The following is a 144179-nucleotide window of genomic DNA, read 5'->3' on the forward strand; positions in this document are numbered from 1 at the left end:
CAGAGAGGCGAGCTAGAAGAAAGACACAAATATTCAGTGGAAAGAGTTAGGAGGGAAAAGGCGTGTAAGATTTGAAAGAAAAGCAAAAGAACTTTAATAAGACAAGTTACTGCAGTCACAGGCTCAACTTTCCCCACATGTGCAAGAAAGCAAGAAGTGTTGCTTACCTTGATCAAATGTGATACGATTTGCTAAAGCAGCAGTCCCTCAAAAAACATCTTGTATAAATTTGTGTTTTTCTATTTTAAACTACTACAATTCAGAACAGAATTCATCTTTCTGATTTAAGTCCGTCTTAATTTCTCAGATTTTCAAATAAAGACAGTGGCCATGGAACTCATACCTCAGGGTTATGAGTCTAGATTTGAGGGCACGCACTTGGTACAGTAGTTAGCCTCACAGCAACAAGGTCCTGGGCTTGAGCCATTTGGGATGCTGTGGAGTTCATGTCTTTCCCTGTGTCTGTGTGTGTTCTCTCTGGGTAATCTGGCTTCATCCTATAGTTCAAAAGCATGTGTGTTAGGTTACTGGGGAATGTAAATTGGCCATAGGTATGAATGTCAGCATGAACTCTGCAGTAAGCCTGTGAGAGAACTGACAACTGAGAACTGACAACCTGTCTTTTGCCTGTGACCGTTAGGAAAGGCTCCAGCACCCCCCACAACTGTGAATAGAGAAGAAAGGATGGATGGCGATAGGGTTCAATGCGCTGCAACTCAACAGAAAAAGAAAATGAACACAAACACTTGACTACTTTGTACTTAGGAAAAATTCCTGTAGCTGCTTCACAGCGAATGCCCCTCAGTTAATTCAGAAGATGTCAACTAAGTATCCAAAACTGGCTACTCCATGAAAGAAGCTGTACTTTATTGATTCTACACTTTGGATAACAAAACAGAACAAAAACAAAAACAAAAAACAGGAACAGTAGGAATAGGAGGAAACAGATGAAAATTTAGAGGGAGGGAGTATATTACACTACTCTCAGCAATTTCCCAAACAACTTAATTGCTCTGAGATGAGTTCCATGAGACACACACACGCACACACAGAGCATCCCATTGGCGTCGGGCTCAGTAATGAATCCATGTCTCAGGGACGTCAGGTGAGAAGCAGCACTTCCTATGGCGAACCCAAAATAACCAAGTGTTCAAGTGTTTGAAAGAGAGAGCAGACAGACGGATGAACAGACAGGCAGACAGATAGAGTACGTGTAGAGGGATAGATAAGTGAGTGCACTGTCAGCCATAAGAGAATGCCAAGCAGAGGTGGCAAGAGTACAGACATTCTTCACCTAAGCAGAAGTACATATGTAAGTGTGAAAAAGTTGAAAAAGTGAAAAAGTACAGGGCCTAAAATTTAATCCAAGCATAGAAGTAAAAAGTAACTATGTGGAGGGCACATCTTCTAGTTATTTGCTTGTAAATGAAACTGAAACTTGTGCCATATTAACATAATGAAATATTATTAATGCACACGAATGAAATCTTTATTTCAATCTAAATTCTAATACGAAGAATGAACTCAGGTTGAACATGTGTTGTATAGAACACATGCATAGAAAAGGGTAATACTATACAGTATAAAGCTAGCATAAAGGTGGGATTCAGTGAGTGGATATAACCAGTATCATCACCTTAAATTTAATTTGCTGTCTGCAAACCTTAATGTAACCTAACAGTGACCATGAACACCACAACTGCTCTGCACTAGTCCAACACAGTGCTTTACTGTAAATTCACAACAGTACAACAAACTAACCTGTTTAACCTGCACTTAACTGCTCAGTATTTTCATTCAACCTTTGAATATAATTTGTTTTACACAACATGAAAAAACAGAACTTCACCAACACATCACATATAAATACAAACTTTACTAAAAAATACAACAAGCTTTCAGTTTATCAAATGTCACTGAGCAATACCTAAAAATAACCACCTTTCTTTCTCTCCTGTTCTGTCTGTGCTGTTACTGGATACACTAATAAAATTATTTTAATGTGATATTTTTGGGAAGTTGTGCAGTGAAGGGAAATAACTAAACCTAAAGCAACAAGCATGTTTTAAAATGTAAAAGGTATAAAGTAGAGATATGCTAAAATGTAGGAAGTAAAAGTAAATAGTTTTCAGAAAAATAAATACTCAAGTATAGATACCTGAAAATTCTACTTAAGTACAGTAGCAAAGTACTTGTACTTGCCACCTCTGATGCAATGTCAAGAACATGCAGAAGTTTGTGGCAAGGCTGGAAATGTATATCTGACTAATATAGGTCTTCCAGACTTTTTCTATTTATTTATTGACCTTGACCTTGATATCATCACTCTTTCGCTCCCTCCTTCCCATTTGTCTGCCCAATGTGTCAGTAAAATGTTAGCACATTGTCGTTGTCTTCAAGAGCAGGTATAGACTTGTTAATCTTGCCCCCACTGCTTTCTGCTATTTAGATTTTGTCTTCAAGGCTAATGCATTTTCATAAGGCAGTTGCCAACACATACAGAACATTTTCCACAGTCTCGCCAAACTGTTACTTTTACTGGAGGGATTTTAAAAACTTTTTTTGTAAACTTTCCATTATTATCCACATATTATTTTCTTTCTCACCTCTCCAGCCTACCATCACCACTCAAGGTCTTTCAGCTTTTCAGGCTTTGTACTTTTGTAAAGTTTTACACAGTTGCTGTGGCATATCAGTGTGAGTTATTTTAAAAAATGTTTTAGTGGTGCATTTTCTTAATATTTAGCAATCAAAAATCAAAGTGGCAGTAACCATAAGAAGAAATCATTTCTGACAGGAATCTTAACAGAGATATGAAAAAAACAAACTCCTTAATATTCTCTTTGGTTGCATTCTATATAATTTCAGGCAGAAGCGCAGAAAAAGTTATTGTTTTTGTGTTTGTATGTCATAGTCAATGCAACAGTGTTACAATCCCTAAAATTATCAGCACAATTCTTGAGTGGGTTGGAGGTGGGGGAAGCAGTCAAACTAATTTGGTGTTTCAACTAGCCTTAAGCGTTACAAGCCCTGATGGGACACTGTAACTCTTCAGTAAGTTGTATAAAATGTGAAATAAAATATAGATGTGACTTCCAGAAAAACAAAACCAATACAGAAGTGCCTGAAAACCTAAATTCTATTACAAGGACACCAGATGGCGATAGCTGAGGTCGCAAAAAGATTTTCAGTCTATGGGAAAAAGGTTTTCTTTCTTGACCTCTGTAAACAAAACTGCTGCTGAGTTCACTGTCTTAGCCACTTATTCTCGCTCATACTAAATAAAACTTTAAATTGATTTTTTGAGTCATGGTAATACCATGTTTCAAAAAGGATTATTAGCAGTGTTTTTTTCCCACTGTGTAAAACAATATCAGCATCTGTGACACATCCTTTAGGGTCAGAATCAGATTAAGCATACACCACTATGAATGCAAAGCAGTGCCTTCTCAATAGAACGTTGTCCTTCTATCTTTTTTAATATACGCTTCTCATAGTCTCCTCTCTCTAACCTTACCTTACAGCCACCTACCGCTCCCTCCACCCTCACTCTCTTCTTGTTTAACACTCACTGTCATACGTTCTTGGCATCTGCTCCCTGCTTACTTCCCACATGTGTTCCTACCTTGTCCTACCCAAGACACTCCATATATCCTTTTACTCAGCTTTCATCTCTGTCCTTCTCCCTTTTCTGTTCTCCGTCTACATGCTGTGTCTCTGTCTCGTCTCATACCATGTGGTGTACCTGATAGGGCAGCTCACTCCTCATGGATCTTTTTGCGTTGTTGGCTGGGAATTGATTGTGGCACTTTTAGTGTTGGAGCCCATCATTGCATTTTCATCTCACAGCATGGTATCCCTCTCTGTCTGTAACCCTCTCTTTTAACTTTTCTCGGTCCTGCAACCGCCTGCATCTAGCCCTACTTTTAACGCTGGGATAATGGTAGTTTCATCTTTTTCTGTAATATAGCATGTTTGGTATAGTTTACATCAAAATAGAAATGCTTTACTTACAGACTGAAAAACATAGTTATCGCTGTCGTCTTTGCATTAAAATCAAGCATGCTGTGGTTTGAATCCGCTTTGAAACATCCAATTTTCAAGCTGGTTACTGTAATGACAGGAACATATGATGATGATATTATAGAAATGTGATGTTAGTTGGTATCTGCTCTGCTGGGACTCCACATTAATTGTCCAAAGTGTTTCAACTGTACTGAGAACAAAGTAGCTTTTAATCACAAAGAGTGATTTGTCTTGACTGCAACATTACAAGTATTACTACAGCCCACATCGGCTATGTGTGTGTCATTTGCAAAGTGGGGGATGGTAAACAGGTTTGCATTATGCATAGATCATGATGGTTTACCAGAAGATATGGCAGGAAAAGGAGTGAAAACACTTATATACTACAAGGGGATGATTAAAAATGAGGCCAAAATCATTAAAATTCACAAAAAGGATAAACAGTGAGTACAAGTCCGGATATGAGAAAGCAGGATAACGGTGAGGAAAAAAAAAAACGGAGAAGAATGTGGTGGGAGGTGAGAAAGTAGGCGAGCGGGGGGACCTGAAGAAGGGATGAGAAAGGAGAGGATGAGGAGGAAAAAGGAGTGAGGCCCTCTTCATTTATTGCTCCAGTGGAGAAGAACGTAGAGCTCTCTAATGGTGCTGCCATGGTAATAACAATAAAAACCAGGAGAACAAGAGAAAACGAGACGCAGCGAAAGAAAGGGAAGAAGACAGAGGTTAGGACAGAGCGGGAAACATAAAGTATGACTGTTTTCTTTCTACATTTCCATATTTTCCCATTTAACTCTCCCTCTCTCTCCCTCTCTCTGTATCCTCCACCCAGCACAATGGCACTTTTCCTCTCTTCTTCTTTTCTGTCTTTCCACTGTTGGCACTGTGTGTCCTTGCTCTATGCTTTGTTAGGCAGGGCAGTGGTACTGCTGTAGCTGCTGTGTCAGGGCTTTCTATTGGTGGTGATTAATGTATGGAGATGGACTGATCGTCACCAGCTACCAACAATATTCTCACCGCCGGCACAGTGGAGGTGCACGCAGGGGGTAGGGGACACAGAGACGGGCTGCACATTGGTGTCAGTAGCAGTGAATCATAAATGCTTGTTATATTTGGACACATAAGAGACTACGGCACAAATACATAGGAGAAAAAACTTTTTTGCTAAGTAATAATAAATAAAGCCAATATTTGCATAACACAGCATTTAATATATCACAGAATTATAAACTAATGGTCTTTGACATTCATATGTGGTAATGACAAAAGTCATGAACTAAAGTGATTAATCAATAAATAATAATAATAACAATTTTGATTACCATTTGAGCATTTGACTCTAAAATAGTCAAATCTGTGGTCTTCTTTAAAAAACAAACAAACAAACAAAAAAAACTTCACCTTTGGTTCAATGTAACTGAGATAAGCACTTTACAGACAAAACCAGTGCACTAACAGAAGAACATTTTTAAAACGTTGGGCACCCCTCATATTCATGTTTCTAAATCCTGAAGTCTTTAACTGATGATTGTGATAAATCATCAGTAAATTATGATTATTGTACAGCCCAATCTTGGTTTTGGTGAATTCAATACATTTGAATACGAACACATTCAGAGATTGCTGTGCGCTGCTTCCCGATCACTTTGGTTCACTGAGCATTCAGTTCAGAGTTGGACTAGTTGCTTCAATGACAAACTGAAAAACTTCTGTCTGTCTAGTAGTAGTAATCCTGTTGGATGAAGCAAGACACCAAATTAAAACATGATAAATTTCCAAAATCTTTTTCAAAATCAGTGGAAATAGCATTGAGCTTCTTATCCTTCTTGAGATATACGTGTTGATAGCACAGTTCACTCTAAACTAACATAAATTACCAGGCCAAGGTGGAATCATTACATGAGAATACATAGATCTCTACCAAGAATTTCAATATCTCTGTAGTGGTGAAGAAGAGAGCTAAGATGAAACATCCAACACTGTTGTTATTTAATGAGCATAATTAACAAGCAAAATTTGTGCAGTATACGAGTACCAAATGGTGAGCCAGCCTGGCATTTCTGCCCACACTGCATATGTGTGTGTTATGATTAGGCCAAGGAGACAGTAGATAAATTAGCTTTGGGTAGAAAATGAAAGTGGAAGATATACTGGATGGCCCTGCGAGAGTTCATGTAGTAAGTAGTGATACAAGCACGCGCGCACACACACTCACACACACACTAAACCTTTCCTCTGTCTCTTCCTCCCTATCCACCTTCCCATCCATCAGGCCATCTCAGGGAGCTGCCCGCAGTTCCACTGGCTGGTTTAATTGTTAATGCTAATTGCTATTTATTGGCTCAGATGCAAATGATAGGCTGGCCAAAGTGAAATTTTATGAGGAGTGAACTCCCCCTCTCACACAAATTGAAAAAGTGAAACAAGAGGAAGAGGGAAATGAGGCGAGAAGAGAAGAGCTTAATGGCGGCTCTTTAATAGCAGAGAGCAAAAATTAAGACTGATTTAAGACACGGAGCTAAATCCCCCCAAAATCCTCTGTGATCCCCACTCAGGGAGACACCCATTTGGCACAGGCAGAGAGGAAAGGAGAGGAAGGAAGAGGAGAGGATATTAAGGAAAAATCTGAAATTCATTTAGTCTTGAAAGCTAGTCAGTATTACATGAAATGTAACGTTGTGCCTGGCTATAAACCTTGAAACTTATTTAGAATAAAAAGAGAAAAAAACAGATAGATAGATAGATAGATAGATAGATAGATAGATAGATAGATAGATAGATAGATAGATAGATAGATAGATAGATAGATAGATAGATAGATAGATAGATAGATAGATAGATAGATAGATAGATAGATAGATAGATAGATAGATAGATAGATAGATAGAAACACCTTCTCAGTGGAATAATTGTATTAGTGGAAAGCATATGGAGAATGACAGTAGACTGAGGTCAAACTTAGCCAGCGGCAGCCTCTCATTGACTCCCTATATACCAACTGAGCGCGCACTTGAACATCTTCCACTTTCTAATACACTCTAAAAGGCAAAGCAGTATTTGGACGGCACATTATCTTAATGTAAGCCTGACAATATGTGTGTATGTGTGTGCGCGCTTTGCCACAGTCCAGGCACAGGACGAGCTTTGCGGCATTGTTTGACACAGCAGTGTCCTCTTTTTAGGTTCACTCATTTGCTTTTCTGTCCATCCATTACTGCCTTCCTCACTCCTGTCTATCCCTCGCTCCATCACTCCATCTGATTGAAGGATCTTCTATCCATCCTCAAGGTGTGATCGCCCTGCCAATTAAAGACCAATCCAATCACATCTGAGCTTCTGTGTGTGTTTGCGTGTGAGGGTGCAGTGTGTCTGCATGTATACACATATGCATGAGAATGGATGTGTGTGCATGTGTGTGTGCATCTATGTGTGTGTTAGATGTGAGATCTGGCAGCTTAATGCAGTTAGGGTTATTTCACAGTCCATTAAGAAGCTTATGTTGACCTCCTGACCCTAAAGCCAACAACACAGAAGCCATTATCATGACAATAGGACTCTGTGTGCACATTTGTGAGTGCGTGTGACTGTGGACTCTATTTGACATGATCATGCTTTGTGGAAAATCTAAATGCTTGGACTTCTGCTTTCCTGAGACTTAAGGTTTGGTCAAAAGATTTTGTGTTGTAGAATTTGTATGATTATAGTTAACAGAGTAGCAGAAAAAGGACAAATAAAAATAAAAATGCAAATAAAAGAGAAGATGCTGATGTTAGCACTTTTTGGGGGGTGCTGTAAAATTTGATTGAATTACGTAATAAGCAAAACCTGGTAGCCTCCGTAGGTGCTGGACCACATGTGTATTTGTAGGTTTATGTGGGAAGTTTATGTCGATCAAAGTCCACCTTTTTTTTTTTTTAACATTTATTATGATTATTTTTTTTCTTTTTCTCTCGTTGTCTCTTCTAATATTCATTTATCTCAATCTCTGTTGGTTGCTTTCTCATCTGTTTATCCACTTTTTCCCCTAACACTGGGCGGCTAACCCTGACCCTCACCTTGCCGCTCTGTATCCAAACCTCTAGGATGGCTATTGATCCGCACCTCCTCAGACTCGCACAAAGACCCGGCTGCTGTGTTCATGGTTAATGAGACAGACACGGCCAGTCTAGGTCTGGATGGGTTACAGTGCGAGGACCTATAAATAAACTTACAATGCCTGAGGGAACCACAAGATTGAAATTATTACATTTTTGTTCAAAGCCTGAAAAAACTGTGTAAAGAACAGGACTGACATTTAGCAGAAGGAAAGCTAGACAAATGTTTGTACACACTAGAGTGAGGACCAAAACTTAAACGAAGGATATAATATAAAACAAATGTACAAAGTAAAATAAATAAATAAAATAAAGCATCTTTTTTGTTCTTTAATCAAACACCACTGTAGATATGTGCAACAGTACAGATTGACAAAAAAAATTTCATTTCTGTGATCACACACACAAACAAACACACACACGCACACACACTCCTATCTACCTTCACCTCTGTTCTGTATACAGTGTGTGTGCTGAAATGTACCTGGAATAACAGTATGTGTTAAACTAGGCAGTGTTTGCCCACTATGTGCACCTGACAATAGTACTGTAGATCTGTGAAACAGCTAAAATCTGATAACTCTGGCCATGTCCCCAGCAATATGTTGCCTGTTTGGGGACTTTTCAAACTGATGGATTGGTGTGTGTGTGTGTGTGTGTGTGTGGAGGGGGTTTTGGTGCATGATCCCATGGGAGCCCTGCCTTAATCAACCACACTTGTACACAAACACACTCACTCGCTTCAACAATATGGCCAACTTAAGACAGCGCGATACTGCATTAATTAACAGTCACAGAACTCTGTGTGAATTTGATCTTTACACACACATCAAACACACTGTACACACACATCCTTAGACAGAAACAGAGCTTTGTGAATTATAAAGCAAGCTAGTGTGGGTTGTCTTTGACAAAAACAAGTGTTTTCTTTCTCCCTTTTTTGCAAGTGCTGTCACTTTAAATTATAGGTGAAAAATGCATATTGAAACTTAAAAAAAGCATTTTTTTTTTTTTTAGCTCTATCAACAATATAATTATCAATATTTAGTATTGTTCATGTTAACAGCAGCATTACTGGTAAAGAATTTAACAGTTAAAAAGTTAGCTAAGCAAGATGTGTGAGGTTATTTCTCTTAAAATGGAGACTAAATACTGAGTGGTCCAGTCCACATCCATTCGCAAACATAAGGTATTTAATAATATACAGTTAGTACTTTCATTATTTCACTATTATTGTACAATCCGAGTAAATCCATCCCTCAATTTAACTTGACATAAAAAATTGAATTTCAGCTGTACATTAAGGTGTGATTAATGTTGCTTTTGAAATATTTGTCTTTGGTGTCCTGTAGTTTCACCGCACTATGTCTTAGTGGGTTTATATGTGTGTGTGTGTGTGTATGTGCGCGCAAGACTGTGCCTGCACACACTAAATTTGTTTTAACGATTCCGAGAGCTGTTTATCGGTGAAGAGTATACAATGCTCTATTGTCAGTACTGTCCAAAAACACAGCAGGACAAAGAACACACACACTCATACATTCCCATATAGATGATGGCGCTCTCTAAATTGTCCTTCACACAGCTCTCCCTGTATATTGACCGTGTGTCTTTTTTCTCAAGCTGACATTATTGTCAAATTGTTTCTCAAACAGGACACAATTGAAAAGGCGGACAGTTGTTCAATGGCTCGAGTTTTACCATTGATTCCCAATAGGGCCGTCTATTCATCTGTCGACAGGAGGAGCGGAGAGAAACTCTGCTCTGCACTCGTACCATGACCGTTCTTTTAAAAAAAAAAAATCTACACCGGTACACATACATACATACGCACAAGCACAAGTGGATGTTTACATCTATTCATGTACACACACACGCACTTTCATTTAAATATTGCTCCTGTCCCAATGCATTCTGTTACTTGATACAGTGCGATACCCACAGATCAATGGAAGCCAAGGAGACACCACACACACTTGTGTAACCACACACACACACACACACTAGGCTGTGTGTTGCCCGCAGGCAGATGGTATCTGCAGTAGACGCTTGTTATTCTCAACAACTCTGATATGGACATCATTAGCACAAGGAAAACACTAAAATACGTAGAAACACCTGAAGCTGTACACAAGATAAAACTTTTTACTTTACCGATCACCATATTAAAGCAGCAGTGTGAGCGGTTTATCTCTTTAATACACTGCTGTTAAATCACTAAGTAGTCATACAACAGCCAAAAAACAACAGATATGGAGATTATTAGGAAGTAAGAAACGTGGATCGAATACAGACGGCACCTACGCCGTTATACAAAAAAATGGGAATCTGAGTTATAACAGGGAATAATTAATTATAGCTAGGGTGTACTATATGCCTTTCAGGATGAAGGATCGCTACAGAGCAGGAACCAGCTGAAGAGGTGCCCTTGTAAAAGAAATTTGAAGAGTTTTCCATAACTGATAATACACTTTAGTTTCGTGACTGCAAAAATGCTAAACAAGTCCGAGTCAATTTATTAAAACATTTTTTTAAATTTATTGTGTTTTTTTGGCTGCCTTACAACAAAATTAATTCCCTCTTGTGTGATGTCAAAGATATAAATTGAAAGAAAAAAAACATGCAATGGACAGACACAATCAATCAGACTAGTGTGCATCTATAAAAATGTAACTAATAGTTTTGAATGAATATTTAACAATCATGGCATACATTTTCATAAACACATACTTTGTAGAAGTTGGATTTGAGCAAGTAAAACTGTAGAAGAGGAGAGGAGAGAAGAGAAGAGAAGAGAAGAGGAGAGAAGAGACTGATAGAAAAAAGAAAGCATTGACAAGAACAATGAGGATGAAAAGGATGAGCATAATTTTTCTCCTTCTCTGTCCCTTTCTCCTTGGCAACACTTTTCAACAGTAAATAAATTAGAAAAAGTGTGTGTGTGTGTGTGTGTGTGTGTGTGTGTGTGTGTGTGTGTGTGTGTGTGTGTGTGTGTGTGTGTGTGTTTGTGTGACTGAGTGACAGAGAAGGAAACACAGACCGAGGGAGATAGTGCAGATACATTAGTAGGCCCATGGTGTATGTGGGTATATGTTTGTACTTGTACAAAAACCCTTACTGCTCTGCGCTGCTCCTTCCTCTCGCTGTTTGTGTGTATGTGTGTGTGTGAGAGAGAGAGAATGAGAGAGAGAGAAAGAGACAGTATCTGAGGGAGCGTGCGGCACGAGATTGATGTGTACCGCCAGCGTGGCCGTTTCTGCTGAGAACGGCCACACTCCTCTGCCTAATGATGCCACATCCATCCTGCAGCGCCAAGTGCTACGCGATTAGGAGTGTGTGTGCTGCGTGTGTCCACAAGGCGTCTATCCTGGGGGCTACAACGCAGAACCTTACACAGCCTCTGATCACTCTTTATTTGGCACTGAGCATGTGTGTCCATTTGTGTGTGTGAGTGTGAGAGTGAAGGGTCCTATGTGCCCATTAATATTAAATATAGATACCCTTGTCAGTGAATTACATCCACTGATCCCGTATTCTCCTCTCAGGGAGGAGAGGTGAGCAGGGAGGAGTCATGGGAGGTGAAAGAAGGGAGAGATAAAGCGAAAAGAAGAAAGGAAGCATACAAGCGATGAAATGGGGAGAGAGTGGAAGGTAGCAAGGGTCGAGAAGTGACGAAGGGTGAGCATGGAGAATGCGGTGTTGAAAGCGAAGGGAAAAAGGGTCCAATAGGGAAAGAGGAGTTTAAGTAGGAGGAGGAGAGTTAGAGGAGAGCATACTGGTGGAAAGGAAAGGAAAGGATAGGTATAGAAGACTAGAGAGAACTTCTTGTTAACAGTTCCTAATAAATGTTTAACATGATCAGAAAAAGAGACATAAAGGAAGACTGAGAAAGGGCAAAGATGAGGAGAGAAGGAGACAAAGAAAAGAAAAGAGTTTAATGATATGCAGGAAGCATCACATTAGAAAGGGCGGAAGTAGACAGGAACGTAGAGAGTGGGAGAGAGAAAGAGAAAGGTGAATAAATCTGTGGAAAGAGGAACCACCACAGAGGGGACTAAGGGGTTTAGGGATGGATAGATTGAGGGAGGAGGGGCCAGCTGATTGATTGTGCAGAGTGTTGGAGACTTGAGAAAAGAGGGATGACAAGAGGTGGAAAGGGAAAAGGAAAGGAGAGGACTGAATCCATCACTTCGAGGGAGAAGACGGAGGAAGGCGCAGGCACGCTTAGACAGAAAAAGAAAAAGAGACATAAGAATAAACATTAAAATGTGGAGGAGTTACAGGATAGAAAGCCAACATAAAGAAAAATAGATCAGACTGAAAGAGATTAAGAAAGACTTAGAGAGAAACAGATTTACCGGATGCTGATGTTAGAAAACAAGCAGAGATTGAGTGATGAAGGGTGGAGAAAAAACAACAGAGTGAATAGTAGCAGCTTTGACCTGTCATCTGTCTGTAATGAAAGAGAGAAGGGAGGAAGAGAGGAAAGGAGGAGTGACAGTTTGATTTTCCCAGCCTGGCGTTCATTCCCATATTCCCTGGCAAGCTCTCACCTGATGGAAAGATGGCAGAAAATCAATAGTCCATGTGCGTAATGGAGTAATGACTCTGAGTGTATGTGTATGTGTGGATAATGATAAGTGTGTGTGTGTGTCCGATCCCTAAGCAATCACACACAGCTTAAGCCAGTCCCATGGGGTGGGGGCCACTTTAACTAACAACTTCATTACTGCAGCCACACACACGCAAGCTCATGCACACACACAAACCATGCCTTCATACAAACACTGTTGATAACGGACATCTTACGAGTTTTAGAGAAAATTTTTACAGAGCAGCTTTAATTTTCATTTTGAAATAGCTTATATGTTTACTTAATTTGAACCCACACATGCCAAAATTCACCCATGAATACAGTCATGTGACACCACTGCTGTCAGTAACTTCCACATTTCCAACAGCCCTACCTATCTGCCAGTGTGATTTGGATATGCCTGAGCAGTTTGGTGGTATAAAAACTACTTTAACTGAGTTTAGTTTTCTTCAAAGGGTTAAACCAGAGTCCAAGTGTATCAGCATGGCGTCCTTAAGTGTGTTTATCCAAGCAGCTCTCAAAGTATTTTCAGCCTCTGCCAAGTTGTTCTGAAGCTGTGAAAACATTCCCAGCTCTGGGAATGCTGAGGCCCTGCCCTGGCACGCACACACACACACAAACAGAAACACACAGAGATGCACCTCAATCAACCAATTAGGTCATCAAGGGGCTCTCTCATCACAATAACAGGCTCACTGCCATGTCCAAATGATGGGGTGCTGACGTGCAAACGCACGCGTGCAGACACAAACCATTCTCTACTGACACCGACACACAGAATAAACACATGCGCACACAGTTACATACACACCGCTCCCATGTAAACACCAAGCGCACACATGCACTACTCAAACTCACACGTGGCCCCGACTCATTATGGGTCCACTGATCAAAAAGAATGATGCTCCCTGTAACTATTTACCAGAGGAGGATGGGACAAGAGGAATTTGGACTAAAGGCGGCCCATTGCGGCTTAGCGTCGGCACAGACCAGCAGCTCATGGCGGCAGCCCCCTCTGTTTACTAGTGGCTAATTAATTCGCCACATATGCTGAGAACATCTGTCGCTAGTGACCTGCCGGGAGAGCAGAGGACGCACTGCTGCGACAGCCCGCTCCCCCCAACTCTCATTAGCACACACATACAACTTCATATACACACACACACAATCATACAGCCACACTAAGAGGGAAACACACACACACACACTCAAAGACGTGTATGAATGTATGCACATGTATGTGAAGACACATCGAGTGTAACTAGGGGCATTTTGAAACAAACATACACTTCGATCTATTTATAGTTTGGGACTAATAGTTACTCTGCAACATATTAAAGCTCCAACGAGCTGAACACTTCAAACAGATGCCAGTCACATCTCTAAGAGTCTGCACTGCAGTTACTACAATCAAAAGCTCAATTACTTAACTCAACAGGCTTTTTTTTCTTATAGATATTCACCAGAAATGGCATGCTGATACTGAACACAAAATATGAACTTATTGTTCTACAATAAATTAAGTTGTACTTGAATAATGGAATTCTGCATTTATATGCAACAGCTGAAAGGTGGTCATCTTTTCAAAGCTCTGATTTGTGTAGCAAGCGCCTTTCTGAAATATTTTGGTTGTAGCTAAATAACTAATAAAGTATTAATTCATCAAGCAAAGAAAAAAACTTTCTGGTCAAAATTATCATCAGTTTTTCTTTTTGCCATTATTTGGCAATAAGTTTCTGTTTTTCTGCGTGTAATTAAAAAGTTGTATCATCACAGCAGGATGGAAACAGTGATTATTAGGAATGAGACACTCATATGAGCTATGTGAGCGTTTTGTCGTACTACTATGTTTAATGGGTTCAGTGGTTTCAATACTTTAAATCTACATTAAATATACAATGAAAATATCATGAAAGAGAATTCTACATGGGAAATTATCACTAAAATGCCATTGTGATTTCTTTTTGAAACTGCAGTATTTCATTAATAAAACAAAAAATATTGTTGTTTTTGGGGTTTTTTGCCTTTTACCTGTGCCGTAACTTTGAGCTTACTACTACCCAGGTGTGCATGCATTTTAAAATGTAAATATGAGCATCTTTAATTTTGTGCTTCAGCGATGTTAAACACAAGTTTCATCATATTCCACAGACTCAGTAAAATTTAGCACTTTTTGTTTGCCACACTGTCCTTCATGCTGCACTGTGTCTAAGTCAAACTTGGCGAAATAAAAAAGTGAAGCGAGTGTGCAAACCGCAGCACCAGCAGAAAAACTCCCACCAGCCAATCAGATTCATTAACCTCCACTATCCCACAATACCCCAGGGGGACCTACAGAGACAAAGACAAACTCTCTTCCCCTTGTGTCCTGTGTTCTCCCTCTTTCTCCCCCTCATCCCTCCACCTACACCCCATTACACCGATCCAGTCTTCCTACCCTCCCTCACATGCCACACAATTAACAAAGTGCAGGGATCTGACTTCTTGCTGCAATGAAAAAAACAAGCTCAATTTTTTTTGAGGTGTTTATTGCCACTAAAGACTGTCATTACTGCAAGGTTCACTTGCACCTACAATTAATTTTAAAGCTTTAATTAATGATTTTAACCAATGATTTTTAGTGGCTCCTGTGATTATGAAGCAAATGAAGCATACTGAGTTGTTTGTTTTTGCAGGAGTCTTCAGAACTGCACTTTTTATCTTTATGAAATTCAAGTTTTTTTGATAAAAAACTAAAGATAAACGTATAGACTGATTAGACTAATTGGCTCTTCCAAAAAATTGTAGCTGTAAGCCAGACTATCGTTGTTGTTATTGTTTTCAAATAAACCTACTGCTAAACAGTTACTATCAAGTGACCCAGTCAGCCATTTAACAATCACTCAGTCAGGCAGGCAGTGGATCACTTGGGGTCTCACCTCAACTGTCCCTGAAAATCTACTGACGGATCAATTAAAACATTAAAGAGTTTGATAAGTTCTCCTCACCTTCAGCTCAACAAAATTCACTGGTAAACTCAGTTAGTCAGTCAACTCCTCTCGTTGTAACTCAGTCAATCGACCGCCAAACAAGTCAACAAGTCAGCCACTCAGTGAAGCAGCCAACCAAGCATCCAGTCAGTCAAGCAGCCACCCAGCCAGTGAGCCCCCCACCTGTCCCCGCTAATTTGGTGAGGAATCAATTAAGGCTGTGTTTGCTGAGTTCTCCTTGCCTTCAGCTCATCTGCTCCTCTCTAATGCAATTGTCCTGTGTGCTGCGTGCAGAGCGGCATAATAAAGTGATAAGGCTAATCAGGTTGGCTGCTCCTCTCCTCTCCCCATACGCACACTACACTTATTCTATTAGATGTGTAATGAGATTCTGCACTCCATCAACACGATGCCACTATGTGTGTGCATTTGAAAAAGCGTGTCTTTAGGAGTGTGTGTCTGTGTTCGCGTGTGTGTGAAAGTATGAAGGTGTGTGTGGTTGTGTGTCTGAGCGAGAGAGCTTCTGTTCTTGCAGAGGAAATTTGCTCCATTTACATTCTATCATTAGCTTGAAACAAATGTGCCCTTGAGCTTAGCGCCCCTGTCTCTCTCAGCTGCAAACACTTTACTTTGGCTAGTGATCACAGCAACATACACACACTGACACACTCTTGAGTAAGAGACTCGGGCATGTAATCGTATGCACACATGCACAAACACACGCTTAAATGAAACTCCCAGCAAAAAAGTATTGAAACCGATGTGTAACGCTGCACGTGTGGATGAGATCATTAGCTGACGACTCATCTAACTTTTCATTATGTATAACACCCAGTAAGAAAATACACACACTCTCTCACACAAATTTCTATTTATACCCATCCACTCATCTCTTCATATATCCACCCATCCAACAATCACGTCTCACCTCTCATATACACACACAAACCTTCAACCAACCACCAACTGACACACGCAAGCACAAATGTATTACACCCCCACCCAGACAAGAGAATGATGGTCGAATAGATGTAGAGGACACGGGGCTCTATGATGTGTAGAACAGTTCTGGTCAATGGGCCAGATAATGAGTTGCCATAAACAGCAGCAGTCTTCCACTGTCCAGCTCAGCTCATTACCATAGCTAGCATATGTAATCAGTGTGTTGCTGGGGCGTGTCTTAATGTACTCTACTCTGCTGTTTCTCAAAGACAGGGTTGGGCCCACAGGGTGGGTCACGAGAAGGTAAGAATGGATCAGTGCATCATCCTCAGGAAACCTTGGTGATTAGTATTCAAAGCTGTAAAAGCCAAATAATGACACTGAAGTCTTCTTGGTTTCAATTTACGCTAAATAAGCAACTACAGAGACAATTATGTGGTACAAAATACTGTTATGTATATATCAGTATACTTATCAAATAAAATATAAACAACTACTTTGAAGTATGATGGCAATTTAATCTCAAACACTACATAAAGCAGTGAATTTCCTCTTCTGTGATTGACTTCATTAACATAAATCAGTGGGAAAACAAAACAACAGAGGGTATACAGTATATGGATACTTTGGAGGCCAGAAAGCTGTCACTGAGACGTAATTAGAAAACACGCACACACCCTCACACACATACAAACACAATATCAAGCTGTGCACATCCTCATTAACTCCATGAGTATGATAAAACACGATTCTCTCTCATCCCACCCAAGATTCCATAAAGAGGAGATAGTAATTCAAGCTGCAGACACCAAATCTCTAATTATAACTTTATTTGAAGAAAACAAGGGAGCACTTAATAAGCAAATGAGAGTGATAATAACTTGGAATATGGATTGGACCTAACAGACTAGATTATAGGGGCGAACCCCTGCCGAGAGAGAGAGGGGGAGAGAGAGAGCAAGAGAAAAAGAGAGAATTGTAAATAATGTGACAGAACGAGTAAATTATGAGGCTAAAGACTCAAAGCTGTAATTATGTCTTTCTTTGAATAGAGAGAGATGAGTGGGTGTGAGGATGATCGGATTGAAAAAAGTTAACTGCTGTCCTCATTTTTCCTTTCTTCTTCCCTCATTTGTTCACATTCACTGACAACGCAGACACTTTTAGTCTTTCTTTCTTGGTTTTCCATTGTTAAGTGCATTAAATATTTGGATGGTTAATGTTTTTGGTTTATTTAAAACCATAACAGGATCCCTGTAATAATTTCATGCATTTGATCAGTTCACAAATCAAGATGAAGTGCAACCTGGACTGTAAAAATGGTGGCACTGGAAGGACTTTAAAGTCAGAGGAAAATAACACTAGTGACACCATGATGGGTCATAATTGCTTGGAAATTGAGACATTTTTTTAGCCATAAGTTTGGAAAAGCATAGACTTAATGAAGGACTAAAACATAATGCTAAATTGTGAAATAAGAAGATGGATTACTTGTTTTTAGAGCTTGACAGGTAGAAAGGACTAGAAAACCAACTTTAGGGCCTTTATAGATCTCTTGCAATGTATGTGGATCTCTAAATTCCAGAGTATTAGATGTGATCATATAGTCCCAGGAATCAAAAACTGGCTAATGTACCCTTCAAGGTCATCTTCTTTTTCGCCTCTTCACTGCTTCTAGCACTCCAGATGTTTGTTTGTTTTTTAGATTTGTTTGTCAAGTCCCATTCAATCTCTTTGCTGGATATCCTCCAGTCTGTTAATCTGATGATCTGTCAACATGAACTTTATTTTGGCGAAGAGGCCAGAGTCAACACATCACAGTTTAGGTAGTTTCTGCCAAATGTTCTCCCCAGATCCCTCAGGAAATTGTAGCAAAACTCTTTGTTGCAAGTCTGAATTTGGCAGACTTTCTCACTGCACTACTCACGATTCAGGTTGCATTCCTTGTCTGAATGTTACTTTGAGGCCTGGACACCATTAACTGGAAACTCTTTGGTGTCTAAGTCATAGCAACCGGTTAGCTCAAAAACAGTAGTTGTAACATTTTAGCACAAAGTTTCTTAATACAACATTACAACAGTGAGAACTTTATTGTGGTAAACTTTTCACTCACATGAGAAAGGAACATAAAATACAAAGTCAGCTTTAGGTGGAGAAAGGTACAGCATTGGAGTGGGTCAAGATTTTTCACTCATGAAATTGGGTTTCTTCTGTTTTAATAATTAAAATAAAAATATTACAATTATTTTTATAGGCACGATTTAGTGTTTTTTTATTAAAATGATTTTGATTGATTTAGGCAACTGAACTACTTGATTATCTAAAATACAATGGTATAGGCACTTGACCCAAATGACTCGGACTTACATTTGTCACCTCTTAGTTGTGTGATTAAGTGCATGTAAAATCCCTGCCCATTTCAGAGAGCCAATACCACCCATAATTAAAAAAAGAAAAAAGAGGAGAAGCATAATGCTTTCCATGATCCCAGCAAATAATCTGAACTCATTACAAGTCATCATGTATTAAACGCTCTTAAAAGAATAACAGTTTCATCAGATCTGCTGAATACATCATGGACATTGCACTTGTAAATGGTAAGTTATAATTTTTCAACCCCCATTTAACCTATGATCCTGGCTCTCACCAAGGTCTCCTCTCCCTCTTTTCTTCCCTTTCTCTCTATAACCCATTTTTCCCCTCCACCCTCTGTCTGTTTCTACATCAATTTCAAATCTCTTTAGGTTTGTCTTGAGCTACAGGATATGAAATTGACTTGTAAAGAAGAGACAAGTATTCACAGAGGATTTTGCTATTCAAGGTTGATTTCATTTTATTTGCTATCAGAGCTGTCTGTCTGTTTGCATGTTAAAGATACGAGCTGAGTGTTCGTGTGTATGTGTTACTCTATGATTTGTGTCTGCCATTCAGCCAGCTGTACATATGTCACACAATCTCGCTTTCTATACATGGTTATATTTGACATATGCTTAACAGGGGCCAGGGGGATCGCTTGCAGCACTGCACACTTAGGTAGATGTGTGTGTGTGTGTGTCTCCCTGAGCAGCAGTCTGTGGTCCTGTACCAATCCAGTGAAGTTGTCTGAGAATGACAGCTTCATTATCTTCTATGAAAGTGGGACAAATTGAAACATGTCTCTCTATCACTCTGAGTGTAAGTATGAAAAGCTGAGAAAATACAAACATTAACACACATCCACATATTGACACACACATATACGCTTCGCTTTTCTTTTTTTCATCACCAACTTGTCTGCAGTTCAATCTCTCCACTAGCCCATAACTCTATTTATTTATTTATTTCTCCTGAGGAGTGTGTGTGTTGTGTGTGTGGCAGCTGGGACCAGTAAGTGATGACTGTATCTAAATGTTGATCATTGGGAGATGCTCTGTTGTTCTGAAATGAGGTGGTGGGGGATATGTGCATGCATGCATGTTTTGGGAGTTTTCTGGCAGATGTCAAACAGTTGAGGCTTCCCACAGACCTGCTGACAACTCTCTTAGTAACTGGGCACCTTAGGGGCAAGACAGGTGTGTGTCTGTGAGTGTATGTGCTCGTGTGAGAGAAAAAAGGAAACAGACGTGACCTACCCCCCTCTATTTCATCCCATCTGCAGCCTGACATCTGACAGGGACATCACACCAGGCCAATCCACCTTTCTGTGTGTGTGAGTGTGTGTAATTCCTCATATCCAGTAGAAAGGTAATAGTATGTAAATGACCCCACATATGTCATCTATGAGAAGACGGGGATGGACACACACACATACACACACACTATTATACGCACACACTTTAATGCCCTCAGGGTTGGGGGGTCTCGGCCTCTGTCTGATGTCTTTGGGTCAGTTTCTCACACTTCTGACAGGGTCACACACCTCTCCTCTCATTATTAACTTGCAGTAAAATGCCACATAGCCAAACAGAGTGCATATATAGGTGTGTGTGAAAGATTAAGTCACAGGGAGAGTATATGTGAAGAGAAAAGCTGGAAAGCTGTCCGTGTGTGGGAAGGAAAATGAAAGACAGCGACGTAAAGAAATTCAGGTACATGTAGGAGTGTTTAGAGAGACTGATAGGGAAAGGCTGATAGAAAGGGAGTCACTTTCTTGTTTGTGCGTATGTGCACGTCCTTGGGGTATTACCTATCATATTAACAATTTGACAGACTGCCCAGACTCCTCTCCAATTTCCCGTCAATCAAGCACATTCAGCCAACGATATCTCACACTAAACAGTGAAACCACCCTGGTACAGTTTAAACATGCTGCCCCTGTTTAGGACAGTTTAATGTATATATATGAGCATTCAGCGCCATTTAGTAGTTTCAACCCTCATGGCTCCCATCTGCAGCTATTTCCCTACAGACGCTTCCAGCTGCACACTGGTGGTGTTCACTTTAATTTGATTACATTATGTAAAACTGCCACAAGAGAGTAAAGAAATCATAAATATTTTATTTTATTTTAGCATTTTTTGTGTGAAAACTAATGGATGAAGTGAATATATATGTTTTTTAAAAGAGACCTAAAATGAATATACTGGAACAGCAGAATAAAAGACTGAGATGTAAAAAACACATTGCACCAAAAGACAGAGATGTGTATGTGCTTACACAGATATTCTGGACTTTACTTTTTGCTCCCATGATTCACAGTATGCTGGTAGAATTATAAAAATTAAATCCTCTCTAAATTCCATCACAGTTACTGACAGGATTATACTCCATCACTGTGTGTGTGTATGTGAGAGGGGGAGAGGAGACAGGTGATGAGACTCCCACACTCTGGTCACTGCTACACAATAGGATTAAGACCAACACATACCTGTGTGTATGTATGTGTGCTAGCTGAGCAGTGACCATTGGGGAGAGTCTCCTGAATGATAAACAGTGTGTTCTTCTGCCTTTCCTTTGTTCCCTCTTTCTTTGTCTTTATCTATCTCTACATCTATCTTTCCAACCATCTGGACCCTTAGTCTACCCCCCACCCCCTACCCATTAGCCCCAAGTGCCAATACATACAAACATACAAACACACGTAGAGTACTTCACATATGTACAAGATGTATTTTGAATATGTTATGTGTGAGTAATACAGACTTCAGGCAGCCCGGTAAAGTTTGGTGTTGTAAGCAAAAATACATGGAAAAAGCCTGACTTACAGAGCCTGTATTTCTTACTTTCGCTATACGTAAGTGCTTGTGTGCTTATATCTATCAATCCTCTTTGTATTTTTGATATAAATAGCTGCTGCATGTAATGGACCTGATGAGTAAAGATAGCTGCTTTGGTGTCAGTGGAGGTCTTTGTACTTTTAACTCAACCACATCTTTTTTGTTGTGTGTGCTAATGACCTTTGCTCTAAATTTACTGAGTTTACAAACTGTTACTTTTTCCCACTAAAGATTTTTATTGGGGTGGATTACATTTCAGTGACGCTCCGATGTGCATAGTGGAAAAGTCAGGGAACAATTAGGGGAGAACGCAGTTGCAATTGATTAAACTGGGTTTTGTCTTTGGTGTCGTTTTCATTGACAAGCATAATACCTTGTGATGCAAAAAGCATTTTTTATGTGCAGTTGAATCCCTGGGTAATGTCTTCATCCACTGGGTAAAACTGTAAGAGAAAATAATGTAATAAGATATTACATTTATTTAAAAAGGTGTCATGAGCACACATGAATTTATTATCTTTACAAAAGCAGAGCATATGCACTTTTCTACCTTTGTGCATGCACACAATTTTACTTACAGCCATTATATCTAAAAAAGTTTAATGTAACAGACTGTGTTGGGTGGGTAATATAAAGTAAAACCATGAGTGCACATATTGAGTTGAAGAAAATACAGTTGTAAATTGTATATGCATATAGACATAATCCCTCCTACTGCTACAGTTTCCTGCATACTGCCTACTATATTATATACTGTAACGTAAAATAAAAGCAAATATGTCACAACCCCCCTAAAGCATGTGTGATGACTCTGTGTAACCATGAATGCATGGCCTTTAAGACTAATAATCTGGCATGTTTCCAAGGCATACACATAAAATAAGTTCAGTTGGGTCTCCTTATATTTTTAAGGAAAAAAAGATATACGTATGTGAAGTGTAGTGCTGTGCATGTGAGTTTGTGAGTGGGTGTGTGTCTGCGCCTCCCCACTCCCCCCAGGCTTACTCCATCAACCTCCCTTCACTAACAGCTGTCTCCCCTCATTTACATGCTCTCTCCACCCACTAATGGAATTAGCCACAAGTTTCCTGAGGTGAGGCAACACGCACAGACACAAAGACATATAGACACAACTGTGTGCACTGTATTTGTATCCATATACAAGATGTTTTTGCTTGTTCTATTTTTGTGTGTATGTTAGAGATGGACTGCAAAGGTCAAACAGAAGACACAGCTAAATTCAAAACTACTCTGTCAATATTCTGAAGAAAAATAAAAAAAACAGGGGTTTCTTCCGCATCAAAGGCCAGCCACCAGAAAGTTAAGCAGCAAAAAGAATAACCTAGGACAAAAGAGGAATGTCTAACAGAAACTGGTGAAGTCACCTCACCTGTTGTTTAGCCCATGCTTGATTTAGTGGCTCACACTCACATTTCTATGAATTTCATTACATTACATGTAGTGTCTCAGCTACAATCTGAGGTGGTGGCATTTAGGACAGTAAGTAATAGTAATGGCCACTTTCCATTCAATTATACAGCAAGTTAAAAGTAAAGAAAACTAGTGAGAACTAGTGGTTACTAGTGGCGTTGCTGGTGTCTGGGTACTATGCACTGTATAACTGCAGTGATGTCTCATGATAGAGTTAAAGGTGAACTGATCCAGATCCAAAACTTTTCCTTCCTATTCTTACCATAACCTTCAAAAAGTTTCAAAGCTCCTGCTAGTGTACACCTTTTTTTCCCTCTTTTTTTTTAACTGTCTCCTCTGGCCCTCTCCACCAATAGGGCTCTGTTTCCTATTGTTTCGTCCTTCATCTCTCTGTCAGCAGATCCCGTCCATCAATAGAGAACTGTCACTCACTAGAGCGACAATTGGCAGCTGTCGATAGTTTAGAGGGTCGCCAGTCTGTATATAGGCTTCAGCTCCTAAAATGCTATCAGCTGCCAATACAAACTCACACATGCACATGCACAGTGTGACATGCACAAGAGAGCAAAGACTCACACACGCGCGTACATGCCTTTTTCTCTTTGCATCCTCATCTCGCTTGATCATCGCTGACACAGGAAAATTTGGTTTGGTAGTAACGATATCAGATCAGATGAGGAAACAAAGAGCCACCTTCTGACTATTCAGTGTTTAGCAGTGTGTATGTATGCGTGCGCGCACACACACACACACACACACACACACACACACACACACACACACACACACACACACTTTATTGCACTGATAAAGGTCTTTGACACAGACAAGAGTCACTGACACATGGCTCCCCCTTCTGGAGACCTATAAGACCCTTGGCAATGACATTGCAATCCCCAGTTACACTGTAGCACATTAACATTCATTAATTGATTCCATCATCCATCTATTAATTTAATCACTCCTCCCTCTTTCTGCTATCCATTTCCCCTCACTTTATCATAATCTTTTTTCTTTTAGTTCCCCAGTCCTTTTCCCCCCACATAGTTTCTAAACTTGTATTGTTCCATCACACCATTTCCATCTTTGTATTTCTGTTAGATTTGAAAATCAACCAACAGAAGGTGGCAGATGATTACCGGTTGAGTTTTTCACTGATTTGGCTTCATTTTGATTTATTATGATATTATCCTCATTCAATACAGATATTTGGTGAGAGTCAAAATGCTACAAGTCACACATACAATGTGTCATAAAAATTCAGAATGTAAGACACTGCAGTTATTTAGACCATGTAGTATTTATGTAGTATATCCTAGTACCGTATTATCTCGACAGAGCACTTCAATCTCAGACTGCAGGCTTACTTGTGGTTCTTAGAGCTTCCAAAAGTAGGATAGGAGGCAGCACCTCAGCTATCAGGTCTTTCCTTTTTGGAATGTGCTCTCTTTTGATTCAGGACACTGACACTCTCTTATTTTACAGTTTTTCTGAATTGCTAAAACACATTTCCTAAAATATCATCTCTTTGTCTCAAAACACTAAACACAAACTGTAAAAATCAAGCTACACACACAAAACCTTCAACTTGTCTTGCAAAACCAAACATTTGACCCAAAACTACTTTAACTTTACTCAAAATCAACCACTACTGTCAAAAGCCACACAAAACCAGCCAATGTGCAAACACAACTTAGCAACTATTACACACTACAGAAATAAATACAAAACACTGTGAGATAGCGGGAAAATAATATTCATCTATTCATTCATTTATTCTTGTACTCACATTTTAACAAAAAAGAACTGCAAGAAAAAAGTTACATATACATAAAAAAAAATTACATATTTTTACAGCATATTCAGATAATTTAATCTGCCTCAGCATCAAGCCTCTGTGCTGGGTCAGGCCACAGGACTTCATCCACATTATATGTTATGGTCTCCCTTGCAATGCAATGAGATGCCAAATCCAGCCCTAGCAAGATTCCAGTCCCATCTCACCATGCCCCAGTCATTGCTTGAAGTAGATTTGCCTGTGTGTAAGGGTTTCGGTTTATACTTTCCATCTCCATGCTGAGAAAAACTCCTCGATAGGGTTCATAAGGAAGAGTATGGTGGAAGAAACACACTGATAAAATGCTGCTCATTGTGAAACCAGTTGCATATTTTTGGACCATGGTGAAAGCTTACATTGTCCTAAATGACATGGGATGGATGCTCTGCCTTCTCACGATCTCTCTACTCAAGCAAAGCATCCCGTAGACCATCCAGGAATGTTGCTAGAAGTTCGGTGTTGTATGGCCCAACAGTAACATGACTGTGGAGAACCCCATAGCTGCTGATGGCAGCACAGATAGTTACATTTCCACTACGCTGGCCAGGCAGTTCATTAATAGCACGTTGACCTATGACATTGCAACCTTTTTTCCTCCTTTTTGCTAGATTCAATATGTATGTTGTCTTCTATAATCCACTGCTGTATTTCATGCAGTCGAATTGCATTATTCTGATGGACCATATCCACAATAAGTGTCTCCTGGTGTTGTGAGCGCATGCGTGTTCTCCCACACTCATGCGGCTATCCTTCAATTCTAAACAAAATACCATTTAGTTATAAGTATACTTGTATACATAGCACATGTATACATCATACTATTCATTCTTTTAGAGAACTAAAATTAGTTTGTTGTGTACAGAGAATCTTTGAGCTTGACTCAATGGTTAGGTCTCATGAATACATCTTCGTGGATGAAGCTGTATTCAATCTAGCAAAAAGCAGAAGAAGAGGTTGTAACATGTGTTTTCAATTTTGAGTGGTAGTGTGTTAATGATGAAAACAGTGTGTTTTGTGTAAATGTGTTTGAGAATGTGTTTAGAGTTTTGGTAAATGGGTGATTCAGATTTGCAAATGAATAGTGTTTAAGATTTTGGCAACTGTGAAATTGATTTGATGAAAGAGTTTTCATAGTTGATGGTTTCGTTTTTACAATGGGATTTGGTGTTTTAGCAATTCAGAAAAACTGTAAGACTAGACTTAAAACTTTCCTGTTTAATAATGGATGTAGTTAGGACTGGATTTCATGTAAAAGATGGACTTAGCAACCATGATGTCATCCATTGCCTATATAGTAAAGGTCCATTGTGATGTGTGAAGACTGTTTTCACCTTTGTCATTTTGGTGTTTTCAAATCAGATGTGAGGCAGATCAAACCGAGAAATATATGGACAATGCACCTTAATAGGCTAGATACTTGCCAGTGACACAGTAAAGAAAACTCTTCATTACTGTTCTTTTTAACTTGAATCTTAATCTAAAATATGAGCTGCTATATTCAATAAGACTAGACAGATTTCTGAAGCCATAAACCCCTCAGGAGAGTGAGGTCACAACAGAGTTGAAGCTTTTTTTCTACTTCTTTACTATCTCAGTGTTTTGCAACCACAGTAGTTGATCCCTTCTACCCATCAGAGAAAAAAAATGTAGTCAATTCCACATTACTTTTAAGACACGGACATTAAGTCCATCTTGTACAATTTGTGTCACCTCTCACAAGACTATGGCATATATTAGAGCCTAATCAATAAGCGTACCAGTATTATTGTTCCAAAAACATCTTTTATATTTCTTAGACTCTCCCAATCAATGACAGACTAATTGTGATAGTAAAGAAATGCAAATATACACAAGTTTAGTTTAAAAAGGAACTACAGTTAGGTCAAAATTAGACCAGGTTGCACCATAAGCTCATGCCAGTTTATAGAATAATACTGTTTTGTTTATCTTCTGACTGCACATTCCTTGGATTTTGATTATTTTTTACGACCTCCTGCTTTTTTCAAAATGTTAAAGTTTCCTTTTTAAGAACACAGAAAAGGAAAAGTGACAGTGATGTGCCTGTCTGCTGTTCTTTACGCACATGGCGTCCATCCGTATGAGAAATGTGATTACAAATGAGAGCGTGAGTGAGAAAGCGGAGTGTCACAGCTGGCATGGCATCTGGCTTGGCATATCGTTGCCCGGCCTCGCTCGCTGCCTGTGCGTTCTAATGTGGCTGTCGACAAGCCCATTAAGAAGCTATTACTAAATGCTCTGTCTCTGCTCCTCTTCCACGCCTTACAGCACAGGCCCGAGGGAATGCCAGCAACATGAAGGAGAGAAAAAGGGGAAGAGAGACAGAAAGAAAGGGAAAAACAGGTTGGGGACAGACAATGGTGCCACATCAATACGGACAACGTACGTGTGACAATACGGTTTCTGACTTAATAACTTTATTTAAAGATAAAACTTGTGTTATATTGTTATGCTACTGTCTATAATAGATAGTAAAGGCTCTTAAATAATGTTATAGGAATTTATCCATAGGAAGAAGTGTTGTGAAGTCATGTAAACCCTGTAGGATTAAACTAAACAATCCAGAAAAATGTGTTTCTCAAAGCAGCTGATGCAACAAACAAGCCAATAATAGCCTCAAAGATGAAGTTCATGGATCCTGTGGACACATACCATTAAAATAGGTCATTACATTAGAATCTTTTATATCACACATTCCCACCTAGTGACCTAATTTACTGGAGAAAAGCTACCTCTTGGCCTGCTAGAAGACACACTTATGGTGTCATTTGATAAATCCTATGTCGCCTCGTGCTGAAGTTATTGCATTCACAGGATTTTCACTAAACTTACTCTGATCTTGAGGTCAAGGTCACTGACAGTCATTCAAGGTATTTTGTAGATGCACCTGCGCTATTAAATTGAAGCCCCTATGCCACCTTGTTCTCGAGTTATCGCATTCACAAGATTTTCAGAAAACTTGACCTCCATTGACCTTTAGTTTGAGGTCACTGAGATTCAAACTTGTCTGAGATTTTTTTCGTGCTTAAAAAAACCATTCATGGATAGAGCCTAATCTGTGCTCTTCATATAGTTTATTTAATGAGTCAAAAATACACAGCTGTGGTAGTACAGATTAAATTTTACACTTTCACAACTGTTTATGTTCAGTACCATCATCTTGGATTGCTAACTAGGTATGTCGGTCTGCTATGACTTTCCACTTGAAACTCCTGGTTGAGGAGTTTTTCAAAATTAAAATCTGTTGGTCTGTTTCAGACTTTCCTTTTTTTATTGTGACTACTTTGGCATGCAAGAGAATCGAGCAAGTTGATTTTAACTAAAACTGACAGATGAATTGTAACTTTACAAGTGATTTTAACCTCCTAGAGCCTGGTGTCCACATATGTGGACATCACATTTTAGGTTGTCTAGATCAAAATACAAAATTAAAGACCTGTAAAGACCTGATATCCACTTACGGGACATTATACTGCCACTGTTCTATCGAAATTTAAAGAGAATATCCTCATATGTGGATCTCATCTTCTCAGAAACAAAAATCAGGTTAAAAAAACCCCAACAACACATAATCCTTTGTTTTTACATTCGTCAGGTCCCAATCAGCCCAAATAGCAAAGAGAAATTAAAAATGCATGCCATGAAAGAGTTCGGGTCTTAGGAGGTTAAGTTTTGAAGACCTGCTCTCACAAAAAAGTTTTAAAAATATAGCATCTTATTCATGTTGTTATTATTATTATTAATGTTATTCCCATTTCCTGGATTTTGCAAGGTGTACATATCCCATTATGATTCCAATACTCACAAGAGACTGTGTGCAATTTCCTGCTCTGTGTGTGTGTGTGTGTGTGTGTGTGTGTGTGTGTGTGTGTGTGTGTGTGTGTAAGAGAGGGAGAAAGTGTGTTTGGAGCGATGAACTGCTCTTTTCATGAGTGACTGTGACAGGTTTCTCATCAGGCCCTGAAGCCTCCTCGCAGTTAGAGACCATGTACAGCTCAGTCCCCAAACAACAAGCACACATGAACACATACTGAAACGGGTGATGATTTGAAAGACTTTTCCCATTAAAAAAACAGCATATCGGAGCAGTAGTTGGTACCACGTGTGTGTGTGTGTGTGTGTGTGTGTGTGTGTGTGTGTGTGTGTGTGTGTGTGTGTGTGTGTTTGTGCATCTGAGCCGACTACTGGAACTAAGCGGGGCTCTTAATCATGGCTGTAACGGGCAACATTACCAGCAGCGGCAGCAGGCTAATGATGAATGCCCGAGTCTCTGTGCAAACCCTGACCTCCTTTTCTGCTGTGATGCACAAAAAGCTCTAGTCCTCTCATCAAAAATTACACACACACACACACACACACACACACACACACACACACACACACACACACACACACACACACACACACACACAGGTATTAGATTACACCAACGCATACATCTTAAACAACCGAAGCAAACAACCATGTGTTGAACAAAAAATTGCTTGTGCACGCACACACACAAATACAACTTACTGCTCCATAGAAGGTGATTTACCTCCAGCCAGCCTGCTCAGGAAATGTGTGTGTGTGTTTGCAGGTGTGAAAGAATACAACTTCCATTGCTAAGAGAATCTAAAAAGTTGTGTCAAGTCCAGATATATTAAATCTGGAACTGAAACGGTAAGAGAATGTTTGAGAGGTAAACACAAGAAAGAAAGAAGTGGAAAGAAATATCAGTAGAGGTAGCATGAAATGTAAATGAGAGAGGAAGAGAAATTGAAATAAAAGAGGGGAAAAAAGATCAGCAGATGAAAGAGACAGATGGTAAAAAAAAAGATGTAAACAAGAAAGATTTTGCAACGCAGAGAGTGAGTAGTTATAAACGAATGTAAAGTTTTGATGAAGGACAAACTAATGTCAGGGAGTTGGGCGGTTTGGGCTTCCTGCTCCCCGGCTAGCACATGTGATCCCGCCTGTCACTCACACTCCATCGCCATGACAATCATCATAATGCCGACGCCTGGAGGGAGGGACAAGCCTGTCCTTGTAACAAACAGAAGCCCTCCGCAATCTGACGCCGACAACTGTTAAGAACACACACACACACGAACATGACAACCGTCATGTAGTGCTGCCACATAAATAGACAAATATAAAACAAACTCCACTGTAGATTTATAATGAAAGCTCTTTTCAGTAACAATGATGTGATTTGATATGTTACTGTCACCCATTCTGGACCATGCTGCATACATTGTCAAACTCATTCATTGCATAATATGCAGCATGTGGTCATCCGTGCATTTGGACAGGTGTGTGTGAGTGTGTGTGTGTCACATGTGTGCCTATACATTTATTTAGCCTAAGCATTCAAACAATACATGTGAGTGCATGACTGGTGTGTTCACATATCATATGTGTGTGTGACAGACAAGTGAGACAGAGACAGAGAGACAGTGCGTATGTGTGTGCATGTTGGCCACAGGGTGGGAAACAGGGACTTGTCAAACTGAGGAAGAGATGGCAAACTGGATGGTGATGCCAGCTCAGTGTGACAGCTTCTTCACATACACACACACTCACACATACACACATGCTCTAGCCCCCCAAACCTGCCCTTGCCCATACTATAGAGCTGTGAAAGCTGGGATACAGAAAGAAAACGAGACTGGTGGAACCTCCCTTTAACTGGAGGCTGATTAGTGTGTGTATGTGTGTGTGTGTCGGTGTGTCTGTTTGCGCGTGCACGTGTGCGTCTCTGTGAGTGTGTGTTTGTGGTGGGATGGGGTTCAAAATGTCACATCAATTTGTGGCTCCACTGTTTCTGAAAGAGGCTAACCCCACTGCCACTTAAGTTTAGCACATCAGTGAACGGCATAGCGGCAGACAGGACACATACATGCGTCAGTACACACACGTGAAACCATTCTAATCCAGTAATTACCTACTTAGAACTGCAAGCACACACATTTATATTGGGTTATATAGATATAATTTAACTTGATAGACAATTTCCAACTGCTTCAGATGGTGACTCTGGAACATGTTTTAAACTGCTGCTGCTGCAAAACTATTCTTTTTGAAAAACAATGTTAAAATGCTCAGTTGATCAACATCCCATGCAGTAATATTATATAATTACACATGCTGACATATGTGTTAATTTTAAATACTAGATGACAGTTCAATACAGCTTGAGAAATTCACCATGTGAATTATAATAATAGCAATATTGATAATATACTGATAAGCTTGCATCACTATCTCCACATATACACAAAGATTAGTTGAAATCAGTCTTTTGGTAGGATGCTTCACTCCACGTTACAGTGGAAAGAGTCAGCAGAGGTAGAGTTGTTGGTTAGAAACCCCCAAGAGTGACCTGGGCAGGGCGTCAGACTACTTTAACCACTCATCTCCATTAACAGACTCGCAGATATTATTATGTTCCCAGGGGAGCAGGCGTGCTCTAACCAACCGTTTAGCCTCTCCCTCTCTCCACTCTGATGTCTCCTTCTCTCTGCTGTGATGTTATACTATGAAAGAAGACAGCAGAGAGAAAAATATGAGATTGATTTATTTGCTTCAGTGTTCTTTGGGATGGAGTCCTCTCCCACACTTTCTCTCCTGTTTCTCTCTCTCTTTCTCTGGAAACTGAAACCAATTAGTGGGCAGAGCACTTGTAGTGGGGAATGTAGGGCAAGCGAGGAGTAATAAAAAAGTATTGACTTTTCTGTGACTGTATGCGGCGTGAAAGGGGTGCCGCGGCCTTGTCCGACATGAAAGGAGCTCCATTAATTTCACTTATTTCTCCCAGGCCCCTGTCAGGAGGCCCTAATGCGTCCCAGGCGCACTTCTCACATGCAGGCACTCAGACAGCACGACACAGCTTCAGCCTGGTTACTAAATGAGTTTACATTATATATCAGTGAGGGAGAGAGAAGTGCAAAAGAAAAGAGTCATTTCTAATTCTGTGGTTGAGACACAAAGCGGGGCCTTTCATACATGGCTTATTTGCCCTAACCTCACCTCCCCATCCTGCTGAACTCTTGCTTTCTTTCACTTGTTCTGCATCATGCAAACACACAGTCCCAGAAAAGAATGACCTACAGTATCAAAACAGGACCACAGCAAAGACCATTTTGATTTAACTAATCATGCTTCTCCTTTGGGACATCATAAAATACAACACAAGGTCTTTGCATTGAGGACTTGTGCAAGATATCTTACACATAGGTCAAAAATTTAACACGAATAGTAAAAAACAAGTTAAAAAGAAAGAAAGCATATACATTTTTACTGTACGCAAAGATAGCTACTTCGAAGCCCAACAGTTTTAAGAGGTGTTCCTGCATTTTTACAGCTTTATCACATTTATCAAAAAGATTATCCCAGATCCTCCTTAATTAAAAAAAAAGCAAAAAAAACCCCCAGCAAAGACAGGATTTTTGAACTTTTCTCATTTTGCACTTAATGATGACCTAATGCCACCAGCTAAATTACATTTATCTGGAATTCCAACAGTACCGGGTAAGTGCATGTAACCTTGTGTCTGCATGCTTGCATACACTGTGTGTGTATGCTTGAGGTACACACACCACATGAGTATCTGTGTGTGTGTGTGTGTGTGTGTGAGAGAGAGAGAGAGAAAGAGCGAAGAGTGAGAGGCTATCTGCAGACAGAAACTAATCAGTGTGTGTGAGATAAGAAAGCAGCCTTTATGGTGTATGGTAATCAGCCCCCCTCGGCCTGCCACCGCCATGCATAATCACCACGACTTATTCACATGATTGATGAAATATGCGTCTGTGAAATCTGAGCCGCTTTTGTTATCATCCTGTTTTTCCCCGCTCCCTTCTCTCTTTCCTTTTCTCTCAATCTTTTTTTTGTCTGATTCAACCTCTCCATCCCTCTCTATATCTATCCCCTACTCTGCAGTAGCCAAAGATGTTTGGAACAATGCACAAACAAGAAATTACACCCACAGTATGGGGTCCCTCTTACTAATAAACACCCCCCCCCCCTCACACACACACACATGCACACACTCACTCTACACATACTTTCTTCTCATGCGGTAGTTATGTGATACACATGGCATATATACAATATTTTTGTAAAGAATAAGACAATAACTAAATGAGAAGTACTAATTATTCAGTCTTGCAAAGAGTGTGAACGGGTGAGCCGGATTGGAGGGGGTTGCTGAGAGCAGAGAGAGAGGGAGAGAGATGACATGATAGATGAAATTAGATACATGCTTCAGAGAACTCATCACTGACATGCAATCACATTAATCTGGAAACAAATGCAGAATTCAAAACTAACATATCAAGAAGAAACAAAACAAAAACAAAAAAACAATATAAACAAAAACGACTGCAGCAAATCCTTATGAAAATGCAGTTACCAGAATGAGTGGCTATGGTTGTGACGTGTCTGGTCATGGTGATAAAATATTGTTTATAATGAGGGTGTTAGTTCTATACAAATAGGTTTACCATAAAAATACAACTAGAATGGAAATTAATTAGCATAACTTTTTGTCTTTAGTTACCTCATATTTTCCATGCTACCATGGTTCAAATGTGACAATCTTCCTGCAATTTCTCCATTATTCTTTATCTTCATATTGCTATTGGTCATTTCATGATTCTAACAACACATAATACAAAGGTTTAATGAATCTTGTGTAATCCTAGTTTTCTATTAGCCACTGCAAATGCCCTGTGGGACAAAACAGTGAAATTCTGGTTATCTCCCAAAGGCATTCACAGTGCAAAAGTTCGCAAAAATGAAAAGTATCTGATTTTTGCCAATTTTCGTCAATTCCAATGTCAGAAGGCGGTTACAGACACTGTTTGACCGTCTGACAAGTATACTAGCACCCTAAGGCTTAGAATAGGAAAGAACTAGGAGAGAGAAAGCCTAGGAGGAGGGCTGCAACTAGGACTTTGATTTGGGTTGAAAGTAGGCACTGGGGGAAGGTGGGGGCTGAGACTGAGGGTAAGATTAAGACTTGGGCTGGGGCTGGTGAATTAAGGGCCTCAGCCTCGGGGTGCTATTACACATCTATAATGAGAAACGGAGAAGAGGGAGGCTTGTCTTTGCACCTCGGCACACCTTAGATTAAATATGCACAATTCCCATGCAAAATGGGCCACGAACAGCCGGGACCAGCATTGCTGTCTAATCCCCTGTGCTGGAGTTGTTTCAGCCAGGGTTAACAGGCTCATCAGTCAACACGGGCTGCTTTGCACAGGACATCAAGGCCATTTGCTGGTTTAAGTGTTTGTGATTGCTTCTCTTTCCAGGTCCCATCACCACCCCCAACACATATTCCCACACTGGCTAAGGAACATATGAGACTTTAATAGCACACACATACATGTGCATATACCCAAGTGTGCACATCTTGTATAGTTACAACTGATAAAGGGGTGGTTTTTATACATACACTAGGCAGCTTAGAAAGTTACAAAAGCCATAACACAAAAAAACCAAACATAACCTGAAAAAATAGGACTCACACACAGTGATACATACACACCTTATACCTCCAATAGATAGATACAGAATGTGGGTGCTGGATTCTCTGTGCCCATCCAATAAGACAAGCTCCTGGCCTAGAAAAATGAAGCCACTGTGAAAGTGCCCAAAACAGCAGTACATTTGAGGGTAGCCCCAACAGTCAATCAATCCAAATAGACTTAAAAAGATTAAAAAAAAAAAAAAACGCATCTGAAGAGAATGAATGTTCAGAGCCTGTTTTTTCTAGACCAAAAATAGCCTGGGTCTTCATGTCTAATCTATAATTGCTATAAATTTAACCATTACATTTGAGTTTACTTAAAGTTAACTGACTGATGGATGCCAACAAATGACTATAGTGGGCCACTGTCTAGCATTGACCTCTTAGAATTTCAGTCATGGAACTGGACCTCTTTACTTTCTGTGTAGTGTTGGTGCCATTTGGAATATGTGAAAACCACAATTGCTTGTGGTGTGTGTACATCCAAGTCTATCCAAGAAGTCTGAGGTTCATTTTTTATAATTGTTGGTCTGCTCCTGGTTTGCTTGTTTTTTCTTAGCACTAAATAACAGGTACTGTATCTATCTTATGTAATAAAGCAGTCAATGGACGCTGCTCCTTAGTTAATGGATATCTGAGGAGTCTACCCTTTTTTGGGTGGGCTCCTAAGCTACCCAAATACCCAATGGTCACTTCTGGCTTTTAAAACTAAAATAGTGACACCAAAAATTATATTGTTTCAAAAACCAAGACATGACCTGTTGCAGCTGATGCCTGCCCCTTGCTGAGTCTGATTCTGCTGAAGGTTAAGAGGGAGTTGTTCCTTCCCACATTCGCAAAGTGCTTGCTTATAAGGGGTCATTTGTTTGTTGGGGTTTTCTTTCTAAAACTGCAATCTTTACCTTACTGTATAAAACAACTTGAGGCAACTTTTTTGTGATTTGAAACTATATAAATAAAACTATATAAATAAACAGAATAATGCCATGGGTAATATGTCCATTTTTTATATACAGTCTTTGATCTACATTTTAGCTTCATCACAATCCATTTATATTTCTCTCTCTATATATATATATATGCACTCAGATATTTTTTACAAGAATGGGGAAAGGGGTGTAGAAAAAGCTACTGGTTGGTAGTACAGATGAAGAAGTCAGAAAAAGAGAACATATGCAAATAAAGAAGATAGCAAAGATGAGCAAAGAAAAAGTGATGGAAGGAGAAAGACATCGACAGTGATTATACTACACTATATACAGCATGGTTCAGTGGAGCATATCCTTACAGGGACAGGCAGTCCATTAAAGTACAGACACCCCTATCCAGCTTGTCTGCCTCCTTTCTCTGACACCTATGTACACATGGAGAAGAAAACATCTACTCAGACTTAAAAACACTTCCATCTTGATTTTGGAATAACTATGATGACATAGCGTTTTATATTGCAGTTAACTTATATTTTCACACCAATACTGCCAATCTGTTAGTGGTTGTGGTGTTTTGTTGGGTGTATTAAGGCAACCTTATTATTTTATAGAAAGAAAGTTCTACAAAGTCACTCAATCTGGTAAAGTTTGGTCCAGAATCTTTTAACGAAAATATCTAAAGTCATTCATTCTTTCAAATCTTACCAAAATATATCTGCTACTTAGCAGATGCTGTCCATTTAACATCATGCTGTGTGAACTTGACCCTCACTGTTACTCTGTATACAGTCCTAAATGTCACCATAATGTAAATGAATTGGTGGGTTAACTGATAAGCCTGAGGTCTCAAGTAGGAAGCGGTGTGGCGGGAAATGCTTTATGGTTGAGCAAATGGCAGGGCTTCAGAGTTTTACACAGGCTGTAAAATGGTTAGTAGTAATGGTTAGTAACATGGACCCTAATGCAGCAGAGTCGGATAGATCACTTGAATCAATATCACAGTAAATCATAAATGCATCTTGTTAACCAATCTAGCTAGTTAGAGCTGGAGTTAACTGACAGTGTCCTAGGTTATCTTTGTTATTCAAGCACAGTGGTTAAAAAAAATGAGATTGCAAAGCCTAAAGTGTCATAACAGCTTTTGGATAACCAATGAGGGTTGACACAGAGACTACATCTATCTTTTAGATACAGTCTGTGGAAACAAGAACAGATAAATCAGAACATATTCTGGTGTATATCAATCTGTATTTGTTCTGATAATCCATTTGATTTTGACTTTCACCCTTAGACGAGTTTTTTCGCGTTTTAATACCCACATGGCAGCATTATTATTGGTAAATTCAAATTAAAAGGTTGTGAATACCAGGGTCTTCCGTGATATCATGGTAATTTCAAGAAAACATTTGATCAGTTTCATTATTATTTACAAATTGTCTTTCTTCCTTTACTGTAAAACCACACATATTGACTATAAGTTAGGAAAACAATTTATCTTTAAATCTAGGCTCAGTTTACACCTGAGCCTAGATTTAAAGATAAATTATTAAATAATGACTTTTGGGTTCACTGTTATGAGTCTGGTAAAATAATCACACTATATGATTTTTTGAACTATAATTTTCATACTAGTCTCAGCTTAAATACATTATTAGTTTCAGGAGTAATTTGCAACATTAGCTGCTTCAACGAAAACTATTATTAAAAAATAGTTTAGACCAAATTTGGCCAACGTTCTTTTCAGATATATGATCACTTGAAAGGGCCAGAATTAAGAAAGATGGACATTGTATAGTGGTCCACTGATCCAAAGCCGTTGCTACAGCTAACACAATCTTTAGCCTTGCCTCCACTTTGTTATTACTATCTTGGTATTACTTTTAGCCATTGATACATAATTTATGTTTATTTTTTTTATGACTGATGTTATATATGCTTTTGGTTTTTTTTGCCTCCACTGCTGTTCTGGTTGTTTATTAGTATTTATATTCTATTATGTGTCGATGCATTTCCTTCTTCGTCTGCCTGTCCAGTTTGATTTGTATTTGTTTTCATTTATTTATGCCCTTTAACTTTTCATCCCTGTGCATTAACTTCTGTTCTGAAAATGATTTTTTCTCTATGTCTGGACCTCATATTTGGTATTATTTCAATAAACAATTACCAGAAACAAACAAACAAGCAAAATTTTAAAAAGACCTGGACCTAGGGAAGAGTGCTTGTGTTTTAGTGTGTATCAGGGAGTTTCTCCTGATGCTCTGAAAGTTATGATGGACATCAGTCTAATGAAAAGAGAAGGAAAGGCTTGGAGCACAGATAAACACAGACGTGACCACTCACTGTAGTGTACTTTATTAGCACGTAGCCTCCTAATTAGCTATCTTCTATGGTTATAGGCAGAACCACTGGTGACATGGCTAATAACGACCACAAAATTAGCATGAACACAGAGGGCTTTCCCATATCTGCATTTGAAATTAGTCTTTGCTGGAGCATGTAACTGGTTCACAATCTTTTATAGCATTTTATCTTACAGTACTTACAGGCAATGTGTTGCTTACCAATAACCTACATTTTGCTCTTTATCACTTTATTTCTCCTGAAATAACAATGATAATAACAATGATAATATAACATGAACTAACGAGTAAAATAACCATCATTGTTGTGCTGGCATAACAGGATTACCAGGAACATAGGCAAAAAGGGTAAGCAGACATATGGGCAAGAAAAGGGGCAACCTTTACACAGCGCTCTTTGGCCTGAGACAGGGAACTCAGCTTTTCAAGAGGCAGGGACTGGCATTTTTGTGAATTTGTGTGGATGCATGTGGATATGTGTGTGTGTACACTGACAGACTTTCATATTGTGACCCAGATGGCTAAGGTAAATAAAGGTCCAGGAGTCACAGGCTATTTCTAGGGCTTGGTTTGGTCTGAGGATGCTGTGTACATACTGCCAAGAGCTGTGATGGTCAAGCCAAAGAAAACAGAAAAAAAAAACTGGGGTATGTTAATGATGAGGCTTCAGGCTGTGTGGAGAAGCTAAAGCAACGCTTAAGGTGATGATTACAAGCAAGGCTAGGTAATGTGGCAGAGACTGGGTGAGAGGGCTATGGCTAGGATTTGAAAATAATTAGGAGCATGGCTGGATAACATAGCTAAATAATGTGGCTGGGGGGAGGCTGGCTAGGCACGGTATGAAGATGATGAGTACCAGGGTTGAGCTGTCCACTCCACTGGCCCTGTGAGATGTGACAAGAAGCTCCGCTGGCTGCTGCTATAGCTCACGGTGATGCCAATGATAGGACTAATGCACTAATTATCACAGAGTGAGAGGAGAGAGAGAGTAAACAGAGGTAGAGAGATACAAAGACACAGAATCTCTGAGAGAAAGATGTGAGGTTTGATGAGTTCTGAGTGACAGCAGTATGACAGGACTGGGCCGAGGACAGGCAACTACTGTCTTTATCATCTTCCTCAACAACATCCTGCATGGCAAAGTTATACTATACAGAGAATACGTTTAGCAAATATTTGATTTGAGATAAAATAAAATAATAGAAAATAGCTAAACGTGTCAGCAAACACACACACATACTTATCTAAGAAATGAATCAACTTAATAAATGAATCCTGGCTCATCCCACCATTTAAATGACCAAATCTCATTCTAATTCACACTTATACTTACCGACATATTATTTGATAATCAGTGGGTATGCCCGTTAACACACAGTTAAAACTGCCATGCAGCTTTGCTGTGAACCTGCGTTAGTTCAACAGCATATTTGGGACATTTGTTTCCTGTTTTGTCTAGACAGGTACTTTTCACCCAAACGGGGCTAGGGCGATAGGCAAAGTCAAAATACTACCACCAATGCAGATCTACAACCTTCCTAAAATTGTATTTGACAAACATGATACAGTGAAATATGGATCGTACTCCCTCAATTTCTCTTGTCAGTTTGAGGAGACCCCGTTCACCCACTCACTCTCTCCTCATACTTATTTATCTCCACTTCCTGGGGCCGTGTTAGTTCATTCCCCTGTCGCTGCTCTCTCCTTTTTCCCTTGCTCCTCTCTCTCTCTCTCTCTTGTTTCACTCCTTGTTTCCGGGCAATTGGGTCTGGTTGCTGGTGGGGAGTAAGGGGCTGGGGTGGAGCTGCTGGGAACTTTGTGTATGTGTGTGTGGATGTGCACGTATGCGAGTGTGTGTGCTGGGAAGTGAGCTAATAAAGGACGGTGATCCATGAAAGGCCTTGAGCAAAGACACAGTCAATTACCTAATGCCTGGACCAGACCGCAGGGCCCACGCTCACACATTCTCTCACTAACATACCCACACATACACATCAATGCATACACCTCATTTACGTATACATGGAGAAGGGGCAGTGGAGGGCATAGCTGGGAATTGTGTGTATGGGTGTGGGTGGGTGTAGATATGCGTGTGATGGAGAGTGGCGATTTATTAAATTGCTGTCACTTTTGACAAATTTGTGCAACACAAGTTGAAAGGTTTAGGTTGTGCTGCTCTGTTTTTTCATGTCTTTCTTAGAAGAAGAATTATACCTTAGGATCAAACTAATTCAACCATATAAACCCTTTACAACAGCTTTTAGCCCATTCAGACCATTCCCTCTACATGGGATAATTAAATAAATAAACAAACAAATGATTTTTTTTCTTTTTGTTTAGTCTTTTTAGTTTTCATCATACCTCCTCTGATAACCAGTGTATATTAATCATCTGAAGCTCTTGCCGGTATGGGCTGGATGAGGAAATGAACTGCTGCTGTGGCTCAAATGGTGAAGTGTACTTCCTGTTCCTCTGGGTGTCAGACAACAAGAAACAGCAAAGTTATACAATATAGTGCACACAGGTTTTCAGATTGGTTTTATTAAAACTGTTGTTTGCTAAGCATGTCTTTCACTTTTATAGGGCTAGATTCACTGGTGTAAAACCCTCCATGGATATAAAACTACTGTCAGGATTTACTAGAGATGGTGCAGTGTCAGTTTTGAAACTAAGAGTTTGCGGGAAGCAATTTACTGCAAATAGTGGCATATTTAATTATGAAAGCATGTCTTATTTTGCACCAGAATAGCTGAAAGTTGCAGCTGGGAGCTTTGCTATATTAGGGATGCCAGCAAGCAACTTTATCAGAATTAGCGCGTAATTGGCACAGATGGACAGCACAAAGCTGTGAGTTTAGTGCCAAAGCTTTGTTCTTTTGTCCTGTAGGGCTTCACTGAATCTTGATCCCAAATGTTTAGAGTGGAGCTCCACATATTTCAGTAACACCAGTATTTTGATAAAATACAGCTTAAACTGAACTCAATTTAACATAGAGCATCAAAAGGAGGAGGCGAATACCAACACAAGACACATGCAAGGATATAGCTTACACTGGATTATTATGTTATTATAACTTTTTAGTAACATTTCTGTACAGACCCCACAATGAAAAATTGTGTCTATCTCTTTCAGCAGTGCTCACTCAAAGAACAGCTTCTTGCTAGTATCGAGTTAATACAGACACTATTTGCAGTAAATAATATCTGTTAAAACGCACCAAACAATGGACTTGGACATACCTGTAGCTGAATTATGTTAGATTAATGTATGAATGTTCTAATATATTGTATCCAATCTAAAAGAATTATCCAGACAGGTCGGACAGAGAACTCCTGTACAAACCTAAGTCTCACTGGCTCGAGTTCACGTAGCTGATTCTGGGCCTCCTCTAGGTGCATGTAAGAGGTCTGCAGACATAACATCAATTCACGACAATGCAAGCGCTGCTCCCAAGCCTCTCCTGCTTCTCTGTAAAGACCCTGGAATAAGGACAGACAAAATAGACAGTACATTAGTCGAAAACTGATCGCAAAAATCACTCTTTTGCAGAATTAAAAAAAGACAGAGGTCAGTCCTCTGCATCTCTTCTCTTGTGACAGGAGAAAGGCTAAGTGTAGAGAAAGAATAAAAAAGATCAAGTGGCAGGAGAAGTAAAACCAAGCATGTTAGTTCAATTTTGGAGAGAGGGGGATGGGAGGGGTATCAGTTAAAAAGAAGACAGTTTTGGAGCAATGAGGACACTGTCTGCAATGGGTTAAAATCATGATTTGGGCTTTTGTGGTGATTTGTTAATTGAAATCTAAATGAATATGATAGTGGATCTTTTTCCCTGTTCTCTTCTTTTCCCCTCACCCCCAATTAGTTCCAGCATATGGGTGCCCCTCCCTGAGCCTGATTCTGCCAGAGTTTTCTTCCTGTTAAAAGTGCAACAATTGTGCAGGAAATATAAATAGTAAGAAGACTGGAATAACCAACAAACAAGAAGAACATATATATAAAAACAAAGGCACACAGTAACAATGACAAGTTGAAAAGTGCTTGAATGTTGTGCAAAAGACTTTGGAGTATAGAGTCTTTGCGTAAGTGGCCAGAGGGATGAGGGTTACTCAGACCATGGCTGAGATTAGTGGGTAAGTGGTTGGGTGTGGGGTGTGGAATGGTTTTCTGTAAATATAGCAGTGATTTCAACGGAAAAGACTAAATTATGAATTGTCTGGCTTCTTAAATAAGCTGAGTTTATTTAAACTCAGTTTATTTAAGAAGTCAACTTACATAATATCTGTGTTAATGTTGTTAAATTGTTAAGGTAAACTGAAGAAACACACACACAATTAAAAAGTCTTGAGCCACCCCTCATTTCTTTTTATTTTTCTTCCATGGAGACTGACTTTCTCATGATTTTTTACAAATGGTCTTGAACAATAGTTCTTCAGGCTCTCTTTTTGTTTGTTCGTTAAGCCACATTACATTTACTATGATTCACTCAATCATAAAAAAGGCGTAACTCAAGGGATAAACCAGACAACTTTTCGAAGAACCTATTTTAATTGGTATCTTTAGGCACTTTGTCACTTATTATCAATTCATTAGTTAAATTTAGAGAACATGCGGAAGATAACACAGTGATTCCCATGGAGCTAATAAGCTGAAAACTTGGCACATCTCAGTATGGTGTGCAGTTTGTCCTTAAAATATTTGAGGAGTCAAACAAGAAGAAGAGATCATCATGGCAATGGATCCAAAAACACTGCCAATGCACAAAAAACTACATCTGGATTAAAAAAGAAAACACAAAAAACCCACAACAAAAAAACAAAAACACACCATGGAAGACTATCAGTCATGGATTGGCTTCCCGAGAGCCCGGACCTCAACATTACTGAAGAAGTACATCCAGCTAACATCTAAGGTAGAGCTCTGGATTTATGTCCAAGAAGGCTGGAGAAATAGACTGCTTACAGAAATTACAAGAAAGCTGCCTAAGAGAGTTCAGGCTAAGTGCAAGAACAAAGGTGAACAAGCTTGTTGGAATATATATGTGTGTATGTGTGTGTGTGTGTGTGTGTGTGTGTGTGTGTGTGCGTGTGTGTGAGTTGTCCGTGTGTCCAGCGAAGTCAAATCTCAAAGTGGATGCTCTAAGACTACATTACTTAAGAACTTGTGCGAATAACGGCTAAACTTTTGGGAATGCAGATTAACTTAAATGTTTTCGCTATGTTTAAGGTGACCTTCAGTTGTTGTTTGGTGTTAAAAAAAGGAGGGAGAATGAGGAGGAGAGAGACAGAGACCCTGTCCTTGCTCCTATCACCACGGGATCATTGGCCTGGCCTGACCACTTCCACAGCCAGCACCTCAACCTTATCCATCACCACTAGATAGTTATCACACCAGAGATGGAGGGGGTGTGGGATGTAGGGGTGAGTGCAAAAGAAAAGGGGACTTCCTGCACTAATGACACGAGCTGAACACACACAAAAAAGACACACTATGAGGCACACATGTATAAATATAGACAATTATTCTTCATATCAACCATAGAGACTTTCCTAGGACACCATTAATAAACCTATTCCCATTTCGGCCAGCTGGAGACATGCCTGCATGTGTATGTAAGTGTATGAACTGCAGCTAATAAAAGGAGACAAATGTACGCCTCATTTCTGCTCACTTATGTTTTACATTACTAGAAACTAATACTAGGGAAAGCAATTTGCCATAAAGAGCCACAGAGTGGAAAATATTGCTCTTCAATAGCACTCAAATCATCATCATACACACAAATGCAAACACAGACACATGACACATACAGTCACAAACTGGATTATCCTTTACTGAACCAAGACAAATTCTCAGTTGAGAACAACCAAAGTAAATATTCAAATAGTGGCAACTCAGGGTTCGTCTATTTTTATCAGCCACTGGATTAATATAGTACACATTTTGACTGGTAACTGTCATAATTATGTGATAGTTCAATATGAAACAGTGGCAAATCTGTTCTTTTCTCTCTATGATATGTCCAAAGGTCTTTGATGAAAATTTACTCTTTAAAATGAACACTTATTCTTGATCATTTTGGACAAAGCAATATATTGTTAAAACAATTTCTGTAAAAAAAAAGAAGAAAATGTGTTCACAACATATAAGATCAGAAAAATACTAATTTATTAAATTTATTATTTATCAAATTAAATTTTAATTTCTGTTGAATGTATATATGTCGCTTATTTGCTTAATGGAAATATAATGCATGTTTCCATGGAATTTAACAAAATTATCCATATATATCTGTAATATACAGAAACAAATACATACATCTAAACTTCAAATTCAAGTGGAATGTGTATGTGAATGTGTATTAGTTTACATTTAGAACAGAAGAGCCCTTTATTGTCATTGTACCTGGACAACAAAATTGTGGATAATTGTACAGTTAAATCGTTACCTGACACAGCACATATCATGTTGTTGTGGTCCACTAGTCAGAGCTGTGCATGCAATTTTAAAACACACACACACACACACACACACACACACACACACACACACACACACACACACACACACACACACACACACGCACACACTGTGGTGCACAAATATAGTAACACATAACTACATAGTCCCACAGAGTACTCATTGAAATAAAGGCACTAAACGACTCTATGCAGTAGCCCCCAGGAGAGCTGTCTGCCATGCTAATGATGTCATTCTTCTTTAAAAGGAGTTTTAAAGGATCTCTGCTTTCATCAAGAACCATCCCCCATGAGGAAGGAAGGTGATGTTGAAGGCTTTAATAATTAGTATGATACTTTGTTAAACTAACAGTCTGTTTCACCTCTTGAACATGCTTAAATCCAGTTTTTCACACCATCACATCTCATCTCTTGTATATCTGCTTTTATACTACTGTATTTATCTGTTTTCTACTTGTTTATGTCTTTTATAGGCAACGTTTTGACCACCGTCACCTGCTGTGTCTTGTTGGCAATGGGAGGCAGTATGGGCCTGGAGCTATAAGTTCTAGAGGTTTTGATCAATGGGGATCCAAGAGTCACAGGGAAACTAGAGCTTGTTGAGCTTGGGATGCCCAAGAGACAAGCCTTGCCCCTGGAGGCCAGCCTGGTGGGGGCCTGGTACTTGACCTGCTGCCTCAGCAGCAGCTCCATCTCATGAGGAGCTGGCCTGAATGGAGAGTTGAAGACCCCTGGGCACTGAGGAAACAGAAAAAAAGAGAGAGAGGGTAAAAGCGTGAAAACATTAAATTAGGATTTTAAAGTCATTAGATTAAAATGTATTTCTTACTAGTAATTAAATTTTTTTAAATTAATGAATCAAAATCAAATCAAATTTATTTCTATAGCACATTTAAAAGCAATTTAGTTGACCAAAGTGCTTCACAATTAGTTAAGACCATGAGAAAACAATAGAAAAACAAATACAGATAAATGAGATGAGGCAATGACAATGTATAACATGAAAACAAAAAACCCCCATAACAAACGTAAAACAAGCCTGATGGTACTCAAACTGAACTAAAAGCCAACATAAACAGTGCGTTTTAAGATGTGATTTGAAAGACTGAATAGACTCTGAAGTGGCTAAGTTATTCCAGAGTCTAGGTGCTGCGACTGCGTAGGCCCGATCTCCTCTATGCTTCAATCGAGACCTCGGTTGTACTAAGAGCATCTGGCTGGACGATCTCAGTGCTCTTTTGGGGTTACACATGTTGAAGAGTTTGCTTAAATAATTGGGCGCCATACCATTTAAAACTAGTAAGCAAAAGAATCTCAAAATGAATACGATAATCAACAGGGAGCCAGTGTAAATTTCCTAAAACTGGAGTGATATGTTCATACATTCTAGCACCTGTTAAAAGACATGCAGCAGCATTTAATAAGAATGTACTAGACCTAAAAATATGAAATAAAAAAAACAGGCTCTATGGAGTGACATAGACATAAAGCGAAAATGATTTTGGGGCACTGATTTTTAAGCACCTGGCTGTCCACATGGATGCTTCAGTACTAAATAAATATATATATAACTTAATTTAGATTTTGGAGAAAAAAAGAATTCAGTTTATGAAGAGGAACATCAAATCTCAGAATGGGCACCTACTGGGACAGGGACTAAACTAACAATTGTTAGCTACTAAACATCAATTGTGTTAAAATTTTCCATCAGCCTTCTTCCCTATCAATGGTCATGTAATCCATATTAACCTCCCCCAAATATCCCCACTTTAAAAAGGTGTTATCTTAAATGAATACAGAATAGAAGAATGGATAGATGAAAATCCTAAACACACACACAAGTACACATACTTAAAACTGTGCCTCTCCGATTCTGAACTGGGGTACAGATTTGCCACAGACAGCCTTGATGATAATTATTCAAACCACAGTTATTCTTTTGCCTGTGTCTTAATTACCAGACCAAAGCTTTGAGTTGTTCTATATGCTAATAACACTGCTTTCCACTCTAAAAGACTGCAACAAGAAGGAAAGGGAGAGAGAGAAACACATACAGCTTTAACTACATCCTCCCAAACCTCGCTCTTTCTAAAATAACATATTAACAAATTAGTAAAATAGCAAATGTGTCACTATTAGATCATAAGCACTTTTGGTCTAAATATCATCCATTGCGTTATAAGAAAAAATAAAGAAATTCCACTTTATTCACTGCAATTTTTTTGACCCTGGGTTGTAGGTACAGCTTGATAATAGCACAATACGTACCTATTTAAAAAATAGTGGTGTTGATACAAATAACTTGGGGGATTGTGTCAGGAAGGACATCCAATGTGAAAATCTACCAAATCAAAACTCCTTGTGACTAAGGGAGTAGTTGAAAGTAGTTATTATACAACGTCATAGTTTCCCATAGGTTTAGATCCTATATGTAACGGCAGAATATGTGCATGCGCATATATGTAATCATGTATATATGCATACACGTGTGCTTTCTTAGATTAATCTTACACTTTAATGTAACATTTAAAAGGTTGTGTTCAGCAAATATTTTACTTGTCAAGTACACTATGAGAAAAAAATAATGAAGCAATATAATTACATGCACCTCTAGTGAATCTCATCCCAGGACAACTACACCATCATGGATTTTAGTTGTTAAGAGCAGTACTTGCTCATTCTTCTCATTAGAGACCTCCTCTAGATTGCAGGGGACATTCAAAGCAAAGGAAGTACCACTGTTAGACTGCCAGTTGCAGTTAAAAACAGTGGTGACCGATAAACAGGTCCCAGGCTAGCTGCTAAGCAGTGACTAAAATTTCAAAGTGACAGTGGGGCAACTTTTCACTAATAATCAAAATCAGTAATCAATCATGCATAGGGTCCCTCTTGAGAACAAAAATATCTTGAAGCAGTTGTCAAATATATTTCTACAACCAATAATAAGTTATATTAAATGGTTCTTACTTATAGATAAAAAACTAAATTAGTAAATGTTATGCCTCACCCCAATAGAGTAGTAAACTAATTAAAAGTATGGACTGAGTAGTCATAAGAATAGTTTATATGATCAACACCAATCAGTATCTTGGAAATTGCTTGAAACTACAGGAGAAATGTTCTGCTTTAGGGATGACAGTACACAAGTCAAATAGGAAGTGACAGAAAGCCAGCAAAATACACAGATACACACAACGCATAAACAAAAGTAAATCTCACCACCCCTAAAGACACACACGAATACACAAACACAACACATAAGCCCAAAAAGTACCAAGTACCAACCTAGCTACGGGAAGAGCAATGATGTTGACCCCAGGAACACAGCATCTCTGTCTCTGTCAGAGGGACTTGGGGCCTTTTGGTAAGCTGGATGTGAGTCTGTGTATTTTGGTGTGTGTGTGTGTGTGTGGGCTGGGGTCTGAGAAGTGAGAAAGGATGAACTGTGTGGGAGAGCCATCTATTCACTGCTGACAAGGTCAGAGCTACGAAGGGAAAGAGTCCCCTGCCATATGCAGGGAAAGAGAGGGAAGTATATAGAGAAAGATGGACAGAGGGCGGAGAAGAGCACATAAACTTTCATTCTTTCTAGCGTGTACTTAAAAATAACGATAACAGAGTTACAGAAACGTAACACAAATTATGTGGATACCCACGAGTTAAAGTATTTTAAGAATCAAGCCTGATGTGTAAAAACTGCAAACTTAACCTCATTCCAGCTTACATCAACTTCATGCAATTGTGTGAAAATTCGGTGAACATGGGATGTCTGAGGACAGTAGACAGCAAGACAGTGATGATGCTAGTTGTAAAGACACGAGAGAGAGAGAGAGAGAGAGAGAGAGAGAGAGAGAGAGAGAGAGAGAGAGAGAGAGAGAGAGCAAGCAGAATGCTAGTGCTGAATCAACAGTGACCACTGTGCTTTGTCTTCATTATTATCACAGTGAGGAGTCACAAAGATGCGTAGATGCCACACACATATGAACACAAGGATAGCTGTGGCTCGCCCGCTAACTGGTGGTTTGATCCCCAGATTCTCTAGTCTGTTGCTGTATCCTCGGGCATGATACTAAACAACGAGTTATTTCCAATGCATCCACTGGACTAAGAGTGTGTGGCTGCCACGCTAAAAATGCTTAGGCATAGAGAAAAGCATGATGTGTGTGTGTGAATAGTTGAATGATGCATACGGTAAAAAAAAAGTGCTCTGAGCGCTCAAATAGAGTATAAAAGCACTACATAAGTACTAGTCCATTTACCATTTACAAATGTGCACACTTTTGCCATGGGAAGCATCAGACTGAGCACATCAGAACAACCGTGAGGACTCACACTTATGTTTGCACATGCGCAACTGAACTCCACACGGCCCACTTCTGTTGACTAATAGAAAGGAAAAGGTCTGTGGTATTTCTCTGTGTAGCCCGTTTCTGTAGGAATCCACCTCTTTGTAATGTTGAGCTCAATGCCCATGTGTGTGCCTGCATATGTATCTGAGCATGCACATAATTGTGCATAGCTGTATGGGTGAGTGCTACACAAATGTGAAGTCAATCCACAGGGATGCGTTTCTCGTGTCATCTGAAGTGACTTTGCATCCATACATAACCGCAGTTAAGGTCACTTTGGAATTACAAAGTCAATACGTGTTACTGTCACTAGTCCAACAATTTTTTATTCATTACAGTATTTTTATTAAACTGCGCTATTTTCATGTAGCTCTGGTTAACATAAAATTAATATGTACATTTCCCTCTGGTTAAATATTAGTCTAATCATTATAACATTGTTGTAAAATGTGTGCAAAATTGAATGTGTTTGTGTTTCCATAAGCCCACCTGCTTTGTACTAAGGAGATGATGTAACCGATGAGCTTGATAGACTTTGGCAGTGTGCTCTTTCACCATATCCAGACAGTCTCTCTCCCTTTTCTGGAGATCTTCCAGCTGATCAAGCTCCCTCCTGCAGGGAACATAAACGACACACAAAGATTCTTGCACTTCGGATTCATTAGGCTTTACAATAGGTATGCATTAGTTAGACATGTATAATAAATGTAAATCATTTTACATAATAATAATAATAATAATACATTTTATTTATAGGCACCTTTCAGACCCTCAAGGTCACCTTACAATAACACGTGAACAATAGCATAATTTTTTTTTTTTAAATATAACAGTTAAGACATAATTTCTCCAATTCCTAAGTTGTCAATCATTATAATTCATATAGTAGAAATAACTCATCATATTTATATACTCATGTACAGTATGTTTTGTGAATGACAATGACTAAATGCACATTACTCTGTATTTTGATTACATTTAACTCTATACCACTTGGTTTAACAAGTAAGCCTAATGTTTTTTTAATACTACATTAATGTGTTATATTACACATTTTCTGAGGATTCACCTTACGAAGTACTATATCTTAACACCAAATAAATCAATAACTTGTTAACGGTGTAAACTTCAGACAAGTACATCTGTGCATGTGTTATTATGTATTTGGGAAACAGTTGTTGGTCGTAAAGCTGACAATTCCCTAAAGTGTCCTTCAGATGAAGGAAAAAAAACTACCTAATCACATTGAGGCATACATGGAAAGACAGAGGAGCTCTGGGGCAAAAACAACAGAATGACACTGCATAGAAGAAAAAAAGGCAAAATAAGAGCGTAAGAGGCTATAAGTGGGAGGATGATTGATATATTTCATCATGGCAGCCAGGACAGGTCTGTCTATGACATCTGTTAAGCGAAGCTGGCTAAATGGGATGCATTAAAACCCCATACACACAGCAATTTAATTCCACAACCACACAGCAATGTTGTTACAAAGTGGTGATAACTTAAAAGGGGAATTGGAAACAATTACTAAATACACACATGTCGTCATAATATAAACACACACACACAAAGCAGGAGTAAAACCAATTTAATTCCAAGAGCACAATACCAATAAGAGTTTAACCATAGCTCATCAAGAATCCCGTGTCTGTTTCCCTCCTTTTTTCCTTACTTCTTCTCCGCTGTTTTTTTCCCCCTCTACCCAACTTCTGTTTTCAATTACAATCCTCCATAGAAGAATCAGGGTATTCAAAGTGTGTCAGTAATCTGAGGTTAACACATTCTGTGGCTACTGACATTTAAAAACAAATCACAACAAATTCCCATTGCCTGTGCATTCTCATTCATTCTTCAGCACCAGACTCAATTACAAAATAAATGAAAAATGCTTGCGGGTGTGTAAAGAAGAAGAGTGAATCTAAATATGTGCATTTGTGTAATATTAAATACAGTAATTTAATATAGTGTAGGTGTGTGGGGAGTAAATATTGAGGTTGCTTGGCCTCTATTTGTCCACCTAGCTAACAGGGATATTACTTATTAATGTAACATTTAAAGTCCTGGTTTAGGGACGGTGTTCTCCACGATATGTGCATGTCTGTATATATGTCGTCATTTCTGTTTGCTCAATTCTTAATAGCACCTTAAAAAGCTTGTAGTAATGTTTCAGGGGATCAGGACCTTTGTTCATATGTTCATATTTTCATACATATGTCTCTGGGCTGAAACAGTTTAACTGAGAATGTAGCAGTTTGTGCATTTATCATAAATATGCAAATGTGTATCTGTTTTTATACTAAATGTATGTACACTTTGCTTGTATGTGTATATGTATCTATATATGTGTGTGTTGGGGGGGTGGGGGTGCTCAATGAGTGACCTTTGCTTCCCTACCCCCAGCCCCAGTGTTATTAATTGCTCTGTAGTGGACAAAAGCCAAACAGATTTGTAACGGCTGAAGGCACCTCGATCTGTGTCGACCCAACCAGCCGCCACAACATACAACCCTCGTTAGCCCTGTTCAGCAAGCAGCACATGCCCTCGCGCCTGTGTGTGCGCGCGTGTGTGTCTGTGTTTATAAATGTGTGTGCGACTGACTGAGTAAAATTGAAAAGAAAGAAACACTATGTTTAACTCTGGAACAGCTCTGGAACATGTGCTACGTCTGGTTTATCAGCCTAAACTAATTTCTTGTAAAGAAAAAAAAATTATTGCTAGTTTTAACTAAAATTCTACACATATGTATAGATTTACTATAATACATTAAAAATAAATAAAGTTATAGGTGACAGATTATAGGAAAAATCTGAACAATCTGAACCAGCATAGTAAAGGAAGTATGAGAGAAGGGTCACCATAAAACCAAGTTTTTCTCAGCTATCACATTAAATTTTTAAGAAAACATTAAAGAGCCACTCAAAGGCACTTTCAGCTGCTCCCTTCCCCCCCCCAAAAAAACCCCCAAAACAAAGCAAAAAACAAAAAAAAACAAAAAACAAAAAAAACAAACAAAACATAGGTCCCAAAACTTTCAGAAAAACGGTTGGGCAATATATAGAGTAACCTCTGTGTCCGAAGGACAAGGCCAGTTCAGTTTTCTGGATCTAAGGCAACACTGCTTTAAAATAGTGACAATTTTGCTGACATGGTACAGAGCTCAGTAACTCTTCCATAAATTGTGGTCACTGAACATTATTCTTTCAAGCATCCAAAAATTCAAGTAAAAAAATATAATTTGGAGCTATTTAAAAAAAGAAATGCACATCCTCCAGGCTAAATCAGAGAGACACGCTTGCTTTTGACTGTATGCTTGTTTTCAACATACAGTCAAAGGCCAGCAATACTGATGGTACAGGAGTGCATTAGTGTGCAAAATGAGTAACTTGTATATCTGAAAAGGCATAAGAATGCTGAAATTACATACATAGATTTTGAAGTCAAATATGTTCCCATTTACACTGTCTTTTTTTTAGAGAAGTTCTTGCTTTAGTTTCTTAAAGAAAAGTCACATTATGAAAATTTAAAAAGGCAATAAAGAGAAAACATTTCACTTTTAAAGTCACAGCAATCGATCTCCTTAGTTCCTCAGAGGATTACAGGGCATTTTCAGGCCTTAAACTGATCCCAAGCCAGGTCCAACTATGGGGAATTTTTTGTGCATTTATTTTTATAACAACAGAAACAAAAATTGAGCTAATGTATTGATTATTATCAGTTAACAGTTCATGTTAACAGTATGTGATGTAATGTATTATGCATATTAAATATTTTACACACACAAAAAAAGGTAAAAGTCAAAAAGAACACTTTTACCTATAATAAGGAGATAAAAAAGCAGGCAAGTGTTAAATTATTTTACCTTTACAGCTGATACCTAATTACAACAGGATAAATCATTAATTGCTCTATGTGAACCTTGATTTGTCCCCTATAAAACCATCTTTTCATGTTGAAGAAATTAAATAAACTCCCTGGTGCCTCTCTGTCTCTCTCCAGCTGTTTGTGCAAAGCTGCATCTACGCTCTTCTTCGTGCCACACAATTAGCAGTGAGCCGGATAAAAATCACTGCATTAATCCCAGTAACATTAAACTATACTGTACCACTGCTGGAGGTGCAACAAAGGGCTAAACATAATCATGCATGAACAATTTTGAAATGCGATGATGTGCAATTAAATAATAAATAATGTCACAACTTTCATTCCTTAATTGGAGTTGAAACACCAATTATATAAATATATTAATACATATATTTATGATTCATGAATCATGATATTCTGCCATTTAGATTATGTGATAATAAAATACATATATGACATAAAATAAAAACTGAATAACAATTATTAACATTAGGCACATATAATGCGCTAAGCCTGTCATGTTGTATTCCTGAAGCACTGTGGCTAGAGATTATGTTTAATGGCTGCTGAACCGCTGGACAAGTTAATCAAACATACCTGAAGTACTTTTAAATGACTGAAACCCTTACTGACATTTTCACCCTGGATTTCTAACTTATTTAAATGTCTAATATAATAAAGCCACATTTCTCACTTCTTCCTCAATAATTTAAGCTCTGGTTCAAAACAGGGGATCAAGGAGTAATGGAACATCAGAGAGTGAGGCATTGTGGGACAGCAGGCCACACCTTCGGTCATCCAGGCCAGCACCAGAGCAGCTAATTGGCCAGGTTCTAAATATTTAATGGAGGCTTGACCTGATTGGCTGTTTTAATTGCTCCAATTGAATGATTCAATAGCTGGCAATGAGAGGGTAGTCAGCCAGTCAATTTAGACAGTGGCCAGCTCAATGTATTGAGCCTTGAACACCCTCATAACATAGCCTTTCCATTTAAGTGACTGACCGATTGATTAACTAATTCACTAAAGTAGTAAAACTAATGCCATCCAAAGGTGTTTAAGAAAACAATTAACCCCAGCTTTGATAATATTGCTAATCCACATTCAATAAACTGAGAGGAAAAAAACAAATAATTTCAAATATATTACAGACTTTTGTCCACTGTTCACTCTCAAAGTAATTTTCTTAAGAGACAAGTAGCAGTGCATCCACATTAAACTTCAACAGACACACACATAGCGAATATATAAATCCAATCAGACTGAAGAGAGAACTTGTCTGCATCCAAACTGGATCAGAAGGGAAGAGCAGTAAAAGAAAGACTGACGCATAGAAGGGGAGAGTGATCGCAGGGCAGACCCACACTCTCTCCGACATAGCAGCTCTCCTTTCATGAATGTCCTTGAGAGGGACACAAGAGATGGAGGAATGAAGAAGGCTGGAATGAAGGGAGACAGGAAAAAAGTAGACAGACGAAGAGACACAGCACAGCACAAAAGAAAAGAAGAGAAGAAAACACTTGTGCTTTTCAGCCTAGTGACAGTCCATAAATTCTCTCTGAGCCTCCTTTTTTAGCACTCTTTAGGATAAGTTAAAAGATTTCACTATGTTGTTGCAACATCACAGGGAGAATTATTTATCTGATTATGGCAGTAATAATTACCCCGCTGTTTATTGCAGATAGAGGAATAATTCATGCAGTCAACAGGCCGTGCTAGTGGCAGCAACGATGACACCAGCACATTTAGTAAATATGCAAAGTGGACTTGCTCCGCTTTCCTAATTGCCCCCATCGTCCCACAGCATGCCCTTATTAAAGCCCAGGAACTTTAAGTGTCTCCCTGACAAAGTGATAAATTGTTGGGGTATCAAGGAAAACTGTGGCAGAGTGGGGACTGCACTGGGGTCCTGACTTCATTAGGCTATGCAGAAGGAGAGGAAGGATGAATGAGGATGGACACTAAAGCATTGTGAACCTGTGGCAAGGAGAGCAAGAGAGAAAGATATCGAACAAAATAGATTGAGAAAGAGAGAGGCGAGAGGCAGAGATTAAGAAAGGGAGGCGGAGAGAGGGCGGTGGATAAAAGAGGATGGTGTAAGTGGCGTGGATTAGTTGTACCTAATGAAATGATACAGATGGTTTTGAACTGGGGAGCTCTGTCATGAGAAAGAGATTGGAATGGAGAATCAGAATGAAAAAGGACAAAGACAGTGAAGGGAAAATATGCAATACTCCTACATCATTACCATGCACAGCTGATCAGCCTTCAATAAATGGAGATCATTCATCTGACTTTGAATTTATTAATTTATGCAGTGGTTGGACAGACGGATGGACACACTTGCGGAGGCAGGGAGCATGGTGATGGATTAAAAAGCAGACCTTTGCAGGGTTAGTGATCAGGCAGTGTGCAATCCGAGGGCTTAGCAGCTAACAGAGAAAGGATATTTTAAATAAATGCCGGCACGGCGTTAATTGATCGTGACCCCAGTAGCACTAAATAAACATGTGATTAAGTGAAGTGAAAGTGACCTTGTACCCCAAACCACTGTGGAGGAGGGGCTGCATGTGCATGTGTGTATGTGTGTTTTTGCATAAATGTGTGTATGAGTAAGAGTGTGAATGTACCACGGCTGATAACAAAAGCATAAGACCAGAATCCTAAAATGAAATAGCATCACATAGCTGGTCACTTTATCCTTATAGCTCCTTGTTTCTAAATTTCAATTCCTATGATTTTTGTTAACTGTTGTAAGTTGTGCAAAAGGTGCAAAGAGACAGGAGCCACAGTATATGCATATACTGTTTAGGCAAGGTCCTTGCAAACTAAAAGCTATAGCTTGCATACTTCTGAATTAATCTAATCTAGTCCTATGAAGTGATGTTCAGTTCAGATCAATGGTCTGATTGTTTCCTTATTGTAGCTTTATTACAGTGTGGTTAAAATTTGGCCTGATTATGAATACTTTTTACTATGAATCATTTTTTGTACTTTTGTAATGTCTTAAATTTCATTAAGACATTACAAGCAAAATAATCCCAGTGACTGGTCAGAATACTTAACGTAGTTGACATGTCTTTGTGTGTGCTCATTTTTGTGTTATATTATAGCAGCAACTCTTCCATGATGGACTTTAACAGCCTAGTCACTCCTATTTCTAAAAGGGGCAAAGAGCGTGGAGGAAAGGTAAAACGCTGCTGGGGAAGTGAGGGGGGGAGAGTCGGTGATCCAAGGAGCACTTTAACAAATTTACATTTAATTTTAGCAGGAAGCCTAAAGATATTTTCCTGTAAAATATATTAGCAACATTAAAAATGTGACTATTAGCTAAACGTGATGGTTTTTTTTGTCAAAAATAAAAGATGGTGTATCTCTAGCAGTAAGCCCTGAAGCGCAGGATGTTTTATTAATGCACGAGCTGCGGTTCAAATCAGAGGCTAATTTTTAATTTCTTCACATCGTTCACTTCTCTCTTAGCCTCAAGCGCTTTAGAGGACTTCTCTCTCTCTCTTCTGTCTTTCTCTTCTCTTTGTCTCTCAGTCTCTTTCATATCCTCACTTTTCCTTTCGCGTTACTCCAGTCATGTGTTTTGGTTAAGCATACACAATACACCTTTCAGACAACTGTCTTTACATTAATCAAATCAATTCATTTTGATTGATAGGCTATATAGTAGGCCATAGTCAGTGGGCAAAGATACACCATGTTCTAACAGAACATATTAAGGCTAAGTTTTTTATCCTTTCCAGTTTGCATTCCTTTGTGCAAAAAGGGTACCCCATATTTGCTTCCTTTAATTGAAGATATTGTATTATATCGGTTATAATCTATCTAGAAGAATGCTGACACATGTACTGGCCATGTGAGAAAGACAAAAGCAACACAACTTCAAGTGAGTTTCAGGAAAATAAAACGAAATAAAAAGATAAAAATTAATTCAGGTCTCTTAAGGTCTCATAAATGAAACTATTTTTTCTCACCTGACTAGTTCATTTTTCATGACAAGTCCTTCCATATACTTTTTTCGTGCATAGAAGTTATGGATATACTTCCTCACAAAGAATCCTCTCCATGTCCGCTGGATCTGTGTGGGATTACAGAAGTTTTTATGAAGTTTAAATGTAACATTTAAGTAGGACACTTTTTAAACCATTGTTAATAAACTATACAATCCCTACTTTCAGAGGGACAATCCAGCACGAGAGAGACAGACTGTCAAACTGTCACATAACCATGTATTTAACGGCATCATCCACACTGATTGAGGAGGCTGCAGATTAGCCAGAACACACCCACACACAACAGTTGACCATTTTAAAGCATAGGGGCGGATGTCCTTCAGACTAATTAGGAGATTAAAACAATGGCAGGTAAAAGAATAATCACGGTATGAGAAGAGGGAAGAAGAAAGAAGAGGAGAAGTAAAGGATAGGGAAAAACAACAAAGAGCAAAATGAGAATTAGCATTGATCTGCCAGTCAATAGATAATTTTAAATAAAGTAATTGCCGCCTCCCGAGTTCTTGCTGACCTTTGTTGACTAGTGAAATCGATGCTGTTGAATCTAATACAAATACGAGGTGCGGCATGTAAACACTGGTTTCTATTACGGCCTTAATACATTATCCTCTGTTAGCTACCACACCAAGATAAAGACATCAGGAGGGGAGAGAAAAAGAAATAGAGTTAAAATTGATTTAAAGAAAATGTCACAAGGGGATTCTCAGATGATTGTATGTGTTGGGTGTGCTTTGTGGGTTTCTTTTTTTTCATTTATACAATATATACTTATTTGGCAAAAAAGTACAAATGTCAGGTCATATTGAAACAGCACAAACACTGAAGTCGAGAAAGTACAGAGTATGTGTCAGAAGACGTGGGATCAAGATTTATATTGCAGGTATTAAGTACTATATCTGTATGTCTGGTGTAAATAGTAGAAAAGTTTCAACAGGTGGCATCATAAAAAAGGCCAGATACTGCATGTATTTCCCTTATTGTCCTTTAATTTATTATTTCTAAAGTCTAAAGTCACATGTAATCAATCTGTTTTGAGAATTTTTGTCTTTGGATTTGCCCCATGACTTCTCTTTAGGCGCTGTGGGCAGTACACAGTCCAACACCAAGGGACCAATTTCACATATGAGGCTAAAGCCTTGGTCAAGGGCAGTGGGAGCAAACTGGAGCACCCGGAAAAACCCCAGACAGACACAGAGGATACACTCAGCGCAGAAAAGGCTCACTTGGCCCTTCTGGGGTTTAAACCCAGTACTTTCTCGCATTGGTAACCTCTAAGCACCAGTCATTTTAACACAGTTCTCCATTAAAATTCCTATTGTCTCCTATAGGAAATTGTGGCTATTTTCATAGATAACATAGGTCTCTTATTTCAGTAGCTTCTCTTTTGGACTACATGTCAACATCACCTCTGAACTTTCACCCTGTGACCTAAACAGCTGGGTCAAACATTATTTGTGAATCTATGTCTCTCCTATAATGTGAAATTTATTGTAAAAGCAGGGGGTGAGCTTTATTTGTTTGGGTTCCTATTATGTGTAAAACGTAAAGCCCACAGTTCCCCAGCTTTTCCACCAATACGAAAATATTATAAACATCTCTTTCCAGCTGGACAGTGAATCTCTCTCTTCAATAAACACTGGCAAATTCTTTTGTTGGTCTATAAAACCCTTTAACGGTTTAGGCATGAAACTATTCACCAAAAGAGAAGGCCTATATGGAATTGTTAAAATATAAGATTTCTAGGCAATATCCTTGTGTAAAAGTGCCAAAGCATCACTCACAGCCACAGAGCTATGATTTATGAGTTGAACAGTAGTAGGTGTTCAGGGATAAAGACAGTATTTCAGGGCCTTGAGCATTTAAGCAAAGTGAAAAAAAAGTTTTTAACGTTATATATAAAATATTTGCTGTGGTTTGACATATAAATATGATAGGTCATTCTGATATAGAAATCTGTCCATTTTTATAGGGTTTTTAATAATAATAAATTATACTGGATTACCAACATGATGCTGCACTTAAAAAGGGAGAAAAATGGCCAACAAAAGATTAAAGAAATTTAGAGATATGATGCTTATGGGCTGCTACTCACAGGGGCTCCCACCACGACACTCCATTTGCTAAAACAAGACAGTGTAGTGATATTTACCCTGACCGCCATCTCCTCGTAGAAATTCATCTTCATGATAAAATATGCCGCCTGTGAACACAAAGGAAACGATGGTGTTACATCTTGTCTCCCAACCCTCTGATCTGTCCACAGCAGGCGTCAAAGATAAAGAGCTCTTTATACATAATACATTGCACAGGCAGCATAGATAGGGCCACTGTAGAGTGGAGGGAGGAGGGAAGGGGGCAGAAAAGGAGAGTGGGAAAGCAAGAGAGACAAGAGGAACGAGAAAAAGTCAGAGAGATGGAGAGAGAGCAGAAGAGAGACAGAGACAAAGAGAGAAAAAAGGAGAGAGAGAGAGTGGTTAGTGGGACTTTCTATCAAGGGGAGGACAGTACTCTCTTAATACACTAACACAGACAAGGGCCAAGAAAATCTATGGTAGTCAAGCAGCGCGCTAATGGAGATGTATGACGGCCAAACGCTCTCCTCTGGATTTCATAATCAATGACAGGACTGCCACAGAACAGACTAACAAAAGGCCAGAGAATATTCAGCAACATACTCAACGAGCCATCGCACTCCAAACATGCCAGGCAACCACTGGGAGCACATTTCAGGAGCAAACTGGAGTGTGGGCCATAAAAGGGATTCATATCTCAACACGTCTTTTTTAATAACGACAAGGAAGAGAGGAAAAAGAGGAAGGAGATGGAAGACAAAGACTTGAAAGGAGGTTGTAAATTCAGCTTGATGTTTTGAGAAGAGGCTTTGTGCACATCACATTATACACGATAAGGTCCGCAAGAGAGAAAAAGACAGAGAGAGATAAAGGAGGTGAAGAGTAGAATCTCTCAGGGCTAATTTCAAAAGAGTGCACTGTGGCAATTTTGAGTGATTCAAATTAGCGCTTGTCTGTTTCCAAATGAGACCAAACAGCCTCTTTTTAGCCCATATGTGTGATGTGACACATCCTTCATTGTTTATTTCAACACCCCCCCGCCACCACCACCCTTCCATTTCTTGAACGCCTCCCAAACGGCGGCTGGCAGTTATGCTTTAGCAAACAGTCAATTTACAGGCATGATAAATAGCTTGTTGTGATACGTTTACAAAACTCAATCCAGGGGAAAATTATACGTGAGAGCGCTGGGTATTGGATCCGGTATCAACAATCTGTTCAATTAAGAAGCAGTTGGAGGCAATATGCTGAAAATGGGGCCTTGTTTTACTAAAGCATACACATACACACATAGATACACAACTCTTTTCTTTTTTCTATATGCATCCCAAGAATTGTGAAATAGATGGAATTCCTTATCATAATGCATCATTTTTCCAAAGTGCTAATTTCCTAATGTGTAATGGGTGAATTATATTTCTTAAGGTCAGACGCAGGGACTTTAGGAATATAGCAATTGAATTCTAATGCGTGCTATCATAGCATAATCAATATATCTATAGTCGTTCCAGGCACTGGCTTACCTTCACCATTTGTCTGACACGTGCCCTTGCTGTGAAGCCCCGCCATATCTTCTGTATAATGATTGCCTTCTTGTGCAGATGGCTGTAATAAAATCAAATTGAGGAGAGGATTGGGTGGATGTTTTTTTAGTAGTTAAACTGAAGGAAACCCTGGAAAAAGTTATTCAGAAACACGTAAGGGAAGTAAAAGGCAAATTTCACTGGTCATTAACAAGGTTGTTTAAGCTGAGAAATTAAGCAATTCTGCAACCCTCCCCCAGAAAGCTCAATCCTAACAAAGCATGAAATGGAAAGTTTCCATAGTTATGAATAAGCTAAAAAATACCTTTATCTAGAATTAATTTATTAATTATTCAATTAATTTAACTTCCTAACATAAACTCTTTTTTAGGGAAAACAATAAAAAGAAAGTGATTTTCTGCATACAAATTTAAGGTTGTGAAAAGGCTCAAATGAAAGGTCAGGGAAACATTATGCTTATAAATACAAGCTGTCACAAACACACATGCACACACATATAGACCATTCGTGCTCTCCCAGGCTTTTCGATCATGTCCGATGAGCCTTCCACCTCCTATAGTCAGCGGTACACATTTGTATTCATCTTCAAACATACTCTAAATGCAAGTCCACTGCGATTCTCTGCCTCCAATGAGGCCATCAATTTCCAAAAGGCCATTTATATGCCCAGAAAATCAATGCTTATAGTGGGGCTAGCACAACCCCGGAGTTGCACTTAGGCAGCTAAAACTGTTGCTAATTATCCACTTAACGCATTGATCAATTAACTAAAGTAATCTGAATTAACCTACTGTCTGGAAGTTTGTCTGCTGACCCTGCAGAATGGTGCTAGGGTCACAGTATGGGAACAAGCACAGAGATAGAGACATTTATTTCTCTGTGTGAGAAAAGAGCATAGAGTGCAAGCGACATTTATTCCTCCAGGCCATTTGCAAACTTCTGGAAGTGGGATAATTATGGTAGTGAGCTAATATCAGGGTTTCCCTTGATATGAACTCTTACAGCCTGTCTGAGTGTTTTACAACTCCAAAGGAACTACACTTACATTGATAAATAAAATGAATGTCTGCTTTGTTTTTGCATGAGCACCAAAAGTCTTTTTTTATGGATTACAGATACAAATCGGATCACAGAGATATACCATACCTGAGGTAAGCCCGCACCTTGCAGCCTCTGAACCAGCTCTGGATCTGGGTGACGGCCTGGTTCTCCTTCTCTCTGTTCTCATCAGCTTCTCTGAAATACATAAACACAAAAATATATCACTCTTCGCCTGGCTCAAAACGAGCCATTGGAGTTTACTACGCATGGCAGCATGCACGATATACAGTAAAGAGAATACATTGTTATCATAGCTGACTTAAGAATTTTCTGAAAAGTGCATATTAAGCTTCATTATAACACCAATTATTAAAACTGGCTGAAAAATCTTTCAACACTTGGAGACTAAACGCCACTTTCCTTTGACTTTAGCTAAACCCTTTTGGAGAAGCGATAATAAGTCCTTCATACGTAAACAAACAAACAAAAAACAACAACAACACATTTTTACTGGCAAGTTACACAGCTAAACTTTGCCCCATTTGTGTGGCTTACTCGTAGGGTGCTTCTGAGCATTACTGTCATTCTTAGGGAACCAAAAACTTGCATTGTAACGCCAAAACAGGACCGCAAAAGCTTATTAGCATACACAGTAGACGCATGACGCTAGCCTTAGTTCTGGGTGATGTTAGCTAAATGCTGACTGCTAAACTGCTAACAAGAACTCATAAAGCAATTAAACGTATCCATATATAGTTATGTAAATCATTAATCCATACCTGTTTGTATAGTAGTATTCCTTTTGGAACTCTTCAAATTCGCGTTTTATTTTCAACAGCTCCGCCATGTCGGTGTACTCAAGCGAGAGTTTACATGTTGTCTTGACAACACAGGTGTTTCCCAGGGTGCTGCAGATGCGTTCAAAACTCACAGGAAAAGGGAAAGTTCCTCCTAACGTGTCTATTTCCTTTCATTTCGACTATTGTAAAGCGTTTAAACAGATTCCAGTAACCGAATTGGGTTAATATCATGCGCTGTATGCAAACAAGTTTACATTATAATTTAACCATAAATTCCAAAAGTAATCCATGATAGAAATAAAAACTTCACGAAAAAATGTTCTTTTTCGTCCTGCAAACCACTTCCCACTTACTATACCAAAGCAAAAACATTTTGTAAGTAATAAGAATAGTAGGCATTAAAAAAAACTAAAAGAGATTTTAAAAAGCGCCCGTTTCATAGATGCAAATTGTGGATCTGTGTATTGATCTGCCAGCTGCCTCACTTCTTCCATCCATCCCTTCATCTACTTCCCTCCTCTCCTGACGTTATCACCCTTCATCATACAGTTATCAGTTTATTTCTCCCCACTCTTCCTTCCACATTTTCCCCCATCTTCACTCCACTCTCCTTCAGTCATATTGCCCTGTCAAAATGATCACCTAAGCAGGGTGTATATGTGTGTCTGTGTGTGTATTTCTGTACTTGTGCAAGGAAATATATCTGTCTGGCCAGTGGTCAGAGCAAAAGACTGTCTGTATTATAGATTACTCCTTGGAGACAGGGAAACCACAAATAGTGAAAGTGAATGAGTATATGTCTGTCTCATTGCTCTTACATGTGTTTTTGTACTGGCATGCCTCGGCTTGTTTCTCTGTGAACTAGGCAGTGTGCTTGTTTGAGAATCCCTTTCAGTCTCTCTGTCTTTCTCTGAGGCCAATTTGCTGTCTGAGGGCCACCACAGTAGTGAAGAGCAGTAGGCAGACGTCCTAGGTAGAGTTATGGCTGGAGGGTTGAACCCATGGTGGCTCAGCTCATCCATCGAAGGGCGATAGGAGGGCGACCACCCTAGTAATTACTGGAGAAATGTTGTTGTGACAAGAGGGTATGAACAGCGCATGTGAGGAAAAAGAGAGCGAGTGAATGAGCGAGAGAGAAAAGAGAGATTTTTGGGGGGGGCAAGCTTTGTTTTTGACAAGACTGTAAAAATGCTGCAGGCTATTCGTCCTGCCACAGCACTGATTAGGTGTCACCAGGAGTGTATCTGTGAGAGAACAGCACAAAAAGGAGAGTGAGACCACTTCATAAAAAGACATCCTGTTTACACTCTTTCTAATGACACACTTACAGACTCAGCCTAACATCTTTTCCACATTCCTCTATACAACACACCCTTCCAACAACTTAGGTGTACTTTCATCCTCCAGGTATTGTTCTGAGCAGTTCTGTCTTCTGTCTCTACTTTTCCATTTTCTTTCTACTTTCCTCATCTCCTGTCTGTTCTCAATCAAAACATTTCCCTTGCTCACTGAGGCGATAAGTTCTTATCCAGGATTACCCATGTATATACTCTCTCCATCTCTTTCTCCATCTCTCCATATGGGGCATGTCATTTAACACGCCTAGAGTCACCTCTCACAGTTAGGAAGCTCTTCCCGCCAGTCATTGTCCATGCCCATTGTTGCTAAATGAGGGCCATATGCACTGTGGCCAGCACTGGTCATAAAGATACACACACACACACACACACACACACACACACACACACACACACACACACACACACACAGATACCAGTGTCTGTAGCTATGTGACTGCCGCACATGTCTTCACACAGTGCATGTGTATGAATCATTATTGTATGTGTCAGTGTGTGACTGATTATACGTGAGCGTCTGTGTATGCAAGGCCGTCTGTGTGTCTTTCGATGCATGTGTGTTCCTTCCACCACAGTAGGGTGCGGCGGATGGAATGTGTGTTTCTCGGCAGGGCCAGTTCGGCCATTATTATTAAACATCTGTCCGCAGCACATTAATTCCCCCACTCTGACGCATCCCTCTCTGCCCAGGGATCACTTAATTGAAATCCATAATGACTCTTTCTTCTCTTCTATCCCACACTGAGCAAAGTGAAGCAGGGAAATATCTTTTAGACAAAAAGATATTTGTATCAGCTGTTATCTAATCATTAACCCACTGGTATGCTTTTTTTTTTTTTTTTTTAATAAAAGAATTATAAGGTATTCCTTGAAAGTTTAAATACTGGAAAACTTTAAGAAAAATCAAAATTATGTTCTACTAAGGAAAAAGATTTTTAATGAAGTTACAATCAGCAATTTATTATTAATTTTGAATTCATTCACATTAACTCACGTTTCAAATATTTTTTTAGACCTGCATTAAACACTTAAAGAGTAGTTAATTTAGGTTTTAAATAAACACAAATGCTAAAAAAAATTCCAAATGGCACCATATTTGAAGAGAAAATTCAGGGTTTGATTTCATATTTCATATCAAGTACTGTAAACTTAGTAGCATCCAAGTAAACTGCGCATAATTTCCAAGATGAGTTTTGTGATGAATAAACCACTGGTATCATTTTCATCAGTGGTGATTTTCCCATTATGTTCCATAAAAAAGTAATGGAATTACTCATCACACACAAGCTCAGACTTTAAAACATGGTTTAAACATTTTCAGTTTGAGCCATGCTACAATGTGGGAAGTTGTTCCTGTTCTTCTTTGCAAAACTATGCAAATTGTTCCTTCATATTTTCCACCTGGGGCTGCTGTTACTTTTTATAGTGGCAATGCTTTTAAACCATTTTTAAAGTCATCTATTTTTCCCTCTCCATCCCATCCCCTCCCTTCCACCTTTCCTCATTCCTAATATCCTACTAATGGATAAAAACTACAATTCTGCTGGTAAAGGAGAAATATCATACTGTTATTAGCTCACCTATACCCGGAGAGAGAGCGAGAGGGAGAGCAGAGAGAAAGAGAGCAAGAGAGAGAGCGCGCAAAGTAATGAATTGAGCATTGTGTAAAATAGTTTAATGCAGGGGTGGTTCATCATTATTTGTGGCGGATTGCGTGCAGACAGGGGTGATCCATTAGTGTGGTCGTTTCCATCTGTGTATGCCTGTATCTCTGTATGTGTGTGTGTCTGCGTGTTCATGTGTGAGTGTATGTCCCACCCAGAAGGACATTCGCTGCTGCCGGCCCCACTGTCACAATGAGAGATTCATCACCACACACACACACACACACACACACATACACATGCACGCACGCGCACGAATACAAGCACATACACACAGGCTACCATACACATATGGTATTATTGTTCCATCATTACGCCTCTCATTCTTCTTTTCAACAATATGTCATTTTGCTCTCTCTCTTGACACACACACACACACACACACACACACACACACACACACACACACACACACACACACACACAGCAGAAGACAAATGTAAATGTGTTGTTGTCAGACTAGAAAAAATGATACAATTAAATCACATCTTTTAAAAACTTTAATTGTTTTCAGTTTGCAACTAAATGCTGAGTTAAAATTTTAAATACAGTTTAATTTCATTTAAAAAACGAATTAAGTAAAAGTTTTTGTTATTACATCCAGTATTCTCCCACCGCGACCTGATTTTTTCCAGGAGTTTCCAACACTTTACAATGTACCCTTACAAACTGTGTGACCCTTAGCTCCAGCAAGTTTTAATATCTTTGTTTTGTGCACAATCTGTATTTTAAGAAAAGCCTAATAAAGAAAAGCCCGTCTTAGTCCCCAAAGAGTAAAACCATGGTTCAGATCAAACACTTTCTATTTGCATGTTTGTGCATAACATCTACAAGTCTAGGTTCAGTATGCATTAGAAATAGAAGAAAGGAGAATGGACAGAATGGCAATCAAAGACCAGAAGAATAGAGTAAGATGAGTAAGACTTTTTTGTTGCATGATTGCCACATCTGATGACCATTCCTTTACTTCCACACATCCACGCCCACAATCACATTCTCCTTTCAAAATAAAACCCTCAGTAGTTTAATTGAATGTAGATCTTTTTTTTTTCATGAACTCAATATTGGAGAAGGAAAATAAATCATCCAGTCTACACTCTGATCATGGTAGGGTGTAGTGTTGCATCTTAGACATCTGCCAATCTAAGGCACTTCAGTCCTTACACTTCACTTGTTCTTTTCATCTGCCCCTACCCATCTGCTGTCGCGTTCATCCCTTGTTCTCTTGTTCTAGCTTTGCTTTGCTTGCTTTATCAGATTGGCATTGCTTACTAGCTTTGCCACTGGCTTTTCCATTTGTCGAACATTACAGTCTTTCTCTGCTTTTCTCCTGTCAAATTTTTCATTTACGTTAACCTTCGTTCTGTTTCTTTGTTGGTTTTTGTGTTCTCCCTTCTTGCATCTACTTATTCATCTTTTTTTAACCTCCAAGCTGATTTTGACACACAAAATAATAGTAATGTAGAGAATGAATGTAACAGTTTTTGTACCTGGGCTTATAAGAGGACCAAATATGAGTGTTAATTTCAGGGTTTTATTAAAGTCATGTGATCACTGCAGACCTTAGAATCACTTGTTCCTCATATACTAAGCCAATTAATTTTTCAAGCTACTAGAACCAACTGGGCATTGCAACACCTTGTTCCGCTCCAACTTTGCACACATTTCCAAACTGTAGAGTTGGTTTTTCGCTGTAGATATGACACACAGAGACTTCGTCTCTTCTGTCTGAAATATCACAGACCTTTTTCAAGTATGTGTATGTGCGTATGCCCAGTGACCACAGGAGCTAGTCTATTTCTCTTTACTGCAGCTAATTGGTTGGACCGTGAGAGAAACAGGCTGGAGAGGTGGCCAGACCTGACAGTGAGTGTGTGAGCTTGTGTGTCAGATGTCCTCTGGCATGCCTCAGAGAGCTAATCATAACCACACTGCAGAGATTAATGAAGTCAAGAGCAATCAGCCCCGACACACAAACAGGGACACGCACACACACACATGAATACAGACACGCACACTCACTTTTGTATATGCACACGCACAGGAACATATAGTGGTTCTGGCTCAGATACACTGGACCTTATTTAGCTGAGGCAGTGACATGTGGAGTGACTTAATGATTAATTGAATCTCTTCTTGTGTGAACATCTGTACCTACATATGTTGCTATTATCAAAGTTCCTTTTTGACTGCTTGCTTAACTTGTGCTCAGCCCCTCTGGAAAAGTTTTCTCCCTTTCTTTTTTAAAACTAATACACATTATACTATAAAGGAACTGCTTTGGTTATTGTCTCTACATTATACTGTAAAATGCTGACTAGGTGCACTGTTGTGGAATTTCTGATGAGATTAAAAAGCAGGGTGTATTTGTGTCTATTTTTTCCACAGTAACCTTTATTGTAATATATATGAAATGTTTGGAATGCAAGAAAGACAAGATACTTACTGAAAGCTTGGAGCAGACTGGTTATTGGTGAATTAACCTACAATAAATATGAGAAGTCCGGTGCTGACCGTGATAATTCTCTTAGAACCAACAATGTGAGTGGTTGATTCAATAAAACCTGTAAGGTCATCATGAGTCAGAAAGAGCTGCAGTGGTGGCACCACCCTGCCACCATGTGAATAGGTAAAGGGGTACTTCAACATCAGTGCAGGCAAGCATGATAATTACAATTAATGACACTTTTCTCTATCTCCAACTTTTGCCTTCTGCTCAGACTAACCCAGAAAATTACTCTTCCTTTCCCTATGACAGTCCTCTTCATTTAGAGCATTAGGGAGCTTTTACGGGAAATCATGTGACCTGGAAATTAAAGGCTATGATTCATTTGTCTCTAATATGGAAACGTAAAAGTAATCTGGTTCAAGCCTGCTGGGCTCACCTATCCAGGCCAGATCAGTCAACACAAAAAAGGCTGAGAATGTAGCTCAGACACCCAGTAGCCTGCTATCCACCCTCGTGAACTACCTTACATCATTTTTTAAGTCTGGGCTTCTGGAAGGCAGTAATGGCAGTAGACTAGCTAGAGGCACACCTGCCTTTGGGTCAGAAGATTCCCTAGACAGTGACTCTCCCCCTGCCCAATTACACACTTTTTAGGGGCTGGCCATGAGTCCTGCCTTTGGGGATTTCAGAGCCACAGCCACCATCTGCAGATGGTGCTCCCAGTTGTCTTTCTCAATGATAACATCATCCACATAAACACCGTTGCTAAATTATTACACACATGCAGACATTTTCATTACTTTGTAATTGCTTGGCTCTTATCTAACTGCAAAGAAAGACATATATGAGAAAAGCAGGGGTCAGTGTTTTTAGCACCTCAAATACCTTGACCTTTGCCCCTTTAGGGCCTCTGTGCCTGATTCGGGAGTTTTGTTTGTGCTGACTTAAAATAACTCTTACCTCGTGTACATAATTTTTTATGAACAAGAAACACTATGAAAGGAAACATGTAAGGGGAAAGAAACATATCGCTTGCAGAAAAGAAGCAAATAAAAATAAGTGATGCAACCTTTTACTCTTGGTTGTGTTTTATGACTGATGCAGTTTTAAGTCTTAATTGTTAGGCATGCCTTGCAAGTCTTTCAGTGTATTTATCTTATAAAGCAATGCATAGTGGACTTCACTGCTTTTGCACAGTAGGCACTTTGGAATATGTAGCTGTTCATGGTAGCTAGTGACCACCCTAGAACATGCATCAGCACACTTGCATTTGTGGTTAGTGAGTGTGTCCAAGAAACTTTAACCAGCTTTGGCCTTTTGGCCATAATGCCCATTGATTGATTTGTTTTCACATTCACTAGCTGACTGCCATGGCTGGGCTGGAACTTTAAAACATGTTTTTTTTATGTTATATAAAAATAAGGGAAATTCATTTATTATATTCTACATGAAAAACTATAGAACATTGCAAAAACAAACAGAATCCTTACTTACTTTTTGGTTCATTTTTAGACTCTTTGCTGAATTTGTTACATGGTATGTCTGTAATTACTCAACATTTAAGACTGAGATTTTTTACCAGTGTATTATATTTTATATATATATATATATATATATATATATATATATATATATATATATAGCGCTTTCTGAGACCCTCAAAGCGTTTTACAATTCATTCACTCTCACATTCACACACTGGTGGAGGCAAACCACAGTTGTAGCCACAGCTGCCCTTGGGCAGACTGACAGAAGCGAGGCTGCCATATCGCTCCATCAGTCCCCCTGGTCAACACCAGTAGGCGGTAGGTGAAGTGTCTTGCCCAAGGACACAACGACCAGGACAGACAGAGCTGGGGATCGAACCAACAACGTTCCGGTTACAAGATGAGCTTCCAACCCCCTGAACCATTTGTCTCAATACTAGAAACAAATGAATATGGGACTGTGAGTGTGTGTGATTTACGTGTCGGCCTCCTTGCACAAAGCATGAATAGTTTTTGACATCTTCTTGCATTAGATTGTGCATTGTGCATTCCTGTTTTCTATTCTAAATTGTACATGTGTGTATTTTTATAGGATCATGATCTTTGGAGGTGATTTGTGTGTGTGTGTGTGTGTGTGTGTGTGTGTGTGTGTGTGTGTGTGTGTGTGTGTGTGTGTGTGTGTGTATATATATATATGAACTAGACTGAGCAGACAAAAGCAGCTAGTACAAAGGCAAACAGTACATCATTTACCAAGTGATAGTAGACTGAATGCATAAACTTGATGATGATGGGCTTGTCTCTTTGCATGTCAGAGGCAGCAGCAAAGGTCACTGAGCGCTAAGGAAGCTTTTAAGAAGGAGGAAAACACTAAATACTCCTAATCCCCAGTTTATTTGCCGCATGGATGGTTAAAAGCTACTCTCAGCCTCATAAAATTAAAACCAAGTGTGCACCGAACTGTGGAGAAGAGGCATTGATAGGGAAGGATACCAAGAGAGAAAGGGGAGAGAAAAGGCTTAGATGATGAGGTGAGAAAGATAGTTAGATGGAGAGCGAAAGGAAGAGGGAGGTGGGGAATAGTGTGGTGAAGAAAGGGGATTGAGAAGCGATGATGTGCAGCTCCAAAACATTCTTTTGCAGAATGAGCTGTCACCTGTGCCTCTTTTGCTTGGCGATCTATGGTTCACACCGACTGCCTTTGATTAATACATCCCACCTAAATCATTGAAAGTTCCCCTTTCCTTCTTACCCATAAAATGCAATACACAACACAAATCAGCCCCTTAAACAGCAAAGCCAGATAACAATCGGAAAATAATGCATCTTACCTGGGCCATCCCGATAAATTGTTCTTTATAACACCCTCCCTTAAACCAAAATCAATTCATCCACCTCCAATTTTTATTAAAATCTCCAGTAATAAATCTTCCCACAATGTTTGTTCATCTGTTTTTTGATACATTTATATCACTTTCAGTTCTGCTCCAGTGTTTCCCCTGCCTCTACAGCGTAAAATGGGAAAATCTATTTGGGGCCAATAGAATAGTTAAAGGGGTGTTATGGGCGCCTGTTCTTCTGGTGAAACTGGTTGTCAGTTTGTGTGTGTGTGTAAATGGAATCGATAAATGTGGCAGTTTGGTGAGTAGATAGCACCCTTCCAGTTGCTTTTCCGATTAACCCAAGCCACTGAAAACCTGACAGCCATATAACAATATTAGAGGTGCATGTGAGCATGTGAATGTGTCTGCAGTTGTGTGCAGGTGTGCCCCAGTTCCATGTGAAAAAGCCTTTGTCTTTTTATAAAAATCTCCAGGATGTTTACGCAGTCATGTTTAGGTTATAAGTGTGGCTTCAGCTTGTGAGTGAATAGAGATGATCTTACTCTATTGTTTTCAAAGAGGCACAAATACACATTATCATGTCTCTCTGCTTACTGGTTACAGTTTTAAGCAGCTGCATGAATCTTTATTCTGCTTTTTTTTTGTAATATTTAGAAGCTGTTCACCTCTCTCACTTGTCAGCTAAATAAAAAAGAGACAAGATACATCCCGCCTAAATCAGTTTGTAAAAGATTATGAGGGTTAAGAATGAGGAAACAGTACTTTCCCTTAGTTTGAACTATATATCACAACATTAGTCAGTGAAAATATAGCCACTTAATTCCCACTTGACAAAAAACACTCAAACATAGATTTTCTCATGGATTTAGAGTAATCATAAACATTCTGAAATATTATGACTACATTTTGTAAAATGTCCTTAAATTGTAAAATTTATATTTTGAACACACTCTACAGATTTCTGTCTGACACGGTTCCTGCACTGATCAAAACCTGACAGTTATCTTACCTAACAAAGAGAAAATTACTTTCTGTAGTAGTTTATCAGCACGTTTATCAGTGTCATGTTGCACATTTTGCAAAATACTTTGCTGGGTATTGTGGTTATCTATATACGAACTGACACCCTCAAGGGATCTAACAGCACCAGACTCTTAATACAATAGTACAACTACTGATGTTCAGAAAATCACTGAAAAACAAAGGCACTGCTATTTCTTTAACTACTGAAGCACAACAATGATGTTTCTGCTGCTTCCAGTAGGTGTGTCCTCTCTATCTATGTCCCCACTCTATCTCTGAGTCCTTCTCTCTCCCTCACTTTTTTTTTCTATTGAGGTAGAATGACACTGAATTAGAAACCAACTTCCAGAAAGCATATGTCATAACCATGAGTGTTCATATGTACAATATTTATTCAACCAATAGTAGTCTGAGTTTTACAAAATACATTCAAGTGCTTAATCATAAATATCAGTGGGGAAAAAATAAAAAGGAAAACTAATTCAAATTAATTAAATTCAAACCAAATGAAATCAGTTCAATTAAATTCAGTGGTATTTATATAGTGCCAAATCAAAACAACATTTGCCTCAGCATGCTTTATTTTGTAAGGTAAAGACCCTACAATTATACAGAGACAGCCCGAACAATCAGACGATCCACCCAGTGAGCAAGCACTTGGAGACAGTGGGAAGGAAAAGCTCCCTTTTAACAGGAAGAACCAGCAGAACCAGACTACCATGGCCAGTTGGGGCTGAGGGGAGGAAGACTAGACAAAATACACACTGTGGAAGAGATCCAGTAGTTAGTAATAACTTATAATTAAATGGTCTAACACACGATGAGTGAAAACATGTGAGACAAGGAGAACCGCTCAGTACATGTGAAGCCCCCAGCAGCCTAAGCTTATTGCAGTGTAACTAAGGGAGGATTCAGGGTCACCTGACAGAGTCCTAAATCTATTCTTTATCAAAAAGGAAAGTTTTCAGCTTAATCTTAAAAGTAGAGAGGGTGTCTCTCTCCCAAATCCAAACTGGGAGCTGGTTCCACAGAGGAAGGGCCTGAAAGCTGAAAGCTCCCATTCTACCTTAAATATGCTAGGAACCACAAGTAAGTCAGGAGTATGAGAGTAAAGTGCTCTTTGATATGGTAATATGAGTTCTTCAAGATAAGATGAGGCTGATTTTTCAAGACCTTGTATGTAAAGAGAGGGATTTTAAATTTAACTGGATTTAACAGGGAACCGATGAAAAGAAGCCAACAGTCGTGCTGCTTCATTTCTTTTAATCTGAGAACTGGTAGAGTATCTCTCCCATTGTGGGAGTGTGAATGTGTGTGAAAGCTAGACACAGAACACTTAGATATAGGGAAAATAAAAAGTGCATGCATAAATGTGTGTGCATGATAGTCCATCTCACTCTTTCTTGAGGTTAAATCTAAAGTTGAATATAACATAATGTTGAATTTATGTGTGTATAAATATTTGTTCATTAATTTTAATGTTCTTTAACATTCTCTGAAGGATTTGTATTTACCACTTACCCACTTTAAAGTTATAAGTAAAAGTCATCTTTTTTCACTTTACCAAGTTTTAACCACAACCTGTTTTGCATGTAAAGGTAATGACGGACGATAAAAGAATTCAAACTGAGGTATACAATAGGAATACAATACAATAAGCCTCATTGCCCAGCATTGTCTCATTTGTTAGGCGATCAATGAATGCTTTGCAGAGTGCTAAGGAATGGAGAGATGTTGTGTGATTTATTCTAGGTGTTAAAAAATAATTTGTTTGGATCGATTAGCATTAATTAATTATGCTAATTGAGCAGGATGAAAACAGATGTCGAAAGTGCCCTCCTACTCATCTCTTGGTAAACCTGGCCTTTTAATTAGAGATCCTATTGGTTTATCTAAAAATAACTCATAAGAGATGCAAATGTTTGCTGGACACACAGAGAACAACCCCGACCAAGGTGTATACTTAGGGACTGATGCAAACAAGCACAGGGCACATGATAAATTTGGAGATGATTTGATCATTTATAGCATTGTTTTTAAAAATGGTAAATGGCCTGTATTTGTATAGCGCTCTACTTAGTCCCTAAGGACCCCAAAGCACTTTACACTACATTTAGTCGTTCACCCATGGGTGATGGATAAGCTACATTGTAGCCACAGTTGCCCTGGGGCACACTGACAGAGGCAAGGCTGCCGGACACTGGCGCCACCGGGCCCTCTGATCACCACCAGTAGGCAACGGGTGAAGTGTCTTGCCCAAGGACACAACGACCGAGACTATGGGAGCCGAGGCTCAAACCGGCAACGTTCTGATTACAAGACGAACTGCTAACTCTTGAGCCACGATCACCACGAGAAACCTTACCTACAACTGAAGACAAAAACAACAGCTTCACATGATGATCATGATAACGAGGGTTTACTTTGAACAGGTTAATATAATACAAGAGGGCATGAACATAAGCATATTCAACCCCACAACCTTTCCACTATTTAGTAACCATTAATCCTGTCCTATCACAAATCCTTATTGTCAATTAATACATGTCTCTGGCCTAAAATTTCCTGTACATCTCAGATTCTTTTGGTGTTTTTATGTCTCCCTCTTTTAATTTTATCTATATTTCATACAAAGTTTATCGATGTAAGTCGGCAATATCATTCTTATGTTTTGCAAAAACAAACCCTTCTGCAGTATTTGATCACTTTTTTGCTTTGCAGCATCCTTTATGCATCCTTCTCTGTTAGGAAAGATTACAATGGTAAACTTGGCTCTTTCCATTAGACATCAATGCTTAAAATCTATGCAGAATTTTCCTTTTAGACAGCAAAACTTGTATATGCTACAACTAGTTTTACATTTTAAAAAAAATAAGGGGAGGAGTTTATCCAGTGTGACTTTGTTTAGCCAGCAAGAGCCATGTCCTCATGATGATAACAAGCCGAGTTTACGTTTAGGTTTAGTTAAGGTTATAGTTTTTTGGTGAGTTCAGTTTAGTTTAGTTAGATGTTTAATTGATAATCATATTTAGCTTTTTGAAGTAATAGAAACACAACTATGCGTATGTCATTTTATCAGGAAGTTTGAAGTTGCTGTCTTTCTCAGCCAATGCTTTTGTGGATGTGTGTGCATGCACACATGTGCATCTGTCTCTGTGTTAGTTTCTGTGTGTTCCAATGAAGGAGGAGGCTGCACTGAGCCGCATGGATTTGCTGCTAAAGTTTGAACAGTTTTAAATTAAAATGTATTGCCCGTTCTCAATGTATTGATCCCAGACCCAGCTGTGTCAATACGCCGCCCCGGCTATTTTTCCAATAACTTATAAAGATCTGCCAGCCAGGCATAAATTCATTACATAGCTCTGAGTTTATAGTCTCTCTCTTTTTCTATCTTTCTCTCCCATCACTTCTTCTCATACTCTTTACTCTGTCTTTTCACCATCAATTTATTTCTTTATTTCTTTACATTTCACTTCTTTAAATTATAGGCTTTTATTCCTCTGTTTAAAGGTTAACTCAGGAAGTTGCTCTGTTGGTTTTGGTTTTGTTAAATTTTTTTTTTTCAGTACCAGTACTCCCTGCTGGGATGAAACTACACAACTACACAACAATACATGATGAGGCCCAAGGTGCTGTTTGAAACCATTTAAAGCATTATGTATTCTGAGATCTAAGGGAAAAAGCAGTGTGATATTTTAATGTGTCAATAACTTTTGGAGACTTACCTTCCGCAGCATCAAGTTAGAGAAAAATGTGGAAACCCTAAAAAAGTCAAATGCATTATATACACCTAAATATCTTTTCTCTGCATCAAAATGATGTTTTTAATCAAATATTATATTTCTAAATGTGTGCTTTTCTCCTACTAGCCTGCTTCAGCCACTGATTAGATCCCTTCTTGTCTCACTCTCTCCTCTCCTTTCCTTCATTTTTTCTTCTTCCCTTCCACTTTCTTTTTCCTCCAATTTCTCCGCTTTATCTTGTCGTTCTTCTGCTCCTCTTCCATCGTGTCTTCTCATGGTTTCATCTCTTCCTTTCCCTTCTCCCGCCTCCATTTTCCTCGACTTTTTCCATCTCTCTTGCTAATCTCCCTCCACCTCCTCTTATTGTCAATACCTATCTAATTCCACTTTAGCACCAGTAATTGGCTGATGGATAGAAGCTATGGATTGGCCTCTTCCTGATGACTGCATGACATTTTTCTCCCTCCCCTACATCTGGTAATACTAATAGAATTCCAAATCCGCAGCACTGGGATCCTGTCATGAGTAGGTCAACCGCTGTGTCAAGGTCCTATTGGAAAGCCAGCATCCAACATCTTAATTTAGACTTAGCTTTTTTTCTCTCTTTCTCTCTGCTTTGCTCAATGATCAGTGTGTATGACACTCTCTCTGTTTCTGTAGCCGCTGCCTTGTTGTACAAATCTAATGCTTGCTGTTTATCTTATGTCTTTTTGCCTTTCTGTGTAAATATGTGTTTATATTACTAAGTTTCAAGTATTTTTTTTTAATTTAATCCAATGAACCAGAGTGAAATGTCAAATATGCTGATTTGCTTGTTTTCACATGTTAATACTTTTTCTTTTAGAGAAAGTGGATATAAAAATACTACGCTGAAAACCTTTAGTTGTTGATAATGATATTTTAACCTTTAACAGAATTAAGACTTTTATATGCAGAGTAGATGTTTCTGTGTGTCTGGAATCACATACTGCACATACTACGTTTGTGTAGTATAAAAGCCCCTATGTGTGTGTGTGTGTGTGTGTGTGTGTGTGTGTGTGTGTGTGTGTGTGTGTGTGTGTGTGTGTGTGTGTGTGTGTGTGTGTGTGCGTGTGTGTGTGTGTATTATAGTTGTGAACTGGGAAAAAGAGGTTTGTTAAATTGGGTTGTCATGCTAATTCAGTCAGCTGACTGCATAATGCAATGCAGCAGGGAGATGGACTGAACTTGACCCTGTTAAACCTGACCTTGGCCTCCCTCTTTTTCTCCTTCCTTTTACTCACATATACAGGTACAGGGGTCAGCAATAAGCTAATAAATCTGTTTTGAGTGTTTGGTTTTTCTACAGTACTGCCATACAAACAGCCATTTAATATTGTTGTGCGGGATTTTTTAAACTGCCACTTTGTTGCATCTACATATACAGAAATGTTTTAATATACTACTTTTTTCTATTAAACATTATCCTCCTGAGAACCAGGGATACACTGGATCAGATAAGTTTATAAACTCTTTAAAAACTCATCCTTTAACACAAATTTGTGTGTATGTGTGCATACGCGCTCGTGTGTGTGTGTCCGCATGTGAGAATAGTGGGTTTATTTAATAGAATTTCACAGAATTACACAATAATGCCATTGCAATGTTTAACAAACAAAATATATATAACTGAGCAGAGTGAAGTATAGTGAAGTCCTCATATAAGGATGCAGGTTCTCAGGAAGTGAAAGTTACCTAAAATCCTCTTTAAATTCTGACCCTTTAAATATTATGTTTTTCATTAAAAAAAATGTTGACTAGCTACAGTTTACAGTGTCAGTTTAAGTTTACTGAACATTGTTTTCCAACATATGTTAACCAGGTTTCATTTGGTGAATAGTTTTACTGACTCAGCACTTTGTTTTCCACTCTCGAGCATCTCCTTTTGCCTGCATGTTAAATGAAACAGGTCAGTGCACTGCCATCTAGTCATCAGTGCCCTCAGTATGAGCAAGAACTAATTCTGTTTACCAGAGGAAATATGCTAGTGAGATGTTCTGGTTATCAAAGAATATTGAACTGGAATCCATGGGAGAAGTACAAGTGGGAGGAGCCACGACCTTTTTGAAACCTTGTTTTGGGACAAAGTGAACAATTTTGCTAGATGTTTTTGTCCTAATGATAAAAGGTCAAAAATAATTGTCCAAATCAATGTCTGAGGGCATTTCAATATGGATGCCCAGCGCAGGGACTGGCTAAAACCAAATTCATATGAAATCTTTTGATATGCATACTTTGCTCATGTATTATTTGAGATTTGTATTCTGCATGCCTAACATGCTTGAAGAAGGATAACATTTCTACAGCTTTTGTTTAAGTGTTATAATTTAATCTAATTAGATTTGACCTGTCCAAGCACTTAAGATTATGCTTTTATCAAAACCAACTAATGTATGCATCTCTTTACCTATGACCTTCAGGTCAGCGCTACAACTGTGATTAGAAAACCAGATCACCCTGTTAAATATGTTATTGAGTCAGACTAAAAAAATCCATCATGTTTGAAATGGCAATGAAATAGTACCAATAATACAAGGTTTGAATACGCCATTCAATGCAAGTCAAGAGTAACATTTGTTTATTTTAGCCTAACGTTAGTCTGTGGGCTTACAAGCCTGTGTGGAATGTCCCTTTAAATTATTCAAAGACCAATCAGGTGTCTTTTTCTCCCCTGATCTAAAGATGGGTATCAGAGGTCATGCATTCTTCCTTCCAGGGTCACCTTTCCCTCTTTTCCTTTTAGCACTGACACGCTCACAAACTTTCGCTCCCTATCTCTTTCACTAATGTTATATAGGTCATTGTCATGGTCACATGGTGCTACATGTGTTCATGCACGAGGATATTAGAAGCAAAGCAGCTGTGTGCATATACATGTGCACACATGACACGCACAGAGCCATACACACAAACATGGTCTAGGCCATCCTTTCTCTCCCACAGTGAGCTCCATTGTGCGTGTGTCAGGACATTGTTCATTCTCTTCAGTGTTTCCATGAATACCTTCTGACCTTCTCATAGACTGCAAGGATGTGAGGCATTATTGCTCTTCATGCAACTTGCTTTGGTGTTGTAACCACAATGGGTAACAAAGGTACCTGACAGACTGTGAAAAGGCTGAAAGGAGACAGGGAGGAGGTAACAGTCCCGGAGTTTTCAGCTTCCTCTTAATGTAAAATGTGTGAATTTATGGCACATATTTTACATTATTATTTAAGCCTGTGCCACAAGATACTCATAAAAAATTGGTGATAGATGAATAATGTAAACTGTAAACTGTAATTATGAACAATGTAAACATTGCTTGAAGCTTTCTTCTGCAAATGTAGCACACAAATAACTTTGTGTATGGCTGTATTCTTATTGATGCTTTCATGACTGAGTGCTCGTTTATATGCATGCAAGTATGTACAGTTTCTTGCAGTTATGTGTGCATACTTTTGCATAATACAAGTGACTGCTGCTTTTGTGAGAGCTACATACAGCATGTGTGTCTGTGTATGCATGCTCACCGCTGGGGGCTTGTTGTCAGAGCTTCTCTCGACTGGCCAATTAATTATGATGGCCTACTTATGATGTGTAATGGGATGATTTATTAGTAAACACACAAACAGAGCAGGGACACAGACAGTCAGGTAGCAGTACTGCATTCTGTGGTCTGGGATCATATACTGGGGCAAGATCAGAAGCCACCTCTGGCAGTGTCCTACTGCATCAAAGCGCAGATTACTGCATATTAGAGGAGGCGTGCATCTTCAGAAAAAGTAGTCTGTGGGACTGCGTAGATGTACAAACTGCCAAATTTGCATGGTATGCATCATTTTTCTTTATGGGAAACTAGAAAAAAAAGGTTGCTCCTCAAGAGCCATGTTACACTCCCATTTTGTCACACGACAAATTCTTTTCTGCTTATATCATCACGCTACTGAAACCGGTCACCTTTCTGACAACTAACTTGAACGAAAAGCAGGTTATAAGAAGTTGATCTTCTAACAAGTGGTTAACATCCAAACTATAAGCCTTCCTGAACCTAATGGAGTAGTCCAGTAATTACAAAAAAAGCAGGCCTAAATGGGACTCCATCTTCCACCTTTTAAGATAAAAAATATAACTGAAAAGGTAAAATGTTAAAATAAGAGGTTGGTTTTTTTTTTTACCAAGTATCTCCTCATAGTCTCTATCTCCATATTCTCTCTTATTGGTCTGATTTGATGCGATTGTGTTATCACATGTAGAACAAGTCCTCCCACTTTAACTACTTGTTTTTATTTTTTTGAAGATGTTTGTAATCTAAAAACGTTACCCTGGATTTACTGGGGTGTGTACATGCACTACACTTGTTTCAAAGCGCATGCAGCATTGTGTGGCAGGTATAGGTGTAGCAGGCCTGTCCGGGTAACGAGGAGAGCTATTTGTTTCCTAGGCTAGCTGTCTCACTAGCTGGGTGGGTGTCCTATTTCTGGATGACACACACACATATCCACACCAAACCCTGTGCCCCTCTACCATACGTTGTGGGACATAATTTATGATGGTTCTGTAACATATGGACTTTTCATCACTCAGCAGCAACTCTCCATACAGTGTTACAAGCATATTGTCTCTTTCTCTTCAGTCTCTCATTTCCTCCCACATCATCATGTGTCTTTTGAATATTTCCAGTTCTTTTTCCTTTCTTTTTGTGATCTATGACTCATTATCAAAATTCTTCTTCTGTTTAAAAGGAGAAATTGATTTAAAGTTTGAGATATATAACTCACATTAGCTTAATAATAATAACAATTAATAATTTCCCCCAGGGATCAATAAAGTATTCTGATTCTGATTCTGATTAATTCAGACTATGTAATACTTCCCTACAATCTAAAAACCGTATTAACATGTCATAATCACATTTTTTAGAAATTAGAAAAAAACAAAACAATAACAAAACAAAATATCTCTTCTAAACTGATTTATTTAATTTAAAAAAATTCTCAATTTCTCCATTGTTTTAATTATTTACTTCTTTCTTAAATTATACATATTTTCTACCTATGGCTAATTTATATATATATACCTCGGTCCTGACTTTTTGGCCTCCTTTCTTGTTAGGTGCCTTTTTTATGATGATGGTCTAGAAGTAAATTTATCATGAGTTATGAATGTGACATATTATTTTCTGCAAACATATGTTGCACGTGTCGTGGGGTGTTGATACGCACAATGACCATGTCACCATGGGTATTATGATAAAACACTCGCTAAGTGCATAAAAGGCTGGGATCATTATGCTTTTATTATCAAACATGCACATTGTATGCATGTATGTCAACCCACATCACACATTCTGTGCAGATGTTCTCATTTGGGAGTATGTGTGTGCGCGCATGTGTGTGTTTATGCATGAAGTGTGGTGTAGATGCAACAAGAAGTCAGTGTTTCACTAGCACGCTCCATGCCGTAAAATTAATAAATGTCACAATCAGCTAATGAAGAAAACAAGCTCCTCTCGCAGTTGGCAAAAACCACAAATTCCTGGACACGATACCTTGTGTGATCAACACTAGTGAACTTGGAGTATCTTGCAAAGCAGAAGCACAGGTAGGGGCATTTTAATGAAATCCTTTGGTGAACCTATCATATTGATCAGAATCATGTTGATTAAACTCTGTGTCTGTAACTTCTAACTGTATTTTCTTCTGTTATGCCTCCAGATGAAAAGAGCAAAGCAAAATGAAATAAATAGACAAGAGTCAGATAATTTAATCTGCATCAGAATATGTTTTGTTTTAGGGAACATGGCACGTATATGTGACCTGCTATTCTACTTTGTTCTTAACCAGTGTTCTGGCACTCTCTGTGTAACTATTGATGCTACTTTGTCCTAGTGATGAAGCAAGCGGGCCGTTGTTGGGTCGATGTGTGTCATTGTTATATTGATGTGAGGACAGACCCCTGAGGCCTGCAGCCTTCTACTCCCCTGAAAGCAATAAATCTATGGCCTACTGTTCCCTGTATACTGTGCCCAGCATAGCTTCTCTTTATCTCTCTCTTACACTATACTGTATAGAAACAGGAGGAAACATGCAAAACTATAACTTTAAGGCCTTCTGTTCTGCTCTACAAGGGAAATCATCTCTCACACAATAAAGGTACTTGCATCATTTTTCATTTTTGTTTTTGTGCTTTTTTTTCCTTCATGTTTGTGAAGAGTTAGTCACTGAGCACTCCTGTGAATCATGAATCATTTTAATTCCCTTCAGTCAGCCAGTAGAGGCCACTCACAGCATTCAGTACAGACAGACGGCCCACATTCACAAGTGAACTCACGCACACATGACAGCTGTCCATTACTAAGCAAAGGGGGGTGGGTCAATTTTTTGTCGGGGGGGGCAAATGAAAGTACAAGAGGTGGATGCAGCCAGAGCAGAGAGGAGATGTGAGAGATGGGAGAAATTAGTCAAAACACAAGCTACAAAGTAGAAAAGGACGGAGAATGACTAGAAAAGAGAGGGAATGATAGACGTAAAAAAAGAAAGGACGCGACAACACTGATGATGCCGCGTCTTATTTTGTTTGTTCCTGTTTATTCCCATCAACTCTGCTCTGCTCACAACCGCTGCTTTTGACTGAGGCAGAGAGAGACATTGGTGAGAAATTGAAATTGACACTCATTCAGTTTTCCCTGTGAGGAGTGAAGAGTGGAGTTTAGCTTCCTGCCGTCATTGTAATAATACACACAATGCGCTGTTGTTGTGCAGTCACTCTGCTGTAACATGTCATAGTTTGTTTCTTTTCCTTTTTGTATTTTCTATTTTCCAGCAGCGGGTGAAGAAGGGGAAGAAAGATCAGAGCAGAAGAAAAACAAAAAGACAAGAATGATCAAGAACAGTGGGAGCAGAAGAAAGGCCCATACAATGAGAAAATGGTCATCTTTTTGACATAAAATACTACATGCTGTGCAATAAGGAAATGCATTCACAGCTATTGACTGTATTCTGGGAGTCGCTACACACCTGACAGGCTATGTACCTTTTGATATATTTTTAACCATGATGCTGAGATTGTTGAATTAATGTTCATGAGCCATAAACTCTTTCTTTCTTTTCCTCTACTTCTTTCTTTCTTGGTAGTGAAAGACAGTTGGCAAATAAATGTAATTCTTTTTCCTGTTTTTAACAAAAAGTTCAACAAAAATTTACATTCTTTTGCACAAATTCTTTGCATATTTTTTTCTTTCTAACACCAGTGACAACAGCTGTTCTCTTACCATGCTAATCTACAGGAAGCCTGACTTAGGTCGAGCTTAATGAATTCTGAAAGATAATTATTATTTTTTTCTTTAATGCGAGATTTCTCAAGAAGAAGGTTTCACATTTATTTTAGATTCGTTTGGCTCACCTGTGGTAAAGTGACAGGATGTTTTTATGCATGGTACAGTGTAATCAACATTTCAGGGGAGAACGAACCTTAAAATTCATTTGTGACTCCGGTAGGCTGGCAGTGAAGACATGAAAAGAATGAAAATACAATGGGAAAAAGTGAAAGGCGCACTGGAATGTTTTAAACTGTAAGTTGACCTTCATGAGGCAGAAAGGACAGAGAAGTTTGGAGAATTACTGCTTCAATATTCTTTTAGTTATATTTCTTTCTAGGTGGGGGAGTGACTGGAGATTCCTCGCTGTGACTAATGTGATGTTTGTCAAATCTAAACTTTCTCCTGCTGCCCCCCACCCGCTCGCAACCTTCGCGTGGACAAGTGGTTTCTCTCTTTTTTTGGTTGTGTGTTATTTTTTTCCTCTCTTTTTATTCACTCGTTTTTATTGTTTGCTTTGTTTGCCTGTTTTCTCTACAGAAAATGTAAGTGAATGACCGGCCCACCTGCAGGTAAACAGGCAGTTGTATTCTTGTGATCAGCGTCTTTGTGTGTGTGTGTGTGTGTGGGTGTTCGCATGTCTCCAGTCCATTGCCCCTCCCGGTCCAAATGTGGTTTGTTATATTATATTTGTGTGTGTTTGTGTGTTTATGTGTATGCGCCTGTGGAGGGGCTATCTATGCTCAGATAAGACTGTAAACCAGATTAATCTGGCGTGGAAGAGCTTGTCAGCAGGACCACTGTGTGTTTGGAAGTGTGTGTGTGAATGTGTGTGTGTGTGTGAGAGAGAGAGAAAGAGCAATGCTCTTCTCGATCTCAGCCAGCCCATCGGGTGAGCCGCTCGTTGTTTCGTTCCTAGAATGTGTCTGTGTGTGTGTGTGTGTGTGTGTGTGTGTGTGTGTGTGTGTGTGTGTGTGTGTGTGTGTGTGTGTGTGTGTGTGTTTGTGCGTGTGTGAAGGAAATCTACAGAGAATGCTATATAAGTGAATGAGTATGTAGGGTCCAGCACTGGATAATGTGATCACGACTCCATGTAACGCAGCGTGACAACAGCTTGTGTATTTGAGTGTGTCTCTGTGCTTGTGTGTGTGTGAAACACGGCATGACAACAGTGTCTCTCCATACCACTGTGGAGAGAATGGATTACTCTGCTCTCTGACTCGAAACACCAACACACACGCATACACTCACGCACGCATGCACACAACTTCGTATGCCTCCCATATGTACCATACTGTACCCAAGCTCATACAGAGAAAGGAACACCGGTAGATCTGGTAAAATTAAAACTTCAACCATTCTTAGACTTCAGACCTGTGAATGTCGATCTTTGATGCCTTGATTCTTCTCTTTCTTCACACACAACTTTGGAAGCTTTGACATTCAGCAAGGCTTAAAAAATGTTCACAGTAATCAAATCATTACTTTTCCTTGTGCTCTGCTGACATTTGCAGAGTGAAAATTTCAAAGTCTGTGATGTCAAGAAACTAGTTTTGTGGAAAAAATGTAGAAAAAAAGCTCAGCTTTGTTACCATGTTTGCTCTGAACATGAAGTACAGCGCAAGCAAGCTGAATAAAGAGGTTAGTTCACTGATTGAAGCTGACAGATATGTTCAAAATAGCAGTGGCATTTTCAACCTGGAACCTCATCATTAGAGCTTATGAAACATTCTCTGTGTCTAGACCATAAAGACCATAAACACTGTTTTCCTGAATCAGCAGCATCAGTTACTTTGTCAAGTAGATTTAAAAATAATGACATAAAACCAGTTTTAGAGTTGAATCAAAATGCCAAATAATTATTTCATCACACTTCCTCTTTTGTGCATTTCAAAGCAGCTACACTCACTACAAGTTATGTTGGCGTGATAAAAACTGGTCTTCTAAAAACACAGTCTTCTAAAAACCAGTGTCCCTCCAAACCTTAATATAGAGTCAACTGATATATAATGTGTTTTTCTATCAAGTCAGAGAACACATGTCTGGAGGACATTTGCACAAACTCTATCTGAGAAAAGAAGCAAAGAATGTTTGAAATCTGTTTGTTTTCCTTTAATTTTTCCTTTAATAACTGATAACACTAACATGTCAAACCTTTTCATGTGGTACTGAAAAATTCACCTCTGCTCACAGGGCCTTTGTAATACTGATATAATACTGACTATACAGTCAGACGTGTTGTTAATTTACTGTAAACCAGGTAACCAGGAGGATATCCTGCATTCACCCTCCTATCACACACACACACAGCTCTCTATATATTTGCATTTCATCAGGGATGCTAGAGGCCACCTGCAGTGCAGCATGGGATTCTATGTCTTATTCAAGGGCATTACTGGTGAGAACTTCAGAAGTAATACCAGTATCCTCCAGCTGCCAGCTCACAGCCAGAAAACACTCCTGTCTGTGGCGGGGATCAACCCAACAACCTTTAGGTTATTAGTCAGCCTCTACATCCAGGCCAACCTAGGGAGAGGTGCTGGGTGGGTGGTGTGGGATGGAAGCCAAATGTGTGTGTGGTGGAGTTAGTGGGGGTGTTTCTTCCCCAGTGTAAGGAGCACACTGTATCTTCCCCGACTACTCTCTGACAGGCCTACATACATCACCACCCCCAACACCTCTGTTTCTCTCTTCTCTCCCTCTTCATCATCCCTATTCCCTCTCTCCCTCCCTCCATCCATCCAGCTCTCCTCCCAGCCTCGCTCTCACCTGCTCCCATCTCTCATGAGTGCTTGTGTCTTCACAACTCTCTCTTTTTCTCTGTTTCACCTGCTTGTGGCCCCCCCCCCCCCCCCCCCCCCCCCCCCACACACACACATCTCTTGCCAGGCCTCCCTGAGTATCATTTACATCGATGATGCCTCATCATTACCCCTGCCCTACTTTATCTATCACCCAGCAGCTCTGCCATGGGGCCTATTCCTTCACCAGAGGCCTTATTTTTGTAGTCTGGTACTGTAAAATGAGTTCAGATGTTTGGCTGTAAACCTGGATCTTAACTCGAATGCTGACGCACTCATATGTATCAATCTAAGATCATGGAACGAAAAAACTATTCTCAACTAATAAGAGTTTATTCAAAGATCTATTACATTGTTTTTATTGTGTGACTAATACAGACTGAGCAACCTATAATGTTATTGTACAAATCCACAACCACATTTTTTTTGTCATTTAAATAGTTTCAATCCAAATGTAGTTGATAGAATTAGATAAAAATCCTGTAGCCAAGGTGCCACTACAAGAGGATAAGGGAGTGGGGCTGGCACCAAAACATAAAACAAACTTTGGTCCATTAATACTCCACAGCTGTGGAATGTTCTCAGAAAGAGACGGAAAGATGAATTCATGTAAAAAAAACAAAAAACAAAAACAAAAAAAGGCAAATTTGTGCCTGAAATATCTATTGCTGTTGTCAGCTTTTTAAAAAAAATGTATTTCTTCTTTGGCCTAACATGGATAAATGAAGAAAAACAGCAAAGAAAAAAAGGCAGAAAAAGTTGTTTTTGCTTAGCATAAAGCGAGGTCTCTTGTGAAGGAATATAAAGTTTAATACAAACCCCCCCCCCGCAAGAAACATAATTTAGTTAAAGACTGGAAACCACTAAGTAGGTGCAAGATCATATTGTGTAGCTGCAATATTATTGTAGAATATTACAGTATGCTTTATGGTTTCATGAGGCCACGCAATAGTATAATTTATATAATAACTAACTTTCTTACTTTGAAAAATCCATTGGCACACAATTCGACTCACTCGAGTGACAGACTGCTATATCACTGAGTGTTGTTAGATCATTAGTAGTACACTATGCTTTTATGCTACTTTGATGCTATAATGGAGAGGTATGTACTTGTGATAGCCAATTCGGCTTTTGTAATGGTCTATAAAGACTTACATAAAAAATTGTATTCTTTGTGAATGAATAATTTATTATTCTTAAGCGATATGCTTTTGTGTTATTAGGGTAGCAGAGCATGTGGCAGGAAGGGCTTGGGTCAGATGCTTGGGTCTGAACTTTGGATGCTCCATAGCACATATTCTCAGAGTATCATTTGCTTTTAAAAGGCTTAAAAGAGCCGAGCAGACTTGAGGTCATTTCAAGTTGGCAACAATTCCTTAGTGACGAGTAAATTAATTTATAATGAATGAATGGACGACAGTGATAGGGAGAAAAATATGGTGTTCATCCAATGTGTACTTGGAAGGAATCCTGAAAATATATATTCTGTGCAGTGGCAGCTTTACAATGTTTTTACACAGCAAGGGTAGTTGAAAATGACATTGTTTACCAACAGCAAATAAAATAAAAACACTATCCAGAGTTACTATTTGTGTGGTAAGCTTTGTTGCTCTATGCAGTATGTAGAGTGTACACTTGCAGAATATACATACAAGTTCTGTATTAGGGTACATAGATACATAAAGTATGTATATATACATTAATCTACATGTTAAAGTTACACTCGGTCAGAGTTTCTATAATATTTGAAACGAATGACAACCCTACACTTCAGACAGAATATTTGTTCTTTCTTATCTGAATTAACTGAATTAAGCAACAGGACTATTGCATAGAATCTGTTACACTAATTTTACAAGTCTGTCAGTTCCAAATAATTTAATCTTAATACAATTTTTAATTTTGTACAATGTATTTGTCTCTTTGGGAAAGACTATTATACCTACAGTAGGAGACTTCTACTGCAAACTCACTGACTTATATTGACATAGAAATTTCTCTTGGTCAGATTAGTAACATTACCTTGACCTTGGTATATTGATTTTTACATCTTCTACTCTTATTAAAAGAAGAATGAACCCCTGGCTTATATTACAAAGGCAATGTGTACTGATGGGAATGTTGTGGTGGCTGTGCACTTGTTACACTTTATGCTTCTGGCTTACAGTCTATGCAAAAAGTCTTTTTGTCAAGTTTCTCTTACATTCAGTTGTGTATAATTGTAACAAAGGCCTTTATATAAGGGTAAATATGGAGTGAAGAAACGCTGTCTTGTTGCAAGCTACATTGCCTAACAAACATTACATCAAACTGTAGTAATGGCAGACACAGTATGAGGAAAGTCTGACTTATGTAGCTAAAAGTTCTCTTGTCTTCTGTTCTCTTCTGTTCTCTTCTCTTCTCTTCTCTCCCTGATTCATTTTCTCCTCCTACCTTGGCCCTTATATCTGATTAAGCCATGAGAGATATAAGATCAGCAGCGCTCTTAGGGTTAAGTCCCTCACTGTTGCTTTGCAGCGTTAAACCAACGGAATCATGCATGCAAGTGCAGTAGAGGAGGACTTAATAATATAAAAGAAAATTGATTTTCTGGAACGAGATTTCTCCTTTGATAAGGTATTAGCTGGGAGGGAAAAATGTTGTGAATCTTCATTAAGAGCCTCTGATATGCACTCGGATAATCACAGGGAGAGGAGTTTGAATGAAAAATGAACACAAAGGGGAAAAAGGAAACTCATACGTTAAGGATAGACAGAAAGAAAGAATAGGAGAAAGAGCAAAGGAAGAATATGACTCTACAACCCCCACCCCACACCTCTGTCTACCTACACGTGTGCTTATACTCAAATCAGAGACTTAAGCAGGAGTAGTCCTCCCTTAATAAGAGTAAAAATTGATTTCTTTCCACTCCCATAAGATGAGATCTAAAGATGATGAAGGTGAGGATTGGGCTCCAGTTCATTATGGAAAATTAGAATATGTTCAAGCTAGGGGTATATCCCTAATATATCTACCCTGGCTTTATCCAACACTTCTTTACACATTGAACAAACATAGAGAACTTAAGTGTGGCGAGCAGGCCAAGAGTTGCAATGTGGAAGGGTAGTTGGCAGGAGATGTGGAGTATAGTTGAGTAAATATCAGATAATGAGACAGGAAGACAGGAAAAGCGACAAGAACACAGAAGTCAGAGATTGTGGGAATCGGGCGAGGGAAGACAAACGGTCAGTGGAAGTAAAGCAGCGAGTGAAAGTAAGAAAGATGAGAGCAGGAGAAGAGAACAGTTTGCCAACAGGCTTTCACCCATAGCAGTGAGTATTAGGCGGTGCTGGGATGAGGATGAGGACAGAGTTAAAGAGGATAACAGGCAGATGGACTGACTGCGGTGAGGAGAATTGAATAGAGCCTAACCTCAGCTAATACCACTGACAGAAATTTATGACAGACCAGCAGAAAACTATAGATCAGCTGCAGAAAGAGATCCTTTTGTTGAGTCAGAAAAATTGCACCCAGAAGACTAAACAGTGTTGGACTGACAGAACATAAAGTAATAATTTGGGGCAGAAATTAAAGTTTACATTTTTATTTTATTTTCTTCAGTTCAAAACACCAAAACATGGATCCACTGACATAAACATGAGGATAACCCTAATTAACTATGATAAGTAAGCATAGTTTTGGTATGAATAAGTCATTGTTGTCGCTGTTTTAAGTCTGCCTACCACAGTGTGTTTGAATGGGGCTGGGTGCATACATGCCTGCCATCATTATGAAATCTCTGAATGCAGTGTTCAGACCTGTTTCTCTCTCTCTCTCTCTGTGTGTGTGTGTGTGTGTGTGTGTGTGTGTGTGTGTGTGTGTGTGTGTGTGTGTGTGTGTGTGTGTGTGTGTGTGTGTGTGTGTGTGTGTGTGTGTGTGTGTGTGTCTTCCTTTCTGTTTCAGCCTGTGGGCTGTCTGTTAATGTGTGAAAGCAGAAAGTGGAAAAGATCAAACCCAACTGACCTGAGAATAGTACTGACACCTTCTCACTCTACCACACCGTCCGTCTGCTCGCTCATGTGCGTACGGGCTAGTGAGAAAGTAAAACAGTGAAAACAACAGAAAATGTCACATAAGAAATAGAATTTAAATGAAATGAAAAAAAGACGTACAAACTTTATCTCCAAAAATAGCAAGACAGAATGACTGAAAGCATGAGCGAGCAAGTCAGACAGAGAATTACTGTTTGTGTGAGTCAGAATAAGAGACTAAGAGAGAGATGGGGGAAGGTGAGAGGTAGAGAGCATTTATTATGCTGGTGCTTCATCTACAGATACAAATCACAGGCTGTTATCGCACTGAAGCAAACCCTACTAAGACCCTACACTTGGATCCATCTCCATCTCAACACACAGACATACCAACACACATAAACGTGCAAGTGAGCAGCAAGAAACCAGAGGTATTTGTGTGTGCAAGTGCATCTGTGAGTCTGTGTGTGTGCGCTTAGTGATGGGATTATAAATACAGCCACGAACAGACTCTGTGAGAGGTGAGAACATCCAGTGAGCATTATCGGGGACAGACTAGCAGGTTTTGATGTGCTTGTGTGTATCAGTATTTTTTTTCCTCTGTTGCTTTTTACGCACCCCTGTGTGTACCTGGTTCTGTTACTGTTAAACAAGTTCTCATTGTTCTCGCTGTGACAGTAAAACACACCTACATGAAGTACTGAGGTGCACTACTACTAAACAGAGATCTATCACTGCTACATTTAAGTCTAATTCTCAATTTGTATTTGAGCACAAAGGCTTGCTTTACAAACACACAAAGACACCAAGCTTCTTTTCTTAGTTACTTCCCACCCTTACAAAATCCTTCTGCTGTCTCATTTTTTCCAGTCTAAAACAGGCACCTTGTATAATTCATCAACCATTTCAGCACCATGGACAGCAAACAGGCATTGCACAGTTTACTTCGCTGGCTCTTGGGCACTATATGTGTCAGCATAAATATTCAGCTAGAACTTGTCACAACCCTCTGTGGAAAACTTTAATCTGCTGGTACACTGACACAGTAAATGGTCTTTATGTAAAATGAATACGGGAATACTTTGAGGAAGATACAAAGACTATTCTGTAAAATAAAAGGAGGCACATTAATCAAAAACAAATGACAAGTAAACACAATGAATATAATAATAATAATATTGATTTTTGTATTATTACAAAATAATTAAAAATATATCATAAAATAAAAATCTGAGAATGTCTCTATTGTTCTAATAATTATACATACAGAAACACACATGCACAGACACACACAGACACACACACATATTGATGAATGACACTGTAGTGAATAAAAGAATTGTTTCATCGTTTCCATAATTATAAGGAAAGCTCGACATTTTAATAACAATATTATCAGTATATATGCTTTTTGGCTTAATGGCATGTTGCTTTTTGGAGAACATTATTCAGAATGTCTCTATTCTTCGCCTTTGACATTTAGTTTAAATGCACACTTTATACAGTGTTTTTTTATCCAGAGTAATTTAACTTTTGCGCTTCATCACACAAAAGAAAAATTAACCAGTCTTTTATTTCGTCACTGGGACATTCAAATACTAGAACATAAGACCTGTGTCATGGTTGGCTGTGTGGCAGGCGTGCAAGCAGGAGTGGTGGATCCAAAATGCAGGACTCAGACACAGAAGTTCAACTTAAAGCGCAGCTTTATTGCTGGAAACCCTCTTACTAACTAAAGGCATCAAAAGACAAACAAAAACGCTGGTGGACTAAAACACTGAAGCAGAAAACACTGAACTGGAACTGGAAACAAAACACTGGTAACACGGAGGCAAAACACACACAGCTTGTTGAGGGTACGACGCAACATTGACTCAGAGAAACACAGGGACTAAATACACTGGGAAGTAACGAGGAGAATGAGACACAGAAGGAGGGCACAGCTGGGGGAAATTAGAACTGACGAGACAAGCAAAGCAGGACACATTCACATAAGACACGGACCTACAAAGTAAAACAGGAAGGATCACACAGAGATGCAAACTTGACACAGTGGAGACAGCAACTAAGAAACACAGAGACATAAACCATAAGGCAGAGGACTCTAAGAACCGAGAGACACAGAGGGGAACTCAAACATGCAGACACAGACTTACACAGAACAGAGGGGACATAGAGAAACATGAAGGGCAAGGGATCGAAACTAGAAACCATAGAAACTCACACCAAGTACAATAATACAAAAATCACAATGAACTAAAACGCTGGGTCAGGAGACCCAGGACCCTGACAACCTGATACTAGAAAATGCACATTACAGAAAACCTGACTTATATTTTATTAAACAGTTACCTGTATTTGATGCCATAAAGGTTGAGTGGTTGCTTGGTGGTCAGTATTACAGGTAGTGATAAGGTTGGTGTAGTTTTCAAAAAATACACTAATGTTTCAAACATTATATGTTTTGTAATAATTTTTGTAATGTACTGTAATACAGAGAGATACTTAACTGAAAGTCAATCCAGGACACCTAAACTGAGTTACACTCAAGTGCATGTTTAAAATAACTGCTGCTAAACCACCCACACCTTCCGCTTGCTAATGTCCTCATTTGTACAGCATATTGTATGTCCTGTGTTAAAATACTGTGACTTTGAAAATGCATTTAAAAGCTAAGGCATGGGCTCAAGGTGAATCATCTAATCACTTACCTTGTTCCTGGGTGGGTGTTACCACACACACACACACACACACCACAAAGTCATATGATAACGCGCAAGTAATAACCGAGGCACATGGATATACACCCAACTCAGCTGACACACTCAAACACACATTTATTAGAAGCTTGGGCCTTCTGTAAAAAGGCCTTGTAAAAAAACAACAACAACAATAACAACAAAAAAGCCATCTTAAGGTATGGAAACCAAGAATAGTTATCTTCTTCTCTACACGCACCTCATTACCTGCACTTAACTAACTACACATAGTATTTGCTTCTCCTGTCACCACCAGTCCCATGGGACCTTCCCCTCTTTTCTGTCACAGTGGGGTACGCCCGTGTGTTTTGTTGAACGGACCCAAGAGCAGACACTGAGAGAGGAGCTGCAGGTGAAACAAAAGGCAAGCCTTTATTTTGGCTGATGGCACATGAAAAACAAGTAAACTAAGAAACAATATGAAACACTAAGAAACACTATGACTAAGACTGTGACTGTGGTGGGGATAACAGACAACCTGACAACTACATACAGAAGAAAACAGAAAAGAGAGGACTTAAATACTGTACACTCACAAGGTGATCAGGGGAAGTGGGAACACATGGGGAAACAGCTGACTGACATGAACCTAATGACGGGACATTGGAAATGAAACTAAATACAATGAACAAAGAACAAAATACTCCTTCAAAATAAAACAGGAAATGTGGAGAAAAATACAATAAACAACGAAATAAAACTAAAATACACACAACACTCAGTACCATGACACTTTTCCTCCTCTTCTCTTCTCTGAAAACATATCATTCTGTGTCATATAATCGTGGATATGCAACAAAATATATTCATGAGGATGGGGACAGGTCTTCACCCTGTCTGCATTTTCTTTCACTCTCTTGCTGCAGCTGTTAAAAGGCCTTCCCACCACACCTTGACCCCAGTCAACTGTAAAATGGTAAATGGCCTGTATTTGTATAGCGCTTTTCTAGTCCCTAAGGATCCCAAAGCGCTTTACACAACCAGTCATCCACCCATTCACACACACGTGATGGCAAGCTACATTGTAGCCACAGCCACCCTGGGGCGCACTGACAGAGGCAAGGCTGCCGGACACTGGCGCCACCGGGCCCTCTGACCACCACCAGTAGCCAACGGGTGAAGTGTCTTGCCCAAGGACACAACGACCAAGACTGTCCAACCGGCAACCTTCCGATTACAAGGCGAACTCCCAACTCTTAAGCCACGATCGCCCTTAAAGTTAAACACCTCAAATAAACTCTGCAAAGCAGAGTTTAAGGCGGTGAGAGGTTTTCTTCCTCCATGGTCTAGGGAATTTTAAGATTGTTTACATTTTGCCATTCAATTTTGATAGTGTAACAAAACAATCAAGGGTAAACAAAACAAAAATAATAGCTATTTCATCCTCTTTTGCTCTCTATATAGCATGCAGCTATTAACTGATCAGACGTGTTTAGTCAGTAAAGGGAAACCAGAAAGTATTTACTCCTAATATTCGCTACATATTAATGTGCAGAAATTTTTTTTTATAGCAATTAGTCCATGAAAGGAAAAAAAAAAGGGGGGGGGGGGGTGTCAGATATTGCCACCCACCTCATTTGTTAACTTTTTGGACAACCACAGCAAAGAGTGCTGAGTGCTTACATCGAGTCTGGTGTTAGTACGTTAAAAGTGTTACAGAGATGTCACTTCCTGTTTGTTTCGCCAACATACATGAAATGTTGTGTGAAGTATGGTCTGAGCATCTCTGCCACTTTTCCTGAACAAAAAAATTGTCAGTGATTTTTTTTTAAACTTTCAACAAGATTCAGTATGACTGTTCCATCAATTAGGCTGACATGACAAGCACGCCCCCTTAGAGGCTACATATGAAATTGGAGAGTGATGAGCAACATATTTCCCTGAAGCCTACAGGTGGATAAGATAAACCTTTATTGGGATGCAGGATATCACTGGCACTGATGTGTCAAAGGTAGAGATGGAATATGTTGCAATTTAAATAGGCAGCAATTTGGAAAGGTCCAGATGTGACTTGGAAAGACCTAGGTGTGACATGCCTCACGTGAGAGCGAAGCATGTTCATGTGCATGCAGCTCAAGCAGCTTGCCTGGCCACCGAGGCAGCTTCTCTGCTTTGCGCTCCAAAACTGAAATTTGGTAAGAAATACGGGATTTAAAAGCTGACATTTAACCAGACAGTGCAATATGTTAACAGTAAATATGTAAAAAGCTAATTTTGCCCTATTTCAAAATTTCTGATGTGCTTTAGCATCCTCGTTAAGAGTGTGGATAACTGTTTTGTTGATACTTCATTGCAGCAGAATAGGTCAGCAGTACATTAGCTGAAACATATCTACTGTCAGAAAAAGACAGCAACAGAGAGAAAGAGAGAGAGAGAGAGAAGGACTGAGAGACCTTAGCTGGCAGCAGTGCTGTCTTTTCACCCCTAATTCTTTCCACCTTGTTAGGCGCTCTGCCGTGGGCTGGGCAAATATAAACACTCTGGCAGGAGGAAAAAGGGGATGGTGGGAGAAAAGGAGAGTGCTGTTAAAAGTGTGCATCTGAATGGTCAAAAGAAAGAAGACGAGGGGAGACAACACAAGAAGAATAATAAAGTTCTGGAGAAGAGGTCGTGAAATAAAGATAATAGAGGCTATTCATACTATACATATTATACATTGAGAAAAGTAAAGATGGGAGGAGGAATAAAGGAAACAGTAAATGCAGAAGACCTGGAACAAAGAAACACATCTGCACTGCTCCTTGGATGAGCTGGCCTGTGGTGAGGGGCCATGAGAAATGTCTTTGACAATAAGAAAGCTGTGAAGCTCACATTGCTCCAGACCTCTAGCTTTGATTAAATTAATGGACAACCACTCTCATGATGACAACCACTTTCTACTCCAAAAAGAAGTGAAAAGTCCAAAAGTTGTGTCCTCCTCCTCTAAAGATTTTACATTCTGTAAAACTATCCTGGAGGCTAAATTTGGTGGACTGATTTTGTCACATTAACCATATGTTTCAAAGAAACAAAGAAACGGGAAAGTAAAGTAGATGTAGATCTGTCACTGGTTTTATTTCTCCATCCATATAATATACACCCACCCAGTAACCTGGATATAGTTTGATTTTGATGCTGTCATGTTTGCATTAATAACTCATGTCTTTGATGGTATGTATTGTGCTCTAGTAACTGATTATTCTAAAACAGTGTTTCCTTGAAGGCATCCAGACAAACCAGACGAGAGAGCCCTATATCTGAACTCTTAACTTATGAATTTTTTTGTTTGTAACTGACTCTATATCTGTTTCTCTGTCTCTCTATGCTAGTCTCATTCTGTGCCACCCGTTGTTGCCCCCTGGCCGTGTGCTGGTTGTCGAGCAGAGTTCGGCAGTATTGCCGTGGCGACAAAGACAGGAGCAGATGTGACTCTGGTTGCCGGGCGTTTAGCAGGAGCACTCATCGTCACAGTGACGGAAATGCAGCTGGACGGCACATCATCTGTAGCTTTGTGACTAGATGGGCGTGTGCACGTTTATGTGTGTGTGTGTGTGTGTGTGTGTGTGTGTGTGTGTGTGTGTGTGTGTGTGTGTGTGTGGATGGTAGAGGGAGGGAAGGAGGGGGCTGGCACTGGGTGAACTCCCCTCACCCACCAGTGCACAGACAGACACAGCCACACAAACACAATGCGCACACACGGTGACCCTACATGCCCTAGAGGGACTGCAAGTGCACAGCCAGTAACCACACAAGACGGGGGTGTGTATGTGTGCAGATGTGTGTGAGTGTCTTTAACCAGACAGCAAAAAGTGCTGTCAAACACACAAGATGTTTATTTTTCCTCCCTATCTCTCTTGCTCTGCTCTTCATTTCTTGGGGTATTTTCTTCTATTTTGGTCTCTCTGTCTGGTAAGTTGGAGACAAATGGCTGTTTCGGGGCTAAATGTTTGAACTTGAGCAAGGAGACCCAAATTGACACACTTAAGGAAAACGGAGTCCCGAGGATAGCTGAGAGAGAGGGAGAGAGAGGGAAAAGAGAGATTACAGATGGCGGCATTACTCAAGACATCTGTAATATGTACACACCACCAAAGAAAACAAACATAAGAACTGGCCGGCGGACATAAACTGCTGCTGTGCTCATCCCTCCACATCATCTGTCCATTTCCCCCAACAAACCAGTTTTTTCTTCTTCTCTTTCTCTCGATGCATTTTCATTGTCAGACTTTCAAACTTTTTACTGCAACTTTTAAGAATGCAAGTAAAAACACAGAAATTAAAAGTTGGTATAGAAAAAACATCAATCTGAACTATAAAATTTTAAAATAAAGTGTTAAGTTGAAAAAAGGAATATGTAACTTCAGAATCAAGGAGCAAATTTGAAACCACACGTTCACCATTTGATTATGAATGTTTCTGTATGACATTGGTAGTTCATGTATTTTGTCATATGTGTGTGTGGGTCTATGTGTGTGTGTGTGTGTGCCTGTCAGTGATGTGCACTACAGTGGTTTGGCAGCGGTCTGACATTTCCTGCTCTGACATCTTGTCTCAGTTCATCTCCCCTGCTAGTGAATGGACGGAAGCCCTGGAGGGACACAGTAGCACCAGCAACGCAAACTTGTCTTTTTGTCAGCATCAGTGAAGAGCTCTCCAGTATATTAGTCACAGACACACGTACACACAAATGCACACATGCATAATTTTTTTCTCCATACTACTTCTTTTTGATGTGAAATGACACAGTGACTGTGAAGTGCAGACTGTCAGATTTAATTTGCTCTCATTTCATGATAAATTTGATTGAACAGCTAAAAAAATATAAATTTTCTCTCCAAGCACTGTTTTTACTGAATATTTACAGAATGTTTTAGTTTTATTTAATTTTATATGAAATATTGTGCCTTATAAATTATAATAGAGTAAATACCCATGTCTGTAGCTATAAATGAATGTTACAGGGATGTGTTTGAGGTTTATACCCTTAGCTGAATGTATTAATACATTAATTTTTAAAACAAATCTGGATTCATGCAGAAAGGTTAAATGGTTAAACAAGCTTGTTATTTTTGTTTACATGCATTTATCAAAATCATTCAAGAAGACTGTTACAACCAGTGTTGGGAGTAGTCTATTACTGTAATCACATTAAATTTTTCAGTAATGCAGTATTTACGGTAATCCTGAGAGGTCAAATGCAGTACCGCAAGGGATTGCCCTCAGGCAACAAACCATGTTTTTGGTAGAATTAGAATTTTGGGTTGTTTATTTATTTATTGAATGACACGGGACACCTCACAGTTTAGTAAAGGAGCGGAAGAGGGTTTGACCTTTGACCTGGGGGTTTAGCAATTCTTTCAGGAACCACATCTGCAAGGGATACAGTGCCAGCTACTACTAAGGCTGTTTAGATTGAAAGAAGTATACTAAAAAAAATATGTGCATGTACACACATCTGATATTTGGAACAGTGATTTGATTTGATTTATTTAATAAAATACATTTATGGGGGGTTAGAGGCCTCAGGAGAAGTCAAAGTTTAGAATAGGTTTTGGAATAAGTTACATTATAAATTACATTAGATGAATAGGGGAAAGTAAATTTTGACAGCAATTTATTCAAAAGCTTCCTGACACTTTATTAAGTTTTTAGCCCGTGGTGGTGAAAATTAAGGAGGTTCCCCAAAATCATGATGTACTGTAAATATAACATTGTCTTGCGATTATGAATGTCCTAAATGTATCTATGGAATAGTAGTTCACATGAGTTTAGTTTGGATACAACCAACACTGTCAGCCCTACAGCCCTGCTGCTAGTGCAGCTCAAAATGATGAATTTACAAACTCGGCATTTAGACTTTTTCCCTTAACAGGCAGTAACAAATTCTGAGAGAATTTTTTCACATGCAAGTCACTTTTTTAGCCCTTTTTAATGATGACACTTTATTCAAACTGACTCCGGCAGAATTCATTGTACATTGTAAAGATAGTTGAGTGAGGAGATATAAGCTACCAGATGGGATTAGTTGTCAATACATCCAGGAGCAAAATCTAAATCATGTATTTAACACCCATGTTGGCAAAGCTGACGGAGCTGTCTGACTCGCGGACTACACCAGGCCTACTATCTCCCGTTATCCTCCTTATCTCCGGGGCTCTGCCATCTCCGCTTCTGTTTCCTCATCTCCCGAGTCTCCTACAATCTTTACGAGGCTCGGGAGAGCTCTGACATTCCTAAATGAAAAGGCTCTCTTTCCAGCGCTGCAACAGCTGACGATTTATGACAACGAGGCCTCGCTGGAATCTTAGCTGCTGTCAGCCAGCATAATGATGTTTTGATATAAAGATGATTGGTGGTGCTGCATGAGCCGCACTGTGCATCAGGCCCACAGATGTGTGTGTGTGGGAAGGAATGTGTGTGATTGGGTGATTTAAGGTGGACACTCGAGTCGTTTAGTTGTTGTTGTCTATTGTTTAGGTGTTTACTCCTCTGGATGTTTTTTCAAATTCGATTTTTATTTCAACTTGACATTTAGAGTCCCCTTCATCCAGGCTCCCCTGGCTGTCTCCATTTTCACACTTGCAGGCTCTGCTTTCGGCCTTTGTTTTTCGATCCGTGGCTCTATAGCTCTTTTTGAGTTGCATACTCCACGTTCTCTGTCTGCTCTATCTCTTGTTGTTCTCTTCTCTATTTGTCATTTCACAACAGGTAAATTTTTTAACTTCCTTTATGTTTTTTTTTTTTTTTGCTTTCTTTTTCTCTATCCACTTTTTCAACGTGCATGCTCACGCACAACTCCCCCACCTCAGCCGTTGGTGACAGGCATATCGTTTTCTACAGTTTCTATTAGAGAATCATTGCATGCTTGAGGGCCCCCACAGATTGGTTACATTTTGTTCGGCGGGGCATTAGTGGGCCCCGTCGAAGGGCCCCATCATCATCAGTGTGTCTGCCATCTTCCGGCAGTGATCTATGATTCGGCCATCAGACGTACATAAATCAGAGCGCTAAAAGGATTTCTACTCTACCCCCACAACCCCCCTCCTGTTAAATTTATGCTGCCGTAAAAGAAAGGAAAATTAGTCATTGAAGCCCCCACTACCCCATCCTCTAGTCTTTCTCTATCTCTTTGTCGCTCTCTCCATGCAATGTGTAGCAGTAAAAAAAAAAAGAAAGAGGAAAGACAGAGTGAACAATTGCATGCGGCGCCCATCATCCTCTCCTCTCCTTCCTCCTCCCCCTCCTCTTCTCTCTAATATCATCATTATCAGAATCGTAAAGCGAAAAATAACATGCCAGGGGAAAAAAAAGAAGTGACTAGAGAAGGTTTTGAGAGGGGTGAGTGTATTCCCTCCAACCTCTAATCCTTCTTCCCCCTTCCTCTCTCCAATCATCCCCCCCTCTCTCTCTCTCTCTGCCACACACATGCACACGTACACACAAACATCCACACACTGACACACACATTTAGACTACTTGAATATGAGTGGGGTTAATAATTAGTCTACAACACTCAAGCTCGTGTCCTCATACATGATTGCATGTGTGTGCTTGCTTACAAACTTCTTTTTTTTTCAATGTGCATGTGCTTTGGGACTAAGTTTGCTGGTGTGCGCGTGTTTGTGTGTCTCCACTGTTGAATGCAAATCAGTGAGTTGCCCAAGCAGAACGCCTTTCAAATCCCATCGCCGCTCTGCTCTGCCCTTCCACTCCCAGAATGCAGTGCAGCAAGGCAGGCAGGTATGGAGTACGGGCAGTGCGTTGTTGTGGGTGACTGGTTATGTTATTGGCCCACAATCTACTCATTAACTTCCTGCCTTCCTCTCTGTCTATCACTACTGTCTCTCAATGAGTGGATTTTCTGTCTGTCACTGCGTACTGTGTATGTAAATATGCCTGTCTGTCCATGGGTTCATCTGTCTTCTAGTCAGGCCTTCTTCTAGTTTTCTTTTTATATGATTATATTTATTCTCTTCCAAAGCTTTATTCTTTCTTGTTTTTGTTTTGTTTTTATTTTTGTTTTCTGTCTCAATTCGTCTGCTAGAAGAGGCACATTCATATATTTTGCATTTTAATTTGAGTGTTATAACAGCTATTCTGCCACAGAATTCCTTGGCTCACAACCATAACAAAGACTTTAGGAAATTAAGGGAGGGCAGTTTTTAATCACATAATGAACTATTAAAGAATTTTATCCTGGTGGCACGAAATACCAACTTTTTAATACTAAAATCTATCCAAAATGTCAAACTACATGCATTGCATTGGAATGCATGTATATCATTTTTTGGGCACGTGCCTTCACAATAATGCAACCACAAGAACCAAAAAGGATGAACAGTGCGTGAGTGCATACCTGTGTGCGTGCGTGTGTGTGTGTGTGAAGGATTCATATACATGCACTGTGTGAAGACGTGCGATATTCACATACCTATAGACACGGGTATGTGTGTGTGTGTGTGTGTGTGTGTGTGTGTGTGTGTGTGTGTGTGTGTGTGTGTGTGTGTGTGAGAGAGAGAGAGAGAGAGAGACAGAGAGAAGGAGAGTGAGAAAGAAAAAGAGAGACTTTCTTTTTCTCCCAATTATTAAAAGATCCACTTCAGTATCTAAATTCTTTAAGGATATGATAACTAGGCCCACAGTATAACATAAAGCAGCAACTGAAGTGGCAAAAGGAAAAATAATAAACATAATAATAATAATGGTTAAACTATCCTAGCTTATTTTTTAAAGTATTTAAAACACCAGCTGAGTAAATTACATGCAAATAAAATTAATTCTGAATAAAAGCTAATAAAAAAATGAAAAGAATATCAGTGTTTTCAGTGCCTGCCTGATCTTTGAATGGAAAAGAAACCTGCAATTCTCTTTAAAGCAACTGGCCTTACTGCTGCTACATCCATCTCTACACCCTGCCAAGTTGAATAAACTGAATACAATACTGCAAATCAATGGATAATATGTGAATAATGGGCAATGATACATGTTCTCCAGTGACATTTTTATGCACTCAATAATTTCCTCTGTATCATTTTGGGTAATCAATGATAATTTAGAGTGGCAAGGTGTCTTTTTGTGTTCACAGAGCACCAAATGGCAGTTTGTCCTCTTTTATCCTCGCTGCATTAAAATGAACTCAGAATGCCATCTACTAAAAATGCCATTAAATAATCAATACTCTTTTAAATTATTCATTTTGTAATCTATGTACTCTAAGATCACAATGCTTACGGATTACAGAAAATGATTTGAACACATTTCAACCAAGTTTACACGTCGGTGTGAAATTTGTTCTTTGTACGCATTCATCTTTCACTTAATAAAGGATGCTTATTTCTATCCTGTAATAATTCTCCTATATTTCCAGTAATAAGTCAGTAGAAGAACAGGAGGATAGTGTGCAACAATAGATGGTGCAGGATGGAGAAAGGAAAGTGGGGGGGCAGGGGGAGTCATAAGCGAGAAAAGGTCCTTTTTTAAGTCTCTTTTTTAATATACTCCTATTGTAATTATTATCATTTCGGCTTGAGCACAAAGGTGCATGCTGTCAACTTCTGTCTCTACAGTTGTACCTTTTTGGTAAGAGAGCAGTGTTAACTCCTGTCAAGGCTCTTTGAAATCAAGACAAGGAGAACGAGGCAGGGAGAGGGAAAAGGCTGCTTCTCGACTACTTGTAGTAATCCCGTCTTTGTATGACGCTAATCATATGTAAATCCGCGTTGTAAAGTGATTTGGTTTTCCTCGTGTTTGAAATAATTATACAGGCTGTGCTTATGGAGGAAAACCTCTTCAGTTTCAATTGGTACATGGCTTTTCTGTTGTCACTGCAGAGGAGTATACTGGCTGGTGTCTTAATCCACCAGACCTGCTTGTTTACCAACAACAAGAGAATAATATCATTGTCATTGTCAGATGCACTTATTGTTCATTTGACTCAATCAGGTTTGCGAAGGTTACTTTGAAGATGTACTTCATTGCAGAATACTGATTACCTACTTAATACCAGCTTATTTTAACTCCACTTTCTGATTACTTTTCCACTTTCTTTGGAACTGCTTTTTCATCTGTGCAAATGGATATTTATCTTTGAACGTACCACTGTATAAGATTTAATGAATAAAACTGTGAATGAATGCTAATACAGTTTACATAATATATATTTCCTGACCCGAAGTTCTGAAATAAAAACTGGTCAATTACAGTTAAACTCTGCAGTCCAATGGTACTGCTAAGAAGAAAAAATCACACGAATGATTGTTATGGTTACCGTTCTGATGAGTTTTCTTAAATTTTTAACTTGAACTCTTAGACGCATTAATGTGGACTCTTATCCAAGGTCCTGTTAATCTGCAGTGCCTGAGGCCAGTAACCAGTAATGATCTTATCCACAGCAGAGGTAACGCTCCCTTCCTTTCCCGAGGCAGTCCTCACAAGAGCCAGTTTCACAGTGTCTGATGGATTTTGAGAACTTGTAGAAATTTTTAAAGCTCTTGAAATTTTGCTGACTGACCTACATGCCTTAAAGTGGAGAAGGAGTTAAACATGTTTTAAATTGTGTAACTATTTTTTTTTCTAAATGATTATATTCATACCCTTTAGAATTTGTTTTCATGTTTCTCTCCATTCCTAAAAAAAAATAAAATCATTTAAGCCATAATTGTGCACAGAAATGAACCCTTTGACATACAATAAAACAACAATAATAAATAATAATAATAGTGATAATGCAGTCTTTAAACATGCTGAAAGGGTTAGGCCTATAGATTAGAAAATGTATGAGTTATTGTAATGCACTAATCAACTTGAAGCTTAAAGCTAAAGAATTAATGCATAAATATATATGTAGCAATGTCACAAATTCAAGTAATACATTTTTCATAAAGGGGTAATTTTATGAACAGTGGTCTGCATCACTGGAAAAACGAGCAGTTTGAAAAGATTGTGTACAATTTTCATTTCTGAGCGTTTCTCTGTTCTTTGGTCCAGAAAACAGAGTGGCACAAGTTTTGTATGACTGTGACGCTGTACTCTATGTTGAGCACGTTCCCAGACTGTGAATTGGTTCTAAGCAGGAACCATATCAGATCTAACACCTGTGGCTCGCAGCCAACGTGATCCTTTTACACCTTGCAATTGAAGAACAGTGTGTCTGTCTACATGTGAGTTTCTGAAACATGTCATGATATTGTCGTACAAGTTTAAGGCAAAACAAGAAATCAGTTCAGTATGCCATGGCAAGATAAAGGAGAGAGATAAAGGAACATAGGCAAGGAGGCAAGAGACAGAAGGTGAGTAACCAGAATTTGAGTGATGAAGTAGGTCATCTTCACTCCATCACAGTCCATTGGTCAGTTTGGGTGAAAGTCCCTGAAGTGATCAGAGTCTGCAAGTTTCAATAGAATCTGACCAAAACTCTAGCATGAGTTGCAATTCTTGTGAAAACAACCTTGACTTTGAGCACAATGGGTAAAGACCCATTAGATTTTCGTTGTGTGTAAATTTGGTAACATTTTAGTCGATACAGAAGGAGTAGTAGTGGTTCTTGTGAATTGTGAACAGACAGACACATGGCCAGGTGGATGAGTGAAGCATTAGCTCATGGATTCTTGAGCTGGATAAGCTAAACTGAAAAAAGAGGAAAGTCAAACTAAACAAAACTTGACAGAGAGATGCCAAATTGCAGTGGGGTTGTAAATAAAGAGAAACATTAAAAAAGGGGCAAATGAAACATCAACAAGTGCATCAGGAGGAAAATGTTTCATGAAATTAGGACTCGAGAAGATGATTATGTAGCAGAATATCACATTTTAAGAGGATAACAACAACTGCAACTGGACAGAAGAGAAAAGTAGAAAGTTACTAAAGGGTGTGCAGTTTATCCAGACAAGGACACATGATAGCCCCCATTATGCTTTCCCTTTCCTATGGACACAAAATGTACAATCAGGTGCACACACACACACACACGCGCGCACACACACACACACACACACACACACATACATGCGATAAAAAGAGGACAGTATAAAACAAGGGATGGAGGGTGCATGAATCGAACCAGGGTAAGAAGAGATTGTGCCTGGGGTTGTGTCAGCTGGCAGCCAGGGGAAGCAGGTTTGCACACATTAACACACACACAAACACACACAGGGTGTGGCTTTTATTTACCTGTGAGAAAAAAGGCTTATACGCCCACAGCTGTGAGGCTAAAGAGAGGTCTGACCTCACCTCCTCTCTGCTCCTCTCCACTCCTCTTCCTCTCCTCCTCCTTTCTTCTCACCTCTTCCCCTGTGGCTCGAGTGAGCGTATTTGGTAAGTAACGCACCAAGGGCTCTAACCTGCGACCTGGAGCACATGGCACGTGGAAATGATTCACAATCTTCTCTGTGTGGCGCTGTTGAAAGGTTTTGTCTTTTATAACTTTGTTCAAGGAGAAAAGATTTCTCTCTACTTTCACCAGTGAGCAATAGAAACATTGTGATTGACTAAGGCTGACAAAGGCTGCAAACTGAATGGATTCTTTCTACTATATTCAAAGACTTTTTAAACAATTTTAAGTTTTCTATCAAGTGACTGAAACCATATAGTACAGTGCTTAAAAGTCTTGAGCCGCCTCTCATTTTGCTAGAAAAATGGGAAATAGGTCCAATGATTTATTGAATGAGAACGTACATGGAAATGCAAAGCAGAGTTTGTACAATCCTAATGAGTATAAAAGTCTACATTTGGTGTGATCGTCTTCTTTAACATAATATAAAGTCTCTTGGGCAAGCTTTCATGTCATTTCTTTAGCGGTTCTCCAGGCTATTTGAAGGACATTCAAAGCTCTTCTGTGGGTGTTTGCCTTTTTTGTTTCCTTTGTCTTACAAGAGGATCCCACAAATAATGTTGAGATCTGGGCTGTGGAGGCCACTCCATAACTGATAGTGTTGGATTGTGTGCTTTTCTATCCAGGTATGCTTTTACAGTTTGTTTGGGATTACTGTCATGCTGGTAAATGAAGCTGTTGCCAATTAGACACTTTACAGATGGTATTGTATGGTGCATCAAAATCTGAAGGCCATGCATTAAAAAGTCCATCTCTAACACCAATGGCTGAAATGCATCCACAAACCATGACAGAGCCTCTACAGTGTTTTACAGATGGCTGTAGACACTCACTGCTGTACTTCTCTCCTGACCTCCTCCACACAGAATGACAATGTGTTGAAGTAAACAATCAAAATTTGGATTCATCACTCCCTAGGACATGTTGTTACTGACTATCTCTGTGCAGTTCTGCGTAATTTGGTATCCTTGAGCCTTTCCTCCCTGTTTTCTTTCATAAAGAATGTCTTCTTGACAACCACACTTCCACTGAGCTCATTTCTGACGACGCATTATTGAACAGTAGATGGATTGACTGAATGACCAGATGCATCTCTCAGGTCCTTTATCATGTGTTTGCTGGATTTTTTTCTTTTGTCCTTACTTCTCCAGTTTCCTCATTCTTTTTAGGGACATACTACACACCCTCCTCAGATAAATCAAGTTTAGGCTAGTAGTTCTTTGGGAATCACCTCGTTGTTTCACAAAGTATTTTGGTGGTGCAAAAATACTATTTAATGCCTGTCAAACTGTGTTAGTTTTGGCATTTTTTTTACAGCTTCAACAAAAGAAATTAAAATAAATTGTGTTTTATGCGACAGGCTGATAGTAACAAAGTGCCTAAAGATACAAATTAAAATTTACAATATTCTGTTCTTGCTAAGTTGTTTTTAGACACAATACTGGTTCATCCCTTGAAATAGGTGCCTTGGATGGGTGGACGAATGAGGGCTCATCTCCTCTGAGTTTGGCCCAGAGGACAGGAAGGAAGGAAGGTGAGCCTGATAAGAGGCCAGCAAATACATCCCAGAACCAGTGGCAGAGTCCTGGAGCAGAAAATCACGACGTAATGGCTGACTCTAGCAAAGAAACCCTAGAGTTCCCAGTGACTATTGGAATTTGGAAGACAATTGCTGACTCAAACTCTAAAGCTTTAACTGGCAAACAGTACGGTTTAGTGTCACATGTCCCTGGAAGAGATGTATCAATAAAGGTTGAGTTGACTATTTCTGTAGCAGTCTCGGGAACAGGTAGTGTGGCATTTGACTCAGAATCATGTCAGCCAGGACACTGGGCAAAGGCATCTTCATGAGACTAGTTGAGGCCTGTATAGAGATGCTCAGTAGTGGTGAGGTTGTGGAACAGTGCCAGGGAAAAAGACTTTAGGAACAGAGACTGTGATGTGTGCAGAGGCATGTTGACACAGTCACAGAAACAGAGTAAATATTAGCTATCACACTTGCAGCAAACTCAGTGGAAATAAGCAAAGAGCTAGCCAACTCCATGTTAGATGTTACTTGGGTACCACTAGGAGGATGCAAAAATTCTCAAAAGCTCCTCTTGGCACTCCAAGTCTTTGTAAATGTTCAACCAAGCCTGAAATCTCAATGAATAAGGGCTTTCTGATGTCTTTTCTAATGTCTTCAAAGTTAAATGTCTTCAGTCCCCTTAGGGTCATCTAGCGCCTTCTTGTGGAGTCAAGTGTCTACTAGCTCCGTAGTATGGGCATTTTTTACTCAATCAACACAAGGACCATGACCAAGTTGCTACTTGACACATACAGCTGTTTTGATGACCTCCATAAAAGCTGAAGGACAAGATTTTTCTCATTCCCAAGGCGTCAGATATCGCTGTTTGGTCAAATCTGGAGGCGTCCCGTTCCTTTGACATTAGTGCTCTATTTATAAAAATAGTGAGATTAATTTTTTAATTTTTCCAGCTCATCACAAATGAATGCTAGAAGGTACAGGAAAACAAATTCTGTGAACCTCCAAATGCAAACATTACTGCTCTTAAAAAAACACAAAGAGTTAAGGTGAGTCAAGGCACCTGTGTGACACTAGGGCAAAGTGTTTGCAGTTACACACAAAAATCCATTATGTAGATGCCGATGTAGTGGCGTACACAGTGATGCTTTAGTTAATTCTCAAACACACACAGAAACACATGCACACAAACTTACTTACCAAAATGCTAAATTAAACTATTTATACACAAATTCTTCACTTCATCATTTTTTTTTCCTCTCTCCCCCTCATGGATGGATTTTTAAATACACAAATTAACAAATTAATGTATAATACATGTCACAAAATAAAAACCAGTGACCTAAACATCTGACATGTGAGCAGGCTCTAGAAACAAAAACATAATGTTTTTGTTTCCATCATGGTGATGTTTTTAAGGAAAGTATCCCGTCTTTGTGAGTGTTGGAGTGTAGTTAGATTACAGATGTTTTAGATCTGTTAGCACTAATGTAACTGAAAAAAGCAGTATCATTTGTACTACTGCTAATAACAATGAAACAAAATCCACAAAGAATCAGGAAAACATAGACTAAAGGTGAGAGTCTGTTGGTCCAGTGTTGTCAGATTTGAGCTCTGTCCACTCTTATTCTTCTCCATCGCCTTTATTCGCTTTCTTTCTGTTCATGTTTCTATGTCTGTCTGACTGTAGGACCAATTGTGTGGCTGGCAGTGACAGATGTGCTGTATCGCTGCTTCTCTTCATGAAAGAAAAAAAAAAATCATGTCTTGTCCTCCACATGTCTGCTCTCTTTTTAGAGCTACTGAGGTCCTGGCCCCATTACACTGATTTACACACACCCTTTCTGTCTCTCTCTCTCTCTCACTGTGTCTCTCCAAGTTAATAGCAGAATGCAGATGAGCACTTTTTCACAAGGAGCCGGCTGACTGCATGAGGCATATAAGTGTATGTGTGCGCGAGCGTGTGTGCACGAATGAGTTCTTCTGGCCGAGGGGATGAGAGGGTAGTGACGGGGTCTTGACATGCTAAAGAGGCAGAGTAAATGGGTTTTTCTAAAGCAGTGGAGGAAATATCACCATTTTATACCAGGCCAATTTATGTCCCCTTATCTCTTCCTCAAACATGTCACTTTAGCTGCTGCTGAATGGTAATTACCTCTCTCTCAACGCTCAGTCACTCACTAACACACACACACATACACTTACAGAACCGTATTTAAGAACACGTTCAAGTGCAAACACGCAAGCCATATGAATAAGTATACTTATGCACATTGAGGATTAAATGTTTTATATACATATAGTACACACTCATACACACAACATTTGGGATTATGAATATACACACTTTTCAATATTGATAAAAGTAGATTTTTTTAATCTACTTTTATTCTAATGTTTAAAGGTTTTATCTATTGAATGTCGAGTTCTATGCCTGTTTTAACCACACTGTGAGGTCGCTTTATGTGTTTCAGATGGCCTCACCAATCCTTTAATCCACCTAAATAGCCATTCATGACAGACGCACACACACACACACACACACACACACACACACACAGGATAAATAGCCATTTATGTTCGTCTCATTCTAATTCTGATGGCCGTCCCTACCCCATAAACTGTCTCAGGAATTGGATCGCCCTAGGCAGATTATGATTATGGTTATCAAAAAACCACATCACAGATTGCCTCAGTGCTATCTTTTCCCCCTTTGTTTTTTTTTCTCCCTTACTTGCTGTGCGCGCGCTTTATGTAGAAATCTTTGGCGTCCAAAAAATTATCAGCTGACTCCAGGAAAAATACAAGATCATATTTCACCATCAAATTTCTTTGATAAGCATTAAGTGGGATGGTCAAGTAGCCATTACGGGAACATCAATACCTTAGTTTTCTCCACAAGACCATTCCCTACAGGCAGCATACAGAACAACAGCAGAGACATCCTTTTAGTGTTTTTCTTACTTTTCCCACAACAGATGAGTCAGTGTCTTCATTAGGATTGGGCCAGGCCAAGCTAATACAGGACACAGATGATGCTTCCTGCATAAATAATGTCTTAATGAGGTTTAGCAAAATGATTAGCCAGTAGCCAGTACTTAACTGCCAGTGACATACTACAGCAGTCATGGGAGCCATGTGTTTAGCATGCTTACTTTTTCTGCTTGAATGCACCACAGAGAGCTTGAATAGATGAAACAACCATTAATAAGCAATCCATAATCTCCTAATCATCACGTTATGTTTGAACTGTTATTGCCTAAAACTTTTTGCCTGTGTTTGTCTGGGTTTTCCAGTGTGTTCTGTTTGTATATAAGAATGCCTGAGTGTGTGTTGAATAGAGTCTATGACTATGAGTGAGTCTGTAGTCGTGGCCCTTGGTAGTGAGTGCCCCTCCTGACCTTGAGAACAGAGCGCTACGTTGTCAGTCTGAGAGCTATAGCTAATGCTAATGCAGAGAGAATAGCCCCATAAAGTGCAGCTCTCTTATCCACTGGAGTTTGAAGTCTTTCACTTACTGGGAAAAGGCTGTCCAATGTCTCTTATTGTTTCATTCAATATCTCACTTTTTATTCTCTGTCTTCCTGTAACTTTGTTGAATTTTTTCCCTGTCTTATTCTTTCCATCTTCTTCAGTTTCAATCCATGTCTCTGTGTAATCTCCCTTTTGTCTTTCTGTCAATTTCTGTCTCTCGTTTCCTCTCTCTGTCCTTCCTTGACCCGATTGAGTCTCTTTTGTTTTTCTTTTTTTTTCTTTTTTTGTGAAATTTCCATGACATTGGCATGTATTCAAACAAAGATATTTGAAATTTTTTCCTGCATTCTGTGTTTGTCGATTAATGGTATGACATTCACAAAACCATTTATGATTAGATCTTTTTTTCCACTTCTCTTGTTAGAGATGTAACTTGACAGCTTCTGGAAAGCATGCCGCATGTATAACTGTTTTCTAGACCTCTACAAAGATGCATACTTGACCCTGGAGCCTAATATTAAAATATTTAGTATACTGTACCATTGTCAATGTATGTCTATGTGTGTCCTTATATGCTTTGAGGGAATAAATTGTACTCTGACCTTCCTCACTTTTTGTCTTTATCTAATTCTGCTTCTTTTTCTGCTATTTCAAACAGTCTCCCTTAATTCTCTCCCTCTATTAAACAGCCTCTCTGTCTGTATTCCCGTCTCTAAGTGTGTTTTATTACATGCTTCTTAACAACCCCTTTCATTTTCTTGTTCCAAAAGTTAACACTTAATGAACACTGGCACACTTAAGAACTTTTTTTACCTAAGCCTGCTTGAATGGGTATTTCAATTCACTCGTATTTTTTTCTTGTTCCAACATTCTTCTTGGCTTTCTTCTTTCTTTATTTATCTCAATCTCAGTGTGTCTGACCACTAAAGCTGTGATTGTGCTCTTCCACTGTGCATTATTGCTTCTGGTTTTTCACACTGTTCTACGCCAGGAGATACAATACAGGCCTTATAATAGAAGAACTGTAGAATTAAACTATAGCTGCAGAGCCATTGAATGTTGAACTGTGATGACGAGAGAGCAAGAGAGAAGGAGAGAAAGGGAGGGAGAGTAATAGAATCAGACAGAAAGAAAGAGGAAGATGCCATATTGTGAGTCAGTATGCCCCTCAATCCTGTTAGAGACTACGTCTGTATTCTCATTCTGTTTGATTGTATTTTCAGACCAGCCAGAGCGTCTTTCACTGAGAAACTGAAAATTTAATTTGGCCCCATTGTTTAGTCTGCTTCAAATCCACAATCCTTAATTATATGAAATGTACTAAAGCTGTGATCCATGATTGTGCGACTGACTCAAATTATCTGGCCTGACCTGGCTTGGTTTTGTAAGTCCTGAACCCCATCTGCAGAAATAAAAAGAAGACTTGGGGCGCGTGTGTGTATATCATTAAATGCAGCTATTATGGTTAGATAATACTATTGGCACTCATGTGGTGTCTGCATATTGTGCATTGCCATGAGCCTGTAAGTCAGGCTCAGTAAAGTGCTGATAACTTTGACGTGACATTGAACAGAATCAGTATAAAACTCATAATAGAGGCCTGCTGGTTTTTGATATCCTATTGAATCTGATACCATTAATTAATTTAAATTATTGTTGTTTTCTGAAGACAATATACTGCTTTCTGCTGTGGCTGATAATGTTGAACTGCCAGTGACGGGAAATATTGGAAAGAGAGAAGGTGTGGCATGAACTCAGAAGCTGTAAGGCTTTCAAACTTATGATGAATCATGACCCCTGTTGTTTGTTTCAGAAAACTCTCATATGCATATATAACACTTTTATGTGAAAAGTGATGCAGTGTTTTTGTGGACTTTATTTTTTTAACTGTATGACTATTGATTTAAACTTACACATATAATATTCTGGTATTTTCACAAGTTAACTAGTTTTTACAAAAATACTTGGAGTGTAATATATTTGTCCTTTAAACTAAAACCAGGTTTTTTCTACTAGTCTTGTGTTCTTTGCAGTTGGAATATCATAAATGACACACATGCATACATGAGGTTACATAATGGAAAACACCAGGGAATACAGGTAAACTAAATCTAGCTAACGAGATAGAGGAGGCGAAGCTGAAGACAGTACACACAAGACAAGAGGCTATCAAAATATTACAAGAGACAGACACAAGGACACAAACTTGACATAGACAAAAAGAAAACAAGCATGAAGACAACGCTGACTAAATGTGGGAGAGCCAAAATAAACACAGACTAGACACAGGGAACATACGAGGAAAAGAAAAAACCTTGAAGAACAACTAAAAATGATAATTATGAATATGAAAGAAAACAAAACCTAAACAAAAGTAATATTAGCTTACACTGAAAAGCTACAACAAACCAAGTCAAACAGAGAATATTAAACAGAAACTGAAAGTCCATAACTGGTCCTGGGTCCAAAACCGAGGCTCATGACAATAAGTATTAGAGTGGCCATTGTGGCCCTTTTTTGAAATGATCACTTCGTGGGTTGCATGTGGGTGTGTATGTGTTTATGTGTGTGCTTCTTGACGTGATGATAGTGGACAAAGTGCTGGGAGCTTGAGCTGTCAACCTGTCACACACTGACAGATATGCTGCTCCTACACCGTCCAGGCAACGCCACATAGATGCACACATTGCGTGTGTCTCTCTGTGTGTTTTTGTCCCTGTGTGAGTTGGTCATATGCAGTCTAGGCATCGCCAGAATACCAAAGCATGTACTTTATGCCCAAACTCCTGTATGTGTGTCAGAGTGAGAAAACACGGTGACAGATAAGCCTTTGATATATGAAATATTTTTGCCACTGAATTTTCACTTTTCTTGACTTTTCATGTCTGACAGAACAATGAGAGAAACTATAAGACAGAAGACAGAAGAGAGAAGAAGAGAAGAAGAAAATGGAGAGCGGAGAGTAACATGTAATAAGACATTAGTTATTAACACTACAGTGGTTTAAAACATTGCATTAAATGACTTTTTTATGACCTTCACTGTTTTCTGTAGGCCAAAAATTAAAAAGCCAAACTAAACTTTTTAAATAACACTACTTGTCAAATTTCCAGTGACACTTTCAACGACTCCACGTCTAAAGTAAACCCATTCAGTAGTGTCAGAAATGTATACATACAAAAACACGCTAAGATAGACACAAAACATTGGTCCCTGATCTCATGTATGTCCAATAGGCAGACAACATGCTGGTTTCCCTTTGGCTGAACTCTCATAACTGAGGATTGTGGGTATAGCCAGGATTACCAACCGTCTGGGACTGTGAGTGTGTGTGATTTACGTGTCGGCCTCCTTGCACAAAGCATGAATAGTTTTTGACATCTTCTTGCATTAGATTGTGCATTGTGCATTCCTGTTTTCTATTCTAAATTGTACATGTGTGTATTTTTATAGGATCATGATCTTTGGAGGTGATTTGTGTGTGTGTGTGTGTGTGTGTGTGTGTGTGTGTGTGTGTGTGTGTGTGTGTGCGTGTGTGTGTGTGTGTGTGTGTGTGTGTGTGTGTGTGTGTGCACGCTGGCAGAACAGATGGCATCGAACTGAGAGGCCCAGTGTGAGGTGAGACATCTCCTACTGAACTCTGATACACACACATTTACTAAGATCCATCATTAATATCATTATCATAATACTCTCAGTGCGACGCTGTCTGCCTGTCACAAATATGATCACTCCTATCATTCTCTCCGCTTCTCCATAATTATGTAACTTCTTTTTTGTAAGAAATATATTCTGCCATCATTTGTACCTGCCAAGCTATTGAAAAAAAAATGGTATTATTATTCTTAATTACAGTTTAGTGCAACTAATCTCGTATTTTCTAATTGTATTAAAGTGTTTTTGTTCAATGTTTCCATTACTCTTTGATGTCAAGATATAATTTTTTATTCTTTTTAAAAAATACAAGCACACATATTTTATAGATTTGTCTTCATGCTTCAGGTACATGTAGAGTAAATAAATCCCACTTACATTGTAGATTTAATGAAACCTTGTGAAAACACAGGACGGGCTGGGGTCCTCCACTGATCGGCCAGCTACTTCCCTTCCTTGCCCTCTTTATTACTCATGGACTTCATCTGGATTCTTATTATTCTTCACATTGGCTGCAAGCAGGTAAGACAGGTAACAGTGTGGGATTCCAGCCCAGTAAGGGACATCGAGAGCTGACAAACACCAGCTTCAATGTTCAAGACTTCAGTCAGCACAGTCTCAGTGAGAGATTTTGTGTAAACAAATTTAATGACAGCGACAAAAGCCATTCAGTGACAAAAAGTAAGACAGCGGTGAGTGGAGTGTTGTAATGACTAAATATAATGCTAAATATCTCTAACTACATTTAAAATATAGAGGCAAGACACTTGAATAAAGTAACTTTTACTAGCATCACATATTCTTTTGTTTACTTTAAAGTTTAACATTAGGTCATTTAGCTAGTAGAGTAGCTCAGAGTGTCCAGTTCAGCTGGCTGTGACATAACATATTGGTGATGATTTCTAGTTGGAGCAGCCCCCTGTGAATTTTTGCCTAGTGCCTTAACAGACTCAAGAATCATCACCGGTTTCCTTTAGTGTTTCTCAGATATTTGTGTCATCACTCTTGGTCCTGAGGTTTTACTTGTTTTTCTACTTCTACTGTTTTCTACATTTGGTTAATTCCTAATGCTTCAAGATTTTGTAAGTTTGTTGGATGTTCTTGTGACTCTCTGCAGTGCTTTTTGTGTATATCATGTAGATGAATATGAGTTTTGAAATAAACATTATACATTTTACCATAGCCTTCCATCTCCAACACAGTCACTTCATCTATAGCAACATAAGTCTACAGATGAATCCAGTGGCCAATTTGGCATTTCTGCACTGGTATAGAATGACTGCTGCCAGTGACAGACACATGAGTGGTTGGATTGATGAGTTCAGGCAGTGGCCCCTCGCTTAGTGCTTGTGATGCTCAGTTTGCGATACAAACTGTGTTTCGCAAAAGCAACACGGCAGGTTAATTGAGTTTATTTATTCTGTGTAACCACCACAGCTTCCAGAAGCCACCTCTATCTATTAATTAAGCTGGCAAAGCTGTACTAAATTACCAACTAACCTACAAAATGTGCTAACTTACCTGTTGTCGCTTGTTTAACCATGCCAGCGAGTGGCAATTTAGGCACTGCGAGTTTCACTATTGTTAGCTAAAACCATGTTGATGCAAACAAAATGATTTGTCCACTCTTGGCAATCACCCAGGTCCCAGTTATGTGGTCAGACTGGGGCACTCATAATGAAGTAGCAGTTTGTCTACTTCACATGGTTTTATTGGCTAATTACTGTTAATGATATGATTGTATATTGTACATTATAATGTCTCAACTACAGTAATAGCAGCTTGTTGACTTATGGTACTTTCCCAGAATTATCTAAACATGTATTTAAAAATAGCTAAAGGTCTCAGGATTACCCTGTACACTTTAATAGTATGTTGTTTTTCTTTTCTTTTTTTTTCTTGGTTTCTTGGTGTGTGTGTGTGTGTGCGTGTGTGTGTGTGTGCATTTGTGTGTGTGCATGTGTGTGTGCATGTGTGTGTGTGCCCTTGTGCGTGTGTGTGTCCATAATGGTTTTGTTTTCCTCATTTAGCTGGCTGGAGCTCTTCTGTCTTTAAATGATCCACTCAGCTCTCGCAGTTTAAATGGTAATTAAACAGTAGTTCCGCTGTCAAGATCACAGACTCACATACACACACACACATTCTCTCTCTCTCCCTCTATCTTGCACACACGCACACACACACACCTACAAACAGAGGCACATGCGCACAAATGCACACAGCCCCTGCTGTTTGAATGGTAATTAAAGAGCCATTCCAGTATCAACATCTGGGCATAGTTATAAAGAATGACATTAGAGCACACTCAGACACACACACACACACACACAGATGGAAACTGGTCTTGAAGCATCTTGTAGGAGTGTTACAGAAGTTCTTTGCCACACTAGTTCTCAGCTTACCTGGCTGACAACAGCAAAAATGAATCTTAACTTTAATTCTTTCCCGACATTTCCCACATTTTTTTTATTCGATTTTCTGATCATGTCCAGAGAAGCTCACATGAAAGTAACAGAGGGAGAACAAGCACACACACAAATAAATACACTTATAAATAAAACAAATACCCATGTGGTAGATGGCTGCTCCCCTGATGCTTATTAGAGATTACCACATGGACACATCTTCATTAATCACACAATCAGATGATGAGACACTCCCACGCACACGCACGGTAGAAGTGTGACTCAGGTGCCTCCCCGCCCTTGGGCCCCCTTGTTGAAAGCCCTCCTGGCTCCCTCTTGTTTTTTGTTGCTCCTCCCCATTCCTCTCCATCTATTTCAGTCATCTCACTGTGTAATCTCTGCTGCTAATCTTTCACACCATCTTCAACATCTCATGCTTCATCACATTTCTGCTCTTCATTCATTTTTTCCAGCTCCTGTTCCTATGTTATATATACAGTGTTGTCCGTGATATTTTTTGTTTAATCTACAAAATTGTGAGAAAGACACTATTGTTCTTTTTTATTAAATGCTGTTAGTAAAAGATATTTCTTTTCTTCTTTTAATCTTCCATGTAGTACTTTATCCCTTAACGTACACCTACTGCTAATTTTAATAACCACTCCTGAACACCAGAAGAAAACCTCAATAACCACATACATAGTATGTGGTTATACATACTACTAATTCTCACTTTTATATTCCCTTAAAGGTTGTAATGACTGCAAACTTGTGAGTGAACATGTCGTATATGTCACTTTGTGCATGTCTGTGTCTTCCTGCCAGTGCATTTTGTATATTTTTCTACTTGGTGTCCAGGGAACAATAAAGATAAAGCAGATGCCAGCAGATGCCCCGTTTAAAGATTATCAGCCTTTCTCTCCATACTGTTAAAACTCACCAGGGACAATACAACGTTTAACACAGCCCATTTACACCACACGACACATGGCAGTGTGGCACTGAAAGACAAAGTAAGGGGGAGGGTAGCAAAGGGGAGGATGGGCATAAATGGATAAGAGGGGAAAAAATCAAATACAGAAAATAACAGATGAGAAAGTGATGAGATTGCAGAATGGAACATTAAACGAATGTTAACCTCTGGTCTCCCAGGCCAGCTTACAGCTTACATGTACATGTATTTCGTCTACTGATGCACTAGTTCACAGAAACGTTTTTATTTCTTTCAGCTCAGCCCGTCACGTTCACAAAAGATCAAAGTATGTCTTTCTCTTCTGCTCTTCCTGTCTCTTTCTGTCTATGCCGGCTCCCTCAGAGAGCATAATTACCAGCACAGAACGATAACACTATTAATAAATGCACACACAGTCAGAATGAGACAATTCCCAGCGAAAGACTCATTTCATGCTTTGACAATTCCTCCAGGAATCATGGCACACAAAGAAGCAAAGACCACTTCAGGATTTGTTATATTCCTACTACTGTCTGAAAAAGAGTTCAGAACTCTTCTGTTCGCTTCTTCTCCTTTCATTTCTTCTCTTCCTATCACTGCCTTGACCTCCCATTCTTCCAGGCAACTTTCCACCCATCTGTCCATCCAACCATTTATTTTCTATTTCTATTCTCACATATTTGTCCCCATTTCCTTAAATCCTTGTTTCAATCCAACCTTCCATCTGTCTTCTACTTTACAGGCTATAAATCTCAAACAGTTTTATCGTAGTGTTGTCCTCTTTGTTGTCTTCTTCCTCCATCTATCTGTCTGTGCTTCGATCATCTCTTTGTCCTTCTATCTTTCTCTACCTGTCTTAATCCTTTCTTTTTTATTTTGCCCTACCATTGATCCATCCTTCCTTCAATCCATCCATCTGTCCGTCTTCTAGTTTACAGGTCATAAATCTAAAGAGCTGTTTTACCAGAGTACCGTCCTCTCTGTCCCTAAACAGGCCACACCATGTCTGTGACTGTGCATCTATGAGTTTACCTGCATAAACTTGTACGCACTGTATTTGTGCATACATACATTTATTGCATGGCTCACATAGACGTTCCATGCTGGTTGGGATATTCCATTCCCCTTTGGTACGTAGGACTTTATTTTGGGAATGTTTCTATAAATCATTTTGTCATTTACACATGCAGCAGCATTCTGGACACCACTGATTTGAAGTGAGGGCTTTATTATATATTTTTTAATAAATAAACATATAAGAAGTGGACCTGAGATATACATAAACACACACAAAGTGCAAATACATGCCAGCATAAATGTTCCTCCACATAAACACACGCCACACACAACGCATTCTACCTCTATACTGTGACATGGCCATAACTCACCCCACGCTACCGGGTACTGTGAAATATGACAGCCCCACGGTACTCGGAAGTGTGTGTGTGTGTGTGTGTGCGAGAGAGAGAGAGGGAGAGGGAGAGAGAATGTGTGCGTTTTTGTGCGTGTTTACGGCATGAGACAACAAGAGTCCACCTCGATGTCCTTGTCCGTCTCTCAGTAAACTTTTCATTGGGTCAGACATTAGCATAGGCGGCTAACTATAACCCACATGATGGATGGAGCCACAACTCTATCTGTGATGTGACCCATGCACAGAGCCTCAATGGATAGAAAGGGCACTTCCTGGTGGATCATGCTAATGCCTCTGGTGCAGCTGGGGTGGTTGCTGTAGAATTTCAATAAAGTTGTCACTGACACTATCTGTGAAGAATCCATGATGTTTCTGTAATCTCAAAACTTGTAGGTTAAATCAGTTAATAAGACTGGAATAAGGAAGACACAATAGACAGAATAATGAAATTAGACAAAACAGCGCTGTCATGTGATAGATCTCTCTGACCTTCAATCAAAATGTGAAAACTTTACAGAAAAACTGTAAAGCGAAAACATGCATGAACATATTTCAAATGATCACAGTAAAAAAACAACAACAAGAAATCAGCCAGAAACATTTGGATTTTATTATGCAACACATTAAAGACACACAGCTGTGCAGAACAAAGAGCTGACCAGCTTGTCTTTCAGTGCTTTGTTCTTCTTGATTTAGGCCAAGTGTCAACACCAGAGCTCTGGAAAAAAAGGAGTGTTGCAGCAGATCTGAGGTTTCCACAACAGTTCTTGGAGGTGTACAGGAACAGGAAAACCAACATGAATATTTAAAAGTGGGCAGTGTACCCCAGGAGAAACAGAGTACCATATTTGATTTGGTTTGGTTGACTTTAATGTTTCTATAACACATTTGGATTGAAACTTAAGTTATTCTGTTAATTTATGTATTTTTTTAAGTTTTGAAAAGTAGTAGTAACAATAGAGGTTGTGTTATGCAATAGAATTAATTTAATAGATTAAAATTGAACCATGTTATGGAATGGCCAGGTCCTGACCTTAAACCATCTGAGATGTAGTTAGCCTAAAGTATCCTGTTTAATCATAATAGAAACTTTTAATATGACCTAAAACTATTTGGTAAGCAGCTTTATAAGAAACTTCTGATTGATGCTGCTGCTGCAGATGGTGTGAAATGTTGTACTGTTGCAATGTCCCACTCTTTTTTTTTCTAGCACTACAGCAGTAAACTGTACATTTACCTAAAAACACTAGATGTCAACAGTCTAAGAGAGCAAAAGCCTGCATGTTGGGCTTTCATCCCTATAGAAGACATTGATGCATTTGCACGCACGTGTGCACTGATATAAACACATATACAGACAAAGCTGTCTTTGTGCCCCAGCATCTACTTATGCTCATCTTCAAGCATAAGTAGATGGTCTTAAAGTCTTAAATCAGACTTTACCATCCTTACATCTCTCACTTTCCAGCTGCCCATTGTTGCAGCTCTCAACCATTCAATCATTCTTTCTACCACCTGCAGACTCCATCCCCTTCTGTATAGTTGTGGCCAATCATGTCAGCTGTGTTGTTAAAGGATTAGTGACAGCCCATTCGGACGGCCTCCCTCAGATTCTATCCCCCAACTCACCAGGGAACAAATAAAACACAAAGACAGACAAACTCACATAACTGGGGAATCCACCTAACAGTAGAAGTCCAAAACATTCTCAGTAGGAACATGGGACATGCTGAGGGCTTAGCTCGGTGATATGATGGAGGCCTGGTGCGTATGTGTATCTGTGTGATGTTGTGCACCTGTGTGAATCTGTTTTGCATTTGCTTTTTCATTTTCAGTGAAAGTAATACTATATATTTGTGTGCATATATGTGTGTGTGTTCATCTCATAATGTGTTAGGCAGGTAAATAAATAATGAAGGTGACAGTCATTTGAAATGGAGTTGATGTTTTTTCACTGTAAGACAGTTCCTATGATACACACCCTCTCTGTGTGCAAAAGCAATATATTTGTGAATAAGAGAAAGAGGACAGGTATGTATGTGTAGCATAGTTTACTAATGCAATTTAGCATCCCACTTCACTGCTGTCATACGCAATCATGCAGGCTATGGTAGGTGCAGTATAAAAGCAAGTGGCACAAAGAATAACTGTGCAAGTAAATATCAAAATTAGATCTATGCAAATACAGACCAACACACAAAGGTCAAAAAGACAAAATAAATCTACCTGTTAATTGGACACATGCAACATGTGCACATACAGATATGGATGTAAACATGGTTTTATGACAATATAGAAGAAATAACATACAGTATGTTAGCAAGCACTTAAGAATGAAATGTACATACACACACAACAACATGATGACAGAGTACATAATTATCCAGTTATCAATGAGACAGTGCTTCTGCCCTTCTCTGGACCACTGGAGTGTGTCATTACGTTTCCTCACGACCCCATCTGTCACACAGGCATACACACACACACACACAAACACACACGCACACTATAAGCATACACATAGACTCATGTATATATTCAGTTAAGTCTGTATCCAGTTAAGGTCCATAGTGTAGACCCCCTATGCTAACCAAGCATACCTCGGATATGAGTGAGAGAGAAATAACTGAAGCCATACTGGCTTGGAAATCACCTGAATTAACAAGGTCCACATCAGGTGTTAAAGACAAGCTGATGAGAAGACAGTTACTGAAACAAGGAGGCATAAGTGGGCAAGAGATGAGGACAGGGTGCTGTTGAAATGCTACTACGCAAGTAACCCCAGTCAAAGGGCATACATGAAGAGGATGTGGGACCAATGGAGTCTTCGATACCCAGTATCCAGACTGAGGGCGCAACAACTAGGAGGTCAGTGTTCCAGCATTCGGAAGAAGGAAATCTTCTCACAGCTAGAGATTGACGAGGTACAACACACATGCTACAGCAAGGGCGAGCCAGGACATCAGGTCAGAGGGGAGATATCATCACCTCCACTCGAGCTTGGGTACCAAGCCTAAAGTATGACAGAAGGAGTGTGAGACTCAGACTGTATGCAAAGTGAAAGGAGGGAGGCTAAGGACCCTGTCTTGAATGAGACAACAAACATCCATGAGTACATTAAGAAGATGGCCAAAAATGACCCCATGCATAGTGAATACCTCAGGCAGCAGAAACTCAAGAAAGAAGAGGAGGAACCATGATGGAAGGACAGGGCCTTGCACGGAATGTACCACCAGCAGATGGAAGCAGTGGTTGACATCCAGAAATCCTAGACCTGAAAACCTGGAGAAAGCTGGACTGAAAGTCCCCCCACCACACACACACACACACACACACACACACACACACACACACACACACACACACACACAAACAAACAGGCAAACTCTATTCAGACTCAGACTATTTTTAAATATACATAGATAAATGTGTTTATATTGCATTATATGGACCATTTTAAAGTCCAAAATCACCCTGGCCACAAAAAAATATGCCAAAGCCAACTATCCCGTCTGTTAATGATGTCACTTACCTTGTCTGCAGGCATATTTAGATCGATATCAGTCACATCTATTCTACACATCCTGGTAAAGCTTACCAGTAAACAACTAGTAACCAAGCAGCTGATTGTCCTTATCACCGAGAGCAAAAATAAACCACGCCTTTAATTGAGAATTAATGCTGGACTTCTAGTTTTGGGGACTTGGACATTCAAAATCTAAAATTAGTCATTAAAAGCTATGGATTTAACACACCATCACTTTTTGTGTTAATTTTCAACACATCATTGCTAAGAATGCAAAGTGCTCAAGTGTGTGTGTCTGAGAAAGACAGAGCAAGTGAGTGAGAGAGAGATTGAGTAACACAATTTATATCTCAATTGCACTGTCACAAATTGCCCAGTAACCCTGCGCCAGTCTTGCGGTTGAGTCCTGTCAGTCTGGTCTATTCTGGGACAGTAAACCTAAATCTGCCTCCACTTCCACTCCCTTTAACGCTCATTTCTGACTCTCTGTCTCTTTCTGTGTTTATCTCTGTTATCTCTTTCCCTTCTCTCTTTTTGGCTGTCTGTCCTCTGTCTCTGATTCTATGTCTGTCTCACCCTGTCAAAAGATGAGGCAGGTATCTTTTGGCTTCTTGGGTATGTGTGCGTGTATGTGCACACGCGTGTCTGTAGTCCATCCGGTAGATTGGTGTAGGTTTCAGTCCTTCGTGACCCAGCGTGGCTAAACAAGGCTTAGGTTGCTTTCATAGAGAGCAAGAGAGGGAGAAACAGAATGAGACATACAGAAAGAGACAGCATGTGAATAGTGAGAGTGAGATAAAGGAAAAAAAGATACTTTCAAGATTATTTGCAAATAAAAAGAAAAGAATTTTATGATTTTCCTGTGTACCCATTGGTGGTGATCACCATCAGATCACCACCAGTGGGTACATGCAGAACTCTGTGGATACCTTTTACATGTACTCAAAAAATGCACGAAGAGGTGAATCCTAAAGTGTACTCAGACCAGTTAACTTCCACAGTCAACACTTTTTAATCAGAGTATTGCATTTAGTCACTTAAACTGCTGGAGTATTCATCTGGTCAGTAAAGTAGCAGAGGCGGTTGTTCCTCCTTGTGCAAGGAGGAACAGAATGAGCACTGCCAGAGCCCTACAAAATGAACTCTATTCATACCAATGACTAGACCATTGCAATACTCAATCTCACGTGGCAAGAGTGTGCCAACAGTTCCTCAAGCATGAAGGAACTGATACTGTTGACTGGTCCATAAGCTTGCTTGACTTAAATCCAATAGAAAATATCTGTGACATTATTCTTTAGTCCATTCAGTGCTTCCAGGTTGAATCTCACACTGCCTAGAAGCTCAGTGAGGCCCTGTCCCAGATCTGGGAGGGGATCACCCTCATTAGAAGCAGTCAGGCATGCATACAAGCACCTCGGGGCCATACAAACTACTGAGTACCATTTTGAGTAGCTGCAATGAAATTTTGGCAAAATGGACTAGCCTGCTGTATCATTTTTTTCACTTTGATTTTCAGGGTGTCTTTGAATTCAGAAGACCCTTATGAATAAAACATCGAGGGAACAGTTTATCCTGCCCGGGATAGGGTTACCGGGGCCCCGCCCTGGAGCCAGAGGGCGAGTGGAGGGTGGCCAGGCCTTAGTCCATGGGGCCCGGCCGGGCACAGCCCAAAAAGGGGACATGGGCCCATCCTCCCGCAGGCCCACCACCCGCAGGAGGCGCCATAGGGGTCAGGTACATTGTGTGCCGGGCGGCGGCCAGGAGCGGAGGCCCTGGCGGCCAAGACTGGCAATTGGGACATGGAGTGTCACCTCTCTGGTGGGGAAGGAGCCTGAGTTAGTGCGTGAGGTTGAGAGGTACCGGCTAGATATAGTCAGGCTCACCTCTACGCATGGCTTGGGCTCTGGAACCAGTCTCCTGGAGAGGGGCTGGACTCTGTCTCAGTCTGGAGTTCCCCCTAGTGAGAGGCAGCGGGCTGGGGTGGGTATTCTAATATGCCCTTGGCTTGCTGCCGGTACGTTGGGGTTTTTCCCGGTGGATGAGAGGGTTTGTTCCCTGCGCCTTAGGGTCGGGGAACGGGTCCTGACTGTCATCTGCGCTTATGCGCCGAGTGGCAGTTCAGAGTACCCAGCCTTCTTAGAGTCCCTGGGTGGGGTGCCGGAAGGTGCTCCACCTGGAGACTCTGTTGTCCTGCTGGGAGACTTCAATGCTCACGTGGGTAATGACAGCGAGACCTGGAGGGGCGTGATTGGGAGGAACGGCCTCCCTGATCTGAACCCGAGTGGTGTTTTGTTATTGGACTTCTGTGCAAATCACAGTTTGGCCATAATGAACACCTTGTTCGAACGTAAGAGTGTCCATAAGTGCACGTGGCACCAGGACGCTCTAGGCCGCAGGTCGATGATCGATTTTGTAATCGTATCACCAGACCTGCGACCATATGTTCTGGAAACTCGGGTAAAGAGAGGGGCTGAGCTGTGAACTGATCACCACCTGGTGGTGAGTTGGATCAGGTGGTGGGGGAGGACGTTGGACAGACCTGGTGCACCTAAACAGGCCATTCGATCCCTATACAACCGTTGCAAGAGCTTGGTTCGCATTGCCGGCAATAAGTCGGACTCGTTCCCAGTGGGTGATGGGCTCCGCCAGGGCTGCCCTTTGTCACCAATTCTGTTCATAATTTTTATGGACAGGATTTCTAGGCGCAGCCAAGTGGCGGAGGGCTTTCACTTTGGTGGCCTCAGAATCTCATCTCTGCTTTTCGCGGATGATGTGGTTCTGTTGGCTTCATCGGGTGAGGGCCTCCAGCTTGCACGGGAACGGTTCGCAGCCGAGTGTGAAGCAGCGGGAATGAGGATCAGCACCTCCAAATCTGAGGCCATGGTTCTCAGCCGGAAAAGGGTGGAGTGCCCACTCTGGGTCAGGGATGAGTTCCTGCCCCAAGTGGAGGAGTTGACGTATTGGGGTCTTGTTCGCGAGTGATGGGAGAAGGGAGCCGGAGATCGACAGACGGATTGGTGCAGCAGCTGCAGTGATGCGGATGCTGCACCAGTCCGTTGTGGTGAAGAGGGAGCTGAGTGTAAAAGCGAAGCTCTCAATTTCGATCTACGTCCCCACCCTCACCTATGGCCACGAGCTGTGGGTAGTGACCAAAAGAACAAGATCACCGATACAAGCGGCGGAAATGAGCTTCCTCCGAAGGGTGGCTGGCCTCTCCCTTAGAGATAGGGTGAGAAGTTCGGCCATCCGGGAGGGGCTCAGAGTAGAGCCGCTGCTCCTCCACATCAAAAGGAGTCAGCTGAGGTGGTTCAGGCATCTGACAAGGATGCCTCCTGGGCGCCTCCAGGGCGCCTCCTGGGGTTGGTGTTCCGGGCATGTCCCACCGGGAGGAGGCCCCTGGACAGACCCAGGACACGCTGGAGAGATTATATCTCTCGGCTGGCCTGGGAACGCCTTGGTGTTCCCCCGGATAAGCTGGAGGAGGTGGCTGGGGAGAGGGAGGTCTGGGCTTCTCTGCTTAGGCTGCTGCCCCCGCGACCCGGCCTCGGATAAAGTGGATGAGGATGGCTGGATGGATGGATGGACTAGCCTGCTGTATAATTTTTTTCACTTTGATTTTAAGGGTGTCTTTGAATTCAGCCTTATGTAGGTTGATAATTTTCATTTCCATCAAACAATGAGGCATTCTTTCATTCCTAACACATTACCCAGTCCATATAGACAACCAGCATGTTTTGGGTTTTTTTCCATTGAGATCTGATATGTTTTCAAAGTGTTCATTTAATGTATTTAAGCAGTGCATAATGGCACACTAGTTCATTGCTATGATTAGTCAAGTCAAGTCAAGTCAAGTGGCTTTATTGTCATTCCAACAATGTGCAGTGGTACAGTACACAGTAAAACGAGACAATGTTCCTCCAAGACCATGGTGCTACATGTGACATAAAACAGACAATCAACAAGGACTACATAAAATGCAATGTACAAAAATTGCAAAAAAACAAAACAAAGTGCAACACCAGACAGTGCAGACACAACAGACACAACGTCAGACTAATATAATCCCATTAGCACAGGGGCAATATAAGATAAAGGTTAAATCGTTCTCAAAAAAAGTCCATGTTAAGGGTCAATACGCAGAGTCAAATAACATATGGCTGGAAGAAAACACTGTCTGGGATGATTCACAACACGAGGTTAGTCATTAATATGTAGCTATGTGGTTTTGATTACTTGCTGTGAAAAAAGTGTGAATCCTAAGCTCCTTGTCTACACTTAAATCTTTGTCTTTGCCCTGGTGCAAGCAGTTTGTAAACATGCCCTATACAGATCTCTTCTCTCATGTATAATTACAGAACCTCATATACCACCACCACTGTTTGTGAGTCTTTCAGTTTAGTATTATTTTGTATCATAGTTCATACTCACATTCGATCATGAGTGATCGTGGCTCAATAGTTGGCAGTTCGCCTTGTAATTGGAAGGTTGCCTGTTCGAGCCCCGGCTCGGACAGTCTTGGTCGTTGTGTCCTTGGGCAAGACACTTCACCTACCGCCTACTGATGATGGCCAGAGGGGCCGATGGCGCGATATGGCAGCCTTGCTTCTGTCAGTCTGCCCCAGAACAGCTGTGGCTACAACTGTAGCTTGCTTCCACCAGTGTGTGAATGAATAGTGGAATTGTAAAGCGCTTTGAGGGTAAATGCAATCCATTATTATTAGTAGTCTTAGTTATCTTATTTTGAGTTTCTTAGATTTGCTGTTTAGGTCCTTGATTGTTTAGTATTTTTGCCTTGTGTATTTTGCCCTTTGTGTGTCTGTGTTTATATCGGTTGTGTGAATTCTTCTGTCTTGTTTCCCTCCTCGTGTTTCATTCTGTTCCCCCTGCCTGTCATATTAATCCACATTTCCCCAGTCATGTCTCTGTGCGTGTGTTCCCATTACTTCCTGTTTTACTTTGACAGTCTCCTGTCTGTGTGCACCATGTTTTGTTTTGCTTCTCTTACTTTGAAGGTTCCTCGTCTCATGTGTTATGATTAGATTTTTGCATCCTGTGTCCTTGTGTCTAAATAGCCCCAGCTGTGTCCTCCATTTGTTTCATGTTCCCTAGTCATTCCCTGTGTATTTAAGCCCTTTGTTTTCATCTGTCCAGCTTGCATTCTCCCTCCTGACTGTGTGAGTCTCCCTGTGTTTCCTGGTTTGCTTAGAGTCTATGGTTTAATAAAGCAAATAAAGTTGTGTTCTTTAATTTAAGCCCTGCCTGTGAGCCTGCTTTTGGGGCCTATCCTGCCTGCTGCTCACAGCCGTTTCATGACAGTGTGTTTCTGACAGAAATATGTGGCACTTTATCCTAAACATTTCTAGTGATTAATAGCATCCTGAAATGCTGCATTGGGAGAGAATCACAAAACTCTGTCACTGTGCTTTAAACTATTTCTCACCATTTATGAGTTCCAAATAAATTTATGGTAATAGCAGCAAATATCACAGCAAATATCACAGTCATATCCCAAATTTATGGGAAACGTGTTAATAACACGATTTGTTAAATATAGTACATTGATGTCTTAACAGTAGTTTCAATAATAATGTATCGACTGCATAAATCCGCAGTGATCCACCTGCATTTTTTAACTGTCCTTCCGTTTTCTGCACATCTCTGATAAATTGCGGCAGTAATTTTAAGGCCAAAACCAACTTTACACACTGGTAAGGCAGCACAGACTGCCATTAGCATCACAGCTGAGTCATTTATCACACAGGTAAAATATTTGCAAAACACTGTCATAAAGACAAGCATTTTCTTCGTATCTTCCCAAACTGTATTATAAAGTTCAAATGAGGGATTTTTGTTTTTCTCATTTTAATGCTTGTTGTTCAGCCGTCATGCTTCATATGCATTACATTGAAACTGCTAATCGGGCAACACAGTGGCGCGGTGATTAGCACTGTTGCCTCAGTGCGATTCCACCACCTGGAATCTGTGGAGTTTGCATGTTCTCCCCGTGTTTGCATGGGTTCTCTTCCCACAGTCCAAAGACATGCAGTTAGTGGGGTTAGGTTAACTATTAATTATAAATTGCTCATAGGTGCGAATGGTTGCTTGTCTCTATGTGTAAGCCCTCTCCAGGGTGTATCCTGACTCTCGGCCGGCCTATGGTAGCCCCGCAACCCAGACAAGAATAAGAGAATGGATTGATCCATCCATTAATGCAGGGGTGTCAAACTCAAATACACAGTGGGCCAAAATTCAAAACTGGATCAAAGTCGCGGGCTAACGTTAATATTCATTGAAAAAAGTCTTCCTCCAAATATTACAAGAAATCTTTTTTTATGGACTTAAACAAGTTTTGCTGAAAAACTGAATACGGAACAAGCAAAGCTTAATACTAAACAATATATAATATAATAATAATATAACTTAATATTGCACACACGCAAAATCAAAATTCCAATTAAATAACACATCAGTGGAATTCATTTCTTAAATAAAAATTGTATTTGCAGCCTTCTGAATTAAATTTTATCATTTTATCATTTATCAGATTTTCATCATATTCTCCCACCTGTCCAGAAAGCTCCTGTTTTCTGCCTTTCTCTTTGCCATTTTGGTATAGGTAGCATGGCAGTATTTGCATGGTTGCAAATTTGGCCCGCGGGCCAGAGTTTGACACCTATGCATTAATGGATGGATGACACTGTTAATTGTAAAATGAGAGCCTGTTATAGGCAAGCAGCAACCCCCCATCTCTGATCCTGTTTTCAATAGTAGCAGCAGAGTATGTTACTAAAACTGTTGTTAAGACAAAATCTTTGTGACATCATGTTGAATTTGTAACAGAGTGTAACTTCTACTTGGTGAAACAGTTTTTAGCGCAGAGCTGCGTTCATGAAAACTCCAACATGAGAATATCAGTCTATTTTTTTTTAATTATCTTGGAGTAACTGTGGAAGCATGTAATCTTCTCTTTGAAACAACGTAAAGGTTTTAACGGAAATATTAAAAACTGAATATCAAGTAGGAAAACCTAATTTAAGGAATGAGGATAGCAGTATAGACTGCATTTTATGGTAGTCTTCTAATGTCCCGTTTTCATGAAGGCACCATGAGGTTGCTTCTATTTGCTGACATTTCCAAAGACCCAGGCCAGCCCCCACAAAAGCTGATAAGAGTTACACACGCACACCTATCAGGTTAACACTGGTCTAACACACTTTAATTTGTATGGTTGCAAGGTTAAAACAGCACGTAAAAGACTTTCCCCTCTTAGGTACAAGGACAGGACTGAACATTATTTAAAAAGCGCTGTTTACTGGAAATAGTTTTGGTGATTTGCAGTGTAAAATGTCTGAGTGATCGACCTGATTGTAAAGTTTTCAAAAACTAAGTTGGACTTTTTATATTTTAATGGGTGAAGAGGTTTACAGTGAACAAGAGAATGAAAATAAAATTAAGTTCTATTTATACATTTATTATTTAAACAAAACAGTGGCATCAATGCGCTATATTATAATGTAAAATAACTACAATAATACTGAGAAAATCCTCTATAGCTAACTAGCTAAGTCAAAAGAGTTTTTTGGGAAAAAAATGCCATCTGTTGATGACACTCTGGAACTGAATGAAAGGCGTGTGTTTATAGTGTAAAGTAGATCAGCCAGCTGACCTCTTGCTGAAAGCGGAAATTTTGAGTGGCTGTTAGCTTTCCAGACTAATGACATTAATACTGTTGTTTTGTTGTTTTCTTTTATTATACTGATAAGAATATCACGTGTGCGTGTGTGTGTGTGTGTGTGTGTGTGTGTGTGTGTGTGTGTGTGTGTGTGTGTGTGTGTGTGTGTGTGTGTGTGTGTGTTTAATAAATTGAAAAAAATTAAGCAGCAATCACATGATTCATGGTTCAGTCAAGAGCTTTTCAATCCACTTGGGGACCTAAATGGAGACAAGTACTCTTGTGTAACAGTGAATCACAAGTTTAAAGCCATGGTAATTAGGGATTGTACTTTGTACCAGATATGCTATATATATACTTTTTCACAAAAATTACACACACCACATATTTAAAGATTTAAGGTCTTTACAGGTGTTTGCACAATTATACCGATTAAAGAAGGGCAATCCAGATTGATCAGATTGAAATTGGTACCAAAATTGTATTTATGTATATTTATGAAATATTTATGTATTTTGTCAAGGATGCCAGTATGCATATAGACTTTGTATAGGTATAATCTTATATACAATACATCTCTGAGTTGTGAAAATGAGAATTATACAATAATTAGCTAAGAGGGTTGTAGAGAATGAGAGGAAGAGACAGAGGGAGTGAGAGAGCTAAAGAGAATATGATGTGGAGAAAAAAAAAACAGATTGTCTGCTGTTATGTGAAGTGACAGTAGCCTTGCAGATGTATATAGGCCCACAACCTGAAAGGCCTGCAGACAGAGATTCATAGATCCAGGCCAGAAAGGCAGGCCAGCCAGCAGCCTCATCCCATGACGGAGCCCTCCTCACAGGGTTGACTGGCTGCTTAGTTTGGCCCCGAGACCAAGCAGCCCTCACCTCTCTCTTTGCCACATATGGGCTTAGAGGCGTGCAAACAACACACACACACACACACACACACACACACACACACACACACACACACACAGAGGGCAGGAGCCTAGTGGTGACCTGACAGTAGTATCAGGGGGTGAGAACAAAATCTACCCCAACTGAACTGACCTCTAATTAGTGCTCTTGGCAAAGTGGCCATTCCCAAACACACTCACACATATACCCACACGCATGAACGCACACATACACAAACACATACACACACACACATACATGCTTAAGGTTGCAATTTTGTGTGTGTGCATATATAAGTGTTCACTTTGCATACCCTTTCCTTAAAAACAATTCTACTAATATTCAATAATTTGGATAAATACAAATTTTAAATTGAAAGAATAAAAATTAGTACAGTAAGCAGTTCAAGGTGAAATTAAAAATGTATTTCATTATTTTCACTAACATTTTGCAAATAACTTAAGAAGTGTAAAGTTTTATTTGCTGATTTTTCTGACTGGTCACAATAACCCACTCATTCTAGACATTAAAAAACTTGGTATTGATAAAATGCCTAGTCTTTATTTTACTCCTCAAAGCAAAAATAATCCATAGATTTTTTTTGGCTTCATTGGACTTGACCTAGTGTCATTGATCTACTTACACAGAACCTTCATTTGCTCGTCTCTCTTCCTTTCTCCTCTCCTCTTCTTTTTCCCTCTATTCTCTTCTTGTTTTAGGGACACTATCTAATCTCTCCCAGGGACAGTACCTGTCTACGCTGCTGAGGTCCAGGCCACGTTGTATATTCATTGAAAAAACAGAGCTTAAAAAAAGAAAAAGTGTTTAGGGTGAAAACTTCAGATTGTTTATTGATTTTTATTTGTGTTGTTGAATAAGTCTGTCTGACCATGATGTCCCAGCGGAGGCTTCACTTTGGGCATCACATTAGGCACACACATACAGAGACAGAACTACGAGAACATGTGCCTGGATGGCTGCAAGAGGAAGAATGTTTAGAGACACACAAAAAAAGCACATACAGCTTCAGTCTCAGAGATTTTCCAGTGACGCTTATTACAAAATAAATTAAAAATTGGCAACACATGCAAGTCACAAAAACAAAATTTCATCCAGCTACAATTTCAGAAAATGCAGAAAACATATTTCCTTCTAAGGCCACTAGGGAGCTTTTTTTCTATTTTTTGTTTCTCATAATGAAAAAGCTAGCAGTGACCTCAAAATTACAGATTAATCCTTATGTCTGAGAGTATGGTTTTTTGAACGCTGCACCAGTAGGAGAAAGCATGGTCACTTATCACCAGTGCGCGTGTACACTGGAAATTTAAAAATCCTTTTCCTAAACCTCATCTCTGATCATCCAAATTGGATATTTATAAAATAAGCTATGAAAATAAACCATACATGCCTTAAGATGGCTTAACTGTACATGCTTGTCTCATTTAGTATGCGGGGATGAATATGCAAATGTATCCCCAGCTCACCCCTTCAACGCTTGCCTGCAGCCTCTTCCCACTCTTCCTCTGCAGCTGCCAGTCCCACTTAGAAGTTTTCTTGCTTCATAAATGGAGACAAAGCAGTGTGCTTCATCAAACAGAGTAACTAGAATGGAATGCCCATTCCATTGGTGGGTCAGTGTAAAGAGGTAGACAATGTATTAAATGGTCATGAGTTCAAGTATTATCACACACAGGAATAGAGGAGATAGGATACACAAAGGTTTATATTTTGCTAATGTTACATGAATACATTATCATCATCATTTAAGTTAATTCCTCCTGCAAAGTGGGATATTTGCAGATGAGTTCATAGTTATTTGTAGGTATGTTGGACAAATAAATGTTGAGACAAGCACTGTGTGTCCTTAGTTATATAATAAGACTATGAGGGAATTTAACAGGTAGGCACTAAAGTGCCTAAAATTTGGTAATGCTAATGTGACATACATAGTAATTCCTGAGTCACAACATTGAATGATCACCAAAAAAGTGTTTTGACCTTCGTCCTACTGGTCAAACATCATCCCGTTATCATTTCTTCCTAGAAGAAAACTTGTATAAAATTTAAAGGAACTGGCAGCAAAATCTATATAACTAATAGGTGAAGTCCTGTTTTTGACATTGCAGTAACTTGACCTGCGCATCCTCATCAGTTCATGTTTAAGTCTAGGGCAATATGTGTGTCAGATGGAATGAAATTCTCTCCAATTGTTACTAAGATATTGCATTTATAAGAAGAGGACAGACATGAAGTCACTGTGACCTTGACACTCAGCCACCAAAATCTAATCAGTCTTTCCTCTAAAAAAAACCACAACTACTGAGAGTCTTTAGAGGCAATTCTTGGCCAAGAAGTTTTTGTCTGTAACTTTAAGAAAAAACACCAAAACAAAAAAAAAACCCTAAATGATTGAGCATTATTTAAAAACCTAATAAAAACACTCTTAGGAGGGAGCTCCTTTTGGATTTTCTTCAAGTCATTCATCTGCACCTCATAACAGACTGAGTCTGCTGGCCGGCTAATGACAGCGACAGATGCTTAATGTCCTCTTCGCAATGGTGATGCCATAAAACACAAGGCAAACAGGCGTCACCCTCAAGCTCTGTCTGTCAACTGATCACCTTAACTACACTGGCAACCACACAATGATCGTGGAAAAGAATAGCATGAATGTGTATAAAAGTGTGACAGAGGGGGAGAACAACCTCAGTGGAGAGACACAAAAAGATTAATTGACACTCAGAGAATGAGAAAGATGAAATGAAAGTGTGCCTATGCGAGGGAGACAAAGAAAGCTCATAGATGAATGAGCAGCCTCTTAGGTAAATGACGGGACTACTTTTCTCTGTCCGCCATTCTGATTAAAGGTATTATCCAATAGCAAACACACACACACAAAAACACATGTAGACAAACACAAGATGATAGTCTTATACAGTTTGCTTGAACTGAAAATACAGGTAACAGATCTATCGATTTCTATTTCAGATGTGTTTGAAAAGATGCGTAGGCTCACAGATTCAGAGTCTATGCAAAGTACTGTGACATTACATTAAACATTGACTTTGAACATGTGATGAAAAAAAATCTTGTCACACGTAGACTTCATGAAATTTAGGTTGGAAAATATGTTGAATTGGATTTAAAAGTCGATCTACGTCCCTACCCTCACCTATGGCCACGAGCTGTGGGTAGTGACCGAAAGAACGAGATCGCGGATACAAGTGGCAGAAATGAGCTTCCTCCGAAGGGTGGCTGGCCTCTCCCTTAGAGATAGGGTGAGAAGTTCGGCCATCCGGGAGGGGCTCAGAGTAGAGCAGCTGCTGCTCCACATCGAAAGGAGCCAGCTGAGGTGGTTCGGGCATCTGACAAGGATGCCCCCTGGGCGCCTCCTGGGTGAGGTGTTCCAGGCATGTCCCACCGGGAGGAGGCCCCGGGGCAGACCCAGGACACGCTGGAGAGATTATATCTCTCGGCTAGCCTGGGAACGCCTTGGTGTTCCCCCGGATAAGCTGGAGGAGGTGGCTGGGGAGAGGGAGGTCTGGGCCTCTTTGCTTAGGCTGCTGCCCCCGCGACCCGGCCCCGGACAAAGCGGATGAAGATGGATGGATGGATGGATTTAAAAGGCATTACAGTATGTTGAGCTTTACTTAATTAATTATATATGTGGTCAATGTGATCGTTCTACTTGGAGAGTAAATGTATGAACTCATAGTTAACGAAAATACATTCTTATTTTTACAACTTATTTTTTTAAAAATTAAACTAAAATAGTGTGTGAAACGCTAATTACGTCCTGTGACTCAATAGCTTGTGCAGCCAACATTAGCAGCAGTAAAGTTATTTTTTCTGTAGTACAGTTTCCAACATTGTTCTGAAGGAGTTTTGGCCCACTCTTTACAGCATTACTTTGCTTTATTGAGGTTTAGGATGATACCAAACAAGGCAAAGTAAATAGTTTTAAAGGTGAAATGTGGAGGGAAAATCAAAAGTAGTTAAAAATGGCCAATTATACCCTGGACCCCAGAGGGTTAAACGTTTTTTAAAGTAACGCAATACTTACTTTTCAAGTAATTAATTACTTTTAGAATATTGTAACTCAGTTACTAACTCAGTTACTTTTCTGAAGACGTAACTAGTCACTATAATTAATTACTTTTTCAAAGTAACTTGCCCAACACTGGTGATAACACACATATTAATGTTTTGACCAGCAAACTGCCAGAACTTGAGCTTTTTTAGAGGTTGTAACACTGATAATCAGTTAATCAACTGCATTTGAATAGCAGAACCTGGATGCTACTTACTTCCTTAATTCCTCTGAAAGGATTGAGGGTGTGCTTACACATTTGGCTAATTTTTTTTATTATATGATGTAGTGTAATATGTCATATGGCATCAATCATATGAAAATGCATTCACCTAATTTTAAGACCTGCTAAGAACCAGATTATTTTCATATGTCCTGGTACGTAAAGTTTTATAACTGAAAGAGAGTCTCTGTAGAATTCTGCAGCTGGTTCTCTGCACTCAGTGATGACAAGCTTGTCAAGCTGTTTATTTTCTGGTAAGTTTGTTTTTCTTTATCTATATTTTGGACAGGATGAGGTCCCTCAGAACTGTCATTAGCCAGAAGTGAAACAAGTACTAAAAGAATATCACACATCTATACAACATACATTTGAAGCAGGACCATCAGAAATAATGAAGAATTGTTTTAATGACCTGTTTCAGAGTGGACTGGCAAACCACAGATGTACTTATTAGGAGTTGTGTCAAAAGCTCAAGGTGTCAGTTGGTGCCTACCATGTTATGAAATAGAGAATGAAGAAAATATGTGTTCACAATAGAATTTAGTTAAGATTCAAAGAATTAGAGATTCTAAGAATCAAGGCTTTTAGTCTGTATTTTTGTGTGTGTTTGAATGTCTGTGTACGCATCTGTGACAAACAAGACAAACATTGTCCGGCGTATGTGTGCACGATTACATGTTTATGTTTCTGGATGGCCTTCTTGTTTGCATGTATGTCATGTTTGTACAACTCTGTTAGTGTGTATGTGTGTGTCACACATCTGTTGCTGTGTGCAATAATTTGTGTTCGCAGCTTGGTGCCCTAGTAATTATTCAGATGCTACCTTTTGCTCCAACATTAAAAGCCTTCATCTGGCGAACATGAAACAGGGAGAACCCGATAAGGCTTCAAACAGCGCCTGCCATCCAAAGAGAAACAAGAAAGGTGAAGAGATGCATGGAGAAATATACGGGATTGTTTTTCTCTGTAGGTTTGCTTTCACGTCAGTGTAGTATCTTCTCTGCTCAAACCACATATGTGATTACTGGATTCTAGAGAGCAGGAAGATTGATGTAATATTATGTACCGACTGCAGGAATACACAACAAATATATGTATGATATACATACCTAGATAGAAAAGATGGACAGAATAAGAAAGCTGCTGTTTGAAAGAATAAAATGGCAGTCTACCTAATGAAATGTAATGAAAATGTAATACATGCACAGGGTTTTTTGTAATATGACAAAGACTGAAAGAGAGTCAGAAAATACTATAAAAAGTATGGAATTTTGGGGGGATTTTTTTTTTCTTAAAATCAGTGTTCCACATGCTGTGTTACCTGTTTGAACTGGGTTGCAATAAAAGGCGAGCCGTTTATTTAGGCTGAAAAAACTTAAATACTCAACAAGACGAAAACGAGCAGAGGCAAAGTAAAATTAAAGACCTAAACTGGTTAAACCGGACTATGATCATTATGATGAAGTGACATAAACAGGAACATGCAAATTACTATGATGAGGAAACAAGAACATAGAACATAGAACATGAACTGAGGAGGAGAATCATGAAATACTCTTAAACTGACATGCAGTTGAAGGAAGGAACACAGACGACCTGGCAAAGACTGAATGAAAACACACAGACTAAATACACACAGGAGGTGATCAGGGGAAGTGGAAACACCTGGGGAAACAGCTGACTCAAATAACCATGAGGCCACAGGGAAAAGTAAAACTAAGCACAATGAACATAGGAACAAGACTTTCAAAATAAAACAGGAAACATAGAACATGAAGTGGGACACACAAGCTTGACAAAAGAGACAGAGGGAGCGAGAGAGGGAGAGGGACACAGAGGAGAGAGACACAAGGGGAACCTACATAGATGAGAAAGCATAGAAAAAAACATAAACCAGACTAAAACTCGGGCAAACTAATAATAATAGTAGAACTTAACATTATCTCATAAGTAACACAAAATAACTCAACTCTACCCTTAACTTAAGAGTAGCACATGATATTAACATAAGAAATCAACAATAGAAAATAACACAAAACGCTGGGTCGCAGACCCAGCCCCTGACACTCTGACTCAAATGTAAATACAAAACAAAAAGAAGTGTAAAATATATATTTAACACATTTTTGCATTTTTTAAATACTTCTTTTTTTAAAGACACAAATTGTTCATGTCTGCAGTTGGTTGTAAAATGTGTCTGCTAGGTAAAGGTGCAGGGAAAGAATGGAAAAGGTACTAACTTTACTCATAGATGGAAAAAAGATGTAAAAACGCTTTGCGTGCTCCAAGGGCGTAGATTTGGTTTTGGCATTGGTGGGGACGGATGATTCAACCACCAAACTCTGCCCTATTTCTTTTTTTTTCTTCCTTTTTGTCTTTGCTTCTTGATAAAAGGAGGAGAAATATACTTGCCTACATACTTTTAAACCATTTAAAATTACAATTCATAGTTTTATATGTGAATTATATAATGTTAAATTACAATTAAACAAAGTATTTTAGAATTTAGTTTACTTCAGCCATATTCCATACAAATCAGGTATCGTACAAAAATAAAAATAGCTTCAAATACAGTCATGACAATAAAAGAATATGACTTTAAGGATTTAACATCATTACTTCAGTTATAGTACACCAACATGTCTTATACATTAGCACTAAGGGAAAACTGAATGATCTGGTGTTTTTTGTCAATAAAACTACTCATCTAAGATTACTACAAAGTAAAAGATCTCTCAGCAAAATTATGCAACATTTTAGACACACTATCAAATCAATGAGCTGGGATTTTTTTATTCTAAACATGAACTACTGTTACAGCAACAGACATGGACACAACAACTGTATGTTCACTATGTGAAGGAGCCAAACACATGCCTTCTCCTCTCGTTAACTGAAATAAACTGCTGGCATATTTGTTTTACATCTATATTGTCCAGTCTCTCCTGGTGGACATGGTACAACCTCTGTAAACTAATATCCTGGCTTGCTCGAGGCTGCCGTTTTCTCTGACAGTTTCAATCAAAATTAGAAATGCTACTCTGGGAGACTGAGATAACTAATAGTGCTGCCTGTTGTGCAGTTAGTTTCCAAAACACGTTATTCATGGTTACATACACTTTTAGACTGATGTGGGCCAAAGCCTAGAATAGCCTGTAACGTTATGACACATCTTATGAGTGAACTTGACTTTAAGTGACTTACAGGTTTCTTTGAAAAATACTTTTTTATATCCAGGTTCTTCCTTTTTGCTGCCATCATCCTCTCCTCCTCGCAGCGCAGGCTTGCCGCTGCTAAAACTAAACAGAGCTCCCTGAAAGGCACAGCCAATCACATTGGCCATATTTGTCACATGAGGTAGGACTCCAGTAGAGAACGTAATTTTACTCTTTCTGCACCGCTGGGTGAATGAGACGCTGACAGATCTTTTTTTTCTTTCTATCGGGTTTGATTTATTTACTCGAAGAGATCAAATTATTGGTGGGGATAAATTCAATAATCGCTGGATATTGGTGGGGACATGTCCCTTCCGTCCATGCCAAATCTACACCCTTGGCGTGCTCACATAGAGGAGAAAAGTGCTATATAACAAACAGTCTACCGTCCCATGGCTAACACATAGAGACAGACAACCATTTGCACCTATGGGCAATTTAAAATGACCAATTAACCTAACTGTATGTCTTTGGACTTAAACTTTACACAGAAAGGCCTCAGCCAGGTGGTGGAATCAAACTCAGGACCTTCTTGCTGTGAGGCAACATTGCTAATCATCGTATCACTGTGCGGCCCCTTGACTGGGTCAAGCTACATTTATTAGAATTAAAATTTAAACTGTGAAGTTTGTATTCCCTTGTTTTAATATTGGTTTATTATTAATAGAGCAAAAGGCTCAGTTAGCTTTGCACAAAAATAGCTGGTAGAAACATCCTGCAAAGAGATATGTTTTACTTTATTACTTTGTGTATATTTCAGAGGCTATATCTTTTACATTTATTTGAATAAAAGGTTTAATCAGTACTAAGCAGGGCTGAATGCAGCACGGAACTCCTAGGAGCAATATATTAGACACTGAGAAGGAATCTGAGCACTAGCAAAAAGTGCACACTAGAAAAAAGATAGAAACCAGGAGAGCCTGATTGCCACTATGGGAGTAAACACAATCTGTTACAGATATGCTCCTTATCCAGAGGAGGTTTGGGGGAAAAAAAAGATGTTTTGGCTAAAATCCAATTTTTTAAATTAAATTACTATATTTCTAAACACAAAATAGTATGTCAAGTTGGTTAACAGCCCTCCATTGTCTGGATACTTAATACTTACTTAAATAAGCATTGGTCACTGCCCAAGGGGCTCTAATACCCAACACCCAGTTGCTGGTGCTACTGAGCACTTGACCACAGAAATTTCAGTTAACAATTTCTCCCTTTACTCTTGGATTCCATTGTTGAAATGTCGAAAGATTACTTGCCCTGATCATATTTAAGTCATTCATATGCTGTCAGCATGCTACAGGTTGACTACAAATATGAATTTGTTAATATACTGTATATAATACAAAAGTTCCATCCATTCTCTTCCACTTATCCAATTCAGGGTCACAGGGTGGCTGGGACATAAGGTGTCTTAGGGCAAGAGGCGGGGTACACCCTGGACAGGTAATACAAATTTCGAAAGCCATTCATGTTCAGTTAGTGCTTGTATCCATGACAACATAACTCAGATCTGATTTGTTTCTGAGATTTCATATCCCTACCCAAAATTTTTCTTTTGTTGTTGTTGTTGTTGTTTTGTTTGTTTGTTTGTTTGTTTTGGGGGGGGGGGGGGGCAAAATGAAGTATAATATTTGATGTGAATATAATCCACTCAGTGACACAGAGCTGAATTGAATTGAACTCTGTAGCAACAAAATGATTTTAAAATATATTTTAACAATCCAGTGTATTCTCTGTGGTTTATCCCATATGGAAAAGATATATATAAATCTTATAAAGTTTGTATCTGTCTTGTGTGAAACCTGTATGAAAAGCATACAAGAGTGAAAACAGATATAAGATCCCTAGAAAAATTATATAAATGAAACTTGTATGTTTTGGATACTTACTAAAAAATTTATGAAAGTGGCCACTTTCATGAGTAAATCATATAAGCCTTATATGGCTATATGAAGTAGGCCACATCTTATGCAAGTCTTTTATAAGTTTTTTCTATATCTTTTCCATATGGGATGTATTTTTGTTGACTTTTACAAAGAGGGAACATTTTGAGAAAATCCATATATTGGATAGCCCCTGATTTGACATTAGAAAAAACTAAATACACTGAGCTGAAAACTAAGCTAACTAAAAATCCAAACACGCTTTTTCACAAGGGACTGTGCTCTGTTTCTGTTTTTTTTTTTCTTGTTATCGCCACTCAAACAAGTCAGTTTATTCTCACATCCATATTTATTATTTGCCTCTGCATGAATATTAAACCGCCTTAAAGAAGAGTGCAAAAAAAGAAAGAAAATAAATGAGAAAAAAAGGAAATATGACAGAAAATGTACAATGTCAAATTCAGTCAGTTTCAAAGCCCCTGTGTCTGTATTCCTGTGGCTGACTTGTACGAACATGCTAATCAGCTTCTCGCTGTACCCTGTTCTGGTTAATTGTCGACAAATTATCCCAACTCCAGAATAATGTATGCATGGCCCTTCACTGTTACATACACACAAGCCAGTCAAGTCAACTGCTTCTGTTTCAACAAGCAGCTCAATGGCACCATTTAAATATAGACTTGAGTGCCATGCAGATTATTATGCACACTTGACTCACATTGTCTCTTTCTTCTCTCTTGTTTCTCTTTCGCTTACCCCTCTTGCTTTGTTTATAGTTACAGTTTTTGCACATTTTTATGCTCATCTTTCTTTTTTTCATATTCTTTCACAGATCATTTCAGCTCTCCATCTAAGTGTTGCACGGTTGGCTAATGTCATTGCCCTGTTTCTTTTTTTTTTTTAATTCAGTTTTGTTGTAAGTAAAGGATAATGTTATTATCATTTCCTGACCAACAGTTAAATTAGAAGTAGCTTAATTACACTGCAATTGTCTTCAGTGATTGAATTCTAGGTTAACCCTCTAACAATTCACAAGGGGGAAGAGCTCAACTGGGAAACTGATTCCTTCATTTTAAAGTAAAATGTTTAAAATTTCTTCGGTTTACATGTTATTGTTTAAAAAAAAAAGACCCTGCTTTGTAAGTGCAATCATAATTTCTGAAATAAATTGCAAAGGCCAAATGTGTGATTACTGTTTTGGATTCACAATGAAATGACTGAGCTCAATCTGAAATTTAAGCATTTCCTGTGGAGCAGCATAGAAACATTTAATTAGAGCATTATATTAGAAGAAGCTTCTAAAAGAGTCAAAGATAAAAGGACTTTCATTTTGTCCACATTACTTGACAGTTAATCCAGTCAACATTCTTGAGTTTACAACAATTTGATCAGCTAAATATTAAAGACAATTTACAATGTAATTGTAAAATTGTAATTTAAAGAAAATGGTAAAATAACTGTACTAAAACACAACAAACATATACTACTGTGAAAATGTCTCGACCTACACCCCATTTCTTTATATTTCACTAGGAAAATAAATGCAGCAATTTATGAAACATCTGTAAACACACATAAAAATACAGTATATAAGGCAGAAACTGAGTTTGTACAGTTTACACAAGATCTAAAGTCAATGCTTAGTATGATCTTCATTCTACAACACAGCCTGAACTATCTTAGGCATCCCTTCTTATAATTTCTTTAAGGTTCTTCAGGCTTTTTGAAGGACATTACAAAATTCTCCTTTGGTTGCCTTTTGTTCCATTGTGTGTCATGATCATTCCACACTGCTTCAGGAATGTTAAAGTCCTGGTTCTCAGGAGGTCAGTCCATGACTGATAGTAAGTGATTATGTGTTTTTATGGTTTTACTGCATTGGCACTATATTTGAGATCATTGTTGTGCTGAAAAATGAAGCTGTTGCCAATCAGACACTTTCCAGATGGCATTTCATGGTGGATCAAAATCTGTTGAATAGTAGATGGATCAACTGAAGGGCCAGATGCTTCTCTTATGTTCTGAGTCAGGTATTTGTCTTTAAGGACAAACTCCACACCATTCCAAGATATGCAAAATTCAGCTAATAGCTCTTTGGGAATCACAGATGAAAAATACTGTTTTGTGCCTGTAAAATTGTGTTTTATTTGCCATTTTTCATCGTTTCAGGTTTTTTTTTTCTAATGCTAAGAAATATAATTTGTACTTAGAGCAGGGCGATATGACCAAAAATATTTATCACGATATACATTTGAAAATTTGCGATAACGATATAACTGACGATATAATTGACACTAGACAAAATGCTTTACAACTCCACAACTTGTGGCTTATTAGAATTAAGCTTGTGGGGATAGGTTAATTGGAAAATCCAAATTGCCATTAGGTGTGAATGTGAGCGCGAATGGTTGTCTGTCCCTGTGTGTTGGCCCTGCGACAGACTGGCAACCTGTCCAGGGTGTACCCCGCCTCTCGCCCTATGACAGCTGGGATAGGCTCCAGCGCCCCCCGCGACCCTGAAAAATGGTAAATGGTAAATGGCCTGTATTTATATAGCGCTTTACTAGTCCCTAAGGACCCCAAAGTGAAAAGGAGAAGCGGAAGCGAATGGATGGAAATGGATGGAACTCCACAACTTTATTAGTGCAAAAAAAAACCATCAATGTATTTTCACTTAAACAAGCAGCTGTTTTTTATGTGCATTAAAGTTATATAAAAATGTAACAGTGCAAATTCCTTGCTGACAGTTTAATCAAAAGGCATTTCCAGTGGAAATTGGCTGACATATCCTCAGCATAACCATGTATAATATCCACAAAACTTAAAAAGAGGTTATACAGACACAATACGGTAATATTATGTTGAAGCGCAGTACGTATCACTCCGCGAGGCACCTGCCTACGATAGCCTTAATGCTCCGACAATCCATCAAGCAGGTTCGTAGCTTAGCAAAGTCATACTAAAACATTTGACAGATACCACTTAAAATCGTTTCGAGGTCAGTAAACACAACCAGAATTCATACATAAGGCACACGGGATTATAAGGGGCACTGTCGATTTTCAGAAAAATCAAAGGATTGATTTCAAGTGTGCCGTAGTTTCCAAACAACATGGTAATAATGACGGCCCGCTAGCATGCTCTACCAAAAATAGTGCTTTGTTGTGTATCTGACGGACGAAAGCTAAACCAGTTCCACACCACTGAAGTTGCAGCATTTTTACAAACCAGTTCTGGTTTATCCGTTTCATTTAACGATCCGCTTTCGCTCTTCTCATTCTCCGTCGCCACCATGTGCGTATGTAAACATAGGCACTGCACATGCGCGTTTTACCCATATTCTATCGCGATATTTCATTTTCAAAATTACACCTGTATTACCGTGTGATATAGCCCAGCCCTATTTGTACTGTATTGAGTCATCAATGAACACTGATTCAGCCCTTATATCTGGTAATTGTTGTGCTAGAATGATTTATAGGTCAAAAACATTCCTCTGAAAATGGTCGTGTACAAGAAATAGACAGAACAAGTAGCTAATAACCAAAGAAAAACTCTAAAGACCTAGCTGAAGACCACATTGAAAATTACCATGAAGTCTGGCTCCCTGAAAGAAAAATATGAAGGAGTGGTGGGTAGATCAAGACTTTTGCACAGTACTGTATTTGTATCTTAGAACAAAGCAGCTTTTGCAGCGGTTGTATCTTCTCACAGTAATATTATACATTTCACTTGATAGCTGAATGAATTCTGACACCAAACAATCAAAAGAAAGAACAGGAAGTTGTACTGTTATGTCAGCTGGGTCACCACTCCATGTCATGATCCCAGTGAGCGTCTGGTGTTTTTCTACTTGAGTCCTGCGTTTTCCTGTGTCCACCCCGGTTCCTCACCTGTTTTTCCACCTGCAATCCATCTCAGCAATCAATGAGGCAATACGTGCAACCAGCTCAGTCCTCCACTCTCCGCCAGCTACATCATGGTTATATTCACCTTGATCTCCAGTTTACTCATCACGGTTCTAAGTTAACTCACCTGCAGCACAATCATCTGGATGCTGGTCGCTACTCTAAGATTCACTGCATAACCCTGCAACCCTTTTTGCCTTGGAAACAAAGCTACTCACTGCTCTCATCTGCCTGCCCTCCTGTCTGTCATCTCCTCTGGATAACTGTCTTTCGGACAGAGCCTCACGCTTTCCACCTCCAAGTAAGCCTGTAACCACAGATTTAATCATATCTCCAGTTAACTGCTTTTCTCACTCTAGAGCCAAGCACCCTCTCCCTCTGTTTCGAGCCTTCACGTCAGAGACTTCCGCTGCATCCCCACGTCCCATTATCTCATATCTCTGTGCACAATAAAGTCTGTTAATTTTTATTGTTGTATCCTTTGAGTCTGCTTTTGGGTCCGATCCCATGTACTGGCCCTCGGGCCCCCTTGACACTCCAGCCCACTTTATTTGCTAAATTTCATCACCTACACAGAGATTTTCAAATTACTAATGTGTGTGTTCATTTGTTTAAGTGTTTGCCATCTGGAAACTGATCTGAGCTTGCCAGAGTTTACAAAGCTGAAATATGCACTCCCTCAGCAACATACATATGGACTAAGGCCTGGTAATTAATCAAATTTTATATTCACTTGTATTTGTTGCTTTTACTTATTATGAAAAGAAGGTATTTTAGATGAAACCTTATTGTGCTGCACTGATTCCTGTAAAAAATATATATGTTATAGCATAGTCTTTTTCTTTACGGAGGTGCGCTTTTCCTCATCCCTAGCAGCCAAAACTGACTTCTTGTTTAGACTCGATGACGCAAAGTGCTTTCGGTCGAAATGATCTTCCTGAAGAAAGAAACCAGTATCAAGGTTTCCATAAATGAAGCTGCAGGGGTTCAGTTCAGC

At 39.3% G+C, this 144179-nt stretch overlaps 1 protein-coding gene across 2 annotated transcripts; it reads right to left on the reverse strand.

Moving 5' to 3' along the window:
* Positions 1 to 21303: 21303 nt before the first annotated feature.
* spata17 (spermatogenesis associated 17) lies at positions 21304 to 62177 on the reverse strand. 2 transcript variants are annotated; one of them, XM_004539522.4, is made up of 10 exons: positions 62054 to 62177; positions 61380 to 61469; positions 60213 to 60294; positions 58767 to 58817; positions 56579 to 56682; positions 49221 to 49344; positions 44878 to 45120; positions 41249 to 41385; positions 40268 to 40378; positions 21304 to 22260 (listed from the first exon to the last, which is right to left on the reverse strand). In XM_004539522.4, exons 1-9 carry the CDS (start codon positions 62119 to 62121, stop codon positions 40294 to 40296), a joined length of 984 nt encoding a protein of 327 aa, XP_004539579.1. In that variant the 5' UTR covers positions 62122 to 62177; the 3' UTR covers positions 21304 to 22260; positions 40268 to 40293. The 2 variants fall into 2 exon arrangements, with proteins under 2 accessions (XP_004539579.1, XP_012775623.1); XM_012920169.3 differs by lacking the exon at positions 21304 to 22260 and having other exon boundaries at positions 40213 to 40378.
* Between the last annotated feature and the right edge of the window lie 82002 nt (positions 62178 to 144179).

Source organism: Maylandia zebra, linkage group LG1 (genome assembly GCF_041146795.1).
Source record: "Maylandia zebra isolate NMK-2024a linkage group LG1, Mzebra_GT3a, whole genome shotgun sequence".
In the NCBI taxonomy this organism is placed as follows: domain Eukaryota; kingdom Metazoa; phylum Chordata; class Actinopteri; order Cichliformes; family Cichlidae; genus Maylandia; species Maylandia zebra.

Bases quoted from the DNA above. Each gene is read 5' to 3' on its own strand.
- spata17 (XM_004539522.4), bottom strand. From the start codon at position 62,121: ATGGCGGAGCTGTTGAAAATAAAACGCGAATTTGAAGAGTTCCAAAAG. The intron at 60,295-61,379 runs GTATGGTATATC...ATTTTATTACAG, and splicing joins AAGGTGCGGGCTTACCTCAG to CCATCTGCACAAGAAGGCAA. The intron at 56,683-58,766 runs GTAAATATCACT...AATCCCACACAG, and splicing joins ACGAGGAGATGGCGGTCAGG to ATCCAGCGGACATGGAGAGG.